General features: G+C 39.9%; 1 long non-coding RNA gene and 1 pseudogene across 2 annotated transcripts; one reads left to right on the top strand and one right to left on the bottom strand.

The window, feature by feature from the left end:
- Nucleotides 1-40,840: 40,840 nt before the first annotated feature.
- On the bottom strand, nt 40,841-116,944 carry LOC309625118. The gene is made up of 4 exons (XR_014242325.1): nt 115,445-116,944; nt 72,644-72,697; nt 68,417-68,466; nt 40,841-42,423 (listed from the first exon to the last, which is right to left on the bottom strand). It is a non-coding gene; the product is annotated as an uncharacterized lncRNA (long non-coding RNA).
- Nucleotides 116,945-117,539, top strand: LOC309625103 (ferritin light chain pseudogene; annotated as a pseudogene). Its single transcript has one exon. The product of its transcript is annotated as a ferritin light chain pseudogene (transcript).
- Nucleotides 117,540-118,995: the final 1,456 nt, after the last annotated feature.

The following is a 118,995-nucleotide window of genomic DNA, read 5'->3' as shown; positions in this document are numbered from 1 at the left end:
AATGAATAAAGGAAAACCTTATTCAAAGGGAGTTGGGAAGTCCTGAAGGGGAAATTCTCACACACCACTTGTCACAGCTTACTTGACATACCCTAGCAGAAAGAAGGAAGATTTTCTCCTTTCCAGCAACAACCCAGCCAATGAGACACTGCCACAACCCCAAACTCTCATTCCCTTCCAATGAGCTTTTGTTCAAAACAGCCCCTCCCAAATTCCTCTTCCTCTTTAAAGAATGCTCCTCTCCTTTGTTCTCTATACTTGCCTATGGTTCAACATGGTTTTCATGTTCCAAATTGCAATTCCTCCGTTTTTCACTAACAAACTCGATTTTGCTGGATAAACCACTTACCTTTTTTGTTTAAAAGGTTGATGTTACTTGGTGTCAGAAGTGGGATCTGTAGGCAATGAATCCCTAAGGAACTAACAATAGCAATAGAAACTATCCAGAATCATGTACGTTACCCACTTGAGCCCTTTGCACTCTTCATTTCATTGAATCTTTTTTTTTTTCCTTTTGGTTCAGTAAGTATGTCTCCTCTAATATTTGAGCTACCTCCTTTTGTTTAAGCTCTCCAACTTTAATTCAGTATCTGTTTTTGTTTTCGTTAAGCCATTGTCCTTTTGGTGAGTCCACATTTGTTTTCTGAACCTCAGGTTCTAAAGTATGGGATCCCAATTCTCTAAATACTCAGGAGGATCCTCCTTCTGGGACCCCAGCTAGTTTTATGTTCAAAAACTATAGTCCCTCTTCATGTACATTTTTAGCTAAATGGACCAACTTAACCAAAGTAATTTACAACTCCAATGGCCATTATGGGGAACTTTCAACATCCCAAAACTTGTTTTTCTCAGAACTAAATTAGAAGACTGCAGCTCTAAAATTAAACAGATGGGAATAAAGACACAGACCTACTAGAGAATGGACTTGAGGATATGGGGAGGGGGAAGGGTAAGCTGGGACAAAGTGAGAGAGTGGCGTGGACATATATACACTACCAAACGTAAAATAGATAGCTAGTGGGAAGCAGCCGCGTAGCACAGGGAGATCAGCTCGGTGCTTTGTGACCACCTAGAGGGGTGGGATAGGGAGGGTGGGAGGGAGGGAGACTCAAGAGGGAAGAGATATGGGAACATATATAGATGTATAACTGATTCACTTCGTTATAAAGCAGAAACTAACACACCATTGTAAGGCAATTATACTCCAATAAAGATGTTAAAAAAAATAAAATTAAATTAAACAGACCGAATGGGATCCCTATTTTAATTGGAAACTGGAGGCTTCCAAATGCATTCAAAAATAGAATCTCCTCTTTACAAAATACCATTTCTAAATTAACCAATGTAAGCAAACAATTGAAAGAAAACAAGAAAGCTTCTGAGGCTTCTTTTCCCTCTCCCCCATCCTCTTTGTCTCTGGTGCCATCTTCCTCTTTCCCTTCTGTGCCATCCTCACCTCCTCTATACCCTCTGCTTCCTCATTCTACATGTCTCATTGAACTTCCATTTTTCTTCGAAGCTCTCCCCACTTCCTCCTCCCCTGAATCTATTAAAATCTGTCCCTTTGAAATCAGACTCTCGAAGAATCCAAATGCTAAACCCGTAATTTCTTATGTTCCCTGGACTAAAACTATGAGCCACAGTCAAAAATTTTCCTAAAGTATCTAAGGATCCCCACAGATTTGCTGAGGAATTTAATGTAGTCATTCATACATATCAACTTGGTTTCTCTGACTTATATCAGCTAGTTCATATGCTTGTCAGTGAAGGCCAGGCCCAGCACTGAATGAAAACTGCTAATTGGGATGATCTCAAGAAGTCTTTTAAATTACAATCTGGAGAAAAATCACCATTGCTTTATTATATTATCAGGATCAGGGAATTGCCGGGTAACTCCATTTGGCAATTGCTAGGGCTTTCCCAAACCCAGTTGATAGAAATAAAATTCAGGCTTGTCCCCAGAAGCCCAATGAGCCGCGCATGATTATTATTTTTGGCCAATTCCAAATTGTCTTTAAAAAATTCTGGTCTTCCTTTGAATGTTGAATCCACTTGGGTAGCCTTTAATTCTATGTTAGTTAATGAGCTGAACCAGGATCTTTCTCTTCTAGTTAAAAGGATCAGGACAGAATGGGAAACTACACCCTCTCCAGATTTAGTTAATTTAGCCAACCAGCTCACCCACATCTTGGATGATTCAACTAAAGTAAGACCACGAAAATCCTAAATTTTCAACTCTAGCAAATGGAGGCCCCTAAGCAAAATTAAGACCCTCTTGGGGGCTTCCCTGGTGGTGCAGTGGTTGAGAATCTGCCTGCCAGTGCAGGGGACACGGGTTCGAGCCCTGGTCTGGGAAGATCCCACATGCCGTGGAGCAACTAGGCCCGTGAGCCACAACTACTGAGCCTGTGCGTCTGGAGCCTGTGCTCCGCAGCAAGAGAGGCCGCGATAGTGACAGGCCTGCGCACCGCGATGAAGAGTGGCCCCCACTTGCCACAACTAGAGAAAGCCCTCGCACAGAAACGAAGACCCAACACAGCCAAAAATAAATAAATAAATAAATAAAATTAAAAAAAAAAAAACCCTCTTGGTCTCTGCCATTATTGCAAAAAGCCAGGACATTAGAAGAAAGCCTATTACAAGCTTAAGTGCCCCAGGTGTCTTCAGTCCTCTAGCCAGTCTTTCCAATGCCCTCCTAACCCCCAATGACAGGACTCTGAGGAACTACAGAGGTTTTCCCAAGCCTTCCCCTTAGTCAACTTGGAGAAACCACTCTCCAGATTGGGAATGGATCTCTCTGTGTTCTTATTGACCCTGGAGCTACACTCTTGGTGCTCAACCCCACTGTTATTAAACAGCTCCTACTTCGGGTATCAAAACTGTCCAAATAGTGGGAGTCTCAAATATCCTTCAACAGGTTCCTGTTTCTAAACCTATCTCCTTTTACTTAGGCCCTCTAAGAGACATCCACCATTTTCTCCTTAGTTCTCCTTCTCCTATGTATTTACTGGGCCACGATTTCTTAGAAAAATATCGTGCTGGAATTTCTTTCTCCAAAAACGGGGAAATAATTCTAGAATTTGATAGCAGCAACCAAAATGGACAACTAGACAAAACAAATGATCCTTCAACATATTTTATTTGTTCTACCTCTGATGGCACTAGAGCTCATTCTAAAGACACTAGTTATTTGTCTCTATTGATCAGCTACCACCCTCCTTAAGGGCAACATCCTTAACTGACATTGGCACAATCCACAGTGCACCTTCTATTAAGATCCAAAGAGATTCCTCAAAGCCTTTCCCCAGAAATAATAAATACCCTATAAATATGGAGGCCCTCCAGGCCATTAAGTCAATAATAGAATACTAGAAGGTCCTGGGCCTCATTTTCCCCCACACTAGTGCCGGCAACACCCCTATTTTACCTGTCAAGGAACCCAATGGTTGGGGATGGAGATGTGTCCAAGACCTCTGAGCCATAAACAATATTGTTACCCCTCATCACCTTGTTGTTCTCAATCGCTATAAATTACTAGACTCCATCCCTACTGAAAGCTAATTTTTCATTGTGATTCATTTATGTAGTGCCTTCTTTAGCATCCCAGTGGATAAAGATAGTCAATATCTCTTTGCCTCTATTTGGGAATGACAACAATACACCTGGACGGTAATGCCCAGGGTTTTACCAAAAGTCCTTCTTACTTCTCACAAACCTTAAATGCTGATTTAGATGATATAAAATTTCCTGGAGACTCTTACTTTATTACAATGTGTAGACAATTTGCTTCTCTACCCTGCTTTCCATGTCTCCTTATAGGAAGACAGCATTCACCTGTTAAAACTTTTAGCCTCAAAGGAACATAAAATTTCTAAGGAGAAACTGCAGTTTTTTCAGACCCAAGTTTGTTTTTTGGGGACCGCTCTCAGAACAAGGGCTGAACCTAGATCCAGATAGGCTTCATGGGATCCTGAACTTCCCAAAACCCCAAATCAAACCCCAACTACAAGTTTTCTCAGATTGGCTGGCTACTGGCAGAACCAAATTCTGAACTTTTCTCTCACGGCCCAGTCTTTATATGCATTACTAAAGAACACCAAACCTGACCCTATTGCTTGAAAAGATCAGGATGACCTAGCCTTTAACACCAGAAAGGAAAGCTTGATAAATTCCCCTGCCCTTGGTCACCTTAATTATCAACTTCCCTTTTTCCTCTTCATATATGAGAAGGATGGAAGCACACTTGGAGTACTTACCCAAAAACATGGGGATCACTATTGCCCCACAGAGTACTACAGTCAGCAGTTAAGTACTGCTGTTAAGTACGCTGTTAACTACTATGGTTTAGCATTGGTTCAAGGATAACCCCCTCATTTCAGAGCCATTCCTGCCACTGTCCTTTTAGTTAAGGCCACTGGAGAAATAGCCATGGGATCCCCTCCAACCGTCTTTGCACACCATGCAGTAGAAGCCCTCCTGAATTCTCAGCACACTCAACACCTTTCAGCCAGTTGTCTCACCTCTTGCTAACTGCTCCTTATATAGCTCTTTCTCACTGTAATAACCTTAGCCCTGCCATCCTTCTTCCCTCCTATAAAAATGATACTCCTCATGACTGTTAGACTCTGACAGATCACTCTTTGACCACTCACAATGATTTATAGGAAACTTGTCTAACCAATGTTGAGTTCTCATGGTTTACCAATGCTTCTTATTTCAAGGATGAAAATGGTAAACTTTGTGCTGGATATGAAATGCAGCTCCTTTTGAAGTCATGGAGGCAGTATCTTTGCCTTTGGCTACCTTGGCCCAACAGGCTGAATTATATGCTCTTACTTGAGCTTGTACTCTAGCCCAGGGCAAAGCCACATTTATACCAGTAGTCAGTATGCCTTTGGAGTAGACATGACTTCAGAATGCTATGGAAACAAAGAGGTTTCCTTATCTCTAATGGAGATGAAATGAAAAAATGCACTTATGTCCAAAATTTATTAGATGCCATACTCCTACTAGCCATTTTGACTATTATTAAGATCCCTGGGCATTCCAAACTTGACTCCCCAGAAGCTAAAGGAAACCACCTAACTGATATTTCCACCAAGAATACTGCTCTCAAAGGAACCAACAACCAAATTCTGTTATGGTCCAAAAGGATGTTTCTAGATAATCTAGAAAATTTGACTAGATATGCCCAAAAATCAGCCCCAGAAAAGGAAAAACAATATTGGAAATCTAATAAAAAGAGAACGCTGGTTTGAGGCAAATACTAATCCAGTCCTTCCAGAGACTCTAAAATTCCCATTACCAACCACTGCACATGCATCAAACCATTAGTCTGTGGATAAAGTGATAACGTTTATGAATCAATACTGGTGGGGAAATATTAATAAGGCTGAAAGAACTGCCTGCTTTGCTAGCCCTACCTGCCCAAAATATAATCCAGGGAAACCAGTCCACACTGCTCCTGGACATTTTAAATCGCCAAAGGGACCATTTGAAGTTTGGCAAATGGATATTATTCAGCTTCTTTGTCTCAGGGATATAAATATATGTATTAGCCATGGTTTGTTTTGTTTTTCCACTTGGTCTAAACCTTTCCACGTAGATAAGCTGCTGCCACTTCAGTGGTTAAAATACTATTATAAAAGATTATCCCTACCTGGGGAACCCCTCTTGAGCTCCACAGTGACTGGGGAACCCATTTTACTAGTCGAAGGGTAAGCTGGGATAAAGTGAGAGAGTGGCATTGACATATATGCACTACCAAATGTAAAATAGATAGCTAGTGGGAAGCAGCCGCATAGCACAGGGAGATCAGCTCCGTGCTTTGTGACCACCTAGAGGGGTGGGATAGGGAGGGTGGGAGGGAAACACAAGAGGGAGGGGATATGGGGATATATGTATACGTAGAGCTGATTCACTTTGTTATACAGCAGAAACTAACACAACATTGTAAAGCAATTATACTCCAATAAAGATGTTAAAAAAATTAAAAAGTCTGCACTGTTTGGCCAGACTTATAGCATTTTCACTGTGCTTATCATCATCCTCAAATTAATCTTTAGGACTAGTTGACAGAATTAATGATGTCATCAAAACCCAATTGGCAAAATTTGTGGAAACCCTCCAAATACCTTGGCCAAAGGCATTGCTGTTGGTCCTTCTAAATCTCAAATCCACCCCCTTTGTAACTCATAAACTACCACCCTTTGAGATAATTGCTGGGTGCCCCATGCATATAGCTCCTGTTTCTTTTGGTCCACAAATAATAAAAAGAGATATACTCCAATATTGCAAAGGTCTAATTACATCCAGAGAAAATAACCATGCTTTAGTATTACAATCTTTTCACAGCATTCTCCCAAGAGATGAAGACCTCAAACACCAAACTTTGCAGCCTAGAGATTTCATCTATTGGAAAAGATATCTCCAGAAAGACTCTCTTCAACCCCATTGAAAAGACCCCTATCAGGTACTGTTAACCAATCCTTGTGCTGCCACACTCCTAGGAGTAGACTCTTGGATTCATGTGTCACATCTAAAGAAAGCACCAAACCCTGACTGAGCCTGTACACCAACTGCTGACCCGAAAATAAAGATTTCCAGAAATTAAAGCAGACAACAGCTGAAGGAGATGGCTTTTCCAAGATGATTGGACCAGACCTGTATACCTTTTTCTCACTGTTGCTTCTTAGCTTATTTTCTCCCTTTCTTTCTTGGAAAGGCAATGCTCTTATCCGCAATTCCCAATCTACTGCAAAAGGGGGAAAACTTTCTGAATGTTAGATCTGTCACCAGATACTCCAATCTGTTCACTATGTCATAGACTGCTTGGTCTTACCTGTAGCCAATTTCTCTTTAGTCCCAAATGCCACTGCTGTGAGCTTATGAATGTTAGCTATTGGGTTAGACTGTTTTGACCATACCTTGTTTCAATCTTTCCCCAGTCAAAACCGTACTAGTTCAACTAAGCACCTCCATCCTCATTAATTATATGACCGTCACTCCCCCACATTCTTTTCCTTATCTAAACATGATGTGTCCCCTGCATCCAAGGGAAATACAAACAGGCTAACTTCTATTTGCAAGGCTTTCAGAAAGGACCCTTTTAGGATGGAATGACACGTTACAGAATGTCATCCCAATTCCTCTGATCTTTGGCTTAAAAAGGTCAATCAGGAAATTCCAGCTAATGGACCTATCAATAACTAGATCTTAGCTAGAGTTCTCTGCACTCCACCTGTTTTCATTTTTGTCTTCAGTGAACAGCATTTCCCATGGGGATATGAATGTTTAGATAGCTGGCGAATTGGAAGTCAATGCTTATTGGGACATTTAATTGTTGCTGTTAACATACATAACAAACCAGAAGTTTCCCATTGGCCCACCCCATTAAGCTTCTGTGGCTGCCTTAAATGGAAACTTCTAGGAGGCATACATGACTCCAGGTTTGCCTCCATAGGGAGAGCCTTTCTCCCTTGGGTTGGAGTATGTGCCAGTGAATACATTATCAGAAATCTTTCCCTACCATTACGAGGGCTATCCAATTCCCCAGCCAAGGCAGTAGTGACCCAACAAAAATTACTTGACTTGTTGGCGAAAGTATTTTTAGACAGTCACACAGCTCTGGATTACCTGCTTTGTGAACAAGGAAGCATTCGTGCGATAACAAATACCACCTATTGCACATGGATAGATGCCCCTGGAGAGGCAGAAACTCAATTATGTAAGATCAGGGAACAGTGCACTGGTTAACACAAATATAACCCGACTCTCCATGGTCCTTTGATTTTTTCAGTTGGCTACCTTCAAGTCTAAAGTCCTGGTTTAGAACCATCATACAATCTGGATTTGTCATATAACTTTAAGTGTTGCTTTGCATAATTATTTTTAAGTTTTGTACCTATTGCCTGTCAAACTCTTGTAGAAACAATGTACTGATAAAGTGATGCTATCTCAATGCTTCAAGATGATCTCCAACACTTATGACCTTGCTAAGATATAGACTTTAGATGAGAAATGCCTGAGAGTTCTCTCTCCTACCCTTCCTTGTTAGTCAAGTGTGGCTTCAGTGGCTTCCAATCTGTATACTTTCCCTCCAGTGTGGGACATGACAACCAGGAAAGGTTCTTCCTGGCATCAAAGGGATAAAACCACTAAATATGGGAAAACTGACTCTTGATCAGTGATGCTTTAGAGGAAAGATCTTGACCAAAAGGGTGAAATGTGAAAATGAATAAAGGGAAACCTCATTCAAAATTGAGTCAGGAAGTCCTGAAGGGGGAGCTCTCACAAACATACCACTCATTGCAGCATACCTCAACAGGAAGCTTACTTTACATACCCTAGCAGAAAGAAGGAAGATATTCTCCTTGCCCAGCAACGGCCAGCCAATAAAATCCCCTGCAACTCAACCAATAGGAAGCTGCCACAACCCCGAATTCTCATTCTCCTCCAATGAACTTTAACTCAAAACAGTCCCTCCCATCCTCCTCCTTTCCTATATAAAAGAGCACTCCTTTTCTTTGTTCTCTGGACTTGCCTATGAATTGGCATGGTTTGCATGTCCCAAATAGCAATTCCTCTGTTAGTCCCAAATAAAGTTGATTTTGCTAGCTAAACCACTTACCTTTTTGTTTTAAAGGTTGACATTATTTTAATATCTTTGTCTTTTAGTTACATCATCTCTTATTTCTGGGTCTGTTCCTACTGAATGATTTTTGTTATGGTTATGGGTCATATTTTCCTGATTTTTTGATTGCCAGACGCTGTAAATTTTACATTGCTGGTTTCTGGATTTTGAAGCGTTCATTAATTAGGGTTTTATTTTGATATGCAGTTAAGTTACATATAATAAGTTTTATGTTTTTGAGGCTTGTCTTTAAGCTCTGTCTTGGCATGTCCAGAGCAGCTGTAGGCCAGGGCTAACTTAGCCCCACAACTAAGGTGATACCCATCCTGAGTATTCTAATCAATGCCCCTTATATTGCAAGAGCTTTCCACTCGTGTTGGTGAGAACACAAACTATTTACATTCCTGTGTGAGCACTGGTAATTGTACTGCCTGTTACTTTAGAAACTGCCTGTTACTTTAGAAACTGCCTGTTACTTTAGTTTTCTTTCACATGTACCTGGATCAATACTCAGCCAAAGATCTGCAGATCTCCAGAACTCTCCTTCTCTGCAGAGCTCCCTTTTCTCTGGTTCCCTGTCCCACAAACTCTAGCTGCCTTGCTTCCCCAAACTCTGATCACTGTCTCTTCAACCCAGTGAGACAAACAGACTTTATTCGCATTCCACCTCCCTGAGCTGCAGACTAGAAACTGTCTACTTACTGCCTAGTAAACTGGCATAATTGTAGGGCTCAACTTGTTTGCTTCCTTTCAGGGATCATAGTCCTATGATTCCTATTGTCCAACGTCTGAAAGCATTTGCTTATTTTATCTGTTTTTTTTAAATTTTTTTTTCTGGTTGTTTACTTAGCAGGATAGATCTGAATCCTGTTACTCCATCTTGGTCAGAAGTAGAGATCTATCACTGCTTTTACTGACCTTTTTGTTCTCTTAGGGGTCATGCAGTGGTTGTGACACTCTCCAAAGTAACATTCTCCAGAACTGAGAAAGCTAAATTCCTGCTAAGCCAATAGTAGCAGCCAGGCTACATTTTCATAAGGGCAAGAAGAGGGTGTTGGGCAAAGCACAGATGTCCCAGATAATGACTCTACCTCTAATTTTCTACTGTTCTGAAAAGTTCATTCCCTGACTTTGAAGCAAGTTTGCTTCAAGAACTACAATTGCAAATCCACTTCTCCAAACATCTTAAAGCAAGGATCTGTGGGTGTTAAAGTTTCTATGTTCTTATGTATCTGAAAATGTGTTTGTCATCACTCTTCACTGATAGTTTGACTTGTCAGGTTTTTTCTTAGAACCTTGTCAGGTTCTAAGGTTGTTTTTTGTTTTTTTTCTGCAGTACTTTGAAAGTATTTTTCTGACTTTTTTTCTAGAACTATCGTTACTGATGAGAAATCTAATGACAATATTTTCTCATTTCTTATAGTGTTCTGTGTCTTCTTTATGGAAGCTTAATGATTTATTTTACTTTTCACAAGTTTCATCATGGGTTTAGACATGAGTTTTAAAAAATTAATGTTGATTAGCATTTGATAAGCTTTTAAAATCTGAAGACATGGGTCTGCAAAATTTTTTTTCTGCCAAATTGTTAGTCACTTTCTCTTAAGATATTGCCCATCCACCATTCTCTCTATTTTTTCCTCCTGAAAATATGTATCCCAAGTGTCTCTTAAAATTTCTTTTATATTTTATGTCTTTTAATAGCTTGGTTCTGGGAGTTTTCCTCAGTTCCATCTTCCTGTTCATTAATTTGCTTTTCATCTGTATTTTGTCTGCTATTTAGCCCAACAGCTGAGGTTTTTAAATTTCAAATATAGTCTTTATATCTAAGATGTCTAATTGGTTACTTTTCTTAACTACTAGGTTAATGTGTGTGTCTCATCACCTATTTTTGTTTTTGTTGATTTTCTCCTTTTTCTCTTTGAAAATATTAAATGTATTTATTTAATATTTCTAACCCAGACTTCTATACTCTGTCAAGCATTTGCTGGTTGGTTTCTCCCTTGGACTGTGCGGGGATAATTTCACCCACTTTATAGAGTTGTGAGCATAAAATTAGGTAATATAAAAATTTTCTCACACCAGTGGCTAGCACATACAATCGGGCTACTATGTCCTTTTAAACACTTTTCTCAAGTTATTTGACTATATTCCTTTCTTTGATTCTCACTGGTATTCCCATCCTAACCCTTCTATTTTCAGCCATCCATTACTTCATAAAGAAAGAAATGAAAAGTACACATGTCACTCATTCCTTCTCCCAAATGTTTTCCTCTCCCATTTTTAATGGCCTCTGAGGGATTCTACAACATTCCTCAAGATGAGAAAGTGTCTATTGGTATATCTACTGGTTGACTAGCAGCAGTTTTTCTTATATTCTACATTTATTTAAGGGAAACCTAAACCTACTTCCTGTGTTGATAAATTGGCTCACCACGCCTAGTTGTTGAGGTGAATTACTCTTCATCTTCTTTCTCAATCATGCAATTATCTTTATTGAGTTAATGCATGTAAAATGCTAAAACATGGTGCCATGCACATAGTGAGTTCTCAGTAAAGTTGGCTGCTATCATTATTAACATCTTTATCTTATTAAAGAGAATGATCATTAAAATTAATAATATTCTTTAACTATCTTATTCTACTAAGATAACAACTAGATGTTTTCTTTCTTCACCAGAGAACATAATGAGAAGAGTGATTTGAGGGTTTCTGTCTCTAACACTTACGAGAGATGCAAAGAAAAATTTCCATAGATTTTTAAGGATTATAAAAATAAATAGAATTGTTCTCAAAGGCAATAAGATTAACTACATAAAATCAAATCCCTTCCGATCCTATGGCTGCTTCTAGTATTTGGTAAATATAATCTTGTAATCTACCCTAAGAAAGTATTCTGAAACACAAAAAATGTTTTGAGCATAAAGATATCCAAAATATATTTCTATTTATACATGTTTAAAAATTAGAATTATCTTATGCAGTTATTCAAATAATATTTAAAGACTCAAACAAAATGGGAAAATGCCTGTTATAATGTCAAAAGAAAAAGATGGTGTAATAAACTGTATAGAGTGTTAGCTTAAATACTGGAATAGTACACAGAAAAAAAGACTGAAAGGAAGTTCACCAAAATATTGACTATGATTGGTTTAGAGTGATCTTTTTCTATATATTTTCCTGTATTTAAATTCTCTACAATGACTATGAATTGCTTGAATAATCAAGGAAATAGAAAAAAATCAATGGGCTAGTACAAGCTGCATGACTTAAGTCACTCAAATCAATTGAAATAGAGTATGTGAAAGTATGTTGTAAACTAAATACTAAAGTAGTAAGGTAAATTATTGTTATTATCAATAACTGAAGGGTAATATAATTCATCTTTTGAACTCTCATATGGAGAGCTCTCTTTTCAGTCAATTTCATCTAATTTATTTTTATCAATACAAACTGGGTTCCAAAACACTTGGAAAATCTCCCTGAGGATAATAAAAATGGTATTACCTGTTTAGTTATTGCTTTAAACTATTACAGTGATGATAATAAACAAAACCCTTTAACCTGGTTTTACCTCCTGTTCTTACACTCAGGCAGCAGCATTATCCTCCTAAAAAGAAAAGCTAAAACTATTAAGATTGAAAATATAATTTTACAACAGCTTTCTGTAAAAGATGAGTTAGTTAAATCATGGGCAAAGAAAATACCAAAATTTACACGAAGAAATATATGCCTATTAAGCAACACATTAACCGCAAGTGATTTCATATGTAGATTACCTATAATTTGAATGCAATTTTCTAAATTTTTTTAATGTGAGTAGTTCCAGAAGTTCTTTGGTGTTTAATAACATGTGCTATTATTAAGACAGTTGTTAAAGTGCAGATGTTTTGTTCAGTGCCTGATCCATTAAGATACTGCCTAAGAGAATGTTATTACTTACAATTGAAGGTAACTATTTCTGGATCTCCTGGCTTCCTTCCTTCTCAACACCAATTATATGTCAGATACTTTGGTAGGTAATGGAGGTGCAGCTGTGAACAAGCCAGATACAGACCCATCCTTGGGTTGCATGGAGCCTAGTCATAAAATATTTGAGTGCCTGGTATGAATCCAGTCCTATCCTGAGAATTTGAGGGTTCCCAATGGAAGAATACTCCATATACTTGAAGAGTTCTTGAGTTCTTATCCTCTTGAATGTTATTTTCTTGACCACTACATAACAGTTTATATTGACCACCTACCTGGCTTTCTAAAGAGAGGAACTGAGAACAACCAGAGTCAGTCAGCTTCTTTCCATCTAAGACTAGGAACCCATCTAAACTGAGGAAAATCCAGGTGTCAGAAAATTGGTTTAAAATACAAGATACTAATTCTGCCATGGAGTTTAGAACAGTGATGTATTCAATCATATCATTTTTGAATAAGCTAATACCATTTTGTCATATTTTCTTATAGTCATTTCAAATATGCAGACACATGGGATATGTAAATTTGACTAGCTGACAAGCAGCATAAATGAACATGATAGTAGCTAAATCAGTAGAGGCTGTTCTTTAATTTGTGCAGATTTAATGTCCTCTGAAAGGGTCTCCTACTTATTCAAAACAAAGATTTTACAGCATTTATAGTATGGGATTTCCAAAATCTCACAATGGAAAAGTAAATATTTATTTAATATTAATTTTATAACATCTTGCATTCAACATTTGTATAGTTTTATGAAACTTTAAGATAGGAGTCTATCATAAGAGGACACTTCTGTGGACATTCTGATACAAATAAAACAATTCTAAAACAGGTTTATTGATGGTATAACTATTTCAGAAGTCATGTTGGAATGCAATTTTAGAATAGTCAGTTTGGAATAAAGTAATTAATTTTTATGGGTTAAGAACATAAGGGAAATATCACATAACACCAAATCAAGTTGTCTGGGGGACAGAGGGCTTGCCTTTAGTGAAATGAGAAACTCTACATTGCGTTCATTAAACCTCTCTTTCTGCCACACCAATCCTCACCTTCAGTCACCACCCTACCTCTATGTGTTTCCCTGATCCTTTTCCTGTACTATAGAGAATTTTGTTAAAATAGTATTCTTGGAGAAAGTCATACCACTATGTGTACCCCTGGCCCACTCCAAAATCAATCTGTCCTACTCCAACTGGGTTCTCATTGCTGCTTGACAGTCTTGATATTGATCTCCCATTTATTCCCCAGCACACTTCCCTTATAGCAGGTGCTTCAGATCTCTCTGCTCACACATCTAATTCACTACTTACCCTTTCCATTATCACCAGATAATAACCATCCTACTTTACAGAGAAATTCACAGATAACTGGTTGTGACTTCTCATTTTTCCTTATTTCTACCTTAAAGCAACAAAATTTTATTGAGTATCAACCATGTGCCAGACACAGTGCTTGGGCCAATGGTATGCCAAAAATGATGTAGCTGGCGGATCTTTGTATGCACCATGCCCAGCACAGTTCCTGGCACACAGTGGGTGCTCAATAAATGTTGAAATGAATGTATGCACTGATGAAAAGATAGGTCTAAAGGCTAAGGTACTTTAGGAGGTATTTCCTAAAGAAAATACCATTCAAGAAGAGGGGGAAAGTACGGAATAGATATTATGCCCTTAGATATTCTTTCTTAGTAAAGAAGGATGATTCCTATCTCAAAGGAAGAGGTGTTTTTCATTTCCAAGTCTAAATTCCTCATATCATTGCTTTCTGCTTCCTCTGTGAACTTGATTCGACTCTCTCAGAGGAAGACAACTTCACTATACCTAAACACACCTTTCCCTGCCGAAACCTTCATCACCATCATTAACAAAAACTAAATTCTGGCTCCGCTGACTACAAACATCCTGTTTTCATACTTAATGAAGTGGTCTGAAATTACTACAGTATACTCATTTCCTTGCCACCCATATTGCTCTCTTGCATTCATTTTGTCTGTTTTACTACTTTTATCTATACCAACTGAAATCTCACCTATCTTTCAAGACTCAGCTTAAGACTCACCTCTCCCATCAAGCCTTCTCTGGCCCCTGTAACTGGTAGCTGCCTTGAGCAAGTCAGCATTGTCTGTGCTGATCCTATGACATATATCCTAACCTGCCCCCCACTTCTGTGCAATGCCATGGGTTTCATTTCCCTAACACAGTCTGGGTTCAATAAATATTGGTTGAATGAGCATTGATAAATAGAATACCTTAAAAGGGAGATGGCAAAAGAAAAAAATGGTTAAATTTATCTTTTTACAAAAGAAACTTTTTCTATAATCATTTTAATAAACAATTCATTTAAAATGCTATTTCTATTCATGTTTTGCTACTCAAGTGAATGAAATGATCAGCAATTTGGCTAGCTTCAATCTTTAGCTAGCAGGATATTGTTAGAAATGGTGATGGTGATATAGCCTTAGATCCCTTCCTCTACTATGTGAGGAAACTAATGCCTTAATATCATATGTGTTACTAAAGTCTTGATTTCTCCAATGAAACATCAAGGGAATTGCAAGGCACCTCTGAAAGACTGGTTTCTGAGCCAATTCCAAGGCGGATTACTTAGACTACAAACGGGGATTTCTGGTTTGCTTTTAAATGGTTCTGATATTTTTCATTTTGCATGTTTTTCAGCTGGTACTGGTTATCACTGTACTTTATCAAACAGCATTCCCATTTCAACTGAGAATGAAGAGGTTCTTAGATAAAGAATTTGTAAAAGTCAGGTATATAATAAAGTCATGGATGGTTCTTGGAACTTGCTAAAATGAAATGCTGCATCTAAGTGCAATATAAGTGCAACATCTTAGCCATATAAGATCATTATCATAAAGTAATCATCATGATTAAAAAAACTCTAATTGAATCATTATTCTTTCCAAAAGATCGGAATTCTAAGAATACTTCTCAGAAGCTCTCAAACTTAATATGGAGCAGGAAATATTGCAATGAGCCCTCGAGAGTGAGAAATAAAAAACAGTTGTGCTCTTCTTTCATTATACTTTTTAATCATTTCATTATTCATAACTATACAGTCCTTATGTGTGGTGAAGAATGTATTCATAGGGGAATGTATCTGACAGCATACTGGTATATAAAAAAGAATAAAAGTAAAAACAAAATAAGCAGACTTAGTAGGTTCTCATATTTCATATTTGAAACTTTAGATATATATTCCTTTTTTGAAACAAATAAAAGAAAACAATAAATATTTTAAAATGTGTATTTATGCCATAACTAGGTGAAAGCAACTCTTAAGTAGATTAGTAAAGCCAGATCTGTGATTTCTTATTTGACTCCCTGGACAGTACCAACAGCAAAATAATGCCAAAATATGCATATCATTTTGCAGCTGGACCTACAGGGACACAAATGATATTTTAATATTCAATCAGAAATATTACATATATAAACATTATAGAAATCTACCACTAAACTTTGTGGTGATTAAGATTTTAGTGGAGTCTTTGATCACTATAAAATTTCAAAATAATGTGCAGAGTTTGAAGGTGAAATGGATACCAAAGAGGAGAAAGGAAGGAAACTGTAAACAACTCAACAACAAGATGTTTGAAGGATCTATTGAGCTTGATTCTTCACCCATCAGTTTAAGAAATGAAATAACTAATCTTACATACTTCTGGTTCCTATTTGAAGATGCTTTAATTTAGCCACTCATTCTGTTCTTTCAGTCTTCTTCTTATAACTTGACATTCTGAGCCCCATCTTGACCTTAGTAAGCTATTATATCAGGCAGCATAGGATAGGCTATGCTGCAGTAATCAAACTTAGTTGGTTAAAACAAGTGTGTTTATTTCTCTTGTTACATGTACAGCATGAGCTGGCTGGGGACTCTGCTGTATATTATCCTCATTTAGGGACCTTGGCTGAGGAAAGGGCTCCACCTCCATTCTTCCACAATTACTGCAGAAAAGAAAAAGTAAACTGGCAAATAGCACAGACTATTAAAGCTTCTCCTTAGAAGTGATATGTGTCCCTTCTGATCACATTTGCTGACTAAAGCAAATCATATGGTCATGCTAACCTCAAATGGGGTCACGGGTAATCCTCTCATGTGCCCAGTAGGAGAAAAGCCAAAAATATTTAGTGCACAGCTACTGAGAAAAGATTGGAGATGGTAACTCTTCTAACTCATTCTCTGTTCAAGCCAGATTGGAGTGTGGATCCCTTTTCTAGTTGTAGAAGTAGAAAGATATCAATGGATGATAACTCTTACATGACCAAATGTGAGAGAATATTATACGGAGCATTAGGATAAACTGTTTTACTCTTCATTCATTTGTCTATGGATTCATGGTCTTCTTTTGCCCCCAAGGAGGCTATCGTTTGGTGGAAAAAGGAAAAAAATTATAGGTTTAGTCTCCATGAAACAACTCGAGGATGAGGCAAACTATCATATCATTCAAGTGAACGGTGATAGTCCACATAATAAAGTAATAGGGGCAGATGAAATTAACTCAAAGATCAGTGTTGAGGGCAGTGAGTTAAGAAAATTTCTTTGGAGAATGTCTAACATTAGATGGACATGGAATGTTAGGTTTAGATTGACAGAAATAAGGAAAGAGGGTATGTCTAGTAAGAAACAAAGCAACTAAGAGGCCAGATATGGGAATGAGCAAGGAAGAAGGAGAGGTGAGATTTGCTCAGCTGGAGTGAAGGGTGAGATTAGGGGTTGAAGACGCAGTTAGGATCAGTTTTCTATGAACTTGAACACCAAGCTAAAACATTTATATTTGACCTGATGGGCAGCAGTGAGAAACTGTGGCTTCAACCGAAGAATAAAAGAGTGTTTTATGCTGCTGGAATTTTTAGGATACAGCTAAAGAAGAAATTCCTAAGAGGTTATGTTTTGTCACAAAGAAATCTTGAGAAAGCTGACAATCGACAGGGTTCCTCTTAGACCTTAAGGAATTTCCATCTGGTTGGGGAGATAGACTGTGCCTATGAGGTAAAAGTAGTCTTTGGTTAAATTTTTCAAGTATAAATTTGGTCACTGATGGAAACTCTTTCCCTAAGTAATACAATAAATAAAACTCTAATTCAACTATCCAAAAACGTTTTGGTGATTCTACCTGGAGACAAGAGGTTGATTTAACTTACATTACAATGATTAAACACATACATATATATATAATAAAATAAAAATATGTATATATTCTACCTAATAAAAGAGAATATTGTGTTTTCAAATCATGAATAAATAAAAATGTATTGTGTTCTACTAGTTAAAAACATGAATCAGGGTTTCATAGGAAAAACATGGTCTTTAGAAAGAGACACAAATTCAAGCTGTGTTCAAATTCAAGCTGTACAACTTTTAGAGAAGTTCAGAAGGTAAACTATTGTATCTTGCAGCCTCAGTTTCCTCTCCTGTAAAATGGTGAAAATTATTATAGAGAGAGTTGTTATGAAAATTAAACAATTAAACAATAAAACCTATATAATGCCCCTAGCACATTATAGGCATGATAGCAATAATGGCAATGATTACATATAAGCAATTACTAAATACTGAACTGAATTAAATTTAAGGAAAGTTTCCTGTCTTTACATTGTAAGGATTATAAAATTAATAAATCAATGCATTAACTATTAACTAAAGTCAACCTCATAATTTTATTTTTATCCTAGAAATAAATAAAAAGAAGAAATAAAGAAGAAAATAAATTTTAATCAGAGAATACAGTGTTATATTTCTAAAATGTTCATTATCCTTGGTTGGTTTTATTCCACTTAGCAGATGTTCTCTCTTCCTATCTCAAGGGCAGAAACTTTCAACAATGACTACTTCCCCAAACTGGGGTGAGCAATGTGCTCTATTTTACAGATGAGGAAGCTATACAAATGAAGTAGCACTCAAGAAGTTAGTTGAAAAATTAGTACTTTAACTCAAGGCATTTTCTTTATAGATTCTGTTGTTTCCCAGTAGTTTTATAGTACCTGGCCTTTTGGCTGAAAAGTTATGGTTATGAGTGTGTCAATCTTCAAATTGTATCCCAAGGACCATATTTAGTCAATCTTAGGTCCCTGAGGATTTAATTACTTTGCCAAATTGTGTTCCTGGTTCTTTCCTCATGTCTGCTCCATACTTTGGGTATAGGAGATCTGAGAGTATGAAAATAAGTAAAATGAAATGAGAAGATAAAATAGAAATTCATAGTTAACAACGTTAATGTAGTAATCATAAAATTTTAATTTGAAAATGTCTTACTAAATTTTAATTTAATTTAATTTTTAAATGTCCTATATATATGCTAATGGGGCCATTGGAATACTGAGGTCTGATACTTCCTCTGACTGGGTAGATCAGCAGAGTGTGAAATTAATGTTCTTAGTCTAAGCAATTATGAAGAAATGAACAATGGTAATCATTCTCCTGAAGTATTTATCTTGGTTTCTCAGGAGATGGTCTAGAGTTTCTGCTTTACTGGAGAATCATCACCCAACAACTGTTTTCGCATTATTGATCACAGATCTTGAAATGGAATGTGTGTGTGTGTGTGTGTGTGTGTGTGTGTGTGTAGAAAAAATCTGCTTACAGTGATAAAGTAAATTCTTTGTGACTCGGTTGTACCAGGTAAGTATTTCAGTGTTAAAGTGTGAAGGGGTTTTCACACAAATATATATGATAAGCCACTGATGAAAAAAGACCTTTGTAATTAGACATGAGTGCTGCTATGTCATACAAACAAACAAAAAAATCTACTTCTCCCCACCCAAAAAAAAATCAAGAGGAAAGGAAAGGGAAAAAACACCACAGCTTAAATGACAGGTTTTGTAAATGTTCTGCTGTTTTATATTTTTCAGTTGAAACTACAGTTTCCTTTTTCTTCTTTCTACTTTTATTACACAGCCCAGAAGATGGACATTTGGCAAGCCATAATAGACTGCTCCTTTCCCAGGTATCTCCTGCTTGTTTCCTTTATCTATGAATAGGAAATGGCTTAAAGGCACCTGTGTGATGAAGGTCCCAGGGGCAGCTGCCTGACTAGTGAATGCCTGATTCTGTGTTAACATGCTTTGTCAGATATTGGCAGAATCTGTTCTCTTCTTTTGCCTTTTCAGCCAGGGTACCATTGACAGCCTGGCTACCCATTTATAGAAATGTTGTCCATCAAACTGTGAGGAAGGACAATAGTGTTTTTCTGTGGCCAGTGACTGTGGGAAACTTTTCTTTGGCTATTCAGGCAATTTTTGTAGCTTGCTCTGAAGAGGAGAGACTGATGAGTGCAAAAAGTACAATTAAGCAAAGCCAGACTTCAATTGAAGGCTCTAGTGTAGTCTGCTGTTCTCATTTTTTTTTTTTTTAGAGGGGGAAAAAACCCTATGGGTTTTCACGTTGCTGTGTGGCATTCAGCAGGGGGCTATTACAATCCTAAATTTTTTTTTCTAGACCACCTAATTCTAAGTTAAAATTAAATGTAATGAGAGCCACTTGGAGTTCTGAATATTTTAAAGCATAATTCCCACAGAAGGGATTCGACCTAAACTGCAGTGAGCATCAGTTGGCTAATTATAGCTGCATTTTATATTACAGCAGGTGTCAGATGCAGTCATCTCAATAAAGTCCACATAATACTCTGGGAAATAACAAAGACTTTTCTTTGAATGTGGGTACTAATTTCTGCTAGGTGTCATATGAGCCTTGATACTTCTTGGCATTAACAAGAGCACTGCAGCACTCAGAAATGCTCTTTGCTTGGGATGAATTGATACTGTAAAGCACTTACCAGTCAGACTTGGCAGATGTCAGTAGTTAATACTTATGTTGCAGAGGTCGGAATATAATGCAAAGAGTCTTATGTAAATACTCTCAGATGATGGGCTGGTTTTGAGAAAGCGCCAGAGCACCGCACCAACTCACTTAATGAAAGTTAAATAGATAGCAGTGGGGTATCTGCATTTACTTTGGCTCCTGCTTTATTGCAAGTCCTCCAGAAGTGAAGGGCAGATGGTAAGGCAGTAAACTAGGTGAACAAAATACACTGGACTTGGATAAGGACTTGTTATGTTCACAGTACTTTCCTTGAATTCATGTGGGTGATTCAAATTACTGAAGTGAGAGAGAGGGCAAAAGCATGCCTGAGGATAAAGACTCCTGTACATATCCAACAGATACAAAATAATTTTAATTTAGAAAATATGTCCACCTTTGAAATATAATTGGACAATAGGATAGGCCAAAGGGATGTCACTTTAAAATCATGACAATTGTCCTGCACTTTTCCATTCTTCTAGGAGATTTAGAGTTCATCCAACCTTTTGTTGTCACATTGGATCAGAGCAAATGAGATCAAAATGGAGGACCTATTAAAATCTTATTATGAACTACCAAGTAGAATATGACAAATGTGAACTCTTTACATGCATTCCACTCTGGAATCAACAGTGTTTACTTTGAATCTAATTCAGAGCTAACAAAGCAAAGGCAGTGTCCTTAATTATAATCCCCCAAATCAGCCCTGGGTTCTCATTTTGGCATGTTACGGTTTATGTACATCTCATAGCAAACCCTGTAGTGTGCTGTCGGCAATTAGGCAGGACTTCAGGGAGTTTAACATTCATTCAACATTGATTCAATCAATAATTGAGCACTGGTGTGAGCAAAGCACTGTTAAGCCCAGCATTGAAATCTACAATGGGAAAGAGGACACAGAGTCTGTCCCCAGAGTGCTGACCATCTACTCACAAAAACAGCATCTCTCCAGGCTCTTTTGCAGACTTCTGCTAATTTTCATTTATATCAGATATGTCCATGAATTTTGATACAGTCCAGGACAAAATTGTGAAGTAGTGTGAAAAGTCACACAGAAATTACTACAAGGAGCACAAGTAATCTGCTAATGACAATTGTTTTCTTATAGTAGTCAATAAAGTCTCAATTAATTTCTTTTTTTTCTTACAATAAATGTAGTGTTTCTTTATTACAGAAAATTTAGGAAACACATATAAGATACAAAAAAGAAAATAATCCATAATTCTACTGCCTCTTAGACAACATTATTAATATTTTGGTGTGTATAAAGTTTATTCTTCATTCTTCATTTATATACATGTAAAATGTATATGTCCATTTTAAATTATGGGATTATACTATTTGGTAAATATCTTTTAAAGAAAACCTTATGATATTAAGAATGTCTTTTTATATTATAATATATTCTTCCAAAACATAATTTTTACTGATTACATAATAGTGTAGTACATGGATATGCCATACTTTATTTTTAAATTTTCTATTATTGTACCTTTAGCTTATTTCCAATTTTTTGCTGGTATAAACCATGCTGTAATGAACACTCTTGTAGCTAGATTTTTTTTCTAAATCCATGATAATTTGCTTATTCCTGGTAGTGGAAATGCTGGATCAAGTGCAGTTTTAATTAAAGATATAGATTTTAAGACACTTGTCATAAAAAAGAAAAATACATTTCATAGGAAATTCTTTATTGCTTTCCATCTAGGTATGAGATTTTAATTGTTGAGAGAATTTAAAGTAAAAAAAGCAAGAGTTTAGTTTAAAACACTAAATTGTGAATAAAACAAGGTATTTCCATCTAACTAGGAAATTGATCAGCTATTATCTGATTAAGAAACAGGTAGCCATAGGTAGCTTCTGTAAGCCATGAGATTTTCAGAATGAACAGGATCTATACAATGAACTATAAATACGCAGTGCCTGGCAGCACAGTGTGAATAGCCAAAGTACTGGGGCCATTATTTAAACTTTTACGTGGAAAGAGTTCTGCTATATATTTAAACATATATACATAGAAAGAGAGTTCTGGTGCACACTGAAATATTATGTATATATACATTAATTGGTAGTGTGGCTATAATATCATGAATTTAAATAAGAAGTTAAAAGGCCATTACTCTTGCACTGCTTCCAATTTAAACCATTCAATTTTAATTGGCCTTCACAGTGGCTTAGAAATCTTTTGGTACATCAATGTTTACCATGCTTCACATAATGATTATTCCAAGACTTCATTCTCCCCCAGGCTAATCCAAGAAAACTCAGAAGAACCAGAGAAAGACTAAAGGCACTAAATTGTATGTTTTGCATTGATAGCAAAATAATGTATATTTTACTTTAATAGAAAATTAGGGCCAGTTAGTGATCTTGGAAACACTGTTAGGCTTTAACTGTTTTCCAAGTAGAGTACTGCAACTGTAATCATTGAACCTAAAGAAGTGGGAGAAGTTAGATGATCATATTAATCCTTCATCTAATCCTCACTGAGAGCTGAGAGTATTCCTGCTTTGGAATATTTTGTTAAGTGTCTATGTCCTACCTTAGTGGTGCATTCCGTAATTTAATAGAGTCTCTTAAGTCCCTTAAGTGCTTTCACACGGTAGACACAAATTGGGATAGTTGCCTAATATTTGGCATTGCTACAACAGCCTATCTGGGTTAGCTGTCCACCTGCTTCTGGGGGACCAGTTCCCTTCCACTCCTAGACATTAGTGGATTTTAGTAGCTGGGTGTAGTCATGGAAAGAGTAACTGTGGGCATACCCTGAGATACGCTCCTTAAGGAGTAGCATCAGAGGCTTCACACTGTCGGGGAATATAAAGTTTACTAAAATAATCCAGCCAGTCCAAATAAAGAAGCAAATAACAATAACAGACTCTGGAGAGGGAGACCATTACCTGTATTATGTAATCCTCCTTCCTAGACACGATGACTGATTCAGGGAAAAATACCCAAGCAGGACCCCAGAAAGCCACCCCTGGTATGTTTTATAATGGGAGATATTGGATAAGATTTCTCTCCTCTCTGAGAAGATTTGAAGATGTGACCTTAGGCTGCTGGCAGCCATGCCCCCTATCCTACACAGAAACTGCCTGCAATGGGAGAGAACAAAGCCAACATGGAAGAGAGAAAGAGAACAAGAGGCAAAGAGTAAGGGGTAAGCCAGAGAGAGAATGCATGTGAGAAACAGCTGGGCAGACAGACTGACTAACCTGATTCTAGGTATCCTGAAGGCCAGCTTTAGTGCCTCTCCTCTTGTGGTATAGTTATATAAGCACTTAATGTCTCCTTTTTTTTCTTTTACATGAACTAATTAGAATTGGGGTTCTATTACTTTTGTAACAGAGCAGGACCCTATGGGGCCTTCCCAGGACAGAAACACCCTCCCCATGTCCTCTGCCTGCCTCCTGTCTGTAGAAAAACTTTAGCTAAAGAATAAATTTAATCAGAGAAGTGAGAAAATGCAGAAGCAAAGAAAAGCAGTCAAACAAGACAAAATAATAATAGTTTAGCCATTAAACAAAATCAAGGACCTTTAGTTCCTCCTCAAGGGTATCCTGAGGCATATCTGTTGAGCAGTTTTGCAGATACTGAAACCCTCACAAGGTGGAAGAATTTAACTACATGATGACCAGATTGTAGCTATGACCTAAGCTGCTCCATCTCACACAATTCCAAGAACTGTCCTCAAAGACATAGGAACACACCAAGCCTGGAAATGAAGATTAATTGTACTAAAAAAAATCAAGATGACACTGATCAGACCACTGCATGACCAATTTCAAGATGACTGTCAGAGCTGACTGAGCCATTCTACATGTAGCCCCCTCCATTTGCCTATATGTCCCTAAAAGCTCTGGCCCCCTGACTGGCAGTGGGGAGTTGGCTTTTGGACATGAGTCTGCCTTCTCCCCAGGTTCCCGGCCTCCTGAATAAAACAACCTTTCCTTTCCTACCAACACTTCTCTCTTGAGTATTGGCTTTCCAGCGGCAGGCAGCTTAACCTAAGTCCATAACACTTTCATACAGAGTCCTCGCTAATACACATTCTAAATTTGTTTCTTACTTGTGTACCTTCAGTAAAATCTCTCGAGTTTACAATGAAAAATTAGAAGTGGATTCCTCTCCCCAGAGCTCTTAGTAGGGAACTGAAGAGAAATATTGACAAAAAGTTTACACTTGACAGTCCACAAAACCTTCTAGTTTTTGTTTTATTCACTATATAGTCCTCATTTAAATTTTAGTTCTCAGATTAATTAATCCTGTTATTCATTCTATAATCACTTATTGATGTTCTTCTATGTGCACAAGGTAGTCATAAGTACTGTAGCTCCCCTACCTTGAAGAGGCTTCCAACTTGGTAATAATCATGATAGCAAATACTTACATAACTGGGAATTGTTCAAGTGGTTGACACATTTAATCCACACCATAACCCTATGAAACAGGAGTTATTATTGCCTCCGTTTTATGGATAAGGAGGCTGAATCACAGAGGCTATGAGTAGCTTGTCCACTGTCTCACAGCTGCTAAGTGACAGAGCTGGGGTTTGAACCTGAGCTGTGCGGCCCGAGCCCAAACTCTTAACCTCTTCTAGTAGTAAAGACTAAAACTTTATAACAAGAAGTCTTTACATAAGAAAGTAAGGTAGAGTCATCCAGTCATATTCTTTATATAGTAAGTTTCAGCTGCAGCAGATCTTAATTGTGCTGGTATAAAATGAATGTATAAGTTGTTAAAGTATTTACATATGCAGAAACATCCACAACATGGAGGTAAACAGCTTTATTTACATGTTTAGCAATTAAAGCTTCTCCTTATGAACACAAGCTTCTCTAGTGTTTTCTAACATTTAACCACTTTTCTTCTGATTCCAAAAAGGATGCATTTATTTTAAATATATAGAAAATATGGAAAATCTTAAAAATCATCCAGAATTTCACCACCAAAATATACCCAGTGATAACATTTATTATTTAGTTCATGGTATAATCTTATAATTTTTATTTCTGTTAGGTAGGACAGTAATACCAGTGAGTGCTATTTCTCTATTTCACCAAGTATGAGAATGTTGGTTCTAATACATATCATGAAGTTACCACTCCAATTTGGCTTTAAAGGGATGCTTTTCAGTATAGGGTTTTTTGATAATTTGCATTGAGATTGGTTGATGTAACACCCAGCTGCATTAACATAATTCCTAGAAATTAAGAGTGTGCACTAACTGTACATTTCACAGCTATTATACCTCATTTAATTCAGTGCATGTTGCCCATAAGCAAGGCAAATAGGCCACTCCTTATTTGAGAAGCACCAAATTTCTTTAAGAAATAATTCTCTCTACCTCTTGTTAGAAATATTACTTTTTTAAAAACCTGAAGGTATTTGATTTTTTTTTTTAAATGTGATGGAACTGCATATTTCTTTTTAAATTTTAAATTTATTTTTATTTTTTGGCTGTGTTGGGTCTTTGTTTCTGTGCAAGGGCTTTCTCTAGTTGCGGCGAGCGGGGGCCACTCTTCATTGCGGTGCACGGGCCTCTCACTATCGCGGCCTCTCTTGTTGCGGAGCACAGGCTCCAGACACGCAGGCTCAGTAGTTGTGGCTCACGGGCCCAGTTGCTCCGCAGCATGTGGGATCTTCCCAGACCAGGGCTCGAACCCGTGTCCCCTGCATTGGCAGGCGGATTCTCAACCACTGCGCCACCAGGGAAGCCCTGAAGGTATTTGATTTTTAAGATTTCATTATTAAAACGTATTATAGAATCTTAATAATCCTAACTAGTGCCAACAAATGTCTTTTTAACATGTTAACTGGAATTAGTTGAGTTAGTGCTCTGGAAAGGAAACCAGTATCTGGGAGTGAGAAGAATGGAAATTTAATCTAACAGTCAAGTGGCTTGGGTTCAAATTCAGCCTCTACTATCCTGATTGCATTCAACTTCTCTGTACCTAGTTTCCATGTCTAGAGAGTAGGAAGCATTGTTATTAGTTATTAATTATTATTACTATTTTTGATCATAGATCTACATTAGATGATTTAACACATGTAAGGTGCCAAGAATATTATTTTAACAAAATTTTTTAGTGCAGGACACTTAAGGTGCTGAGGATTCAGCAGTGAACAAAAGAGATTTTTTTTTTAAAGTCCCTGATCAAAAAAAAATAATGCAAAAGGTGGATAAGTTTGGGGGTGGAGAATTCAGTGTTAAATAGGGTGGTGAAAGAAAGCCTTGCTAAAAAGATGATTCTTGAGCAATCATCTGAATGAGGAGAGGGAGTAAACCACGCAAATATCTGGGGAAAGGGAGTTCTTTCTAGGCAGTGGGAACAGATAGTACAAAGGTCCTGGGAAAAGTTGCAATTATGGATAATGTAAAAGAACTCCGATATGTAGAAGCTCAGAAATGTATATGGGCTATGGGTCATGCTTATACAAAAACAATGCAGCTAAGCAGTTAAGAAGTTAAAATTTTAGTTTAAAATTTTAAAATTTTGTGAGATTAATTTCTGGCGTGACAGCATGAGAAGCTCTGTTGACTTGCTCCCCAGTGAAATGGTCAAAACTGGTGAAAATTATTATTTAAAACTGGTCAAAATTACAAACAACAAAGAAACAAACAAAAATAGACCATTCAAAACCTCTGGAAGTGGTCTTAAGGGCAAATGGGAAATGAAAAAAACATCTATTCAAGAAAATCTAGGTTAAAAAAAAATTAGATAAGAAAGACAAGGCTGCAGTACTTGAAAAAGACCACACCCTTCCTCTCTCCTCCCAAATCAGTGAGGCAAAGACTCCACTCCAGCCCAGAAGACAGGGCTTCCTCTCCCCCCAGCTCTCAGGTGGAGGACTTTCTTCCTGGGACTAGCAGGACTTCAGCATTTTTCACTCTGCCCCTAACTGCCTGTTGCTGAGGCTAAGTCCTGAGTCTGTGCAGTCAAGAGGTGAGGGATCCCTTCTGCCCAGCCCGCAGCTGTGGAACACAGGCTCTACCTTCAGAGCGGCATGCTGGAAATACTAGGGCCCTCATAACTCTTCCCCCAGTTCCTGAGGTGATGGTTCCATACCAGAATAAGCAAGTTAAGAGGACCTCATTGTCCCTATGCCCAGGTCCAGAGTCCTGGCTCAGAGAGTTTGTCTCGGGGGGTGGAGGGGAGAGGCAGGCCATGAACCAGATAGCTCCTAATCTCTTCCCAAAGGAACAGAATTCATTTGCCACAGAAAGTGGAAAAGTTAAGCCTAAGGGTGCTCTTAGGAATAGTAGAGGGGTAATGAAAGGCAATTGGGAGGAGATCTGATTTATGAATCTAATGAAGATACAGCCAAGACTGAGGCTGGCTAGTGTACAGGGGAGAAAGGAGAATAAAACAGCTAGAAGGAGCCCTCCTGGAGTCAGAACAAATATCAAACACTGACATCAGAAACTACTCCTTCAAAGGAGCCACAGTTTGATTGTATTCATTTGTACAGGAATTAATTCCCCAGGGCATTGTTGAAAACAATAGAGTAATCAGCCAGCAATTAGTGAAGTATAACAGCTGGTGTACTCAGAGAAAGAGGGGCTGCGAGCATCCCCAAAGTTGTACTTCCTTGAGAAGCAACATCAGCAGCTTAACACCGTGGGATAAAAAGAGATGTCACTAAAATAATCAGCCTACCAATAAACAAAGAAATAAGCAAATAGCAAGCACTAACAAGCCCACTGGGTGGGGGAAGGGGGGACGAACAGTACCCAGAGTTGCTACAATATGTTATCTAAAATTTACAGTTTCCAACAAAAAATTGTGAGGCAGGCAGAGATACAGGAAAATATAACTCATACACCAGGAAAAAGAAGCAGGAGCCATAAACTATGTGTAAAAGTGACTAGATATCAATATGTTCACAGAGCTAAAGGAAAGAATGACTAAAGAAGTAAAGGAAGGTATGATGACAGTGCTTATTGCTATTTCATATTTGATACCAAATATGAAATAGCAATAAGTGAAATTATGAAAACAAGAACCAAATGGAAATTCTGAAGTTGAAGACTAAAATAACTGAAATAAAATATTCACTAGAGGGGCTGTAAAGAATTGAATTGGCAGAAGTAAGAATTAGTGACCTTGAGGATAGACCGATAGAGATTATGGAAGCTGAAGAACAGAGAGAAAAAAGCATGAAGAGAAATGAATAGAACCTCCAAGATGTGGGACACCATTAGATGCGCCAACATACAAGTAATGGGAGTATCAGAACAAGAGGAGAGAAAAGAGAAGAAAAAAATTCAAAACATAATGACCGAAAACTTCCCAAATTTATTGAAAAACAATACTACACATCCAGGAAGCTCAACAAACTCCAAGTAGGATAAACTCAAAGAGACACAGATACAGCACAGTAAAAATGCTTAAAGTCAAAGACAAGGAGAAAATCTTGAAAGCAGCAAGATAAAAGAGATGAGTCAGTTATAAGGCAACATCAATAACATTATCGCTAACTTCTCAGCAGAAACAAAGGAGGCCAGAAGGCAGTGAGATAAATAGGTAAAGTACTAAAAGATTAAAAAAAAAAAAAATCAACCAAGATGCCTATATCTAGCAATGTTACCTTTCAAAAATGAAGGTAAAATAAAGACTTTCTCAAATAAACAAAAACTGAGAGAATTTGCTGCCAGCAGACCCACCTTACAAGAAATACTAAAGGAAGTTCTTCAGGTTGAGAGCAAGTGACCCCAGACAGTTATTTGACTCCACAAAAAGAGCATTGGTAAAGGGCTCCTTGGAGTAATGGCTGATTTCAGCATTCGTGCCAAGGAAAGTACATGAGTCTTGATATCTTATTGTGTCAGAAAGGAAGAAAGTGCTCAAAGAATGATGGAGACATATTAAAAGAACACACAAGCTAACTCAAAGGAACTTCCACTGGATAAATCTGGGCCAATTTGAGTACCAGAACAAATAATTTTAGTAATTATTTATAACATATTGAATTAAATAGTAAACCATGAGTCCATAGTGATTAAATAACTAAATTATTAAATTTAGTTATTAAAAAAGTTGATTGATTGAAAGTGAGATGAGGAAGGGGATATTTACATAGTTTTAAAGCATCTCTCCACAAAACACTTATTAATTCTACAACGGAAAAGAGTAACTTTACAGTGAAGAAGCCCTGGCAGATATTACTTAATTCAAATGATCAATGTGAATATCAATAATAGGGCAAACAGAAATCATGAGACACCAAGCAATGTGAAGAGTTCAACATCTCTGATATTCTGGAAGAAGATTCCTTACCTGATCATGATTGAATCATAAGGGAACATTGGACAAATCCAAACTGAGGAACATTTTATAAAAACCCAACCTGAGGAATATTCCATAAAGTAATTTTCAAAAGTGTCAAGGTCATTGTCAGGGACACAACCTAAGGTGACCCCCACCTCCATGATCCCCCTCCTTTGGTGTTCACACTTTTGTGTAATCTCCTCCCTTTCAGTTTGAAAGGCCTATGACTTGCTTTTAACCAATAGGATATGGCAAAGGTGATAGATGTCACTCCATAATTACATATGATGTATATAAGATTCCATTTTATTAGCAGAGGCACTGGAGACATTTTGCCTTATTGTCCCTGAAGTAAGTTGCTGTGAAGCAAGTGGCCATGTTGGAGAAGCTCACATGGCCAGGAACTGTGGACAGCCTCTAGGAGCTAAGAGTGGCTTCCAGAAAGAAACTAAAGCCTCAATCCTGAAGCAGCAAGGAAACGGATTCTGTTAACAACCTGAGGGAGCTTGGAAGCAGATATTTCTCTGATGGGACCATAGCACTGGCTGACACATAGAATCCAGCCTGGTGAGACCCTTAAGCATAGAACTCAGTTAAACTGGACTGGATCCACATAACTTTGAAATTTTAAATGTGTAGAGTTTCAAGCTGCTAAGTTTGTGGTAATTGCTACACAGTGTAGAAAACTAATATAGGTATGAAAGTCAGTTAAAGACTGAGAAACTGTTCCAGATTAAGGAGGACTAAGGTAATAGACAACTAAAAGCATTGCATGATTCTGACCTGGATTCTTCAGACAATTGGGAAAACTTTAAAGGCATCTGAGAATTGGACAGTAGTGGTATATCAATGTTATTTTCCTGATTTTGATGGCTATTTTGCAGCTAAGTAGGAGGAAACATGGTAGGAAATAAACATTAAAGTATTGAAGTGTGAAAAAAAATTAGTTAATGAAGATGTTTTTTCTTCACTTTGCCTAACAAGATTGACGATTTTTTCTCCTTAATTAAAGAAAGGAAGCATTGTGTCCTTCTACCTTTCTCCCAATGGTTAGGGAAGGGGATAAAATAGAGGGAATTCATATTTGGTGATCAATTACTAGGTACCACAACGGTAATATTCACTTCACACAAATTCTCTAATTTAATCCTTATAACATTAAATATCAGTAAATACCATTATCCCTACTTTATATAATAGGTAGATTGGATTATCATTCTTAATTCTTCACTGCCTCCCTCTGCCATGTGACTTTTCAACACCTCCCACAAAAGTAGGCAGGGTATATTTCCTCACCCCATTCACATGGAGATTAGTTGATGCAACTTACTTTGACCAAGGATATGTGGGCAGAAGTGAACCAAGGATTAAATGTGCTTTGTGTGAGTTGGCTTCTTTGTTGTGCTTCTGCTATTCACCATGAAAAGAACCTGCTACTATTCCAAGGAAAATAAGGAGAAACATAAAGTAGACCTGAACCTAACTTGAAGTCTGGAGCCAAACTAAGCCAATCCTGGCTGAGCCCAGTAGAATCATAATCTGTCCAAAGACTTGGTGAACAAGAAATATATGTGTAAACCATTAAAATTTTGTGGCTATTTGTTACATAACACTATTGCAGCAATAGCTGACTGACACACTGGCTCAAATTCAAACTCTCAGTTAATGGGTTTGTCTGATTCTAAAACCTATCCTCTTTATCACTTACTATATTACTACAACTCAACTAATATTATATTCGTGGGGGAAAATAAACCAACCTACTAGTGTTAATTGAAATCTTTTCAAAGTGTCTTCATAAACTTATTTTTGCTTCCTGCATTACAAAGGTATACTTTTTAACCATCATCTTTTAATAGTGTCCATGGGCATTTGTCACAAAGTCTAATAAACTTGATATATCTAAAGTGATAACTTTAGGACTGAGCTATCTTGGTATAGACTATATTGGTCACAATTTTTATATGGGAAGTTTTTAAATGATTAGAATCTATACTGTTGAAAGTATGTTATGATTAGGAGATATATTTAGATTAGTTAAGATATTTTAGGATAGTGCCAAAGAGTTATGATCCAAAGAATTAAATCCTCAGGTGGTCTGTGGGGATTTAAAAATTCTTCAGGTAAATTTCAATAGGTAGAAGAGAAGCCTCTGGTGCCCTGTGTTGCATACCCTCAGCCTACCTCTGGTTATAACCATGGCTATGGCAGACAATAGATGCAAGTTCAGACTCATATTTCCCACTTCAGCATGCACTGTATTTCATCTTTCTGCCCCATTGTCTTCTCCAAAAATACAGGAGCTTCCTGGACTGATCTGCAAAGGCAGTCCAGAAGTGGGGGGAGCTAATTCCTCCAGGGCACTCTCAACCAATGGGGGCAAGGGCAGTGGATAAATGCTCTAGCCTTCTGCCTTTGGGGTGGACAATTCTGGAAGGCATTCTGTATATTTCTCAAAGATCCAGGTGTAATGGATCCACCTTTGCCCAGCAACCATCTTGATAACACACCTTTTACTGCCATCTTCTCCTCAGTCCCACTCTCACCATGCCTTTACTCTTTCCTAGAATCATCTCCCAAGTAAACTACCTGCACCCAAATTCTTGTCTTATCTGGGGGGAACCCAAACTAAAACAAAGGCATTTCCCAGAAACTGAGGATCAAATACTCCTCCCCCAAACCAGTATGAGTTTGCATATAGCAGGGGAGATTAGAAAGGCAAGATTAGAGCTCAGTGGGTGCAACTCCCCTATTTTGTTACTTTGGTCACGTTGCCAGATGGCCAGTTGGCACCAAGAATGCACTAGTTTCACACACTGATCTTGAAAAGCTCCCTGGCTACATTTCCACTTATTGGCACCTACTTGCCTCTGTTTTTATTGTGTGGACATACGGCTATGACCCCTTACAGTACTAAGGAGGAATGACCTCTAGTGCTCAAATCCTCACCCTGTGACTCACTAGATAACTTTGGACCTGCCACAAAGCCTCAGTTTCCACATCTGGAAAGAGAGGATAATATTCCCAACCTCATTAATTTATTTAAAGACAAAATGAACATCATGTAAGTAAAAGTGCTTTATAGATTGTAAAAGACTTAAAAAAAAAAACAACACTGGAGCGGGCATAGTATATTCACTAAGAGTAACAGGAGTAAAACTACCTGAGTCCAACTTCCTAGTTGTGTAAGTTTGTGCAAATGACTCTTTGTGCCTCAGATTCCTCATCTCTTAATGGGGATAATAACAATACCTACTCCAGAGGGTTCTTGAGAAGATAAAATGAGGTGATGCAATGTAAAGAATTAAAACAGCACCTGAATCACAGTAGTTAATAAATGTTAAATATTAGTATTGCTATTACTAGATACTTGTATAATTAAACAAGTTATTAAGTGTCTAAAATAAGCAAAGCTCTGCACAGGAAACAATATTGTGTTATTGTATTATATTATAAGCAGCTAATGTTACATATCCTGATGAATACAGCCATGTACTCAGATATGCACGATACCAAACAGTATGTATAGAATGTTGGTGGAGGGCTAGAGTTGAGCTGGGCGGGCATTGAGGGGTGGTTACTATCTTGGTATATGAGATGGGGAGCTGAGTGTTTTAGTCAGTGAGAGGTGTATAAGCAAACCCACAGATGTGGGAGTGTCGTGGGATTTAAGGCTAGACTAATGTGTTGAGTTCAGGTTGTGAAGAGTCCAGAATGGCAGGTCCTAGGGTCTGGATTCCCTCTGGAGAGAGCCACTGAAGGACTTCTGAGAAAAGTGATGTGAACAGAGCACCACGTTAGGGAAATTAATTTGGTGGTGGTTTGTATAAAAGAACAACAGTGAGGAGGCTTAGATACCAAGACATCATTGGGAAGAAAAGCGCGGTACTCCAGTGGTGAAGTGATAAGGGCCTGAATCAAAGCAGAGCAGTGGAACCAGAAAAGTCAAGACAGATGTGAGAGGCACTTTGTGGAACAAGTCAAGAGGGTTAGGTGTCCTTTACCTTTTACTCGTAGAAAAGAGCTTACCTACCTGATTCACCTCAACACATAGCAACCAATATACAAATAACCAGAGATTTGTACACAGCTATGCAGTACATTTATCCCTATGGTACACTTTTGTGGGGTTTGCAAAAGGTCACCTTTCCACTATAAGGCTGATGCTTTATCATTCTGAAGTGCTTTGAAAGGTGACCCAGAAACATAAACAGTGAGTTAATAATAGATAGTGGCACGTATACACATTCCTTGAGAAGTAACTACTACTTCTGAACTATACGTGAAGTTAGGTTGACCCTGTAACCATTACTGCAGAATTGCCTGTGAGAAGTATTATTATCCCTGTTTTACAGATGAGAACATAAAGGCACAAAATGAGAATTTTACGAATCCTGTCCATCCTTCCAGTCTTAGCTTGAATGTCATCTCTCCCTGAGGACTTTTCAGAGCCGAGAAGCAATCTGAACTCCTAAACACTTGTTTAGAGTCTTTCATGATATTTAGAGTTTGTATTAGATTCATTTGTGTACATGTTTGATCTCATTTATTGGATCATAAGTTTCTTTAAGATAGAGGCTATTGTCTTCATCTCTGTATTCCCCGTAGAGCATAGTCCTAGTGTCTGACACATAGTAGGGGGCTCAATAAATGTTTGTTGAATTGGTTGAAGTATGAACACTAATCAGGCCTTGTCTGCTATGGGTATGTTTATTTGAATGTGTAATTGGTAGCTTCCCCATGGATCCCTTCAAGAGCGTGTTGATACCTTAGCAGCTCTTTGAAGTTCTGGTGCATTTAATTAAATGTGTAATCTTTTTAGAGTTCTTATACCAAGAAGATAGATTGCATATTATAATGTATTCACTGTTCATTCCAAAAAAGACCTATGCATTTATTTAAGTATTCAGTTAACAAAGACACTAAAGATGAGAAATAATTGAGCTGCAAAGTATTAACCAATTCCAGTCTCCCTAAAATTAGATATTTTAAGATCTTCTCTGATCTATTTCATATTCCCTTTTTCCCCCCTTTTGGTCAGAAAGGATCCCTTCCTAGGTAATTCCACATGATTCTATTTTTTTGTTGTTGTTTTTACTTTGTGTAAGAATTTTTTTTTTTTTTTTAATGCTTGGGTCTGGTTCTCTGGACCATGGTTTATCGAGAAGACCTGTTTTAAGCCAAGGAGAGTTTACTTATGTGGGATGGAGCCAGGAGGGGGAGTGTGTCTTTCAGACAATAGTGCAGCTGCAGCCTCATGGACTGATGTTGCTGTTGGGGCTCTAGGCTGCCAGCCCTCTTTAAGGGTAGATCTTCTGTACCTTCCATCATACGGCCCTCCAGCTGCCAGAATTTTCTAGGCTTTGGGATACAGTAAAACTGGTTTCCTAAAAGGCATTGTGGTATTAGGGCACTGTTTCTCAAACAAGGCTGATCAGAAGACCGACGGAAGAGTGCTTGTAAAAAATTGTATTCTCAGGCTCCATCCTCCAATCTACTTCCTAGAAGCTTCAGAGGAGGAGCCTGGAATATCTGTTTTTTAACCAAACACCTCAGATTTAATCTTGTGATCAGGCAAATTGGGACACTTTCATGTAGTGACTGAAAATAACTGGCTCTATTAGCTTTCACTTACTGGCTATGTGACTCTTAAGGAAGATACTTTTCCTCTCTGATTTGGTTTCCTCAACTGTAAAATGGGGATAATTACAGTATCTACGTATTATTAGAGAGGATTGAAATAAATGATAATGTATGTTAAAGGCTTAGCATAGTATCTGGGACATAGCAAGTACTCAATAAATGTCAGCTATGTAGTAAACCTTTCTCCTTTCGCCTTTAACCTTTTATTATAGGCAATCTTTTTCATTTTTCCAGTTTTATTGACATATGATTGACATACAACACTGTATAAGTTTATGGTGACAGCATACAGCATAATGACTTGACTTACATATATTGTGATATAATTACCAAAATAACTTTAGTTTACACCCATCATCTCATATAGACACACAAAAAAATTTTTTTTAATTTTTTTCCTTATGATGAGAACTGTTAGGATCTACTCTCAACAATTTTCAAATATTTCATACAGCAGTGCTAAATATATTTCATCATGTTGTACGTTATATCTCTAGTACTTATCTATCTTATAACTGGAAGTTTGTACCTTTTGACCACATTCATGCAATTTCCCCTCCCCCCCCCATTCCCTGCCTATTGTAACTACAAATCTGATTACTTTTCCTATGAATTTTGTTTGTTTTTTAGTTTTCACATATAAATGAGATTGTACAGTATTGTCTTTCTCTACGTGATTTATTTCACTTAGCATAATGTCCTCGAGGTTCACCCATGTTGTTGCAAATAGCAGGATTTCCTTCTTTTCATGGTTTAATAATATTCCATTCTTATTATAGGCAATCTTGCTTTCGAGAGGATGTTGTACATCCCTAGGTCACTTTATCCAGGAAATCTTTCCTGTCTAATTAGAAGAGACTCTCTCAAGTTCCATCCTTGCTAAACCTGCAGTGTCTCTCCTAGGAGACCATAGTATTTTAGAATTGGGAAGGACTTAGAGATGTACTATCTTATACCCTAATGTCATTTGCTTATTTCTTGTCCATTCCTTAATCATTTCCAGTGAACTGCCTATTTATGTGTTGCTGTAAATTACCCTTCTAGGGACATCTCCCGCCTACCTTCCACTTAGACTGGGAGACGTGGGTGACCTCCACACCCAGAAAATGCCTTGATCTGCTTGTTCCTTTTATGGTTATAGGGTTTGCCCCTCCACTAACATCTTTTCATGGTAGCTTTGCCTCCCCTACCCAAAGAGACGAGTGTCCTGAACTTTAAACCAACACGTTTTCCTCATTACTAGTAATGTGAGAGTCAACATTAATAAACTTTTGTTATATGTTTGCCTAGTTTTCTGTCTATTCATCTAAATCAATGTTGCCTCTATTAGACTGTATATTCCTGAAAGTCAGAGATTTTCATTTTTTCACATTGTCTTATGGAAAAATGCCACACAGCTGCATATTAAATGCACAAAAAATATGATCTGATGTTGGAGACATGGAGTTGGAGTTGACTTAGACTATGATATTGTCTTTGTTTCAGTAAAATTCTCTTGATCCTAAAGTATATTTGCCTGATTCCTTTTCACTTTAAAAACAATTTAATGCACATCTTTGTCTCTGCATTTCTCCAATTTTAAGAACTTTCTGTGTGCTAATTTGTCAAGCAAAACTGTTACAAACGTCTCCTAGAAATTTAGAACACAGAATTTTGAGGCATTCATTTGCTTTTCTTGGCATTTACTTCCTTAAAGAAGTCAAGAAATTATTGAAGCATGACTTTTTCATTCCAGAGACTCTATTGGCTATCCTTAATCAAGCTGTGCTTTTCTCAGTGTTCCCCATTTAATCTCCTAAAATACTTCCTAAGACTTTGCCCCCCACAATGGAATCAAAACTAAATGGTCTGTAATTTCCTCAAGTGTTCCCAGATCCTGTTGTAAATAATGACATTGTGCTGGCCACTTTCCAGTCTGAATGAAGTGACCTTGTGAAAATGTCTGCTCACTCTTCTAAAATGTCTTTTTCTACTTTCTGTAGGGCTCTTGGATACAGCTTGGCAAACAATACCTATTCCAAGAAACACCATTCTTCACCTCAGTCATGTTATTTCCTTCACATAGGCAGTACTGTACCCAGAGCTAAAGGACTTATGTTTAAAAGTTAATTAATATTTTAAAATAAGGAATTATAGGTGCACTGTGGCAGAAGGCCAGACCACACGACCTATGAATATCTGAATTAACAGAAAGAAAATCTATTGTTGTTTTGTAAACTCTAAGAAGATGTGAACTTCCATCCAGTCAGATAGTTTTTATTGTAATCATGTTCAAGACCACTTTTTTTTTTTAAGGAAAGAAACCATTTCCTACTTTATAATACAAAAACATTTAAAATTACTTATTTCAGGCTGACAGAAAAGGAGTATTTCACCTTATTGGTAAAGATAGATCTTTCTGAGCAATTATGTTGCATTCAAATGAGAAATACGTGATGTTCTGGATGTCCCGATGCTTGCCCCCTGCACCCCGCCACAGGTCAAAAAAAAAAAAAAAAAAAAAAAAAAGAACTAGGACATCTGGCAAGGCCCAAGGAAAAGCAGCTAAACTCACTGAAGGGACAGGGTACTTCTCACATGCAGACAGACTAAAAATACAAAAACCTATTAGTGTGAAATAACAAAAGCTGAAAGGAGAGAAGTAACTGGGACCTCTGCTGAATTCCCAGCTATGCGGGACCACCAGCTTGACGAGCTAATTAAAATTAGAAACCCCATTTTTGTTTATGGCTTACATGTGTATACAAGTTTTATAAGTTAGATACAAGTACTGCAACTAAGAATAGTTTAATAGATGGAGATATTGGGAGTTTTCAACCAGATGGCAGTGATTTTATTATTTTCTTTAAGAAAAACCAAGGGGCAATAAACTTGGGAGAGCGTTTTGAACTTCAGAAATCAAATCAAAATTTAATGACATTTTTGGGGGAGTTTGTAAAGCTAGCTAACAGGCCGGCAAAGTCTTTTCCTCATAAAACAGGAGCAAAATAACAATTTAAAAAAAAATTTGGTTGTTTGTTTCTGATTCTGAGCAAAGCAATTGCTTCTGCTTGTGCTTTCATAACTATAAACATCACATGCATTAGTGGGGGGTCAGTGTGTACTCATTTACCTTCCCTCGGCACTGTTCAGCTCTAGCAAACACCTACAACACAGTATGCTCCACTGTAGGAGACTGGCAGCAAGGTCCTATTTAATTAACTAATTAGATGACTACACCTAAATTAGCGTTATTAGGTCTTTTATAATGATTGTCGAAGCATTGTAAATTAATTTTCTTACTGGCTATGACCATCATTTGCTGCTATCCCAGTATTGAGAGATAATGCCATGCACAGTAGGAAACCTCTGTCGGCAGAAAATGAACATGGTCATCCTTGGATCACCAATTAGGAAACCTATTGTGTAGCAAAAACATCATGTCTAGGCTGTAATATGATCAAATAACCATTAATTACCTTCACTAGTGAGAATTACCTTCTTTGTTGAAGAAGTATTGCATTCCATATTATAGTTCAAAAATGTCAGGAAAAACCAGCAACAAAAACATCAATTTCTAAAAACGATACATGTAATCCAAATCATATTAACCTAACATGCTCCATGTCAGGTTAAATTAACATAAGCTTTGTTACTGAGCCTGAATAATATAACTTACCTCTTAGCCTTTAGATGTATTGATTAAATGGGTCATCCTCACCTGCCTACAAATACAAATATAATCTAACTGTACTGTTCTCTAGGGAACCGAATGGTAAAAATCCCTGATAAATATCCAATCCAGATTCATGATAACTGAGAGCCTGTTTCCTTGACTAATACAGAGATGACAGAATGAAGATAAGCAAGTCCCTGGATCATGTGTACGTGTGCATGTGTGTGTGTGTGTGTGTGTATCCATGTGTGTGAATATGCATGCTTCCTATGACCAGGGTCCAGGAACTTTCATAAGATTCTTAGGCCATCTGTGACAGACCCCCCTCCCCCTTCCCCTCCCCAAGTGCACGGCGTTGGAAGGCTCACGTGCAGTCACTGTGGAGCAGAGGAGTTGTACACGACCGCACTGTTTAGCAGCCATGAATGAACCTGAGTGCCAACGTGAGGCCTCAGCCTTGATCAGCACGGCCGTTACAGTCACACTGGGCAGGGGTATGGTGTAATGGTCAGGAGAGGGAGCCCTGGATTAGGTTGCCAGGGTTTGGTCCCAAGTCCTACCCTTTACAAGCTGTATCCCCTTAGATAAAGGACCCGAACTGCTCTGTGGCTCAATTTTGCTCATCTTTAAAATATTACTCACCTCAAAAGTTTGCTGTGATTATATATACTCTCAGGGAGTTTCTGGTGATCTACACAACAGAAACCATAAAATGAAAGACTAATAAATTTGCCTATGCAAAAATTAAAGTCACTGCAGGACTAAATTATCAAAACCAAAAATAACATAAAATGACATATTTATTTAAAAATAATCCAGCAGGGCAGAGGGATAGAAGTAATGCAGGGAGGGGTGATAGTAAATGAATTGTTTGTCTATATATTGATAATGCTGGGTATTTGACCCATAAAAATTTGTTAATCTATTCCATTTCTGTATATGTTTGAAATTTTCTGAGATAAAACATTAAAAAAATAAAAATGTAAAAATACCATAGATAATATCAGAAAAATGACAACGAATTAAGGGAAAAATGTTTGTAAGACATATAATACTAATGGGCTAATTCCCCTAATATATAAAGAGGTCAAACAAATTGATTTAAAAAGTCAAAAAAAAAACCAACATAGAAATAGAACCAGAGCAGAAAATAAGCACAATTATAGAAAAAAGGGAAACTATATATAATAATAATATATAAAATACATTATTTTATCTTTATAAAATATTTTATATTATTTATTTTAAACTATATTTAAACTTTAAATTTTAATTAATTTAAATATTATAAATTTTATTTATATTTTATGAAATAAAATTTGATTATATTTAAAATATATCAAGTAATGCTCATGTTACTCATAATAGGAGAATTATAAATTAAAACAACAGTGAAAATCCATTTTTGACCTATCAAATTGGCAAAGGTCAGAAAGTTTGATAATACATTGTGGGTAAAAATATAAAGTAGAATAATTTCTTTGGAGAGCAATTTTACAAAATCTGTGAAAAGTTAAAATGCACATTCCATTTGATCCATCAATTCTACTGCTAGAAATTAGCTTACAGATACACTGACACATGAGTTGAAAGCAAAACATGTAAGGATATTAAATATAGGTGACTGTAATGGCAAAAGATTTGCAACACCCTAAATGTCTATTGGGAAGGAACTGGTTAAATAGATTATAGCACATCCATATAATGGAATACTAAGAAGCAGTTTAAAAGAATGAGGCAGCTCCAGAATATGAGTTGATCTCTAATACATTGAAAATGGAAAAAAAAACCAGGAGTAGAACAGTATATTAGTACATGACCATTGGTGTAAAAAAATATATATGTTAAAAAAAAAAATATATATATATATATATACTTCCATATACATAGAATAGGACTCTCTAGAAGGATATACAAAAAACCAGAAGCAATGGTTGCTTCAGGAGAGGGAAACAAGGTAGAGGAAAATATAGGCAGGGGAAGGAGCCCTACTCTTCACTGTATACCCTTCTGTTTCTTTAAACTTTGTTACCATGGGCATATACTAGATATTTATAAATGTATTTTTCACATTTAAGCGTTTAGAACTGTGTTGGCACGTACTGAATGCTCAATAAATGTTATCTACTCTTATTATTGTTACTTCACTGTTACTCCAGCCTCCACTTCAGGTCTTCCACTACACCATGGCACATACCTTTTTACAATACCAAAGTCGACAATAACCAACCCCCAAATATGCCACATGCTTTGCTATTTCCATACTTAAATTCATGTGCTTACCTCCTCTTTGAAGTTCCCTTGTGCACCTGTTGAAATTCTACTTACCCTTCAAGGCCCAATTCAAATACTGCCTCCTCCTGAATTATATAATAGCTGTGTAATCTTGAGAAATTTATGTAACTGCTTAAGCCTCAGTTTTCACATCTGTTAAATGGAAGGTAACCATACAAACTGTAAGGATTAAATGTGATAAGACAAGTAAATCTACTCATGCATTTATCCAACATCTAGTTCTTGATCACCTATTTTGTGCAGGCACTGTGGTATGCTTTAGGGCTAGAACCAGGAAAAAACTGACAATATCTCTGTCCTCATGAAGCTCACAGTCTAGAAGGGATATTTCCACTCTTAATAGATGCTATGGCACAGGGTGTGAAAGTACCGAGGAGGGGTACCTATCCAAGAAAGACAAATCCTCGGGGGAGAAAGAGTTGAGTTGGAAGGAAAGTCAGAAAAAAATCTTCTTTTAACTTTGAGCGACCCCAAAGAAGTTATAAGCAGGGAGGAGCAGAGAATTTAGAAAGATTAGTCTTGGCACCGCTCATGTTTGTGACCGCCTTGGGTCACTGGTCTCTATGCTTCTGATAATCGAAAACAATCCACAGATTGGAGACAGCGTTCCTCCTGCCCTTAGCCCCGAACTCTCAAGGAAGTAGTCCTCCTGCTGCCCCAAGCCTACCAGCCTCCACGAAACCAAGCCCTCCAGACCACAATACAGAAAAATTAAGTTCTTAACTGAAGAATCAGGCAGTTCTCCAAATGGTGCCACAGGAAGAAATAAAAGCTTAATTTAGAGCTTCCCTTGTCCCCACCAAGGGACACTGCCTTCCAGAATTAAGAGTACCAAAGGGTAGTGCCTCCCACCCCTCCCACCGGCCGCCCCTGCCAGAGGTGCGCTCCCCGCCTGAGTTCTCTCTCCTCCCTCTGGTCACCCCACCACAACCCCATCTTCAACCTCTCTTCAAGTCTTTCAGTTGCGTGATCCCCACTGCTCTCTCTGGGGCCAATCCTCCCTTACCTTTCAGGAAGAAGCTTCTTCCTCTGGCTCCTTACAGCACTTGAAACTCATCAAGCAAGGCCTCAGGCATGACCCAGGTGTGAGTTGAAGTTCACCACTCAGTCCGTAGCATTTAGAGGAGTATTTTTGTTTCCTGAAGAAAACGGAATGACAATGTAGTCTCCCCACCAGTGCGAGATGTGTCATCGATGAAATCAGGTGCAGCTTGTAATAACAATCACTCACTTTCTTAGGCTAATTCTCCATAAAGGAAATAATATTTCTCCTATCAGCCAGGTTTTGGCTTTGATCTTTAAGGACCACCACTACAGTCAACCCCGGCCATTATTATGCTGAGAAACACATTCTTACAACTGAGGCCTGACAGCTGTACGAAAGCAACCACTTAAACTAGATGGAAGTATGGGTGCTAGTTCCAATAAAAGCCAATAAGATCCTTTTGACTCTAGATATCTTTCTGATGGAGGTAAAGAGAAAGGTTTGCCAGTTCACACAGCCACAAGTTGAATAATATCTCTTTCAAGAATTTAATTTTGGTTTGCCTTTTTTTTTTTTTTGAGGGAAAGTCAAACACACACACACACCAAAGATAAAAAGTAAACAAATAAACAAAAAACCCACCTCTGAGCCAAAAATGAAACTGTAACTCTCCAGAGAACCCTAGAGTAAGCTCAGGGGTCTCCACCTGATGTCTATAACCGTGCCCAGCTGAAACAAGAGAGACTTTCACTCGTTTTGATCAAGTAGTACGAACTGGAGATACGATCAGTTTTCACAGCACACAGAATCATGTGTTGTCACAGTGATACCTGCCTGGGTAGGTGGGGAGAGCCACACCCAGAAGCCCCAGTCTGTCTTTAGAGATGGGGGAAACCCAAAGCCTCTCTGAGCATGTGCAAGGCAACAGATTTATGCTGCCCTCTGCTGGTGAGCAGCTCTACTGCAAAGCTTTTACAGGGGAACAGGGCCTGGGTAGGTTGACTATTGCCCCATTCCCAGCCCCATTTCCCAGCAGCCTCAAAGAGAAATAACCTGCTAACCTTAGAAGATGAGGAGGGTGGGGCTGAGGTGAGAGTGGAGTGGGGGACAATATAGGCCAGGAGAAGAAGAAAGACCACACACCAGGGATACGTCATTATTAGAATCCAATATAGCCGACAGGGTTATCTTTGCTTTGTATTTGCTTTGTGGAGAGAAATTTTCATTCGGACTCTCTTGTGACATTCGAGTTACTTAGTACTGAATGCATTCTGTGATGTACTCAGAGAATGCATTTCACTAATGCTTCCCTAATTCATGGGGGCTGCTGTTTTACCAGTCACCATGATCCTTAATCAGTGGAGTTGTATAGCATGTAGATAGTTTGTAAAAGTGCTTAATAAAAATCATTTAATTCTAAATTACATGAGTGCACTTAACCCTAAAGATATTAAAACTGATTGTTTGATGTATTGCCATGAGTAAGTAGAAATTCAAAAATAAAAGCTTCCTGCACTTAAATCAAAGAGCACCAAGCTCATAGCCACTCGGTACAAGCACATGCATCAGTGTCATGAAGCTGGGCTATGATAAATTAACCCATTTCAAGCTTTTAAACTGTAAATATGAAGTACTTGAATTTGATCAGTGATGAGATACATAAGTGAGTTTTTCCAAGCAAAGTACTGTGTGTGACCTGATAGCCTATTGGAACCCTGTGGAGATCACCTGTTGCTTATTTGCAGATTTGGTGAGGGCAGCGGTAGGGCCAGCCGCTGGTGTTTGGCAGGGCCGGTATGAGATGCTTGTCCAGACTCTAGCCTAGAGGCAGGTCTGGTCTGAGCCAATAGGAAGGCAGGTATTTTCATTGACTGCACTTTTCCCCTTGGGATTTCACCGTTACCATATTCACACTTGCTTGACGCCTTTAGTATAGCCCTCAGCACAAGACCATGTCTGTAAGGAAACTTAATTATGGGCTTGATTACAGATCGAAATAAATTTTGGAGGGATATGCCTGTCAAATTTGTGTTTGTCTTAACTAATCCTCCAACAATTTGTTAATTTTTTCTCAAATCGCCTGGTTAATATGATGCCATCAATACAGTGAATCCATATGATGTTCTGTGGAATATCCTCATTTTCTAGGTACCTTCGGATTATATTATGACAGAGAGTGGGAGAGTTAGCATAAGTCTTGGCCCAAGAAGGTAAATGTACGCCATTATCTGTCCCACGCGAATGCGCACCACTTTGATCCCACTCGCCAGATCACTGGCTTCATACCATGTACAAGGCTGCGCTAATTTCCCCTAACAAGGATACTACACCAGACATAGCAGCTGCAGTTGCTACTATTCGATTGAGTCTGTCATAGTCCACTGTCATCTTCTAGAATTCACCTACTTTTTGTATTGAGCCAGACTTGGGAATTCAATGGAGATATGATGAGGGCCACTGCCCCCGCATCCTTTCCATCTCTAAGGGTGACATTAATCTCTGCCATTCGCCCCAGGATGTGATAATGCTGTTGATTAATAGCTTGGTAAGGGAGGAAGCAGGTTCAGAGGCTCCCACTTGGCCTTTCCAACTATGAGATATCTTATTCCACAGAAGAATGAACCAAAAAGAAGGTTCTCCCAACTCCCAAAGATGTTCATTACAAATAAACATTCAGTGACTAGCAAAATGACCACTGGTTAGATCTCCGTTCCTGGTCAGGACCCCATTCTTCGTCTGGTTTTTACACATTCCCCACTAATAAGAGGGCTATTCAAACACTTCAGGTCGCCAGGTATTGGTATCAATGGAAACCCCGTGTCCAACTGTCATCAAAATGTGTGGGCGCTCTGCATTATCCACGCTACATTTACCTTAGGAAGTGGCCACGGGTCCCCCTGGGGAAGGACTCGGGGGATCATTGCTCTATATACCAGCCATGATGATACAGGGTCATAGCCTCAAATTCAGTGAATGCATTCAGGATCTGAGAACCGGCTCAGGTCCAGAAAATAGGCAGAGGATCACTGTTTTTTTTTTTTTTTTTTTATTGGTGTGGCTGCTCTTAGCATCTTGATTATTTATCCTTGATTTCTTTTTTTTTTTTTAAAGGTTTGCATTTTTTTTTTTAATTTATTTATTTATGGCTGTGTTGGGTCTTCGTTTCTGCGCAAGGGCTTTCTCTAGTTGTGGCAAGCGGGGACCACTCTTCATCGCGGTGCGCGGGTCTCTCACTATCGCGGCCTCTCTTGTTGCGGAGCACAGGCTCCAGACGCGCAGGTTCAGTAGTTGTGGCTCACGGGCCCAGTTGCTCCGCGGCATGTGGGATCTTCCCAGACCAGGGCTCGAACCCGTGTCCCCTGCATTAGCAGGCAGACTCTCAACCACTGCGCCACCAGGGAAGCCCCTATCCTTGATTTCTTTTGAGTGTATAGATTAAGAAGTATCTTTGTCAGCTGCCCATCCAGCCAGCCCCTGGGAACCCCATGTTCTATGAACCATCTCTATCACTCTCTGAATGTCAGACCATGCTGGCTGCCACTCCAAGCTGACTGCTCATTACAAGAACTGTGTTCATCTTACTTCTGACAGTTAAGTGCCAACATCTTGCCTCTACATTTGCAAGATACTATCAGCCCCATTCTTCTATGACCGGTTTTGTAATAAATTTTCTACCATGAGCTGTGGCCTACAGAGGACAGCCGTCCCTGCGCTTCTCAGGAATGCTAGTGGCCTCCCCACCAGCACATTCCTTATCATTTTGGTAAATAGAGTGTCCTCCAGAACCTATCCACCAGTGCTTTTTTCCAGTCTTACAGAGCATATCTGTTCTGGAATGCCCATTTCTCTGTGTGTTTTGTTTCCACCTGTCCTGGACTTCTCATTTAAATGCGGGCTCTTGCTTTTTCCAAGCTTCCTAGAGCACACTAGCACTGTCTCCTGGGGTCCTTGCCAGGAATAAAATAATCTGTGTCCCAGGCAAGTGTTCTTCTACTGAGAAACTCTTCTTTATCCAACTTTACATTCCACCCCCATTTTATCCAGAATCTTTAGGCTCCAGTCTCATAATACCATACTGGCTCCTGTCAGTACATTTTGGCTAGGTCCCAAAGATGCTTCTGCATCTAATCCCTTTCCTCCCTTATAGGCCCAGCACTTCCCCAGCTGAATTACGTTCGTGACTTGATCCTAGTGATTGGTCTGATGGCCAGGAGGGAAAGTGAGTATAGATCCTGAGCAGGACCTGTGTGTGATCTATTGAGCAGAGACCTCTGAATCATCTTTGGGGGGGTGGGAAGGGACACTAGCCTTTAGCAGGGAGGAGTGGCTCTCTTATAAAGGTCTAAAGGGTTCAAATTTGTCTGTGTTTTGAAAGTTCTTGAGTGCAGTGACCCAGGCGTCCCCATCTCAAGTCCCAGGATCCCACTCCTTCTCAGTCAGGGCCCTGATCTTGGTGTAGGAGACTTGGTGGGGTTAAGAAGTCAGCCTTCATCTTTTACACTAAAAATTAAGTCCTGGTTCTGATCCTCAGCACTGCCTGCCCTGCAGCTGTAGGAACAGCCAAGGAGGCCCTCCGACTTTCACATTTCACCCTTAACTGGGGATTAATTATCCCTCTACCTTCCATTGTCTTTCTCAAAAATATTGATAACAGCCAGCAATAGTCAACAGATTCCACAGTCCTTAAAGGAGTACTTTTCCTGTTCCTCGCAAACACCTGAGAGTTTGTACCTGTCAGTACATTCCCTTCTACTGGCACCTTCTCCAGTTCACTTCCGGTAAAAGTTCTAACAGTTGCATTGATGTAGCATGCCAGGCTTATCAGTCCTTCACTTAGCACCAATCGTGGGGTCCTAATTACCAGCTGGACACGGCATAATCCAGCCTCAAAATCCTATTGTACAGTCAGTCAGTTTCCTGGACCATTCCTGGTACCAACTGTCTTAGGTTCCTGAGAAATAAACCCTGAGATAGAGATTTGCTTGCAGGATGTTTATTGGGGAATTTATTGAAACAACACCTGTAAGAAAGTGAGGGAAGCAGGACTGGGCAGAAGAAAAATTGAACTGCAGTGTAGGTGCCACAGAGACTTCAGTCCACAGTTATCCCAAAGTGAGGCAAAGGGGCCAGGGTTTTGTAGCACTGCACTGGATGTTGACTGGCACTGGGCAGGGTGTATAACATTAGGCAAGACAGCTTCCCTTGGCTAGGTCAGGATTTCTCCACAGTGGCACTATTATCATTGTGGACCAGGTAATTTCTTGTTGGGGCAAAGACCTGTCCTGTGCATTATAGGATGGTTGGCATCATCTCTGGCCTCCACTTACTAAATGCCAGTAGCACTCCCCTCCTCACCACCAGCCAATCAAAATGCCTCCAGATATTGCCAGTGGCTCCTGGGGGTATAATTGCCCCCAGCTGAGAGCCACTGAGCTGAGGGCATGTCCCACAAGGAATGCAGCTGTGAGCCATTAGCAGTCAACAGCCCCGGAAGCCGGAAGCCGGAGGAACAGTGCCTGCATCCTGGCACCCACTACATGCCCCAAGCTAAATCAATCAATCAATAAATGTAAGAGGAAAATATATATTTCAAATAAGGTAAGGTTTCCATACTTTAATACTGAAATTTTTAATCCTTTTGGAATTTATTTTGGGTGTGATGTGAGGTAGGACACTAATTTCATTTTTATCAAAAATTACAATTCATTGTGTAATATATTTAATTAAATATTGTTTCCTTGCTAGTTTGAAATGCCTCTCATCATACTGTAATTTCCAATATACACATGGGTCTGTTTTTGGACTTCTCATTCAGTTCTGAAGATCCATGTATCTATTTTGATACCAATACCCTGCTATTCTGAAATTCTGAAGTTATTTTTCTTTTCAATGTAAGTGTTTTTCTTCCTCAGAATTTCTTGACTGTTATCACCCATTTATTCTTACAGATAAAACTTAACATTAACTAACAAATCCCCTAATCTCCAAAAACAATGATTTGGATGTTCATTAAAATTATATTACATTTACAGGCTATTTCAGAGAGTGTTGATATATTTACAATATGAAGTTTTTCCTTCTAGGAACCCAGTATTTCTCTCCAATTATTCAATTTTTATTTTATGTACTTCAGTAAAGTTCTCTAGTTTTCTTCAGTACAGATTCTGAAGTCCATTTTGCACGTGTATGGGGGCTATTGTGTGTGAGTTTTTCTCTCACGTACAATAGCCTCCCACGTATTTTTGGACGTTTTTTGATGTTTTACCAGAAAATGATTGATTTTTATGCTTTTATTGTTTATCTATTCCTCTTACTGAATTTATTAGTCTAATTGCTTTTAGATGATTCTTTTAGACTAAACAAAAATATCATCCTTCCCTTTGCAAACTTTATGCATCTTTTTTTTTTTTCTTGTGTGTTTCCTGGACTCTCCAGAAGAGTGCCACCTTCCTGACTTTAAAAGGAAGGCCTCTAATGTTTTTTATCATTAAGTTTGATGTTTGTAGTCCCTTTCTGATAAATACGCTGCATCATTTGATCAACATTTTCTTCTCTTTCTAGTTTATTAGGGGTTTGGCAGAGTACCACTCATCTGGGGGAAGAAGTATACTGAGCATTGCGTTGGGAGAGTAATTATCTCTGTCTTTCTCAAATGCCTACCAGATATAAACCCCCAGATATGAAAGGACATGTACTCCAACTTGAATGCTAGTGGGAACAAACTTCTAAGGAACACACTTGAGAAGGTTGGAGAAAATCCACTGTGCAACCCCAGCCCTGTCTGAGGGCAAAGGAACCCCAAGAGGTACAGGCAGCAATGGCAGCAGCCAAAGATGAAGAAAAAGGGCCAAGTTGCAAGAATATTCTTTTGTAAGTACACTGGGTGCCTGGCCAGAGAAAGGGCTCTGGGACTAGTGGGGGAGAGAACCTGCGCGCATTTATCATGCTATTAAATGATACCATGGCAGCCACGTATAGCGCAAGTCCCCAAATAACTGGTAAGTTTCAAAACTCCAGTTCCCCTCCTTAGTCTCGGAGTCCATTGCCTGAAAAAAACAAACTTAGAAATTGAGATCAAAGACAGCCTTCTCAAGGAAATAGTAAATAGAAAGTGAACTTTCAAGAAAACAAAGTAAATAAAATATTTGTGGGCATGATTAAAGCATCCTTGGTTGAAGTCCATTTGAAACTCAGGTCTTTATTATCTTGCTAACATTCCCATTTACTGTTTATATCATGTGTGGGTACTTAATAAGCTGTATCTTTCTATGACTAGGTTATGCAGTCATATGAATTTCCACCAAATAAATAAATAAATAAAAGTTGTTATGTGTGCAGCATGAGCAAATAACTTTATTCCCTCTTCTATTAAAAATATAAGCCCTATATTACCCAAAGCAGTCTACAGATTCAGTGCAATCCCCATTAAATTACCAATGGCATTTTTCACAACATTAGAACAAAAAATGTTACAATTTCTATGCAAACACAAAAGACCCTGAATACCCAAAGCAATCTTGAGAAAGAAAAACAGAGCTGGAGGAATCAGGCTCCCTGACTTCAGATTATACTACAAAGCTACAGTAATCAAAATGATAGGATACTGGCACAGAAACAGAAACATAGATCAATGGAACAGGATTGAAAGCCCAGAGATAAACCCACACACCTATGGTCACCTAATCTATGACAAAGGAGGCAAGAATATACAGTTGAGAAAGACAGTATCTTCAATACGTGGTGTTGGGAAAACTGGACAGCTACATGTAAAAGAATGAAATTAGAACACTCCCTAACACCATACACAAAAATAAACTCAAAATGGATTGAAGACCTAAGTGTAAGGCCAGATACTATACAACTCTTAGAGAAAAACATAGGCAAAACACTCTGACATAAATCACAGCAATATCTTTTTATCTTTTTTAAGCAGTCACGTTGCTTTTTTAAAAATTTTTTTTATACGGCAGGTTCTTATTAGCCATCCATTTTATACACATCAGTGTATACATGTCAATCCCAATCTCCCAATTCATCACACCACCACCCCCACCACCCCACCGCTTTCCCCCCTTGATGTCCATACGTATGTTCTCTACATCTGCATCTCAATTTCTACCGTGCAAACTGGTTCATCTGTACCATTTTCCTACGTTCCACATATATGCGTTAACATACGATACTTGTTTTTCTCTTTCTGACTTATTTCACTCTGTGTGACAGTCTCTAGATCCATCCACGTCTCTACAAATGACTCAATTTCATTCCTTTTTATGGCTGAGTAATATTCCATTGTATATATGTACCATATCTTCTTTATCCGTTCGTCTGTTGATGAGCATTTAGGTTGCTTCCATGACCTGGCTATTGTAAATACTGCTGCAATGAACATTGGGGTGCATGTGTCTTTTTGAATTATGGTTTTCTCTGGGTATATGCCCAGTAGTGGGATGGCTGGGTTATATGGTAATTCTATTTTTAGTTTCCTAAGGAACCTCCATACTGTTCTCCATAGAGGCTCTATCAATTTACATTCCCACCAACAGTGCAAGAGGGTTCCCTTTTCTCCACACCCTCTCCAGCATTTGTTGTTTGTAGATTTTCTGATGATGCCCATTCTGACTGGTGTGAGGTGATACCACATTGTATTTTGATTTGCATTTCTCTAATAATTAGTGATGTTGAGCAGCTTTTCATGTGCTTCTTGGCCATCTTTATGTCTTCTTTGGAGAAAAGTCTATTTAGGTCTGCCCATTTTTGGATTGGGTTGTTTGTTCTTTTAATATTGAGCTGTTTATATATTTTGGAGATTAATCCTTTGTCCGTTGATTCGTTTGCAAATATTTTCTCCCATTCTGACGGTTGTCTTTTCATCTTGTTTATGGTTTCCTCTGCCGTGCAAAAGCTTTGAAGTTTCATTAGGTCCCATTTGCTTATTTTTGTTTTTTTAATATTGAGATCTTTATATATTTTGGAGATTAATCCTTTCTCCGTTGATTCGTTTGCAAATATTTTCTCCCATTCTGAGGGTTGTCTTTTCGTCTTGTTTATGGTTTCCTTTGCTGTGCAAAAGCTTTTAAGTTTCATTAGGTCCCATTTGTTTATTTTTGTTTTTATTTCCATTACTCTAGGAGGTGGATCAAAAAAGACTTTGCTGTGATTTATGTCAGAGTGTTCTTCCTATGTTTTCCTCTAAGAGTTTTCTAGTGTCTGGTCTTACATTTAGGTCTCTAATCCATTTTGAGTTTATTTCTCTGTATGGTGTTAGGGAGTGTTCTGATTTTATTCTTTTACATGTAGCTGTCCAGTTTTCCCAGCACCACGTATTGAAGAGACTGTCTTTTCTCCATTGTATATCCTTGCCTTCTTTGTCATAGATTAGTTGACCATAGGTGCGTGTGTTTACCTCTGGGCTTTCTATGTTGTTCCACTGATCTATATTTCTGTTTTTGTGCCAGTACCATATTGTCTTGATTACTGTAGTTCTGTAGTATAGTCTGAAGTCAGGGAGCCTGATTCCTCCAGCTCCTTTTTTTCCCCCCAAGACTGCTTTGGCTATTCGGAGTCTTTTCTGTCTCCATACAAATTTTAAGATTTTTTGTTCTAGTTCTGTAAAAAATGCCATTGGTAATTTGACAGGGATTGCATTGAATCTGTAGATTGCTTTGGGTACTAGAGTCATTTTCACAATATTGATTCTTCCAATCCAAGAACATGGTATATCTCTCCAACTCTTTGTATCATCTTTAATTTCGTTCATCAGTGTCTTATAGTTTTCTGCATACAGATCTTTTGTCTCCCTAGGTAGGTTTATTCCTAGGTATTTTATTCTTTTTGTTGCAATGGTAAATGGGAGTCTTTCCTTAATTTCTCTTTCAGATTTTTCATCATTAGTGTATAGGAATGCAAGAGATTTCTGTGCATTAATTTTGTATCCTGCAACTTTACAATTCATTGATTAGCTCTAGTAGTTTTCTGGTGGCATCTTTAGGATTCTCTATGTATAGTATCATGTCATCTGCAAACAGTGACAGTTTTACTTCTTCTTTTGCAATTTGTATTCCTTTGATTTCTTTTTCTTCTCTGATTGCTGTGGCTAGGACTTCCAAAACTATGCTGAATAATAGTGGTGAGAGTGGACATCCTTGTCTTGTTCCTGATCTTAGAGGAAATGCTTTCAGTTTTTCACCATTGAGAATGATGTTTGCTGTGGGTTTGTCGTATATGGCCTTTATTACGTTGAGGTAGGTTCCCTTTATGCCCACTTTCTGGAGAGTTTTTATCATAAATGGGTGTTGAATTGTGTCAAAAGCTTTTTCTGCATCTATTGAGATGATCATATGGTTTTTCTTCTTCAATTTGTTAATATGGTGTATCACATTGATTGATTTGCATATATTGAAGAATCCTTGCATCCCTGGGATAAATCTCACTTGATCATGCTGTATGATCTTTCTAATGTGTTGTTGGATTCTGTTTGCTAGCATTTCAGGGAGGATTTTTGCATCTATATTCATCAGTGATATTGGTCTGTAATTTTCTTTTTTTGTAGTATCTTTGTCTGGTTTTGGTATCAGAGTGATGGTGGCCTCATAGAATGAGTTGGGGAGTGTTCCTTCCTCTGCAATTTTTTGGAAGAGTTTGAGAAGGATGGGTGTTAGCTCTTCTCTAAATGTTTGATAGAATTCACCTGTGAAGCCATCTGGTCCTGGACTTTTGTTTGTTGGAAGATTTTTAATCACAGTTTCAATTTCATTACTTGTGATTGGTCTGTTCATATTTTCTATTTCTTCCTGGTTCAGTCTTGGAAGGTTATACCTCTCTAAGAATTTGTCCATTTCTTCCAGGTTGTCCATTTTATTGGCATAGAGTTGCTTGTAGTAGTCTCTTAGGATGCTCTGTATTTCTGCAGTGTCTGTTGTAACTTCTTTTTCATTTCTAATTTTATTGATTTGAGTCCTCTCCCTCTTTTTCTTGATGAGTCTGGCTAATGGTTTAACAATTTTGTTTATCTTCTCAAAGAACCAGCTTTTAGTTTTACTGATCTTTGCTATTGTTTACTTTGTTTCTATTTCATTTATTTCTGCTCTGATCTTTATGATTTCTTTCCTTCTGCTAACTTTGGGTCTTGTTTGTTCTTCTTTGTCTAGTTCCTTTAGGTGTAAGGTTAGATTGTTTATTTGAGATCTTTCTTGTTTCTTGAGGTAGGCTTGTATAGCTATAAACTTCCCTCTTAGAATTGCTTTTGCTGCCTCCCATAGGTTTTGGATCATCGTGTTTTCATTGTCATTTGTCTCTAGGTATTTTCTGATTTCCTCTTTGATTTCTTCAGTGATCTCTTGGTTATTTAGTAACGTATTGTTTAGCCTCCATGTGTTTCTGTTTTTTACGTTTTTTCCCCTGTAATTCATTTCTAATCTCATAGTGTTGTGGTCAGAAAAGTTGCTTGATATGATTTCAATTTTCTTAAATTTACTGTGGCTTGATTTGTGACCCAAGATGTGATCTATCCTGGAGAATATTCTGTCCACACTTGACAAGAAAGTGTAATCTGCTCATTTTGGATGGAATGTCCTATAAATATCAATTAAATCTATCTGGTCTATTGTGTCATTTAAAGCTTGTGTTTCCTTATTAATTTTCTGTTTGGATGGTCTGTCCTTTGGTGTAAGTGAGGTGTTAAAGTCCCCCACTATTATTGTGTTACTGTTGATTTCCTCTTTTATAGCTCTTAGCAGTTGCCTTATGTATTGAGGTGCTCCTATGTTGGGTGCATATATATTTATAATTGTTATATCTTCTTCTTGGATTGATCCCTTGATCATTATGTAGTGTCCTTCCTTGTCTCTTGTAACATTCTTAATTTTAAAGTCTATTTTATCTGATATGAGTATTGCTACTCCAGCTTTATTTGTTTTCCATTTGCATGGAATACCTTTTTCGATCCCCTAACTTTCAGTTTGTATGTGTTCCTAGGTCTGAAGTGGGTCTCTTGTAGACAGCATATATATGGGTCTTGTTTTGTATCCGTTCAGCAAGGCTGTGTCTTTTGGTTGGAGCATTTAATCCATTCACGTTTAAGGTAATTATCAATATGTATGTTCTTACTACCATTTTCTTAATTGTTTTGGGTTTGGTTTTGTAGGTCCTTTTCTTCTCTTGTGTTTCCCACTTAGAGAAGTTTCTTTAGCATTTGTTGTAGAGCTGGTTTGGTGGTGCTGAATTCTCTTAGCTTTGGCTTGGCTGTAGAGCTATTGATTTCTCCATCGAATCTGAATGAGATCCTTGATGGATATAGTAATCTTGGTTGTAGGTTCTTCCCTTTCATCACTTTAAGTATATCATGCCACTCCCTTCTGGCTTGTAGAGTTTCTGCTGAAAAATCAGCTGTTAACCTTATGGGAGTTCCCTTGTATGTTATTTGTCTTTTTTCCCTTGCTGCTTTCAATAATTTTTCTTTGTCTTTAATTTTTGCCAACTTGATTACTATGTGTCTCAGCATGTTTCTCCTTGGATTTATCCTGTATGGGACTCGCTGTGCTTCCTGGACTTGGTTGGCTATTTCCTTTCCCATGTTAGGGAAGTTTTCGACTATAATCTCTTCAAATATTTTCTCAGGTCTTTGCTCTCTCTCTTCTCCTTCTGGGACCCCTATAATGTGAATGTTGTTGCATTTAATGTTGTCCCAGAGGTCTCTTAGGCTGTCTTCATTTCTTTTCATTCTTTTTTCTTTAGTCTGTTCTGCAGTAGTGAATTCCACCATTCTGCCTTCCAGGTCACTTATCCGTTCTTCTGCCTCAGTTATTCTGTTATTGATTCCTTCTAGTGTAATTTTTATTTCAGTTATTGTATTGTTCATCTCTGTTTGTTTGTTCTTTAATTTTCTAGGTCTTTGTTAAACATTTCTTGCATCTTCTCGATCTTTGCCTCCATTCTTTTTCCGAGGTCCTGGATCATCTTCACTATCATTATTCTGCATTCTTTTTCTGGAAGGTTGCCTATATCCACTTCATTTAGTTGTTTTTCTGGGGTTTTACCTTGTTCCTTCATCTGGTACATAGCCCTCTGTCTTTTCATCTTGTCTATCTTTCTGTGAATGTGGTTTTTGTTCCACAGTCTGTGGGGTTGTATTTCTTCTTGCTTCTGCTGTCTGCCCTCTGGTGGTTGAGGCTATCTAAGAGGCTTGTGCAAGTTTCCTGATGGGAAGGACTGGTGGTGGGTAGAGCTGGCTGTTGCTCTGGTGGGCAGGGCTCAGTAAAACTTTAATCTGCTTGTCTGCTGATGGGTCTGGCTGGGTTCCCTCCCTGTTGGTTGTTTGGCCTGAGGCGACCCAACACTGGAGCCTACCTGGGCTGTTTTGTGGGGCTAATGGCAGACTCTGTGAGGGCTCACGCCAAGAAGTACTTCCCAGAACTTCTGCTGCCAGTGTCCCTGTCCTCACGGTGACACAGAGCCACCCCTCGCCTCTGCAGGAGACCCTCCAACACTAGCAGGTAGGTCTGGTTCAGTCTCCTATGGGGTCACTGCTCCTTCCCCTGGGTCCCGATGCGCACACTACTTTGTGTGTGCCCACCAAGAATGGAGTCTCTGTTTTCCCCAGTCCTGTTGAAGTCCTGCAATCAAATCCCACTAGCCTTCAAAGCCTGATTCTCTAGGAATTCCTCCTCTCGTTGCCGGACCCCCCGGTTGGGAAGCCTAACATGGGGCTCAGAAACTTCACTCCAGTGGGTGGACTTCTGTGGTATAAGTGTTCTACAGTTTGTGAGTCACCCATCCAGCAGTTACGGGATTTGATTTTATTGTGATTGCACCCATCCTACCATCTCATTGTGGCTTCTCCTTTGTCTTTGGATGTGGGGTATCTTTTTTGGTGAACTCCAGTGTCTTCCTGTCTATGATTGTTCAGCAGTTAGTTGTGATCCTGGTGTTCTTGCAAGAGGGAGTGAGAGCACGTCCTTCTACTCTGCCATCTTGAACCAATCTCAGCAATATCTTTTTTGATCCACCTCTTAGAGTAATGAAAATAAAAACAAACAAAAAAATTGGACCTAATTAAACTTAAAAGCTTTGGCACAGCAAAGGAAACCATAAACAAGATGAAAACTCAACCCACAAAATGGGAGAAAACATTTGCAAACAAAGTGACCAACAGGGATTAATCTCCAAAATATATAAATAGCTCATGCAGCTCAATACCAAAAAAAAAAAAAAAAACCCAATTAAAAAACGGGTGAAAGATCTAAATAGACATTTCTCCAAAGAAGACATACAGATAGCCAATAGGCACGTGAAAAGATGCTCAACATCAGTAATTATTAGAGAAATGCAAATCAAAACTACAATGAGGTATCCCCTCACACAAGTCAGAATGGCCATCATCAAAAAATCTACAAATAATAAATGCTGGAGAGGGTGTGGAGAAAAAGGAACCCTCCTACTCTGTTGGTGGGAATGTAAATTGGTACAACCATTATGGAGAACAGTATGGAGGTTCCTTAAAAAACTAAAAATAGAACTACCATGTGACCCAGCAATCCCACTCCTGGGCATATATCCAGAGAAAACCATAATTCGAAAAGATGCATGCGCTCAGTGTTCATTGCAGCACTATTTACAATAGCCAAGACATGGAAGCAACCTAAATGTCCCTCAACAGAGGAATGGATAAAGAAGATGTGGTACATATATACAATGGACTATTACTCAGCCATAAAAAAGGACAAAATAATGTCATCTGCAGCAACATGGATGGACCTAAAGATTACCATACTAAGTGAAGTAAGTCAGAAAGACAAATATAATATGATATCACTTATATGTGGAATCTAAAAAAAAAATAGTACAAATGAAGTTATTTACAAAACAGAAATCAAGTCACAGATGTAGAAAACAAACTCATGGTTACCAAAGGCAAGGGGAGTGTGAGGGATAAATTAGGAGACTGGGATTAACATATACACACTACTATATATAAAATAGATAACTAATAAGAACCTACGGTATAGCACAGGGAACTCTACTCAATATTCTCTAATAATCTGTATGGGAAAAGAATCTAAAAAAGAATGGATATATGTATACAGTAAGTCCCCTACATAAGAACGAGTTCCATTCTGAGCGCACATTCGTAAGTCCAATTTGTTCTTAAGTCCAACAAAATTAGCCTAGGTACCCAACTAACACAATCGGCTATATAGTACTGTACTATAATAGGTTTATAATACTTTTCACATAAATAATACATAAAAAACAAACACAAAAAATAAACATTTTTAACCTTACAGTACACTACCTTGAAAAGTACAGTAGTACAGTACAGCAGCTGGCATACAGGGGCTGGCATCGAGTGAAGAGGCAAGAAGAGTTACTGACTGGAGGAGGGGGAGGAGGTGGAAGATGGTAGAGCTGAAGGACCATCAGCAATAGGAGATGGAGGGCAAGCTGCAATTTCACGCATGCCTGATGTTGATGGCACAGGTTCTGGTTCCTTGCTGTATTCAATTCTATCCACCCTCTTGAAAAAATGATCCAGGGATGTCTGGGTAGTAGCTCTTTTTTTCTTGTCATAGATGACACGGTAGCACTGGATTGCATTCTGAACGGCTGCTGCAACCTTCCTGTACAGTTCTACACTTGGGTCCTGAGCCTCAAAAACTCACAGTGCCTTCTCAAATAAAGAAAATCCCCTTGCCATTTTCCTGCATCGTGAATCTCTTCAGTTCTTCAGTTACTTCTTCCTCTTGTCTCTCTTCATCCTTTCTCTGGGCCTCCCTCCAATTCCTGCCGCTTCTTAGCAGTACCAGCTACATTACCACTGCTTTTACGCTTGCTTCTGCACATCCTGGGCTTGAAATAAAGACACTGTACTACTGTACTCTATACAGTACTGTACAATAAAGTACACAAAAGCACAACCACTTGTAGAGGATGCACGTATGTGACAATGTACACCAGATATGTGAACTAACTTACTTGATTGGACATGTGAACGCACGTTTGCATCTTTGAAAGTTTGCAACTTGAAGGTTCATATGTAGGGGACTTACTGTATGTATAACTGATTCATTTTGCTGTACACCTGAAACTAACACAACATTGTAAATCAACTATACTCCAATTAAAAAAAAAATGTAAGCCAGCCTGGTCTTTTCTTCACTTGGTGAGGAGTCAAGGCAGCCAGGAAGCTCTGGGAAGGCTGGGACACCTCCCCTCTGGTTCTGTTCATTTTATGCAGCTGTGGTCAGGAGTACAAGAGGGAACTTAGAAAAGGTGTTAGAGGTAGGTATGCTTTAGATCCCCTAAAAATGCCTTTATAATAGGAAACTGAAGTCTCTCAGAAACTGAACCCTCTATCAGCTCCTTTTTGGAAGTTCTCACTAAGAAGACTTTCGTGTTCTAAAGTGAGGGATAATAAGCAAACAACAAAACCAGTGCTCAGATGTGATACTGGGGCAAGAAACAAGGGCACATGGAAGGACCAAGTCAGTCAGCAAGGCCTGATAGTTTGACTCTCTAAATATCTCTGGCAATCATCTCCCCTTCCCAATTGAATTGCCACCACTCTACTTCAGACCCTCCTCACTTCTCACCTTGATAGTTGAACAGCCAACACTACAGGCTCAGGAGAACTTTCCCTGTCCACCTGCCTTGTGTTCTCTGAGTATCTTCCTTAAATGCAGGCATGATCACATCACTGCTTAACAAACACCTCCCCACTTACCTGCAGTAGCATTTTCCAGAGTGGGGTCTGCATTAGTCATCAGGGGTGCTGATTTTAAAATGTTGATTCCAAGGCCTAGCACATCAGGATCAAAGTCTCTGTGTGTGTGACATTTTCAAAACTCCCCAAGTAATTCTTCAGCGCATCACGATGAGAGAATTCCTGAGCCACAGTCTAAGTCTAGAGTCCTCAGGGCAGGAGAGACCCACCAGAACCTGAAGGCTTGGCCTGTCTTCACAGCTTCCTCTCCTCCACTCACTCCCATTTTTTGTTACAGCTACACACAACTGAATCATATGTGTTGTGTTGAAACAGGGCAGGCACGCCCCCCATCTGTGCCTCTTCACATCATTGTCTTCTTTTCCTCTGATCGCTAAAAGCCCTGTGTATCCCACTCCCTCCTCCTTGAAGCCTTCCCTGATGATGCTCTCCACCTGGGTGTCTTTCTTTCCTTGGGGTTCCCACAGCACTGTGCACACTCTCCTCTTCCAGCACTCACCCCAGGCTATAGCTCTATAAATACCTGCCTCTCCCCTAGACTGGGAGTGTCTGAGAGCAGAGTCTGGGTCTTATCTATTTCAGCACGTTAGCCGCTCACTGAGTAGGATGGGACTCACTCCAGGCCAGTGCTGTCCAATCGAAATATACATGTGGGCATGTATATAATTTTTAATTTTCTAGTAACCATAGTAAAAAAAAAGATTTAAAAGAAGCAAGTGAAGGGCTTCCCTGGTGGCGCAGTGGTTGAGAATTTGCCTGCCAATGCAGGGGACACGGGTTCGAGCCCTGGTCTGGGAAGATCCCACATGCCGCGGAGCAACTAGGCCCGTGAGCCACAACTACTGAGCCTGCGCGTCTGGAGACCGTGCTCCGCAACGAGAGGCCGCGATAGTGAGAGGCCCGCGCACCGCGATGAAGAGTGGCCCCCGCTCGCCGCAACTAGAGAAAGCCCTCGCGCAGAAACGAAGACCCAACACAGCCAAAAATAAATTAATTAATTAATTAATTTTAAAAAAAAGAAGCAAGTGAAATTAATTCTAACAATATTTTCATTTCACTCAATCTAAAAGATTACCATGTTAACATGTAATCCATATAAAAAACTATTGAGATAGTTTACACCTTTTTCTCATACTGTGTCTTTGAAACGTCAGTGTGTATTTTACACTTACACGTCTCAAACCAGTCTAGCCACATCTCAAGCATTCCATAGCACACGTGGCCAGTGGTTACCATATTGGGCGGCACGGTTCTAGACTAGAGAGGATGCTTATCCAGGTCTACGTGGGAACCTCTGCACATAAAGAAAGCTACAGTCTAGTCCAGGGTTCACCCTTCGTGGTTACATGGCCCTGGAATGGCTTTTACCAAGACCTTGTTACCCTTGGTCTCCCTGTGCACTGCACAGAGCTGTGAGGCCAGGTCTGGCTGTGAGGGTCCTGCCTGTGAGCTGTGCCCGTCCAGCAAGGAGGCTTCAGGACTGTCGGCAGCTAACAAACCTTCGCTACCAGGCGTTTGGAGCTGAAATGCACAGATACGCTGCTACCTCTCTAGGGAACGTGACAGGTCTTAAGTGAGAATGCTGCATTCTTTGGCATGCAAAGCCACACCTTCCATGCCATCATCATGGAGGCTCCGGTCACCAAAAGAAAAAGCCACAGAAGAGTAAATACAGCTCATTTGTAGATGCTTTGGTAAAGGTAAGTTCCAGATATCCACGCCCTCTAGGGACATCATTCCATCTGAGGGAGGAGATTTTTAAAAAATGCCTTAAGCAGGAAACTTAGAACACTTCCAAGACATGAGCTGTTTGTCTTGCTCAGGCCTGTCTGCTGGCTTCCTCTAACTCAGACAGCAGTGAGTGTTTGCTGGGCTCAACCTCTACTCTCTTGGGTCAGAAATAAGAAAACGAGTCTCTGTCTCCTGGCCCCGTACTCTGGTGACCTCAGTTGAGAAGCCTGGCGCCAGCTGGCACCAAGTACAGGGTAAAGCCAAGTCGACTTGGCACACTCAGCCTGGCACCCTCTTAGTGGGCAGTAACCCAAAGCAGTCTTTCCCTCTGCTCCCCCTCCCCTAGGCCCCATTTTCAATTAAAACAGTCAGGTACACAAATTAGCATCAGAACCAAAATGGTTTCCTGGGAAACTAATGACAAAAATCCCAGTTTTAAAACATTTTCTTTGCAACCTAGAGAGCAAAGCCATGCCTTTCACGAGGACAAAAGCCCTGAGCCAAAGAACTCCATCTCATATAAAGAAGTGTCATTGACCAAAGACTCTGGAATAGATGAAAAGTGCTATTTGAGGCTGTCAGGACATGCTTTATGTATTTTCCTATACCTCGCTCCCATATAATCCTTGCCTACCATTCACTCATGCCTGTTTTCACTGAAGTGAAACATTTCCTTGTTAATTTCTTTTCCCAGCAGTCCTCCTTCCTGCAAGAAGTTGAACTCTTTAGAATGCAAGCAGATAGAGGATGGGTCAGACATTTTTGCCATTGTCAGGGAGAGAAGACTCAATATCATACCTGCACCCATTAAAATATACCCCTCGAGTGGATGGACCTAGAGTCTGTCATACAGAGTGAAGTAAGTCAGAAAGAGAAAAACAAATACGGTATGCTAACACATATATATGGAATCTAAAAAAAAAAAAGGTTCTGATGAACCTAGGGGCAGGACAGAATAAAGACGCAGACGTAGAGAATGGACTTGAGGACATGAGGAGGGGGAAGGGTAAGCTGAGACGAACTGAGAAAGTAGCATGGACATATATACACTACCAAATGTAAAATAGATAGCTAGTGGGAAGCAGCTGCATCGCATGGGGAGATCAGCTCGGTGCTTTGTGACCACCTAGAGGGGTGGGATAGGGAGGGTGGGAGGGAGACGCAAGAGGGAGGAGATACGGGGATATATGTATACATATAGCTGATTCACTTTGTTATACAGCAGACACTAACACACCATTGTAAAGCAATTATACTCCAATAAAGATGTTAAAATAAATAAAAGGGCATGTATTATGAAAATGTTAGAACGACAAAAGGAATCTAATAAAAATCATTTACGTTTGCTTGTTTAAAATATATATATATATACATATATGTATATATATATATATATATATATATATATATACATACCCCTCGAAAATTATCTGAGAAAAATAATTTGCCAGTAACAATAATCATGTGCATTTGTGTAGTAATTAATAGTTTACAAAATGCCTTCACATGTATTTCCTCAATTCAACTTCACAGTAGTTGCAGTAGAAACAACAGGTTCAGCCTTTATGTGATGTCTTTCCTAGGAGCGTTCATTCAACTGATGAACATACTGAGAGCCCTCTGTGTGCAGCACTGTGGAATGCACTGGGGAACAGAGCTGTCAATACGTGGTTCCTTCTAGGAGGAGCTGAGTCTTCGGGGCAAATAGGAACTAGACAATTAAAATCAATATAAACCCTCTGACACAGGTATACAGCATGCTGTGGGAACACATAAGAAGGGTCCTTAGTGCAGAATTTTAATATTAGATAATCCCTTAATCTGAAGAAATTAAACCACTTAATAATGGGATTTCTGGCATCCTAACAAGCCAGTAAGGGAGGTATTGGCAGAGAGGCCTACCCAAGGACCCCCGAATCGCACAGCACTGGCTGTCTTACCTAGAAGGTATAACTATAGTACGCATGTAATATGTATGTATGTATTGTATATGTAGTGATAGTATGAAACTAGAGTAGTGTAGTAGTCATAACATTAGGTATGGCTTGATATGGGCAGGCTTGATTCTTTTACAATATACCAGGGTCCATATGCTCTCCAAATGAGCATAAGACTCCCAAAGCCAAGCAGTAACTTCTGAATGTAGCCATTGCTTAAAATATTTTATAATTCCCTTTTACTGGCCTTTTCTTCAGAATCTGGAGGTAATATCCCCCTCACCCCTCTTTTTCTCTTGTTTTCTAATTACAAAAGTAATACCTGTACATACTCATGGTAAACAATTCAATATTACACAAATATGCAATTAAAAAATGAAAGTCTCCCACAACCACCAACCCCCAAATACTGCTACTTTGAGGCATATCCTTCCAAGGTTTTTTAAATGTGTGTGCTTACATACATATTTTAACAGGAATGGCACCATATTATACACAGTATTCAACAACTTGCTTGAGAAATAGCTCTCTTAGATATCTTTCCATGTTGGCATAGACTTAGCATTCATCTATGACTGCATAGCCATTCACTGTATAGATGCACCATAATTTATTTAAGCTACCTTCTACTGACAAACACTGGGCTGTTTTCATAATTTTTCAGTCTTATGAGCAATGCTATAATTGATATCCTTATAAATATTCATTTGTACATTGTTTATTTCTAGAAAGTGGAATTGATAGCATATTCTTTACAGATCCTCAAAAAGGCAAAGATTGAACATTTAAGAATGATAAATAAGTTGCCTGAAAATACTTTTGGTCAGAATAAAACCTTACAATAAGTGAGGAGGAGAAGGAAGACTTACTGAGCAGCTGCTAACTATGTGCCAATCACAGTGATAAAAACTTGCATTATCTCATTACTCCTAGAAATTCTGAATATTTTGACACTATTATTCCCATTTCAGAGATGAAAAAGGTGCAATAGAGAGGCTAAACTTTTCCAAGGTTACACAGTTAGCAAATGGCAGAGCCAGGATTGGAACTTGGGTCTTTCTGATTCTTTCTACTATACCACTGCCTCTAAGTAGTGTAAAATCACATTGCTGGTTTCTTGGTTTAAACTCCAACTGACTCTAAAGAAAATCTCAAAAACATTTTGAGCAGTTTCAGAAATGCTAAAATAAATATATACCTTCTCAAACTTATATATCAAAGACACTACTCATCTGAAATATACAAATTTTACTATGTTAATTATAAAATGTCTCATTAATTTAGTCTCCTCCCTTTTCTTACTGAATAACAGAGCTCTATATAAAAATAATGCATCCAAAATACATACATTTCTTTGTTCATAAATACTTCTGCTCTGGGTTTATGCAAATTCTATTATTTAAAATAATAGTAAGGAAGCAAGCTCATTATGAAGTCAATTTGGCTACATGCTTCATTGTACTCTAAAGATTCTATTCCTAGCTTATCAATTAACCACCTCTTTCCTTTTAACCTGCTTTTGAAAACCCACCAATTCTATACTATTTTAAAGGATTTTTTGCTGGGGCAGTTTCCTCTGGAAACAAAATACAGAAACCATGAGACAAGATGTGTGGGGAAAAAAGTGAAACCAGGAGGCCAAAAGAATAATATTCAGATACTTCTACCTCTTCTCTGAATGGTTGTGTCTCAATTGCTTCTTTTTGGATGGTCAGCTCACCATAAGGTAATACTTATGTTTTCCAACATAATGTTTTACTCATAAATGATTTGCTCATCAGCAAATGAGTTTGACCTTTGTTCTAGAGTCTTTTCTGGCACCATTCTTCTGTAGTCCCATAGCACATTCTGCATACTCCCATCACGTCACTTGTCACACTGTTTCTTATCCTTCTTCCTGATTAGACTGAGAGTTTTTTGATAACAAAGACCACATTTCTGTTAACACTGTGCATAGCACCCAGCACATGTAAGTGCTCAGTAAATATCTGTTGCTTGAATGAATAGCCCCAAGGGCATTGCTTCCCCTAAACCTTCTACCTGATGCACCTTCAGTCAAAGAAGCAGACTCTCAAGGTGGCCTGAGTTAAGGATGTACAGTCACGACAGAGAATCTCAGGAAACTCAATGGCAGCTTCCCCAGATGCAGTCTCTGTTTTCACCTTTCACCAATATTAACAAAGAGCTCAGCACTTTACATTCCCCCTAACGAGATTCATTCACAACACAGGCATTAGTGGGCAATGTTGATTTCCACAAAGATTTTGTAGCAATATTAGGGAAGGGCGGACTACTTAGCATTCCTGATCAGACACATTTATTCCCTGAGGTTCTTTCCTCCCCAGTGTGCTTCAAGCTCACAAGCTTCCTCCCTGTATCACACAGAACAATCTAGCCATTCCCCGCCTTATTTCTCCAAACTTCCATGCTCACACCTATCAGGGCCCATAGTAGACACAAGCCTTTCAAAGATGGTGGGTGAGTGTGTGTGTTAAAAATAACATTTTCCTCTTACATCAGCGTTTGCAGTTGTTAGTATTCAAATTCAATTTTCAAACAGTTTTAAGCAATCTAACATAAGCAAAAATCATGCCTCTTCCAAACAAAGCATTTTTAAAGTTGTCCTCTACCTCGCCATCCCAAGGAAAAACTAGTCGTTTCTTGTTGGTGACTTCCATCTCATGGTTCAAGTAAGGTCCTTCCTGCTTGGCCCTCAGGCTGTACTCACCCCATCACCTCTTGGTGCTTCACGGTTCCCAGTCCTTGGAGAAGGGGCTTCCTCACCCAAGGCCCTGAGGTCACCACTCCAGCTGAGGCAGAAACTTTTCTCACCTGACAGCTGGTGTCTCCCCACCCTGTGGTCTCTAGGAAATCTTCTTCTCCCTTACTAACCTTGATAATTATAATGCAACTGCAAATTTATTGATCCACTACTATGTGCCAGGAGCCGTAAGAAGCACTTTTTTGCATGTTACCTCATTTAATCTCTAGGACCACCCTATAAGTGGTTATTATAGTATTTTCATTTCACAGATAAGAAAACTTAGGTTAAGGGAAATTAAGTCATTTGTCTAAAGGTGCCGAACTCACATGGGGTTTGAATGCAACTCTGATTCTAAAGCCTATACGTCAGCTTGGTTCCCACGCTCTCTAATTATGGATTCAGCGTTACCTCCTTGTGATTGGGGCAATCCAAACATCCCCTTCTCCCTTGCTCTCTTGTGTTGACCTCAGGCTACTCAGAGGCCTTAACCTTACTCTTGCCCTACAGGCCACCTATGCCCCGGTCGACTGTCTTGCTCTTAATTCAGGCTGTCCACATTCCTAACCCTAGTCTTGGAGAACAGATAATCTGCCCCAACCCAGCCCCACAGAGCTCCCAACACAAGTGACTTGAGGAGGCTAGGACCAGTTCTCAGGGAATCTGAGAACTTTGCTAGCTTTGTCACCTTAAGCACATCCTGGGGTAGAATAAATCCCCAAGGGCATCCCTAGAAGTGGCCGGACTTCTCAGTTTTCTTTGGCTTGGAGATGACCAAGGGTTGACACCCCCTGTCCCCCACCCTGAGATCAGAATGGATTGGACATGACTTCAGGCCTTCTAGACATTCAGATCCATTTCCTTGGCATCCTGGGAGCTGGGTAAATGGCAGCTCTTATAGCAGATGGGATGTCATCTAGATAATATTTTAAGCCTGATTTTAGAAATCTTAAAGTGACTAAAAACGATAGGAGCAATGTGAAACTAACTTTCAGCTTTCGGCAATTCTAAGAGTTGTAGACAAAGTCCAGTGGATTCGCTGAGTCCCAAGTTATTCCAGACTAGGATCACGGCAGCTGGCAATGGATAGCTAGGCCCTTTTGTTCCAGGAGCCTAAATCTGAGCTAGTCACTATAATGTCTGTTCAGTAATCTGAATTTTTATGTTTTTCTTTTAAGACAGACTTTAAACATTAAAATAAAAAATCTTCTAAATCCACCTTAGGTTGCATGCAGGTAGTTTATTTGGAGAATGTGATCACTAACAAAACCTGTAAGGGAGTGAGGGAGGCTGGATAGGGCAGAAGGAGAGCTCGAACTTAATTCAGTCACAACAGACTTCAGCTGATCCCCTGGGGAGCTTTGAACCTGGAGTGGCTCTTCCAAGCATTCCAGAACTGAGATAGAGGGTGGGCCTTCTATCCCTGCACAGACCAATCACTGGATAAGGACTACCAGAGCGAAGGGCTGTGACCTGAGGTACCTCCCTCAGGCTGAAGGCAACTCCTGGGGAGGAACTCAGCTACACATCTTCAGCAGGGAACAGTCCTGGCAGCTGAGAGAATAACTACCTCGGACCTCAAGGGGGACCTGGGCAGTGCACAGTAGCACCTACTACATAATCAAACACCAAAATTAATACCAAACAAATACATCACAGCTCTGAAAGTAGCATGCAGTGAGTCCAGGGAATAGGGTACTATGAAATTTGATGGAGCCGTGCCCTGGCTGAATTCGTTAGGAAAGTTCTTGAAGCCATAACTGTCTGTGTATGATTACCTTCTGACTCTGAAATTGCCAGTTCAGTAAGCAAAAGGAGGCTGATTAAAAGTCATATGTTTTCTAAAACCCTCAGAGGCAGGGCCTCTCAGGGCCAATTCAAACGGAGAATTCTTACTACAAATTCTTCCACATTTTTTCCATTTCTGTGTATTCCCTGAGCAGGTGGCCACTACCTGCAGCTGATAATTACAGGCTTTATGTATGCTGCACTATGAAAGGAACTTGTCTGCGGTGCCAGGGCTGACGGGGAAGTATGCAGCATAGGTTTGACCCTGTAAAAGGGGGAAAATATCCTTTTGTTATGGGCTACAGGGTTTTCAAGGCTGCTATCCATGGCAAATGTTCACCATGCTTAAAGGCTAAGGGCCAGGCATACAATCTTTTAAGAGCTTGTTAGCAGAAAGTCCATTCATTGAAAGCCTTGGCTGTCCCACGCAGCTGGCGGGGAATCAGAGTCATATTATGTTCCTCCCTTTGTAAAAAGGTAAAAGTTCTATCGCTTCCACCGCTGAAAACATTTAATATTGCACCTTTAATTTTCAATGATAATAATAATATTAATAATAATAATAGAGAAAATGTTGCCGTGGACTTTGTAGATAAAAATTGATATTTTGATCTTTGGTGAAACATTTTCTCTTCTGGGATGGAGCAAGGCAGCCATTTTGGCAATACCTACGAAAATGACAGCGCAGTTCTGGGCAGGAATATTGCAAAAGCTCCACTGAAATTACAAAAACAACTGAGACAAGGGATTGGCCCCAACCTGGGTAATTATGCCCTCCCCACTCTCTCCACTCCCAATTCACATCCACTGATAGCTGCCAAACAGATGTTAATTTGATGATTATGGGTATTGAACCATATTGCATCATTATATTACTATTATTAGAATTTTTATTCACTATTAATAGTCACTTAGATAATTTATAACAAGATGTTCATAATCTAAATTAAGTCACAAAGTGATAATAAGAAAAAGTGGAGTGAATGTTTTCCATTACGATAGCAATAATTTTGATCTTTTCTGATTTCAACAATGATTACTTGAGAATATGCTAAAAAAAATCACATATTATTTGTTCAATCATATGAATATTTTGGTATTAGAGACAAAATTGTAGAATTAGAGGTTACCCCTGAGGTTAATGGGTACAAGTCCAACTTTTACAAATGAGGAAAGAGGCCCAGAGAGATGGAATTGCCCAAGGTCTTACCTTCAGAACAAGGATCCAGGCCTCCTGAATCTCTGGCAGTCTTCTTTCCACTAGAAGAAATATATGCTCTGGTTACTATTATATGTATATGTTAGTGGCAAATTTTTATTGACTAAAAGAAAAGGAAGGCCTAGATGTCTTTTGACTAGACCAGATTCAGGATTGTTTCCTATGTCCCAGAGAAAACTAGATTTGATACTGTGAACCCCAACTTGATTTCAGCTGATTACTTATCAGCTTATGAAGCTTGTTGGCATATAACCACCCAGGCTGGGAGTTTCAGCATTTTGAGCTTTAATATCACTGTGCCCAGAACACTTGCAGACCTTAGAGGGTGGTATGACAGCAGTACCCCGTGAGATTTCCAAAACCCCTAATAGATACTGATACACTTGTGGATTCCAGTGTCCCATTTTGTTCAGATTCCCACATAATGGCACACATTCACAAATCGATGGCTTGGAGATATTCTCCTACAAAGAAGAGCTGAATCATTGTGTTCTGCTAACACTAACCCTACAGGTCTGGCCCTACATACTCCAAGGTCTTAGAAGAGTGGAAAAAGCAGCTACAGAGGTCAGAAGGCAAATCACTTGTGTGAAAAAGCTCCAATCTTTATAATGTAGCCTTGCAAGTGGTATAGAGATTTTCAAAATAAAGCACCAAACTTTCTTACTTTTATTTCACCAGGCTTTTCCATGACTGCTAATTCCTGGGGATGGAAATCTATTTCCCAATTCTGTACATGTCTTGAAAATTTCAGTTTGGGTGATGGAGGTGTGCATGAAGATCAGACATCTCCTCTAGAATGACACACAGCCCTTCCTAACTAGTCCAATGCGGGATATTGATATGTGCTGATTTGTAAGCAATGTGTTTATTTCTTTAAATGAGAGTGTTGCAGATTTGTGTTGTTGGAGACAGATGCCAGAACCTACCAGCTGATGTCTGGCACAATATCAGCTGAGTTCATGTTAAGTCTGAAAAGACTGCCTTCACGTGCACCTCCTTTCTGAAAGGCTGTAGACCCTCACAAATATCCTTTCTTTTCCCTTCCCTTCTTGCTTAGAGATATTCTTCATGATGGGTCTCCATCATGGAAAAGAGGGGTCCCTGAGAGAGTTTTATGACTTGGAAGTGTGATTCACAGCCCCAGACCTTTCAGCCATACCTAAGTTGGGGATGGAGTTGGGATCTTGGCATTAGGTTTTGTGTTAGTTATCTATGCCTATTGTAACAAAGTACCACATGCTAGGTGGCTTAAACAACAGAAATTAATTGTTTCACAGTTCTTGTCGGCAGGATTGGTTCCGTCTGAGGGCTGTGAGGGAGGAACTGTTCCATGGTTCTCTCCCAGCTTCTGCTGGGTTGCTGGCCATCTTTGACTTTCCTTGGTTTGTAGGTACATCACCCCAATCTCTGCTTCCATCTTCATGTGGAGTTCTCTTTGTATGTGTCTGTCTCTGCGTCTAAATTTCCCCTTTGTAAAGCACAAAGTCATACTGGATTGGGGCCTACTCTAATAACCTCATTCTAACTTGATTATATGCAAAGACCCTATTTTCAAATAAGGTCACATTCACAGGTACTGAGGGCCAGGACTTTAACATCTTTGGGGAGGGATACAATTCAACTCATGATAGGGCTTCTATTGTAGATCCCAGCGTTGGATTGGGCAGATACAGCACTAATCTCTCCCCCGCTTTCCTACCCCACTGGGTGCTTCTTCATTCTCCAGCCCTGCCTAACCGTCCCCTGGTTGGGCTTTCTTTTGGAAAGCCTAGCCCTATTGGCCTAGGATGGAGAGGAGCTTCCCTCTGTCTACTGAGGTCTTGGGCCTGTTACTCAGATTCTAGGTCTGGATTTCAGTGCTTCTAATACCCAGAATCTGCTTGGGCTTCTGATCCCTAGGAGCGTAGACAAATTGTCTGTGCTCCTGGTCCTTTTCATCTAAATTAGTAGATGAGGCAATATTATATAAGGGTTAAGAACATAGACTCTGAAGCCAGACTCTCAGCCCTGAAACTTAGATGTGTCTCCTGGACAAGCTGCTTAAACGGTGTGTGCCTGTTTCCTTATCTATAAACCCATCACTCAAAGAGTTGTTAAGATGATAACATGAAATAATTCATGTAAAGCACTTAGAACAGTGTGTGGCACATAGTAAACGTTCACAAAAGTTAGCTGCCATTATTATTAGCATTTCCCTGGCACAATGAGCTAGTCCTGATTCTTGGAGAGGCAGGCAGGGCAAGGGTGATGGGTGAACTGACAGATTGGGAACTGGGCTCCAGGGACAAGCAATGGAGGAAACAAGCCCCTGTAGGGAAAACATCTACAGTGGGGATAGGAGGAAGCCAGGACTCATCAATAAAGGAGTAGATGAGAGGGCACCAAGGGGTCAGGAATTATCTGGGCAGCACACCCTTAGAGGCAGTCAAGCAAAGAATCTGGAGAAATATTTCAGGGCCTTTTGTCTGCATCCTCCCTGGAAGCAGAATGATTTCAGAATGTGGGCAAGCTTGAGCCTCAGCAGGCACACAGGGAGGTAGACCAGTAGTACAGGTGTAGGGGTGTGTGTGTGTGTGTGTGTGTGTGTGTGTGTGTGTGTGTGTGTAAGTTCTTGTCTCCAGGAAGTTCTTGGCTCCACTGCACTATTCCCTAAACTACTGCACTATATTCTAAACATATAGTCTAAGAAGACTTTGGGGACCATCCTCGCCCTCGCCCTTCAAGCCTCCCCTCTGGTTTCTCAGTGTCAAGTCCATGCCTTTCATCCAGAACAGCGGCCACCCTGGGCTGCTGTTGCCAGCAGAGGTGCTCTGCTTGCAAAATTCTCTGTTTGGTTGTCACTGTTTGGCTATTACCCCACTGCAAAGGAACAACTCAACAAATGAGTTTAAACTATTCACTTTTCAAATATTAGGTTAAGGCTATCTGAAGTTTGATCAAGATATGGTGGATAAGAAATCACTGGCCCTCCTAAAAATTTAGGTTATGATTCAAGTGCTGTTTCAAGAAGCCTTTCAGAATGTTGACTGTATGCATTATCCCAGTGCCCAGCAACCGTGGCATAACTACATTTCGTCAGTCTTTAGTGATGAAAGATGTATATGGGTGAAGCATTTGGTCATTCAAAAAAGCACCAACCTTCTCCTGACCCTGCTATTCCTTTAAGGAACCACCCTACCTCTTGCTTTCCCTCTATTCCCCAAATTGTGAAGAAGCTAGCCCATACTTGTTTCTACTGCTTCACCACCCAAATCACATTGGATTGTATAATACTTAGCTCTTTGCATCCTCACCACTCAGCTAAAATTGCTATTTGGAGGTTGTCATTGCCTTTCACATCACCGAATCCAATGGCTGCATAACAACTTTTAACCTTCCTGGATTCTCTGTAGCATTGGATACATTTAAGAATTTTCTCCTCCCAAGGCTTCCATGACCCTGAGCCGCTCTGGGCTTCCTGTCTCTGTGACGGCTACTCCTCTGGATCTTTCTTTAGTTAATCTTCCTTCTTCCCCCTAAATGCAGGTATGTCCAAAATGTGTGTCTTCTTCTCCCTCCTTTACCCTCTCTTTGGCTATGTCTAGTTCATTGGATATGGAAGGGCCACCAGACAATGAGTTGTTGAAACAGAATATCCAAGGCTAGGTATGTTTAGCGACGGGACTTTGCAGAATCTCCCACCAGGAAATGAGAGAAGGCATTAGCCCAAGCACCAAAACAGGAGGAACCAGCTTAGCAATGAAGCACTAAGGTGCCACATTTGTATGCAAGGTAGGATAGAGGATGGGTACCAAGGTGTTTGACCACAGGATAAAGGAAGGGTTCAAAGCAGTTTGTAGGCCAGCATGCTTGAAGAAGCTTATTTCTGATGGTTGTATGTAGTATCTTTAACAGTGTTTCTGATCTCTCCACGGGGGTTAGATATCCCTCTTATACTTCACATCAAGTCCTTATCTCATTGGATATGGTGTATTGTATATTTACTAGTCTATATCCACCTGTAGACTGTAAGATCTCAAGAGCAAAGACCATAGACGTCATTTTTACCATTGTATTTCTAACACCAAGACCAGTGCTTGTCCCATAAAAGGGGCTAAATAAATATTTGTGGAAAAAGTGAATGAACTGAATTTTTCAATTTAGAAATCAAATAAGTGGAAATTATGGGGAAGAAATCATATGTAAACCAAGACAAAATCTGTACAAGGTACATACCATACAGTCATGTAGCATTGTTCGAGGTGGGCTGCAAATTTCACTCTGAACTTCCTAGCAGTCAAAGCAAAGGAAAAAAACTCAGTTATAAAATTAATAGTGCCTATAGAATTTAAAAAGAAAAGTTGCTCAGATGAAGCACAACCATCCCTGTGTTGGCTTAAAAGAAATGTCTCTAAGAAGTCTCATAAAGAGTTCCTGGCTGGGCTACAGACAATGTGTTCCAGGATTTCCCTGTAATAGATATAACAGTAGATTCTATAGGTCTATTTTTTATAATGTCCTTCAATATAGGCTAATCACATACAGTAAATTTAAAGTAATTCTGTAACAGGGAGACCAGAATAAGTTAGCCAAGTACCCAGAATTCTGATGAACTGGTTTGATCCAAGGATAAAATTTAGAATATCTAGAATAAGGTGTATTCTGAGGAACATGATTACTCCCTGTGATATGATCTAAAACAAAGATCTCTGTGGTCAAGTACATTTGGGAAATATTGCATACTCATATTAGACCTATCTTTTTTGGTTATTTATATACACATTAACATATACTAAGTGCTCTAAGAAGTCCTTCAGTAAAGAAATTGTAACCCAGAATTTTACTAAAATAATAATTTGATCCTTTCATCATATAATAGCTGTTTACATTTAAGGGAAATTTAAAGATGACACTTTGGGAAACAATCATCTAGGGAAACTATGTACTGTATATCTTCAGGCAACTCTATACGAATACTGTTTTTCATTAAAAATTTTTTAAATTTATTTTATTGAAGTATAGTTGATTTACAATGTTGTGTTAATTTCTGCTGTATAGCAAAAGGATTCAGTTATACATATACATATGTATTCTTTTTCATATTCTTTTCCATTATGGTTTATCACAGGATATTAAATATAGTTCCCTGTGCTATACAGTAGGACCTTGTTGTTTATCCATTCTATATATAATAGTTTGCATCTGCTAATTCCAAACTCCCAATCCATCCCTCTCCCAACCCTCCTCGCCCTCGGCAACCATGACTTTCTCTATGTCTGTGAGTCTGTTTCATAGATAAGTTCATTTGTGTCGTATTTTAGATTCCACATGTAAGTGATATCATATGGTATTTGTCTTTCCCTTTCTGACTTATTTCACTTAGTATGAAAATCTCTGGGTTAATCCATGTTGCTGCAAATGACATTAATTCATTGTTTTATACGGCTGAGTAGTAATCCATTGTATATATATACCACATCTTCTTTATCCATTCATCTGTCGATGGACATTTAGGTTGTTTCCATGTCTTGGCTATTGTGAATAGTGCTGCTGTGAACATAGGGGTGAGTGTATCATTTTGAATTAGAGTTTTCTCTGGATATATGCCCAGGAGTGGGATTGCTGGATCATATGGTAACTCTGTTTTTAGTTTTTTAAGGAACCTCCGTACTGTTCTCCATAGTGGCTCTCCACACCCCCCATAGTGGTTCTCCACACCCTCTCCAGCATTTATTGTTTGTAGATTTTTTAATGATGGCCATTCTGACTTGTGTGAGGTGATACCTCATTGTAGTTTTGATTTGCATTTCTCTAATAATTAGTGATGTTGAGCATCTTTTCATGTCCCTGTTGGCCATCTGTATGTCTTTTTTGGAGAAATGTCTATTTAGGTCTTCTGCCCATTTTCGATTGTGTGGTTTGGTTTTTTGTTATGAATATTGTTTTTATAAACAATAAAGTTTAAGTTATTAATAAGAATCTGTCCTCGAGTGTTCCAAGTTACTTCCTTTAGCAAGAACTTGGAGTAAAGATATTCCGTTCTGTCAAATACAAATACACTTTTTGCTTTGACAGTGAACTGAATGGCAGGGCAGGTCATCTCAGAAAAGTAAAAGCTCCTAATCAATCTCTGTGCCCACACCCTCCCCAGGGAGGACACAGAGGCAGGACAAATACTGTCCTCAGAAACAGTCATGACTTCAGTCTATTTGAACCCAGTGATACAATCTGAATCAACTTAGTGTAAAGCAATCTGAAAAATCAAAGTTAGTGTGAACTGTAGTAATGGGATTCTTCCCAAGAACTTCTAGGTGATTGTAGAAGTGGTGAGGAACAGAATGCTATTGTTATTGAAAATAACATCTATAGATTATCTTCCCAATGACTCTACTCTCTATAGGCTAACATGCCAATAATTCTGGCTGTTTGATTTTCTCCACTGAAACTTAAGATTTAAATCACCAGATAATAAAAAAATCATACAATGCACATTCTATCTGGGCAGGCATGCTTCAGCCAAACAATAGTGGGTAAATGTAATTTCTGTGCCAAGAAGAAGCATACATGAAGTTTGTGTCCTGGTATATTCCTTCTAACCAAATGAAGACTTCCCTTTGTAGTATGTCAGAAAAATATTAACTACATGAGGGACTAGAGACACTCAGAGTCCAAATCACCCAGGCTAAATGAGAGCGAGTCCTAAGAAGGAAGAAGAAGACATAAATTTTGTTTCTTTTTCTGTTACTAAAAAAGAAATCCCTAAAATATTTCCCACCCTAACTTACCAGGTTTTGTAGAATCAAGAAAGATAAAGCATCATATAAACCTATCAGATAAGTGAGCTAATATCAATTTCACCTTTCATTCTGGAGTTCATTTTATTTTTGGCAGCAAGTTTGTCTTCCTAATTATGTTTTACTTAGGTTGAAATTAATTTTAATCGGCGTTCTCTGTGAACACACTGAATAGGAAGCAGGAAAATCTTCCTGAGATTAAAAATTGACCTTGAACAATCCAAAATTCACACTCACCAGGAATGACCTCATTCATGCCATGAATTTACCTGTCTCTGATGCTTTGAGGGCTTCCAAGTCAACATCTCTCCTCCAACCTCTCTATGCAGTGAATCCCACTGACGCCTGGGCAACACAGGTCTGTGACATGTGCAACATGAATTCATCTTCTTTCCTACCATCTGTCACCTCTGCTCCCTCCTCCCCATCACCCCAATCTCAGTGATTGGAACTACCTCCCACTCAACTGTCCAACCCAAAATCTGGAAGCCACTCCAGACTCCTTATTCTCATCATCATCTTTCTTGGGACAAAAATCCAAATTCCTTGGCACGACTTTGAAGGGCCTTCACGGTCTAGCCTAGTGTTTCTCAATGAAGGCCCTACTGGCATTGGGATAAAACAGTTTTCTTCTTTGTGCACAATGTCCTTCTTATTCCTAGTCCCACTTACTAAATGCCAGTAACAATCCCTAATAACCATAAAATTAAAAAAAAAAAGATTTCCTAATGTTCCTTGTGGGGTAACACTGCCTTGAGCCGAGAATCACAAATCTCACCCTCCCTAACTTTCCAGCCTCATCTCTCACTATGCTTCTCCACAGACCTGGCATTTCAGCCACACAGGACGATTTACTCTTCCCCAGAATGCTGTGCTTTCTCAAGCCAAGTCTCTGTGCCTTTGCATGCACTGTTTCCTCTGTCTATAACATCCCCCTTTCAGCCTTCTCTTTCCTAAGCCAGCTAAAATCTATACTTCAAGACCCAATCCAGGGACTTCCCTGGTGTCGCAGTGGTTAAGAATCCGCCTGCCAATGCAGGGGACACAGGTTAGAGCCCTGTTCCCAGAAGGTCCTACATGCCGCGGAGCAACTAAGCCCGTGTACCACAACTACTGAAGCCCACAACTACTGAGCCTGTGCTCTAGAGCCTGCGAGCCACAACTACTGAGCCCATGTGCCACAACTACTGAAGCCCGCACACCTAGAGCCTGTGCTCCGCAACAAGAGAAGCCACTGCAATGAGAACAAGGAGTAGCCCCCACTTGCCGCAACTAGAGAAAGCCCGCATGCAGCAACAAAGACCCAACACAACCAAAAATTTAAAAAAGATCCAATCCAGACTCCTTTGTCCTTATGAAGTCTCCCAGCCCCACCTCAACCAGAATGACCCCTCATCCCTGTAAACTTAGTGGTAATTACTATAAGTCTCTCTCCTTTGGACAGGTCTAGACAGACCACATCTCAAAATATCTGCCATACCTACATCCCACTTTGAGACAAACTGCCCTCCCCATAGCCCTGCCCTAGGGAGATTGGCTCTTCATAGATCCTATGATTATCTCACAACTGATGGACCAGCAGTGGCATCTGGTCCAAGGCAGCCCACTCATACCAGTAATCCATGATATGTTCCCATTAAAAAAGACAAACTACATAGCAGCACTATTTACAATAGGCAAGACGTGGTCCAACCTAAGTGTCCATCGACAGATGAATGAATAAAGGAGATGTATACACACACACACAGACACACAGACACACACACACACAGGAATATTACTCAGCCATAAAAAAGAATGAAGTAATGTCATTTGCAGCAACATGGATGGACCTAGAGATTATCATACTAAGTGAAGTAAGTCAGACAGAGAAAGACAAATATCATATGATATCACTTACATGTGGAATCTTAAAAAAATTATACAAATGAACTTATTTACATAGAGAAATAGACTCACAGGCATAGAAAACAAACTTATGGTTACCAAAAGGGAAAGATTTGTGGGGGGCAATAAATTAGGTATTTGGGATTAGCAGATACATGCTACTATGTATAAAATAGATAAACAAAGTCCTGTACAGCACAGGGAACTATATTCGATATCTTATAATAAACTATAATAGAAAAGAATATGAAAAATATATATATGTATAACTGAATCACTTTGTTGTATAGCAGAAGTTAACACAACATTGTATTGATAAGTCAACTATACTTCAATTAAAAAAAAAGATGAACTAGGCTCATTGGATTCTCTCTCTCTCTTTCTCAAATTTATAGTAAGAAATACAAATAGAATGAGCTGTTTTGTATTGTCAGGAGCTGATATCACTGAAAAGGCATAGGGGAGAGATGACCTGAAGAAAAGGTCAGAGTAAAGTCTGTGTGGACCATGAGAGGGATGGTGAGAACAGCAGAGTCACAGAGGTGGCATCTGGCCTGGGCTCCTCTCCACCATCAACCCACCAGTCCTGGCAGCACAGGCAATAGCATTGGGGAACCTCAAGAAGAAGCGCAGAGAGAAAGCAGGGCACCAGAAGAGCTGAGCAACAAAGTGCTCCCTATGGCAGAGGCCATGCGTGTCGCTGATCTGCCTCCAAAGAGCCTCACAAACCCAAATGTGATAGGTCTTTTTTTTTTTTTTTTTTTTTTTGCACCACACTGACCAAAAGGGAAAAGCAGCCCAAAGGGAAAGGCTGTTTCTTAGATCTGCCTCCACTGATCACAACCCCCATGGCCTCGGGCAAGTGTTTCTGGAGCACTTTTTCTCATCTGTATGATGGATATTTTAGTATCTGCCCTGCCTGAGATCCTGCTCAATGATTAATTAACTCTATGACCTTGGGCAAGTCATTCAGCCTCTCCGAGCCCAGTTTTCCCAATTTTAAAACAAAGTCAATAAAACCTATTTCACAAAGAGGACACAATAATCAAAATAGATAATAAATGTAGAAAGTATCTTGTAAACTGATAACTGCCACTTATGTATGGTTATTATTATTATTTCCTTTTTCCAAGCTTTGCAAGTATCACAGAAGACATTTTATTGGTATTTATAATTATACATATAGATATAACATATTCATTGGCATTATTCTAAAATCTTACTCAGTTCTACTCACTTAAATCTTAAAACCCCTTTCGCACTATTTTGTAACTGAAGCTTACTTAAGTTCAGCAATCTCAATCAAATAAGGGATTGCTGTCCTTCTAAAAACCATTTATCACTTGCCTTCTAGCACCACACCTTTCTTTCTGTTCTCTAGGAATTTACTCAGAATTTGAGTACAGTAAGCATTAGGGGAACTACAAAATCTGCTGGACACGTTTTGTAAACCATTTCAGAATAAAGTGTATCACCACGCTTTGGACTTAGATTCCTTGAGACCCAACCATAAAATAATAACAAAGGTTATGGTTCTGAGCAGAAATGCCATGAAGTGATGTGAATGCAAATTAATGGTTTATTGTCAGCAAGTACCTCACACCTGACATTTTGCTGTATAGTGTATAAAGAAAAACACAAGAGCATGATACAGCAGCTGTCTTAGGTTACTCACATGATCTGAGAAGCCTGCTTGCCTTCACTACGGTAGGAAACCACTTCAGTGGTAAATTCCAGAGGTGTATTGTAAGAGATATTCCTACTGAAATGTCAAGTTTCTCACATTAGTTCGGAAGTCATCAGCAGCATGAGCCCTGTTTATTTTAAGTACACCTTACTTGTTCTAAGAAATAATTTGAGGTGATAGAAATATATGTATGCCACAAGATCAAAAGTAAAATACATAAGGAAGCAGAAGCAAAGGGATAACAAGGGTAGAAAAATAAGATGAAACTGTGAGTGAGCGATTACGTTGTTTCCAATGTCTTCAGTTTCACTGCTGTTGGGCAGAATGCAATTTTTATATGTGTATTAGGGAGATTTTTTTTATTATTTCTACATTATGCATACCCTCATTTAAAAAAAATAACTCTAGAATTTATCCATATTTTTTCCCTAATTTTCTTTCTAAGGTCCTAAAAGTGGACCCTAGCTGATTCTACTGTCAGTATCTGGGTCATTAGGAGTAAATATTCTTTTAAATTCTTCTATATTTAATAAATACAGTTAATGAATTTAACACGGATAATAGTCTCAGTCACCTGAATGACATTCCCTGGTAAGGGTAGAAAAAAATGTGACCCTGTCAGCCAAACAGTTTGATTCTCCTGACAAAACTCCACAGCTCACAAATCCTGCCATGTGGGTATGGCCCTCTGCAGAGCAAACGCCTCTGTGCTGCCCACAGTGTAGCTTCCCAGGCTAACTTTCCTAACCCACCATGGCTCAAAATTGTGGCCAGGTTTAAGGCACCATAATGGCAATATCCTAGGAAGCCACTAGGTGGAAGGGATTTTTTTTCTTATTTCACAAAACCTTTGTTTTCTCAATCAAAACTATACCCCAAGTGGGCAAGCGTTTTAAATTATTTGTCTTCATTTTTTGTCGCTGCATCTTCCAGGTAAGTTTGTTGTTGTCTTCTCTTACAAAGAGACTTATTTTAAAGGGCACATCGTCACATTCTCCCCAGTTACCTGAAAGTGCAAACATTATATTTGAAATGAGAAGGGGTAATTATTCAGATCTGTTTCTCATGTGTTGGAGCTGTGGTCAGGAGGGTCTGCTGGGTTAAAGATCAGCAGGCAGGTGTGTATGTGTGACCTGGAGAAGGTGACATCCTCATGGTCATGGAACCAGGAAGCAGTATCCTAGAAACAGTGGAAAACTGCTTCAGAGTATTTATTACCGGTGTGTTCAAGAACACTGACTGATGTGAATAGTATTAAATAGCAATATGAGGACAAAGCAAGAGCAAGTAACAAAAGTAGTTATTCTTCTGTGCAGGAAAGGAGAAAAGAAAGATGTTGCCCATCTCTCGTGCCCCCTTCCCCACCAACATTAAGAACCCTGAGGCAGCAGCTAGGTTTTAGGGTAACTGTCTTGGATTGTATGATTTGGTTCAGTGTTTAACCCCCAGTCTAAGGAAGCCTCATCTAACTGGTTCAGAATACAGGCCTTTTCCCCAAAGTCCTGCTCTACATACTTACTTTTTACATTAATGGTGGTCAACCTACCGCTTTAAAAAAGGGGGGATGAGGACGGGGAGTTAGTGGAGAGTTAATGGAGAAAGAATGGCAAGGCTGAGAAATGCTCAGATCAAAGATTTTTGCAACCTGCTGAAAGCTGTTGACACTTTCCTTAAAAATTCACAGCCTCCCAGTTTACCTGATTGAATCAGAAATGACTGGGTAGTGGACTTTTGTTATTTTTTTTAAATTATCTATTTATTTATTTATTTATTAACATCTTTATTGGAGTATAATTGCTTTACAGTGGTGTGTTAGTTTCTGCTTTATAACACAGTGAATCAGCTATACATATACATATATCCCCATATCTCCTCCCTCTTGCGTCTCCCTCACACCCTCCCTATCCCACCCCTCTAGGTGGTCACAAAGCACCGAGCGGATCTCCCTGTGCTCTGCGGCTGCTTCCCACTAGCTATCTATTTTACGTGTGGTCGTGTATATATGTCCATGTTAAATCATGTCATAAAAATAGAGGACATACTCTTCTTTTTAACATTTGACAAGTTGAGTGCATCTAGCAGGGTACTTGAAGATCGGTTTGAGATGATTTCATAGAATAATTTAGTTTTAAAAATTAAGACAAGGTACGAGAGACAAAGGGCATATTATTATTCCCCTCTCTGGCCCCAACGAATGTCCTGACAACTACTCCCTGCCTCCCTTCCGCTTCTGTAAAATAAGGGAACCATGTGCCTACCTTACACAGTACCGTGAAGTTTTATTGACTTTGGAACACTAGTAAGTAGCAGCCTGAGCTGGTTCCTTGGAGAAAGGTGGTGTTATCATTACTAAGACCCCAAAGTCCTGCAAGACCAACATGAAGGGCTGGGGTAGGAAGAAGTCCACTTCTTTCTTCAGGGAAGGCAGTAGAGAGGATTAAAATTGTGGCTGGCGTGAACAGAGTACCCTAGCCAACCCAGACAGACTTGGGGCTGAGGTTTATCCAAAAGTCTGATACTACGTAGAAAGCTGCCCCAAAGCCCTTGCTGAGTCAGAGAATCCTGAGTCCTGTCGAATTCAGGGGTGTGACAAATCAAATGAGCTCAGACACCAAGTCTAATGAGGCTCACTTTGTATGAATGTCCTTGTGGATAGCAGAAAACCATCTCCTTTCTTCTCCTTCTCCTTCCAAGTATAGGAAGTGGATTTGGCTACCCCTCACCTCAGAGGAGTACAGGGCTCCTATGTTCTCCCAGGCCGGGGGAAGGGGGGAGGGCATCCAAAAGCTGACCAAAAGCATCCAAGAGCTCACTCTAGTCAGGGCCTGCAGGCCACTGTCCTCACAAGAACATCAGCTGTTCTGGCTTACGTTCACCAAACTTTAGAGGGATACAGAAGTAGCCTAAGGCAAAATGCTTGCTCTGTAGGAGTTACAATCCAGCTAGTGATGCGGACTATGGCAGAGACCACAATCTAGGACCATGTAAAGTTAATGCAAACAGCACAGGCAGGCTAGTCCATACACGCAAACATGACGTGAAGTTAATCACAGGAAAGTTTCTTTGAAGGTGTGAGTCTGAGCTATGCTTTGGAGGAGGACTCAGATGGGAGCAGGGAACTTCTTGGGGCCAAAATGGACATTGCCAGCATCAAATAGAGGAAAGGGTTGGGGTGGGGGGGGGCGACGGTGGTTCATCCTGCCATGGCACAGAGCAACTGTTTCTGGGGTGGAGTCAAAATGGGTCCTAGAAACAAAGCTCCAGCCCTGTTGACCACAGCCATGCAAGTTCAAGGCAGAAGTGGGAAGGGTACTGAGGTCTAGGCAGAGTGAGTATCGTCCTGCATTAAGCACAAATAAGAGTTCTTGGCCTGGTGAGGAGGGAGAGACGTCTATGTCGAGGAGCAATAAAAAACGGCGGTCACTGTGAGGGTTAGAAGGCTGGCCTGGCTAGATGAATTTAGATTTAAAATGATTGACAGCAGGAAGCCCCTGGAAGTTCCTGAGAGAGAAGTGACATGACGCAAAGGGGTTCAAAGAAGCCAATTCTGAAGACTGTGTCCGGTGAATTGAAGAGGAGAGACTATGTGTGTATGGGGCTGGGCGAGGGGGACACCAATGGCTCACAACTGGGCCGTGTCTGTGTGATCCTAAAGCAAGTTGGCTGATGTGGGACTAAACCGCAGGATTAATCTTCCTGGTCTATTATAGTAGGCATCAACTTTTCAAGTTTTCAAAAAAAAAAGATTGATGCAGTCTATTAAGCTCTTGTCTCAAGAAACAGTTCACGATCAAACAAACAACAACAACAAAAATCACTGAAATTGTGGCCTCTCAGTGTTACCCATTATGTCAAATGAAATGTTTTTATAGGGCCCGAGCTATCCAGAGGGGATAAATGACCTCACAAAGAGATTAAATGCGTTAATTAAGACAGAGTTCTACCTTTGCTGGTGTTAGCAGTATTTTGGTCAAAAGTAGCACTATTTTAGGAATAAACCCTGAGCAGAGAACTTACAGACCCAAGAAACTGATGACTATACTCTATATACGCAATCAACCTGTCCGACACCTTGTCACTACAGGGCAGCATGCAGCTGATTGACACTCAGCAGGGTATGAAAACCACAAAAGCCAAAGATATTATGATGAGGGCCTCCAGTGCCTGTTTTTGCTTAGACTAGTGATTCTCAGCCTCGCTGGGCATCCTAATCTCCTGGGGAGCTTTTCAAAGAGGAAGGATGCAAGGCTCTCACCAGAATCTGAATCTCAAAGGATGGAGCCTACATTTATCTGTATCTATATCACTTTTTTCTTAGGTTCCCTGGATACTCCAGATACTTCTCAGATACTCTAGTTGTGAGCCACTGGTTTAGATCTTGAAGCTGAAATGGTCTCACACAAAACACATAAAACACACACACACACACACTTCTGTGATAGCCAGTCAAGCTTGCCCATTTTTTCTTACAGACAGAGGTGTAAGAATATTCACAGATATTCTGGGATTATTGGGGTCTCAGCATCTCTAAATTCTTCAATCAGTCTCCAGGGTTTTCTTAAATCTGGTAATACTGCATTACAGTACTTTCCCAACTACCATGGCATTCTTAAAAAGCAGTTTTCCTAAATGAAGATGAGCCCTCACTCACCACCCTGTGGGACAGCTGGAAACTCTTTCCCTTGCGGTCCTCATTTTAAAGCCAACCCTTCATTTGTGTTCCGTCCTCCGCCCAGCAGTATTCGCTGAGATCCACGTTCCTCGTTGATCCCTCTTCCAAGAAATAAGAAGGGGGGAAGGGAATCATTTCTGGAACCCATGGGGAAGAATTAGCCTCCCAGAAACAAAGTCACAGAAGAGCCTCTGAATTCCCTGAGGTAATCTCCATTGAATCAAAACGCAAAGAGGGAGGCTAATTCAATTAGCAAGTGATGCCTTGTCCTAGAATAAACTTCTTGGACTAGAAAGGGCGGGGGACCCTTAAGGACTGGTGCCCAGACTGCCAACAGGGAAAACACTGGCAATGCTTGGAGCCTGCCACCCAAGGGACAATGGCTGTTCACTTGAGAATTACTTATTGAAAAAGTAACAAAGTGTTAGGCTCTTTAGGACACAGAGTTGTGTTCACAAGATAAAGTACACTGATAAAACATGGAAAAAGGGAAGAGATAAAAATATTCTTCAGGGAAATGGGGATCTAAAGTACAAAAGTTAAGAGCTTTTGGGGAACATTTCACGTTCTGACTTTTAAGTGAATTGAAAACACAATTCTTGAAAGAAAGGCATCTTGAGAGTGCACTCAGCGTAGAGCAGGGAGTTCGTATAAGACAATTTGGGGGGGAAGGGGAGGTTATGTATTCAATCTCCAATGTGGTGTCTTGCATGTAATAGAACCAGAGAAATGTTTACTGGATAGAACATTATTTCAGTATAGACTGGGGTCATATTTTCACTCTCTCGAATTTAAAAAAGATACTCAGAATATTAGAGCTGATGCTTTGATCTTGATATTGTCAAACATCTTATCCAGAGTCCCAGTATTACTCTATTTAGATGGGATGGGCAGCTCATGGGGGGTCCGGGTTCTGTTGCTAGGCCCTTGTTCCGTAGTGGCCCCTGAGCAATCTTGAAGAAACCCAAGGGCTCGGGGAGCACGGTTTGGAAGCCTCCAGTCTAGCACCTCTGTTTTTATAGGTGAGGAAACTCAAATTCAAAGAGTGTGGGAGTCAGAGCCCAGCGCGCTTTCCACCACACCGAGGTGATGTCCTACTAGGAGGCGTTCCTGTCCATTTCTTTACCGTGCCCGTGAATGTTCTGTCCCGGGCCCGTGATGTGCAGTGAAAGAGCATGGGACTGGAGGTCAGACAGACCTGGGTCTGAATGCTGGCTCTACACTTATTTGCCTTGTATTCTTGGCAGATCACTTAATTTCACTGAGCTTCCGCTTCCCTTACCAAGTGGGGATAAAATGCACATTTTAGATCTTAGCAATGTGCGGAAAGTGCCTGGTATGTGGCTTGGGCTCAGTATATGTTAGTGCCCTCTTTCAAGCAAGCAATCGAATATCTGAATACAGAGACAAGAGAGGTAGAGGGCACTATCAGAATAATAATAATAATAATAATAATAATAATAATAATGGTCCATAGCACTTACTATTTGCCACATTCCATACTTGGCACATCACATATGTTAACTCATTTAATCCTCAGAATAACCCCACTCAGGAGGTGCTGTGTTTTATCCCCATTTTACAGGGAAGGAATCGAAGGCACAGATGGGTGAAATAAGCTGTTCAAGGTCGCAAAGCTAACAAGTAGGGAAGTCGGGGTGTAAATCCCGATGACATGATTCAGAATCATGCTCTTAATCAACATACCATTACTGCACAGGATAGGAGGCAAGGGAGGACCAGAGTGGAGGGATATGGGAGGGCTTGGTTGGTTTGGGTAAGAGGACCATGAAGATCTGGCATTAAGGGGTGTGCTTACATGGACAGAGATATCTAGGAGAAGGTCTCTCAAGGTTCTAGAGCGAGAAACTGAGGTCTCTCTCCCTCTTTATATATAAAGAGGGAAAGAGGGAGAGAGATCTCTATATATACATATATATATGTAAAGTTTGGGCTATTGCATATATATATATATATATATATATATATATATATATATATATATACACACACATAGTGTATATTCATATTGCTTCAATACACATACACACACACACACACTCTCATGCATTATCTTATTTAATCTCCACAATAGCATCCTATGAGACAGGGCTGTTATCCAGAAGGTAAAATAACTTGCTCACAGCCATACGCTTTTTAAATCATGGTGCTAGTAAGTGAAAGAGCTGGTGGGCCTTTACTGCTGCATGGGTCCCCAAACGTTTTCTCCTACACCAATTATAAAACTACTTTTCATAACCCTTCCCTACCTTCAAAGGATTTTTACCCACCAGCACTAAAGTCATCTACAGATGTCAACGGTTATGTAATTCTTCACTTGTGGCCTTTCAGGCCTCTTTTCTAAGTTCACAAACGACATCTTAGTATTTTCCTCTGCAGCGAGAACCTCTCCTAGGGAGCCACAGGGACAACCCTCTTTCAACCTATGACCTCTGCCCTATCGTCACTCTTTCGTATAGCACCACAGTGGTTCAAATCCTCTCGGCTGTCCATAAACAACTGCACTTGTGAGGCAGAAATGACTACTAAAAAGAGTAGTAGAGACCCCCTGTTGAGAGCTCTAATAGGCTCAGCCAGGGACGAGGGAACATTCCTATCCCATCCATATGTGTCCTCTTACGGGGTCAGCTGCATGGTAACAGGCACAATAACAGCTTCAGACAAAAGCCGGGGATGATATTGAACTCACTTTCCCAGGAGAAGCCTTTCTCAGAAGGCCACCACATTCTTGATTACGGACAGCAAGCCTAAGGGGAGTAATGGATTTGAGATATTTTTTCCATTTTTATAACTAGTGAAAATCATTTGTATACACTCCCCTGGGGGCTCTTTTTTTGTTTGGTTAAACTGGGCTTTTAATTTGGAGACGCGAAATGAGGGGATCATCATTACGCACAAAGCCTGTTCCTTTCACTGCAAAGAATATAGCAGAAAGTGTTCTTGCTATGTATTGTCTGAACGAGGCAGGCAGGCTAAAAGCCCTGTGTGTTTTTGACTTGAGTGATCAGATCCCAGCTTTCCAAAAAGTTTTTGAAAGATAAAGCAAATTTTTTGCACCCTGGTTAAAAAAGAGTATTTGTTTTACGCTTAGGATGTTAATGGTGATGACTAATAGAAACCCTGGTGACATCTCCATTTCTATGGAACACATGAAGCAATTCCACAAGGGCATTTTCTCTGTGGATCCAGTTTTCTTTTCTGTTGCCAATGAGTGTCATTTTAGCGGTAGCGTGTCAAAGTTTATACTCTTGCTTTAAAGCATCTCTTCAACTTGAACGGCGTAAGTGAAATCACCCAAGTGTATGGCCTCACTGGTAATATGGCTTTTAAAATATAAGCCCTTCTCCTTTATACCCCTTGTCATTAACTGGTAAATTACTAATTTATTTCCTATTAGAATTTATATAGTTTTCAGCAATTAAGAAGAAAGGCATAATTGCTGACAAACCCAGGGCACTATTTAAATCACTTCCTTGTTGACAACATATTTCTCTTTCCTCAAACTGAATGTCACTGAAATCTGATTTGTGCAGAACCCTTGTGGACGAGCGCGCTGCACCTGTCACCTGGGCGCTAGCATTCTGCTGAGGATCAATTTACATAACCTCATTTAATGGTTCATAAATCATACCCATTAAGCCCAGCTAACAGGAACCGAGGGTTCTAATTTATGCTGCCTTTCATAGCAGAAAATTGGGAGGCTGGAGCCTGTGGATAAAGAACCCAGGTCTTGCCTTTGATTGTTGATTGTGATGGTAAATGTATGGATGATGAGAACAGATTTTCACTTTATTGATTTCCTGCCAAAGCACAGCATGCTTTATTGTGAAAAGGCGCCTTTTGGCAGCAATGCTAAAAGTGGCAGTTGTTTAGGAGCCCTTTGCCAAGATGAGGTCTAAGACAATACAGAGTGGTAAATACTAAAATAATATCAAGCTGAAATGTTATTCTTTGAAAGAAAAAAAGAATCTCTAACCTTTTGGAAATCCGTGACCTTTTCTCCTTAGGAGCACCTCCTCCGATCACCCCCCCACCCCAAAGCATGTGAAGCCAAGAATCGGGACAAGATGTTTTTAAGAAATGAAAAAAAAACAATGCTTTTCCTCCCCGCTCTACGTCACTTGCTGATGGAGGCTCATGCAAAATAATGCAGATGTCTAGAATCCTTCAGATAATGACATTTCAGCCAGCGCGCTCTACTGGGCCAAGTTTGCAGCCTCTGCACTCTCTCTTCTGCCATGTACTGCTTTTTGGTTGAAAACCCGGAAATACCATTTTTCTCTCTGTTTCATTTTTCCCCCTGTAGGTCAAGATATTGTATCCAACTATATATAGTTCTCTGCAAAATGCAATGTATAAAAGGTCATCTTCTCACAAGTGCTTGGGCTGGATTTCAAAGTAGCAAAAGTGGTCCTAAGATCATTTTCCAGATGAAAAACATCTCTTAAGTATTGCTGAGGCATATTGATTCCCTTCTCTCATCTCAGTTCTGCCCTATAATGGCCATGGTATATTCTCATTTTACCTTGCTCTCAAAATCTTTGTTAAACATGGTGATTTTTTTTCCCCAATAAAATGTAGTCTCTCCCCACTCCGCAGCCCCTACCCCCGACTCTCTCCTCAAGGCAGGGCTTTCTGAAACACCACTTTTATCTCAGGTTGTGGATGTTTAACATGCACTACAGACACCGTGGACCCTTCCCAGCCCCATCTTTAAATTCTAAAGCTGACATGTGGAAAACCAGTTGGAGCTAGGCAGGAGAATCAAAAAGCTTGGCAATCATTCTGTCTGCTTTTCCATCCGACATGATATGTCTTCTCCTTTGTTACCGATCCTTCTTCATAAGGGGAAAAATCAATGGTATCTGTGTCTTTTCTACTACCTGAGAGGGTTTGTCCACAGTCAGATACATAGTGCTACTAACAGAACGTAATTGGACATGTCGGGTGTAAGCCTATCTGGAACACATTACCTTCTGCTCTCCTGGTAACAGAACTCTCCTTTCCCAGGGGAACCCATCCCATATGATGAGGGGGTTAAACCTGCTCCCAGCTCTATCCAAAGGGATAGGCCCACAATGTGGGCCTGGCCCCTAGGAGGATAACCGTGTCCCTTGTCCAGCAATCGGTTCAGGAACGGTCACCGGACACAATCCCAGGAGCTGTCTGGAATTGCTGTCAGAAGAGACTATCTCTGTTTTCTGGAGATATTAACCTGGTAGTGGATAGAGTGTCCAAGAAATGGAGAGAGAGCGACAGAGCTTCAAAGATGTCATTTGAGCCCCTGGATCCAGCCATGTCTGAAATTAGATGTACCTTTGGGCTTGTACCACATAACTGTGGTGTCCCAATATTGTGATGTACCAGAATATTGGCCATATTTTTCAATCTAGTATAGGTAGGGTGGCCAGAGAAGGCCCCATTGAAAAGATGATATTTATGTAAAGATCTGAGGGCCTGAGGGAACAAGCCATGTGTGTATCTGGGCGAAGAACATTCCAAACAGAGGGAATAAGTGTAAAGACCCTGAGGTGGCAGAAGTAGGAAACTCAGGGAGCAGGAGGAAGGGGGCCCTTGTGGCTGAAGTGGAATGAGTGTGTGGAGAGCAGGTGAGCTCAAAGCCATCACGGGGAGCTGGGTCTTGGAGAGGGTTTTAAGGCCTCTGGCTTTTACCCCGAGTCAAAGGAGGGGCCACTGGGGGTGGGGCAGCTTGAGCAGAGGAGTGACATAATTTCACTTATGGACTAGATCCGGATCACGCTAATTGCCGAGTTTTGAAAAGACTAAAGGGTCAAGAGTAGAAGGGAGGTGAGTAAGAAATAAGCTCAGAAGGTAGTCTGTGAAAGATCTAGAATGCCAAACAGTGGGTTGGGGTAGTAGTGGGTTCCTCCAAATGGGTACCCAGGATTTCTTATCATCCACAGAGGAAGTAAAGGAGGAAAGGAAATGGGGACTAGTTTCAGCCTGTGAACTATATTCACTGTTCCAGAAAGTTTAACTAAAACATTAAGCTTCTTTGCTTTTGTTTAGAAGCACATACCCTCTTCCTTATGGAAACCTTGGTTAGACCATACTGATAAGAAACTTGGCTTGACTGTCGCTGGTATCATAGGCATTTCTGGGATGTGGTTGGGATACCTGGCTCGTTTTCAGACCTATAGGCCAGGCAGGCACTGCACAGAGACCAGTTCACAAAGACATGTGATTGTGTGGCAACCACAATTATGGGTTACCTACAAACAAACAGTACTTAACTATACTTTCTTAACTTCATTCCTTTTTCACACTGTAAATTATCGATCTTGAAATATTATTGTGCAACCCTTATAACCATTGATTACTGATGAAAACTCAATATTGAAGTGGAAATTATGCTAACACTTACAAAATGCTATTTGTTTGGTACATAGGTGCTTTCAAAACATGCTTTCCATAGGCAGGGTGTATGTTGATTGCTTTCAGTTTAAAAGTAATAATGAAAGATATAGACCCTTTATTGTAATTCTTTTTGGACATGGATTGGGTACAAGTTGTAAATAATAATGTCCTATATTTTGATTTTTTTTAGTTGATATGTAGTTTTGGTATCACAGGGGAAAAAAAGAGGGAGAAAAAAGTTTTCCTGATTTTTAATTTTGAACTTTGCTATGACCTATTTCTTAGAGTCATTAATCTGGAATTATTTTTCAAGCAACTGAAATTTTCAAAGGTCATAAATATTCAACAATCAGAGATTAGTTCATATATTATGGAACATCTGTAAATGGAATATTATATAGCCATTAAAAATGATATTATAAAACATTTATTGAGTGAACAAATTTAAATTGTAAAACTATGGACATGACATGATTACATTTTTAAAAATATGTGTGTGTATGTGTATATACACATATGTGCTAAGTAAAAAACAAGAACAGAGACAAAATCTTTTAAGTTATTTCAGTGTGGTGAAACATAGAGTCTGTATTCTAAAAGTGCATCTATATTTTATATAATTAGTATGCATTGTTTGCATGACTTTTACTGCTTGACACAAGAATTAAAGGATACATAAATATGGCAAAATTACTTTTTATACCAGACATACTAACTTTGGCTCATCAGACAAGATGGGTTTTTGCAAAAGGCAGTCTGAGACCCTTCCAAGAGTTTCCTTGAACAACTCTTTCTGTTGGGTGTTTGAGGGATATCTTTTGGTCATACTGGGTCTCACATTGAACTCTTTTTCATGGAAAACCAATTAACATCATCAAGGACTGAGGTTCCAAGAAATCCAATTTGTGAAACCTGATCTAGACATTTTCAAAATTACAAATCACGGTCATCATTAAGAACTTTCTAGAAAGTGTCTTTTTCACAATGACTAATTCAAAACATTGGAGTGGGCAGGGAAGGACTGACAGAGGTGAAGGAGATGAGTAATTGTTAATGGAAATTATAAATGAGCAACTTGAGAAATAGAAACCCTTTTCTTTTTTGTTCTGATCTTATATCTTGTAAACCAATGAAGCAACATGTCAATAAAAAGATTTGGTTGCATCTGTTAGATTGAACTCTTCAAAACTTTTATTTGGGAGGACTTTTAATAATAAGAATTCACTTATATCCCATGCTTTTGGATTGGAAGAATTAATATAGTTAAAATGGCCATACTACCCTAAGCAATCTACAGGCTTAATGCAATCTCTATTAAATTACCCATGACATTTTTCACAGGACTAGAACAAATAATCCTAAAAGTTATATGGAACCACAAAAGACCCAGAATTTCCAAAACAATCCTGAGGAAAAAGAACAAAGCTGGAGGCATAACCCTCCCAGACTTCAGAAAATACTACAAAGCTACAGTAATCAAAACAGCGTGATATTGGCACAAACCCAGACATATAGATCAGCTGAACAGGATAAAGTACCAGAAATAAACCCACACACCTATGCTCAATTAATCTTTGACAAAGGAGGCAAGAATATATAAGGGAGAAAAGACAGTCTCTTCAGCAAGTGGTGTTGGGAAAGCTGGACAGCTGCACGTAAACCAATGAAGTTAGAACACTCCTTCACACCATATACCAAAATAAACTCAAAATGGCTTAAAGACTTAAATATAAGACATGACACCATAAAACTCCTAGAAGAGATCATAGGCAAAACAGTCTCTGACATAAATTGTACCAGTATTTTCTTAAGTCAGTCTCCCAAGTCAATAGAAATAAAAGCAAAAATAAACAAGTGGGACCTAATCAAACTTATAAGTTTTTGTACAGCAAAGGAAATCATTTACAAAACTAAAAAGATAACCTCTGGACTGGAAGATAATATTTGCAAACGATGTGACCAACAAGGGTGTAATTTCCAAAACACACAAACAGCTCCTACAAATCTATAACAAAAAACCAAACAACCCAATCAAAAAATGGGCAGACCTAAATAGACATTTCTCCAGAGAAGACATCCAGATGGCCAATAAGCACATGAAAAGATGCTCAACATCACTTTATTAGAGAAATGTATATCAAAACTACAATGAGGTACCACCTCACACCGGTCAGAGTGGCTATCATTAAAAAGTCTACAAATAATAAATGCTGGAGAGGGTGTGGAGAAAAGGGAACATTTCTACGCTGTTGGTGGGAATGTAAATTGGTACAGCCACTATGGAGAACAGTATGGAGATTCCTTTAAGAGCTTAAAATAAAGTTACCATATGATCCAGCAATCCCACTCCTGGGCATATATCTGGAGAAAACTTTACTTCTAAAAGATACATGCACACCAATGTTCATAGCAGCACTATTTACAATAGCCAAGACATGGAGGCAACCTAAGTGTCCAAAAGGAATGGATAAAGATGTGGTGTGTATATATATATGTGTATATATACACACACACACACACACACACACACACACACACACAATGGAATATTACTCAGCCATAAAAAATAATGAAATAATGCTATTTGCAGCAACATGGATGGACCTAGAGATTACCATAGTAAGTGAAGTAAGTCAGACAAAGAAAGACAAATATGTGATATCACTTATACGTAGAATCTAAAACAATAGTACAAATGAACTTATTTACAAAACAGAAACAAACTCACAGACACAGAAAACAAACTTACAGTTACCAAAGGGGAAGGGTGGGAGGGATAAATTAGAAGTATGGGATTAGCAGATACACACTACCTTATATACAAAAGATAAACAACAAGGATTTACTGTATAGCACAGGGAACTATAGTCAGTATCTTGTAATAACCTATAATGGAAAAGAATTTTAAAAGAATATATATATATGTATATGTATAACTGAATCACTTTGCTGTACACCTGAAACTAACACAATATTGTAAATCAACTATACTTCAATAAAAATAAAATAACAATTTACTTCTCTCTCCCTTTACAATAGAAGCACATTCTTAGATTTAGACTTACTGATTACCCTCTTTATTCATGACCCTGTTCTCTTGATATCTGCCAAATCTGGAGAGTATAGTTATGGGTTCCTCTGAGTCAAGAGACTGAAGAAGCTCCTGTAGGCCTGAGGAGTTGAGTCGCATTTCAGGCACAATGCAGAAATAAGTTTCATATGCTTCATCCTTACTCTCGTGGCTTTCACTTAGAGCATTAGCACTATGTTTGATATTTTCAAATAAATAACATTCTATATCAGTATAGATGTTATTTCATTAATGTCGATTTTCCTTGATCATGGAAAATGTATTCTTTCTCTTTAGGGAAGGATTTTTGGTCAGCTGATCTTGTGAGAATGTAGAGATTTGAGAACACTGAGTTGTCTGTATTTCTTCTTTTAAATAAAAGTAGCCCTGATATCATTTAGCAGTTGGATTGTATGAAAAATCCCAACACAGCATAGCTCTTCTATTGAAATTGGATTGATTTCTTTAGAGACCATCTGATCTCAAAAGCAGTCTGTAAAAAATCCTCTGGACCTTGAAAGAAACTAAAATTAATGGATTTTTTAAAAATCTAAGCTCTCAGTACTTTGAGCATGAAGATTCCTTCTCCCAGTAATTTGCATCTAAAAACAAAAATGAAATTGTGCGTGTCTGTACATATAGAAAAACCTAGTACTCCATTCTTGTGCTGAACTTTCTGATTTCTCTGTTTACTAAAGAGAATTACCATATTTTCAAACACGCTAAAGTTTGCTTTGAAATATCTCATCAACCCATAAACCCAAAGTTCTCCAGACTGCATACACTGTTTTAAAATGTGCATAGTTTTTAAAAAAGGAATTGTAATGTGCTTCCCATGTTTATGAGCAGAAACTCATTAACTCTCTCTCCAATACTGTGTTACGGTTCTCAACTGGAATACATATGTCTTTCTCTTGAAGCAACTTGAAGCCAAAACATGAAATTTTGAGATCTTTACAGTAAAGGATAATTATATTATGGCGATGATTCAAGTTATGAAAAGATTCATTTTAGGGTTTTTTAAATTAGTGACTTTCTCTAAAAGTTTTAAAGCAATTTATTTTGAAAACATTTTGTACTTTTTAGAAATACATATATTGCATGGAGCAACCAAATCTTGGTCTTCTGTATACCACATTCTTTGCCTTAGCTGCACATCAACTGTTCATTATTTACTTTACGGTTCGCTTTAAAAGGACGTTAAACCAAATTACATTAGTTATTGTTTTTTATCTTAAGACTCATCCTAAGAAACAATATTCATGTTTAATATATTGATCATTAATTTTTCTGATTCAAAATAAAGTTATAGCCATTGAAATAAATATCTTTATGCACATATCCTCAAAGACCAGTGGTAAACATATCCCAGTTTGGGAATGTTGGCATCAAGAAGTTATTACAATATCTCTTTGATAGTTGATTGTATATGTCAACTTGACTGGGCTAAGGGATGCCCAGATTACTAGTAAAACACTATTTCTGAGTGTATCTGTGAGAGTGTTTAGGCAAAGTAAAGAAGATCTCCCTTACCAATGCAGGTAGGCATCATCCAATCCACTGGGGACCTAAATAGAACAAAAAGGTGGAGGAAAGGTAAATTCTTTCTTTTCTTGAGCTGGGACAACCGTCTTCTCCTGCTCTCATACGTTAGACATCAGAGCTCCCGGTTCTAGGCTTTCAGACTAGGACTTATACTAGCAGCCCACTGCTTCTCAGGTTTTTGGCCTCGGACTGAGTTATACCACCAGCTTTCCTGCTTCTCCAGGGTGGACAGAGATGAAGCTATGAGCAAGTCCTCTCAAGGAATATAGTTTTATATAATTTTGATTTTTGAACTATATGACTATACTGTCTGCTCAAAATGAATAAAATCCAGCCAGAGATTAAGGGAAAAATAAGAAGATTGTCTCTTTGAGGGGGATGGGGGACAGGAGGCAGGAGAACTTGCAGCTGGCACAGTATCAGTCATTTCATCACAAGGTGAGGGAATTACCAGACAGCTATTTTGATGGACAGGATGTGGCCACTTAGGGTCTGGAGGTCAACCTCAAAATTTGATGAGACCCTATTTGGTATCTTACCAGATGCTGACCCTTGTTCCCAGCCAGGCATCTGAGACAAGAGAAGACATTTACCACCTGGGATACAGGCTACTGATCTGCAGCTCTGGGATGCATAGAACTTGGGGCCTGGCTAAAGCAGAGCATCTGTAGCTGGGCCCAGAGAACAGTTCTATATTAAGTGGCCATGACCTGTGGCTTTCCCTGCTAATTCAAGAGCCCCTGGGGGACCTACTACTACTAATGTGTCTTATGTACTAATGCATTTATAGGCATAACGGGATTGGAAAATATGACTCATATATCTGTAGGTATATGTGTTATGGATACACTCAACTCTTGATTATCCACAAGTGGAATTGTCCAGCTGGCAAGGCCGGGGTCAGTCAGAAGGCTGGGGCTGGGTACCGAAGATTTGGATATGTGCACATAAAGGACAAAAAGTGAGTATACAGAGAAAGGAGAGAGGAAGAGGGCCAAAAACAATAGGAAGTGTTCTGCCTCTCTTTTCACTAACCTGGATATGGAGAGGTCAATCAGAGGCCATGAAATTTTAGGACTCAGAACGACATTAGAAATAAGTTAGTGGAAGTGCTTCAATTTACAAGCAAGAAAACTGAATATAAAGCCTCTGGGTGGTAGGTGGAGGGAGGTGTATATATTCACACAGACATAACATGCATGTGTTATCTACACACACAAAGATACACCTTGGAATTCTTTTGTACTTCTCGGGCTTAATTTAATACAGTTTCCTTTAAAATATTATTATTAGCTCATTCTCATTGCTAAAATGAGTCATGAACATCAGGCGTCTATGTCCATTTATTATTTTGAAGCAACCACTGTGAAAATGATTTCATTTACCTCCAGAATTTGCCCAAAAAAAAAAAAAAATCCAATGATGACTGAAACCAGTAATGACTATTTTCTGTTTTCTTTCCCCTAAGTAATTGACCATTAATTATAATATCAATAGGCAGTGGGTAAGGAAAGCAGACCCACGTTAGGGCTATATTTCATTTGTAACTGTTTTGTATATATCATAAATCTCTAATATTGGGCTATTGTCACCCATGATGAATTATTGTAAGCATGTCAGCACATGGTGGAAGTCAAGTACATTCAAATACTACTCAGTCAGAATTGAATTTGGCATGATAGTCTCATAAAAGGGGGCTCAATTGAGAGTTTCCACTTGCCTGCTCTAAACTTGTCACTTGTAGGTGCTAAAGAGCTTGTTGTGTTGGTTTAATTAGTCAACAAATCGGTCCTTACTTGATTGCGTGGTCGTATCACATATGTTAACACTTCAGTGTTTGATGGAGATATTAACAAGTGACAAGAGTCTCTTGGTCTGTGGACTTTAAAGAAGAGAAGCTCTTCTATATTATTTCATTTGGCCCTGCCAATATTTATTAGATCATGCAGCCCGCAGGCTGCCAGTTAAAGAAAGACAACACAAACATTTTTCAGGGTTATGCTCATCTGTATCCCAAAGAAGGGTCACTGAACAATCGATGGGAGAAGAGCATAAGTAAGATAAGTGTTTTCTTCCACCGCTTACAAATTCATTATTTGATACAGTTTGCTGCAGACCTCCTTTGAGCTTTTTTCACTTAAAGGTAATTTATGACAAGAACAGAGAGGTTCTTGAAAATGCTATAGCAACTGAAGCTGAATGATACCATGCTGGTGCAAGACGCCGAGTCACCAGAGGCGGGTAAAAAGGATGTTTGCATTTGTATGAAAAACGGTATTAGTTAACATTCACCCATGGTGGATAAAATTCTCATATTAATGGTCAATAAGACATTCAAAGAAAAAGATTCAATAATCAAAATGATTATTCCAAGGAGTGGGGGAAGGAGATAAAAAGTTGGTACCCTGAAAGTTTGCAAAAGACCCGTCTATTCACTTTTTCTATAGCAGAACAAACAAAGGGCCGTACTTGCTTTGAAGGACAGGCTTCATTTGTTCTGCCACCATTCCGTTATGGCTTTTATCTGTGCACTAGCAAGAATCAGGTCTCCATGCCATGTGCAGGAATGATGTAAAGCCTATGAACCAGAGCCATCAGATAGTTCATGTTGGTTGGACATTGCTTTGAAAAAACATTTAAATAACTGTTATCAATTTAAAAATTCCCAGCAGTGACTTAACCAGTGAATATGGCAGGATGTAAAATTATGAGTTGAAGGGTTTTCTGTCAAGACTCTCTAGTGGGAACTTCTATAATCTAATTGATTTTTATCTTTCTTAGGAAACTGAAAACCCCCAAAATCCTTGTCTCTTTGCCTCACAAAGGATAAAAGTTGCCATTTCTCTTCTTAGAAGAGCTCACATTGATTTATTCAGTATCTAATTATGTGGTGGTCACCATCTTGTTGGTCAGAGACCAACCCTTGTCTCTTCCTTAGCTACAACCGCCAGCTGAAGCCCTGTGGGCCCGGCCTAAGTATTCACCTACTGGTCAGCTGACAATGGTCTTGAAGTTATGGCAAAGCAAGGGGGGGGGGGCGGGGGGAAGGGGGGGAAAGGGGGGGCGGTGCACATGAAGAGTTGCAAATTCGGAGAGCATAAATAGCCATGGGTTAAGGAAGATTTAATCTAAATAATTAAAAATACTCTTCAGATAGTTCTAGCATCTTCCTTCCCGAGGCCACTCCATTTTTAGCCAAGCCCTGGGACTGGAGCAGCTGCAGTGTCCATGACAAAGCCTTTTCCACTCTAAGGTCAGCGGAGAGAGCTGAAAAGGAGGAATGTACTCTTTCTTGTTTACTTTCACCTCAGCTTTTGCTTAGCCTAAGCACCAAACGAAATCACCTTTGGATGATGACGCAACTTCATAACGTCCTCATCCCATCCCCCACCATCCTAAATGCTGTTCATTAGAGTTACAAATCAACTCCCAGAACCAGCCAATCAGGTTTTGCTGGGAAGCAGGCCTTCAATGAATGCTCGTTGATTAATTGATTGACTGACTAGAGTAAATTATGAGTGTTAGTCTACCCAATAGAAACAAAAAATAATTTGACTGAATGACAGTGTTAATAGTGAAAGGTTAAAGGGGGCAAGATGGGGTGCCCTGTGGGGTAGCACAAATTTACCTTCAGAATTTGAAAGCTTTGACAGACTATTTTCTTTTGAGGAGTAGGAGATGGGAGATGGGTTGGTTGGCTTGCAAAAGATATGGGTGCTCTCAGGGCAAGAATTTTCCTGCCTGAACTCTGAAGAAAAAAAAAAAGAAGAAAGGCAAAGGATGCAAAGAATGAAAAGCCATTTGATGTGAGGTGAAGAGGGAGGATTAGGAGGAGGGGAGGGGGAGTAAAAGCTGTTATAAGGGAAGCAAAGGAAGGATGAAGGGAAGCAGGAACATGTGTGACTTAATTTAAGGCTCAAACTCCCAGAGCTTCCAAGTTTTCGCTACTACAACAATGCTATAAAGAACATCCTTTGGAAAATCGTTGGGAGGAATGGAAATACAAGGACCTTCCTTCCTACTTTTTTAATTCTGTAATGTTGGAATTTCATATAATCAAAATGGACTGATTTTATAGTCAGAAAAAAATAATTCAGAAACATAAAATGAAAAAACAATTCTTGGAGCTGTGACTATTTTCAAAGAGAAGAAAATATCAGCCTATGAGGTTTAGTGATTTAATAACAAGTTATGACTATTAAGTTTTTTTCAGTTCATTTAAGAATATTTACCTCAGCTTCCAGAAATGGTTTGATCTCCTTAAGCCTATCTACTTTCTAAAAAGTTGTAATCTTTTTTTCAGTTCTCAGAGATTGTTACTTGCCGTCCCAGTTGTATAAAACCATTTTTTCCTGTACTGGTAGAAAAACCTTATTTCAATTATTTTTCCAGTCCCGTACTTCCACAGGATGGGAAACTGTTTTGAAAAGTGAAATGGGGGCTTCCCTGGTGGCGCAGTGGTTGAGAGTCCGCCTGCCAATGCAGGGGACACGGGTTCGAGCCCTGGTCTGGGAACATCTCACATGCCGCGGAGCAACTGGGCCCGTGAGCCACAATTACTGAGCCTGCGCGTCTGGAGCCTGTGCTCCGCAGCAAGAGAGGCCGCGATAGTGAGAGGCCTGCGCACCGCGATGAAGAGTGGCCCCCGCCTGCCGCAACTGGAGAAAGCCCTCGCACAGAAACGAAGACCCAACACAGCCATAAATAAATAAAATTTAAAAAATTAAAAAAAAAAAAACAACCCAGAATTCTTTAAAAAAAAAAAAAAAAAGTGAAATGGGCTGACAGAAAGCAGATCTATGTTGCCTGGGGCCAGGGATGAAGGGTGGAGGAGACCTCCTGCAAAAGGGAACCTGGGAACTTATTGGGGTGATAGAAATGTTCTATATCTTTTGGGGGGGGGCCTTCGTTGCAGTGTGCAGGCTTCTCACTGCAGTGGCTTCTCTTGTTGCGGAGCACAGGCTCTAGGTGCGCGTGCTTCAGTAGCTGAGGCACGTGGGCTCAGTAGTTGTGGCTCGCGGGCTCTAGAGCGCAGGCTCAGTAGTTGTGGTGCACGGGCTTAGTTGCTCTGCAGCATGTGGGATCGAACCCGTGTCCCCTGCATTGGCAGGCGGATTCTTAACCACTGCGCCTCCAGGGAAGTCCCGAAATGTTCTATATCTTGATTGAGGTGGTGGTTACACGACCTCATTTGTCAAAATTCATCAAATGTACATTTTAAATGGGTGAATTTTATTGTATGTAAAACATACCTCAATAAAGCTATTTTTAAAATAGCTTTACAAATAAATTGAACTAGTACTTTTTTATGTGATCATTTACAAGAATATTCCAAATTCTTGGAAGGTTTCAGGAGGTTTCTCTTTTCCAAAGTCCTAGAACTAGTATCAAGAGACGTTTTAAGTTGAAAAGCTAAACAGACTTTACATATTTAAATGTCATTTTAATCTACTTTAGGCTAGCATAAAAAGAAGAAATACATTTTTAAACCACAGTTTCTTATGCAGTAATTCTTGTAGTTCTTTTCTCTTTTAATTTCCCTTGGGGGGAGGTATTGTCATTTTGGTATTGATATTTTGATTAAGACAAATATCCACCCATTCATTAAAAGTTTCTGTCATATAAAGGAATTCAATTTTTTTTTTTTGATTGGTGCTAGACTCACAGACAGACAGAAATAAGCTGCCCTTCTTCCATTTGATAGCCAGACGCTGCCAGTTGTAGCCAGGGCAGGCATGCTGTTAAATTAGGTCTAATGAAGGAGTAATTGCTTTAGATATAGTGAACCATTTCAAAGAAAACAAGGATTCTAATTGATTTGCAATTTGTTTGGCACATTGCATTGTCTGCGGCTATTGATTAGTCTTCTGGATTTCACACTGCATGTGTTTCCCTTTATTAAGGGAATAACAGGTTGCTGATTACTTTCTTTCTGGGTTTAATGTAGCGGTTAATGTCTACTTTGTTCTTGTGTCATGTCACAGGCGAGGAAGGAATAATAGGCAAGTGGGTGGCCCTTTGCTAAGCAACTTCCCTGCTGTGCTGAGCTGTGTGCTCCGAGACAGGCTGAAAAGCAGATCAAGAGAAAGGGTTAGAATAGCAGGACTCACAAGTTAGGGCCTGAGTCAGGCTAGACCCGGCTCGAAACTTGGCTTTCCCCTTCCAGTCAAAGCATGGCATGGGACGAAGCAGCTGGTGGTAGATTTGTTCTTGTATCATTCGATTATTTGTAGACAGGATATGAATCTATGCCCATCATTTTCTTTAATAGGTATGCATACTAAATGGAAGCAGAAGAAGAATATTTGAGGTTGAGTCCTTTGGGTCCATTTAACCCTTTAGAGAGTGACATTTAGGCACCTGGGAAGCACTTGTTGCCGAAGTGTCGATATGATCATCAAAATGGCTCTTATGTTTATACCAACTGCAGGGGAGGGAGAAAAAGTTCTCAGGGCTGCAGTCATTTCATTGCCCTCAAAGCACAGCGGGAATTATTAGCTTACCCTGGCATGCCCCTTTGTTTTCCTAGGGCTTTGCTCCTCCAGCAGATACTCATTTAAGGCGAATCCACTGCTTTCTGAAATGTGTTTAGCAGTGGTGCACAGAACGGGCTCTCACTTAGCGGATCTAATCCTTTCACAGCTCAGCTTGTTAATGTAGCAAACTGCCGAAAATGGGAAATGGATTCTTTAATGAGACTGGTTCCTTCGTGGCTTTATTCTCCCAGTTCAACCCTCAGGCATTCATTCGTGTCCCCCCCACCCCGCCCCGCTGCCCCTCCAAGCCACGATCAGGCACCCCCGCTTCCCACCCAGCAAGCCACCCATTTTCCAGCACGCAGTCCCCCATCTCTAGGCCCCTCGCCTCCTCTCAACCTTCCCAGAGCCCTCAGACGGAAGCTCACAAATAACAAAGAGGTGTGGGCAGTAAAGGCTCCCTTTTCTCTGCATCGGTTACCTCTTTCCTAAGCCGGAGCCCATCTTTTCCTGAGCTCCCAAGCTCACCAACAAGGCGGTAGAGAGGAGTTGCAGTCAAAGGAGCAAATGCCCAGGGATTGCATCTAAATGTATCAAATAAACACAATTTTGCTATCCTACCCAACACATTTCTATATTTAATATTTTTATGTACTATAGTTTTTGTGCCATATTGGCTTTTATAGTGATCCTAATTACAAAGTGTTTGAAAATGGAGCCAAGAAGTGAAGGCAAACTTGGGCTCTGGTCTTAATTCTTTTTCTTTTACCATTTATAATCCCCTGGAAGACTTTGTACTTCTCCTCCAGAAATCACTCTCCCTTGAAAAAATTCTAAGCAGGTAAAATTCAGGTTAAGGGGAATATTAAAAGCAACTTGGAATTCATAACAGGGCAGTTTTCAGTTGGTAGTATGCATTTGGAAGAGAAAATGAGGAGAGTTTGGCCCATTTTGCTTTGGAGACAATGGATTTGGGAAAGTAAATTATATCTACATGAGCTCAGATCTTCCTTTAGTCCAAATTCATAACTTTTCCTTTTGTGTGTGCCCTCTGGCAGTCTGATGAAGCCTGTGGACCTCTTCTCAGAATGTCTTTAAATGCATAAAATAAAATACCCAGGATGACAAAGAAAACCAATTATACTGAAATAAAGTTATCAAAACATTTAAAAAGCAAATTTATATATAGGCAATTTTATGACGATTTATTGTTAATGAATTTATTACTTTCAATAATAAGATCTATGGACAAATCTGGCAGCTCCTGCAATTTTGAAGTCTTATGGAGTAATTCAATTTTGAATATCCGTAATAACCTTAATGTGTTATTAAAGACAAAAAATCCTGTGATCTTCCTTGGCGGCACAATCCCAGGTACTGACAGTCATCGTTTTGATTGCCTGCAGCCCTGAAAGGGGTTATAAACATAAAGATGTATTTTTTCCCATCCAAATTCATGGACCCCTGCTTCCTGCAGTAGTGGCCTCCCCCAGTGCCCCATCAGGTGCCCAGCAGCCTGGCACTGCAGCCCTAGGCAGGGGAAAGAGAGGAGGAATGGGCCCAGTTGGTGGTGCCCGGATCTGACCCCACCACACGTAGGACCACACTGAATTTCATGCAGCACAGATGTCCTCCATGCCTTCCTCAATTTTGGCTCCTCCCCATGGCCCATCTACAAAACTCATGTCTGTATCGGTCAAGGCCATACACCAGGGACACATGGAAAGTGGAGAGCCTGGCAAAAGCAAAACAGAACAAGCACACAAATGGTGCCTCTTTGCATTATACGAGTCTGATTACAGACAGATACGTTTATAAGACGTATTATTCAAGAAATAAAATCTGGGGATTGGTAAGCTGTGAAAGTAACAAAGTCAAGATATTACCAAGGAGAACTTAGCTCACATTTAGTTAACTAGGGTTGCCAGATTTAGCAAATGAAAATACAAATCTTACGTAGAACATACTTAGACTAAAAACTTATTTCTTGTTTATCTGAAATTCAGATTTAGCTGGTTCTGCATTTTAGCTGGAAATCCTGAATCAAGGTCTTGCCTAAGGCAAATAAATCCAAATGTAGATTATAATTAAGTGATGGGAAAGAATTTCTGCTTTTACTGGTCAAGCAATTTGAACTAAACTCAGAAGTGGCAAGTTTTGGGTGATTTGTTTTCAAATCAAAGAGGATTTTCAGGATTGAAAGGGGAGTAAAGAGAAGAGAAGGAAGGAATTCCCTGGCGGTCCAGTGGTTAGGACTTGGCCCTTTCACTGTCGGGGCCTGGGTGGGGGAACTAAGATCCCTCGAGCTGAGTGGCATGGCCAAAAAATAATTTAAAAAAAAAAGAAAGAGAAGAAGTTAAGAGGTGAGGAGGAGGAGTGAGGTGAGTAGAAGGCAGGAGGCAGTGCTGAGTTATCCTGGCTGAGAATCCAGGGCCAGTGGGCTTCTGGCAGGACCTTACTCAGTGACTTCTTCCCCTCTCTGTTCTGACTCTTCTGAAATGGATAAAGCCAACACTACTTGGGCTTGGGCTTCATCCTCATAAGGCATAAATGAACCAAAGCTCAAGAAGGTTAAGCAGCTTGCTGATAGTTGTAGAGCTGTGGCTCAAATCCAGGGCTGACACACCAAAGACCTCATGCTTGCCACCAGAGCCCACCACCTCTAGCCATTAATACCCCAGGGTTTGCTTCTCCCTGCTCCTTCCATTGCCACCTCTCCTGTTTCCTACAGAGGACTGAAACTGTCAGGGCCAGTAGGTTTGTGCTGTATGTCAAAAACCATGAAAGCCCCACTCTCTGGGGGCCTTTCCATTGTCCAAGCGAGAGCAGTTAAATGAACCGGCTAGAAAGCGCACTTCCTGAGAAGGAAAAGACAAGCTCAGTCTAGTTCCTTATTAACAACAGCAATGGCAGCAACAACAAGCAGAGCCCCAGCATGACAGCATATCCCAGGCTTTCCTTTCCTCCCTGGTCATGGGAATTTAGACTTGGAGTTTTTGAATTGAGGAGGGCACATTCAGACCCCAATAGCTGCCTGGGGACCCAAGTGCTCAGAAATGACTCATCTCTCCCAGGCTGGTCCTACATCCCAGAAATGTCTGGGGTGCCACATTCTAGAGGCCTGAGATAAAGAGCCTTTACACAAGAAGGTGTTATTTTATTAATTCTTTTCATGCTGCAGAGCGCAAGGGCAAAGGCAGCCACAGGCAAACTTCAGACACTCTCTTTGGAAGTCCAGACTTGCTATAAATCACCTGAGACGGTGATGCCATGTCAGCCCAACCAGGGCCCTGCCACCCTCGCCGGGCAGCATGCCTGTGTTTAAAGCTTCTCCACTTCCCTGAGGGAAGTCTCAGCCATCAACCCCTTGAAACCCAGGATCTCACTATCCCATGCTGATACTCAGATATTTCCCCCCTTTTGTAAAGGCGTTTTCTCGTGCTTTATCAAAGTGGTATCAATAGATTATTTATATTTTGAACTCTGCTGAAAAGAGGATTATACCAGGACATTTAATGTTAGTTAAGAAAATATAGAAATTACTCCCATGTATGAAAAGCAATGCTTTAAAATGAAAGAAAATAGTTCACTTCTCGCTGTCACAGCAGTAGCGCTGGTAAGTACTTCTAAATTGCTCCACTTTGCTATTGTCTGAGGTCCTTGATAAGCATTCTGCATTTTAAGCTTTATCTATTTCTCATTATTAAAAAGCTCATTAGTTAGTCAGCATACTGGTATTTTCTTTACAGTTCATAAATTCAGATTATAACCTTGTGGCCTATAAATGGTGCCACTCATTAGATCATCCAAAACACGAGTGTGGAGACATTTAATGGGTAAAATTTTAAATTAGATTTCTACATTTAGAAGTCTCCATAAAATACCCAGACTGCCTAAAGTTTAACGAGAAACATAAAATTAATAGCATTTTATTGTATGACACGACTCTGCTTCTCACTGAGCTATTGCAGTGATTGGGTTAGATAGCCTGCAATCAACGCTGCCCATATAGTACTTAAACTAGGACATATGGACTTAGTGCGCCCAAGCGTCAATTTTTGATGCCAAGTTCTTCTTTTCCTGATCTAACATAAGTACCATTTCCTGTTTCCACAGTGGTAAAGTTTTGCAGTGATGTCCCTTCTGATATGGCTTTATTGTGAAGTGAATGTATCTTCATTTGAACCCGGGATCCTGAACACTATTTGGACAGTCTATATACTAGAAACAGCCCACCAGTCACAGACTGACAAGCCACGGGTCAGATAAGAAACCAATGACCTCCACGACCAGGTAACCTCAAGATGTGGAGAGCCTTCCTAAGGATATGGCACAATGCTGGATATCTTGATCTGAGAGCAGTAATTGGGAGGAGGAGAAGAAAGTGGCAAAGTGTGTCGGAAAAGTGGAATCCATACACAAGACATTGTTCTGTCATCCTGGCTTCAACAAAGGAGCAAATGCAACCTTACCAAACTATGCTCTAAACGGAAGCAGAGGGAACTAAGCGCCAGTAAAAACTGGGAATGACACCAAATGAAAAAGAACCAAGAGCAAGCATTTCTGAGGGTCCCTAGAAAACACAGACACACACCCCTACCGCCTCTTCTGTGTTATTATTCTTTCCACTTGATATTTTGCCCTGGACTGAATACCGCTGATCTGAACGGACCCATTATATGTTCATACTGCCATCTTTCCCCAAGGTGACCTACCCAACTTGCAATGCCTCTCTGGGTGTTGTAACAGTGAACTATCTCCTGGTGCAGAGGGTGAGAGAATGAGGCTGAAGGATGACAGCAGAGCAGTTTGGAGGTGGGGGGGCAAAGGTGGGGTTGGTTCTGGTTGCATATCTGTGAGGCGTGGCATTACCCAGCTAAATGCTCTAGGCTGGGTCTGAAGTCTCTTATGCTGGAGAACTTTAGGAATTATGTTTCCTGTCCTGTGCTGCACTTGACAAGTAGGCACGTTAAGTAAGTTTAGCAAAAACACACCGGACTCTTTGCTCCGCTTACAAAAACTATCTAGATTGAGGAGAGTGGTCTCTTTCCTGGCTACTCAGCCCCCTGCTCCTCCATTTTCTTTGTAGTGGCTTTTAACAGTTACCCTTTCCTCAGCCCTCCCTGACCATAACGTAGCATCTGGTTCAGTAATTTTTATTCACTGAAGCCTGTCTTTGAGAATCTTCCGTGATGCCCAAGACCTGAGGTTGCATGCGCCTTTGCCCCTGAAGAAGCATATGACTCATAGTTTTCTCAATACCAGCCTCGCCCTCTCCCTCGCCGTTCCCGCCTGCCCACCCCCCCACCTTCCGTGTCCACACCCCCCTACCTTCCGCACTCCACTCTCTCGCCCACGCTGTGCACACACAGCCCCAAAACACCAGCATCAAGAGTACGATTCAGGAATCCTAGGCTCTATTCCCAACTCTACCAGGCCTGCCTCTAGGAACTTAAACTATTTTCTAACACCATGTGTCTTGGCATCTGTAAATCAAAAAGATAATGACCTAAATACTAAATACTGTTTTAAGAAGCCAGAAGTGAAGACAAAGTGCAGGTCATAGAGAATGAAGGCGGTACTCATGCTCTAAGCCAGCATACTTCCTCCATGGAAGCTACAGCTGTTCTTACGTGAGATAAAAACAATCCTCTGGTGAGATGCCTCCTTCTTAGAACACATTTTCCCTTAAATATATTGCCATCATTCTGATGACCTTGCCCCACCACTGAAAATGTCATCCCTATATCTTGACCAGCCTCTTGAGTTGAGGCAAACACCTTGAAATTTTTAGCAAAGCATTTTTATGCTTTGGCTCCAAATTTCCCTTGGTCCACTGTTTTTCAAGAGCCTTAGCTTGTGTGCTTGGCTCCCTTTATACAACAGATATGCTGTTGGGGGTGGACAGTACATTTTTTTGTGGCTAGAATCCTATTTTAGATACATGCGAGGAGCTCACTATATCAACAAACCAATTGGATGAATTATTTTGTAAAGCAAAAAATCCAACGCATTTCTATTTTAAAGAGCAGAGTTTCTTACGACAAGGCACACCTCAATACACGCATCTCTTCTGCTGCCTGACCAGGAACACCTGCGACTGTGTGAGGTCTCACCTTAGTTCAACTTGGTAGCAATTTGTTCTCTGGATGTTTGACTCCTGCCTGCTCAACTCTTCTGGGCAGACTCTGCTCATTCCAGTTTCCTCCCACTTAAACAAACAATATGTTGCTACGTTTTACCACCGCAAGACTGGCCCCGGCCTCTGCCATGGCTCACCTCCCTGACCTCTCCTTCCAAGCCAGGCCTTCCTCAGCCTCTGCAGCCCACAGCCTGTCCAAAGGCCCAATTCCCCAGGCTTATCCTCACGTCTGCAGAAGCCTTTCTGAGCCCTGACAATCGCCTCACACCGTACACAGGGTCTCAGCACCTCTCAGGAATCCAGCTGCTGGGCTGCACCCCTCAGGCCTACAAGGCCTGTACTTGCCCAGCTCCAAGATCAAAGAAAGAGCCCAGAGTCAGCGACAGGGACATCTGGGGTTTAACGGGCAGCGGGGGCTTACATGTCAGAAGCAGGTCCTGGAGCAACACCCCACGACGTGCGTCAGGCGGCAGGCAGGACACGGCAGCTGTGCTTGCTTCCTGGGGCAGGGGGAGGTTACCAGTTAGGGGGATTGACATCAGGTTGGCTCATCGGTTACCAGGGAAACCAGCAGAGTGGCACGCCCCTCACCACCCCTTGATAAGCCTAGTGGAGAGCTCTAATCTAAAGCTAGAACAATCACCAGCTGGGGCAGGGGCAAGTAGGTAGGAAGGTCAGTCAGGTGAGTAGGGTGTAGGTGAAGCAGGCACTGGTTGACCAGGGGGGATGTACAGAGAGCAAGGGAACAGCCATCTTGGGTGGCCTGACCATACACCAGCACTTTGCCTCTCCCATCACTGCATTTTATAATTCAGGGCTGCAGTGGGTGGTGTTTCTTCATATAATTCAGAGCTTCTGTGGACAGCAATCTGTTTCACTCATTCACACAGTAAACCAGCATGCTACAGCCCAACACCGTAATAAAGCACAGTACACATGATGATAGCTCTTAGCCAGGCCAAGCCTGCATTCTAAGAGGCAGCCCTCTTACCAAGAGGCTGAAAAGGCCCTCCAAACTCAGGAGCCTGGGAGGGAGGGACAGGACAAAGCCTGGCCTACACTGGCTCTGTGCATTAGTTAAGACACCTGGCATGGAAGGGCCATACAGAGTTACTGTCTATGGAAGCCACGGACATCCACTGCCCCCAGCCCCCAATCCTCACCACTCCTCAATAGTCCAATTCCCTGACACTAAATGTGTGATGACTCACAACTGTAGAGAAACACAAACTTATCATATGTACATATTTCATTGGTGTGTGTGATAGGCAGAATAATGGCCCTCCAAAGATGTCCGTGTCCTAAGCCCTGGAACCTGTGGATATGTTACCTTACACAGCAAAAGAGATGTTGTGATTAAGTTAAGGATTTGCGATGGGGAGAGTATCCTGGATTATCCAGGTGGGCCCAATGTAATTGCATAGGTCCTTAAAATTGGAGAATCTCTCCCAGCTGTGGTCAGAGGGAGACATGACTAAGGATGGAGAGTGAGAGGAGGAAATATTGCTGGCTCTGAAGGGCCACAAGCCAAGGAGTATGGGCAGACTCTAGAAGCTGGAAAAGGCAAGGAAAGGAACGCAGCCCTGGTGACACCTTGACTTTAGCCCAGTGAGACCCATTTCAGACTTCTGACCTCCAGAGCTGTATGAAAATAAAATTGTATCGTTTATATCCTTACGTCTGTGGTGATTTGTTGGCCAGCATAGGAAACGAATACAATCTGGAATAGCAGTTTGCTAAAGTTGTTGCCACAGTTTATCTTACTTAAATGCTGTAAAAGCTTTCATCACATCTTTCCCTCCCAGAGGTTTTCTGGAAACAAATTACTCCCTTGCCATTTAACTTTTCTTTTTCTTTTTTCTTTCACACATAGGCTGAGGCTTCACCAGGCTTATTCCACTGGAAGGCTCTAGCGATATTATCCCAGCGTACAGTCCCTGACCAGAACAATCCACACAGGATGCTGCATTTTCTCCCTCAGTAAGGGGGGGGGTGTGTGGAGGGTATTGTGTGAGGACAGTGAATGCATTAACCGAAGACACACTCCAGGGAAGAAGAATGAAAAGAAGATGTTTTGACCGTCTTGACTATGGCACTTCAGCCCTGGAGTCGTTCCCTCGAGTCTAAATTGCCGCTGACTGGGCAGTTTTCCCTGTAAAAGCTTCAGGATGACCAAGTGTGCTGCGCTGGGGGGAAGGCCCAAGGGGAGAAGACAATAGCTGTGAAAGAATCAGAGATCTTATCCCTATAACCATCCCCTCCCCAACCATGAAAAGTTAAGATAAACCACCAAATGTGGCCTCAGAAAAATGCATAGTCAAGCAGTTGTTTCGCCCCTGCCTGTTGAACATTTGGGTCGCCCAATGCAAATGTTAAAGCTGTGTTCAAACCAGAAAAAATAAAAATAATAAGCTGTCAGAATAATTACTAAGAACATGCAAGGATTATACAAAGTAAACTGCAGCCTGCAAAAAAGAGAATTGCATGTTAGCTAATTGTTAATTTTAGCAATCGCTGTGGCTAATTACCACGGCTCACATTGACTATTAGCTTGATGCCCCAGCACCTGCTTTCTCCAATGAACAGATTTCTTCATCGCTAGCACAGGAGCAAAATGTGTAATTATTGGCCATCATTGGGGCGATTTTTCAGTGATTCTTTTGTGCGATGTGAATAAAGCATAATGACATATTTTATTAGAGGGCAAATAGCTGTTTGTTAATGGAAATGATTTGAAATCCAAAAAACTAGAAGCTAGGAGCATGTTTTCGGTATCAGCGTGAATTCAAATGTATTTTTCTTTTAACTCTTTATAAAAGGAGCATAGAAATCAAATCTAAACTCAGTATAATATATTTAATGATATGTACAAACACAGCATTGATTAATTACCTCAAATGCTTTCACTGGTACACCATTTATTTTGTTTCAGTCATGTGTTAAATTTTAGTATTTCATATTTAAATTCTTATTTCTTGGTCCGAGAGTCTTGGTGAAGCTGGCCTGCGTCACACCTCATTTCCTGCAGATCTCTCTTTTTATTGGTATACGTGGCACTTTTGGAGAGCGCTCTGAAAATCCAGGCTCATTGCTTTGAGAGCTGGGCACACCAACGTCTCACTGAAGAGACAGGCATGAATTAGGTTATCAACACCCAACTGTCAGTCACAGGGTAGACTGTACATTGTAAAGAAGGTGCCCTGAGGACAAGACTGGAACTCTTTCAGGCTTGGAAACGACCTTCTTTTCTCTTTCATGACAAAATTAATAGTTCTACTACAGAAACCTATCAAAGAATCAAAGTATTGTCCATCTTCATCTAAGGGATAGAAATGATCGTATATGCATGTGTGTGCGTGTATGTGTGCATGTGTGTGTGTGTGTGTGTGTGTGTGTTTCTCTACTGGAAAACAGTACTTCCATTGGCAATGATGCAACATAGCAAATAGGGTCTTTTCTTTCAACTTTGTCCCTGACAAGGTTCTCAAACCTCCGTCTATAGCCTCCATTTTCTTCTCCCCCCCCCCCGCCCCCCCCCCGCCCCCCCCCCAGTCTTTGTCTTCTTATAATGGGATAATAGTTCTAAATATGGTGCTATGCAGTTGGAGTGTAAAGTCCTCTGGAACTCTCAAATACAAAAAAAAAAATCCATTTAAGAATGGATTAATGAAGAATGAATACTAACATGATCAACATATCCTTGTTGTTTTGATCCAGCTCAGGGGTAAAAAGCTGGTTTGAAGACAGTGTTTAATTCCGCCACATATTTATACCTTATTTGTGTGTCTAACTCTGAACACTCTGTGCTGAAGTCTTCCTAAACCATGACACAAGAAAAGGTGCCTCTTGTTCTCCACAGCAAAGATTAAAGGGCTGTGCTTGAGATGTGTGTTTGCTGAGCTTTCGTCACTCCATTCCACTCAGGTTGGGTTATGAAAGTTGTGTATTTTCAAAGGTCACTGGAAGGCAAGTCCCTTCTGTCTTCTGAGTGTGGAGAACTGGCTCCTAATTGCCAGGCTTATTGTTTTATTACCACTGTTTACAAACAGGGAGAAACTCCCTTTCTTCCCACAAGCCTCCCCACTAGTTTAAGATGTAGATAAGTTCAGTATTCAGGTTCACTGTTTGACCCATTAAACTGGTATTGAGGTATAATTTGTGTGTTTTCCCAGTACCGTTGCACATAGAATGGGGTTCATTTCCACACGTTTGAATAAATTTATCCAGTTCAGTGAACCTGTTGTGAAGCTCAGCAAAACTCAGTAGGTGGCTTTAAAGTCCTGTAATTAGCCCATTACAGAAAATCTGTACTTTGGATTTTTGCACGTTGGTTAATAAGCATAACATGTTTCATATATAAATAACATTACATTAAATGATGCAATATAAAGGAATTAAAGGCCAATGGAGTTAAACAAAATACTTGAAAGAGACCTCAAATTAGCATGTTTAATTCCAACTCACTGCACAGGAAAAGCCTCTGGTTCTTACTGTACCAGTTCCCCAAGAGCTCAGGATACCGCGGGCAGTGCGCAAGGGGCCGGGCTCTCTATTTGCATGTCCTACCTGTCCTCTGTCGACTTTGTGAAGCTTGGGATGGGTTTACATTTACCTCATTTCCTTTCGTTTCTGATCATGGACAAGGAGACGAGTTGAAGGGGTAGAAGGAAAAAGAAAAGAAAAAAAGACTTCAGCCCAGCTGTGACTTCCTGGGATGGGATTTGTGTGAGCACTTCCTCCATGATGAATGGGGGGTGCTGGGGGGAGAGGGCCGGCTGGCTCTTCCTTCCTCTCTGCTTGCTTTTCTCTCTCTCTCTCTCCCTCTCTCTCTCTCTCTCTCTCTTGCATCTGTTTGACAATCACTTCAGGATGAAGTGTTGTGCGAATGTCACGTAGACGGAATTTACCTTTAGAGTTTCAATCATTCTATCAGAAATTTTACTGCCAAACAGCCTGTGTAATATTGCCTCACTCTGGCTTATTTGAAAAAGTTTTCCACCTTTCTATGGAATGAAGTTCTATTTCCATTTAAATACCAAATGTAGTGTAACAGTACAGTAAACCTGCTCCTATGAATCAAGAACCAGTACAACACGAAGATGAAGTCGCTCTACAGTTATATAGAGATTATAACCGAAAAGAGTTGAACTACCACTCAGTAGAGAATGTAAGCTTCACGAAGCCAAGAACCCTGACAGTCTTATTTGCCTTTATATTCCCCTGCCCCAGCACAGTTCATTCATTCATTTATTCAACCACTGTTTATCAATCATCTTCTGCATACCAGGCACTGCAACAGGTTTTGGAGATGGTAAATAAAAGAAACTCTGAAGAAAGAAACTGGCTAATTGGCCAAAAATCAACCCTGCAAAATTAATTCATCAAATGGTCGATTACTGAATAACTAATTTGTCACATTTACCAAATGTAATTATCTACCAAAAACAAGTTTAACTATACAATTTACAATTTTTATAGGATGGTCTTAGTCAGTTTTTATTTGCTTTTTATAGCAGCGTTTTGAAGAACTATAATTTGTCAAAAGCTATGGATAGTTTACTCTTCTTATGGATAAATTGTATATTCATGAAATATTTCATATGTTACCCAAAATTTTAGTTATTTTTCTTAGAAATATTCAGTCTGAAACAGATTTCTTTTTTTAAGTCATTTACAGTTTTGTCAACTCTTTAGCACTTAAAGGATTATTTTTGCCATTTTTCTAAGAGGAATAATGGCCTCAGTATATGATGTTGTTGCTTCATTATTTCCTATTATTATATTTCCTTATAATAATTATTACATTTCCTTCATTTTTTATTTTACCTATCTTTTTAGCATTTTTAGAATTTGTAACTAATCTTTTAAATTCTTTTTTGTAAATTTTAGTTTTATGGTAATATGTAAGTCAAATTTAAACTTTTGTCATTCATTTAATCATGCCAACCCCTCATGAACCTCCTTACTTCCTTTATGTATCATTGAACACATTTGCCCTTTTATTTCAAATTTTTTGGTGCACTACAATCATGTAAAAGTACCTCAATTTCTCCTTGCTAGAAAAGAAAAATTGAATCTTCGGCTACTTCTAATTTCTGTAATTGTCAGACATTTTCAAATTATAACCATGATTAATTAATATTCTTTTTACAATTGCTTGGTGGCATGGTGGACTTAACTTTTGTTTCTGGCAATTAAATTTTTAAATTACAGCATTATACATGGAATGAGACTGTTTCAACTGACTTAGTTTCCCCATCTTTCTGAATTCCACTTAGGATTTCTCTTTAAGCATTTTTACATTCTTTCACCAATGCCTCAAATGGCATATCAGCCTTGATTTTATATGACTAGCAGTTAGTGTCTAAAATCCCTGTGTTTCATGTTAATTTAGTTACTCTGAATCCCTCTTTAGCAATTTCATACTTAAGGGAATGTATGTCAGATTTAGGGTACTAATCTTTAAGTTTTGGTTACTGGTTACTAAATACCCTTTCCTGAATATTTTATATATACTCTAAAAGGCTAAACCATTCTATGATCCTTAGCTGTTAACAATCAAACTTTCCTTAAAATGCTTTATGAAGACAAAATTAAAACCAATCAACTAAACCTTCATAGAAATCATCAAAAGCTGTTAAAACATGCTCTCTAATACAATTTGCTGTATAATTTATAACAGAAAAATAATCCACTCTGTTAAACTGGTACATTGCTAAATGCAGCAGTCACTCTGAAAACTGGATTTCAGCAAATTATTTTAGCTGAAATCCAGTGACTCAGAGCTAAAAATATTAAAAAATAAAAATAAAATAACATGGCCCCTGCCCTCATGGAGCTTACAAATGAGAGAGACAGGCATGAATCAAGGAATCCCATTTCCCAGGTTAATGATAACATGAGGGCATATCCTGGGGGAACTGGCCTCATTAGGGAGGCCAGGTCTGGAAGGAGAAAATTAACTAGGCGAAGCTGGGGGATATCGGCCTTCCCGGAAGAGAGAAAAGCACGTGTAACGCCCAGGCCTACCTCGTGGATACATAAGAGGCCCCTACAACTGTCGAATGAATGAATGATCTGTTGTTCGAGACTTCAGATTCGCTGAGCCCTCCCTCAGAAGATGATCCTCCTTGAAGCTTAGGGGTCCCTTGACCTGTCTCCTGCAGAGCGCCTGGGAGGCCTGCCCAGCTAAGACCAGCAGAGGCACAGGTGCTTCCTCTCACCCACACAGCGACAGCTTCTCTGCCCCTCACCCCACCCTCGGTCCTGTCTCAAAGTTTTCCCAGAACAAGTTTTCCTTGTTGAAGGAGAACAGGAAACTTTCTGGCAGTAGCTGAAGGCATTGTCAGCCGTCACCAGCTCTCCAAAGACAGCATTCCTGGAGAATGTTATTAATAAGCTTCATCCTAAATAACCCCACAGAACGTCAGCTCTCAGAGCACTTGCCTACATTTCAGACTTGTTTTCTTAGAATTTACTTCTCTGATGAGGAACACGAGAATCTCTTTGGATGTGGTCTAAAATTCAGAGCCCAGGAACTCACCCTAAACCCACAGAATCAGAATTTTAGGGGAAAGGATCTGGGCCTATTCATTTTAACACCCCCCCCCCAGGTAATTTTACATCCTAAAATTTGAGAACCACTAGTATAAATGCTGAATAAATAAAACTTGCAGAAAATATTGTGGCAGGGTTTATCAGATGGGATTTTACCTGTTTCTTTGAGTAAATGTTTGGTTTTTCTCTCACCTTCGTGTTGGAAAATTTGTATTGGATGAAGGGCATCGCTGCTCTTTCTCTCCTAACGCCAAGCGGAAGGTTTCTCCAGGAGCTCAGTTCTGGGCTCCATGTATCAGCATGGATTCGCCTTGCACACACTGGGGCTTGGGGTATCTGGACCTTGGTGTATCCCAGGCTGACAGCCACAGCTCCCAGGTGGGCTAGGGGATCATCTCTTTCACACCTAAGCCCACCTCCCTGGTGTAAACCCATTTCCATGCTCAGCTGTGTGACAGCACCTTCCCTACAAGCGAAGAGAAATGTTTGTGTCTTTACTCAGCCGCCTTTCATTTCCTAACTGCGCCCCAAACCGCCCATACCATATAGAATTAGGTAGAAATGGGATTTTCAGTAAATTATTTTCGGTTGAAGGTGGGTGTTTTTGCTGGACACACAGAGAATCATTGTCTAGAGCCCCTAGAGTTTGATTTGCCCTGGGTAAGCAGTTCCCACAAAAGTGTACAAATATCCCCTGAGTTCAACGGTTCCATGGGAAGTTCACTGAGGAGAGGGAGTGAAGGAAACGGTGAAGCTGGAAAAAAGGAAGAAGAAGGATTAAGACCTCAGATTATGGATGTAAACAGACCTGAGTCCTGCTTCTGCTCTTTCCCAGCATCGCAGTATAACTGGGAAAGACATCCAACCACTCAGCTCAGCTCCCTCCCAGTGATGTGCGGGTAATAATAGCTTCTCCCTCATGTCTGGTTGTGAGGCTCAAATGAGACAATATTTATAAAGTCCTCAGTACATCTCCTGGCACACAACCCTCAAAAAAATGTCAGCTTTTATAATTTTTTAAAATAAACTATTTCTGCTTGATAACCTGAATGGCAAATAGGCATCCAGGAAAGAGGCCAGGGTTGATTAGAGTTTATCTTTAACCAGACAAGGGGACAAAGTGAGAAATCCCATGATGTCACCCATATTGCACACAACTTTTTTGCCATAGGAGGAGGGGGACTGTTGCAATCTGGTCATTTCTCAAGGAATGAGGCACAACAGAAGCACAATGGACTTTCTGTGTGTGTACCTGAAAGTTTTTGGACTCTATGTTTGGAACTCTTTGCCATCATAATGATGGATCAATGACCAGAATCTTCTCGGTAAAATTTATTCACTGGAGATATTTATTGAATACTCACAATGCGTAAGGCACTAGAATTGGTTCAGACTGGATCCTACTCCCAAGATGCCTACAGTTAAGCAGGGGTGATGAAATGTGTATAAACAACTGAGAGGTAGAGAGACAAATTGCTTTCATAATTCAGAAGAGGGAGAGATTCCTTCTCAGTAGGACAGCAGAGAAAGCTTCATGGAGGAGAGAGCATTCGACTTAGGCCTTGAATGAGGAAAAGGAATTGGACAACCAGATTTGGGAGTGAGGAGATCCCCAAAGAGAAGGCCCACCCCCAGTAAAAGCGGGATGTAGGAGAACAGATATGGAAAACGGGGAGTCATCTAGTTTGAGTGAACTACAATGAGGCCCTCTTCGTTGAAGTTTCCCAAGGAAACTAGGAGTTTACTTGGGAGTTTCCTTGGGAAACAGGAAAAGAAAGTTTCTTTCTTAATGTAGACACTTAAAACAGGAAGCATCCCCTACATAGGTATGCTACTCAATTTTTGAAAGAGAAAGGTTATTTCTTGGTAAATATTCCAGGTGAAAATATTGTCATTAGATTTTTATGGCAATGATATAAAACCTCCAATGATGCAGAGACTAACAGTTCAACATACAACAGATTTTCACTATTTGTGCCACCCTTTTTTTTTCTTTCTTTTTTAAATTAACTATAAAGCCCCCTGTTTACCTCTCAGGGTGTGGTGAAGATTTGTTAGTTGATCACAATGACAGGAAATAGCTTATGAAAAGAATTACCCAGCAGTGCGCTCAGCGGTCCCCCAGATCTGTCTCTTGCTTCAACAGTGTTTGGACAGAACAGACCTAGGCACGCCCCTTGCTCCAGACTCTGACCACCCTCCAACCTTTTTTCCAGTTCCAACCTTCGGAATCAGCCATCAGCTATCCTAGGCCACCGGGACCAGCCAACACTGTTTTTTGAGCTTAGCTCCTTATTACTGATCAAGCATGAGTTCCCAGATCATCAGAATTATTCCGCCGATGTGGAGGCCGAAGTCAACCACCCGGTTAACATGCATCTGTGGGGCCTCCCACACCTACCTCTCTCTCCGGGCTTCTATTTCCACCGCGACGATGTGGCTCTGGAGGGCGTGGGCCATTTTTTCCACGAATTGGCCAAGGAGAAGCGCAAGGGCGCCAAGCGTCTCTTGAAAATGCAAAACCAGGGCTGCGGAGGTGCAGAAGCCACCTCAAGAGGAGTGCGGTAAAACCCAGGACGCTGTGGAAGCCGGCATTCTCAGGGAGAAGAACCTGAACCCGCCCCTTTTGGATCTGCATGCCCTGGGTTCTGTCCACGCAAAGCCCCAACTCTATGACTTCCTGGAGAGCCACTTCCTGGAAGAGCAGGTGAAACTCATCAAGAAGATGGGCGACCACGTGATCGCAGGCTGGCTGGTCCCCAGGCTGGACTGGGCGAATATCTCTTCGAAAGGCTCACCCTCAAGCACGACTAGGAGCCTCCGAAGCCCAGCCGCCTTTAAGGAGCCCCTGTGGTGTCAGGGCTTCTGCCTGAAGCCCGTCTCTGCAGCCACCAGGCAGCTTTTTAACCACCCTGGGGCCCTCTCCCAAGTCTTGGACCAAATGGAAACAATTAAGGTTTTTGCAGAAAAAAAAAGAAAAATTATCCAGGTGATCACCACGACCAGAGCATTTTTAATAACAGTTAATATGAAAACGCAGTTGACATTTCTCTCTCTCTGTTCTAACATACCAATATCTTTACTTACACAGTTATTTATACAACACTTGTCTGTACCACACAAAGATAGGAATGAAATTTTACCCTTAGTCCACCACATTCTCCTTCTTTGGAAAGTCTCAGGAGGAACATTTCAGGAAGGAATAATTAGAAAAATGTTATAACTCACATTCTTGGGTTTACTATGAATCATTTCAAATGGTAAAACTCTAATTGTGACTTCTTATTTGTTCCATCGGTTAAAAAAAAAATCACGAGGAGCTAAAATAGGACAGAAATCATGTATAATTCTTTCTGGGCAGTGGCTATGCAGTTTGTTAAAGTTCTTAGGCATGAGCATTGGGCAAAGGCAGTAATACAATGACCCAGCACCCTCCCTGGGGCTTGTTGTGAGGGAGTGTAGCAAACAAGCCTTGTTTGTAGAGTGACAGAGGACTGCTATCTGCTTGCTATGCGAGAACATCATTTACCCAGATTAGACTAACAGTAACGAATTAGGGCTGTTTCCAACTCTGCAGTGTCGCAGGCTGGATTTAACAGATGAGCTGTGTCATTTGCTAATGAGTTGCCTTCATTAGAGCGTTTGGCAGAGGAATTTTGGGTGTCACTCGATGGTCTGAATAAAAAGTTGCATGTGCTTAGGTCTTAGGTAAAAAAATAATTAGGATAGACTGTTCTTTCATTTCGCTAAAAAATAATCCCAAAACATAATTTTAAAGACTAAAAAAAGTTCTTGAGCTAGAAAAGTTGCCTAGGAAAAAATAAAATGCTTGAAACAAGATATTATGTAGAATACGTATAATTAGAATATGCCAGTAAAATGTGTGAAGGACAGTAATGAGAAGAAAGGACTTAAAAGTGTGGGAAGAGAACATGTAAGAGACCTGCTAAAGTAGTCACCTCTGATCAGAGAACTTTGCATGGTGGTCAGTGGGTGAAAGGAAATTTCTTCTTTGACTGTTTGAATAGTTAGCCTTTGAATGACTATATATTACCTTAAATTTTTTTAAAAAATAACTTTCGACATGTCAGTCAAGCGTTCTTAGTATCTGCAGTGTTTGCTTTATTATTATTATTATTATTCACTCTGAGCTTACCGCAAATCAATTTTTTGGATTACAAATAAGCGAAAAAATAAATACATAAAACCCCATGAGAAAGCAGTTGGAGTGGGGAGGGCTGAGGGAGATTAAAACAAAGCACTTCATTGCTCTGACTTTTACTCATTCCTTTCTTATATTCTACATTCTAAACCTCATAGAATCTCTCTGCAGGCTTCATAATTTCAGTTTTACCCAAC

This window comes from Balaenoptera borealis, assembly GCF_965194805.1.
Source record: "Balaenoptera borealis genome assembly, chromosome: 3".
Taxonomy (NCBI): Eukaryota; Metazoa; Chordata; class Mammalia; order Artiodactyla; family Balaenopteridae; genus Balaenoptera; species Balaenoptera borealis.
Note: the sequence above shows the minus strand (reverse complement) of the source record. Positions and strands in the feature narration are given on the sequence as shown.